Genomic DNA, 138,998 nt, shown 5'->3' with positions numbered 1-138,998 from the left:
TCATGCTTGCTGTTCTCCAACACCATTGCCGGCGGACGGTTGAAGTTGACGTTTTTCCGGTTATTTCTTTCTCCGACGTCCATGACTTGAATGCAAGCTAAAGCAACTACCTTTTCGAAGTTTCTAGTTGACCAATGCAGCTTTAAAGCAAACCACCACGACCCAGAAGTGGGTTTGGTCTGATCTTTGAAAGGAAGTACTTTTATGCAAGAGATGAAGAAGACCAAGATTTCTTTGTCCTAAAACAAAACAAGAAGTGGGTTTGGTCTGATCTTTGAATATGTATAAAACTACTAGTAGCTTATGATACTTTAAATAGTAAATCTTTGAGGCTATTAATAAAAGACTTTAGAGAGGGTCAGAGAATATGAGGAGGGTTCAGTGAATTAAGGGATTTTGTAAAATGCTGTAAAGAATAAAAAGAGGAGACTTTTTTTTATTTATAAAGGGAGCTGACAAATGAGAGAGGCAAGTTGCTGCTTTTGGAAGGTTTGAATTTTCTGGGTTTTATTTTGTGGATTTAGTAAACAAAAGAAAATCAATCCGTGTGCGCGTGTGGCGTAGTCTTCTTCCACAATCACTAGGTTCTTCTCCCCTTGACTTCTACTCTCTACTTTACTTTTAGCATGGGCATTGCGTAAGCAAGAATCTCTAATAAGCTGACATGGACGTTATATATTAAAATAATGAGTTTTACATTTTAATACGCGTTTGAATAATATAGGTTCATAAACTCAATAATACTTGCTAGTGTACCAGATCAGAACCATTTGAAACTTCTTTTTACCTCTCCTACAGGTTTTTCTTTACAGATTTTTAGTTACTTTGACACATTTGTTTATAAGTTTTAACTATAAATATCAATAGATGTTTTATTTGGCCGACCAAAAAAAAATCAATAGATGTTTTAATTTAGATAAATTATGCGTTGTGGAGATTTTTTTTTGACAAAAAATTTTGAGGAGATTTATTTTAAGTATCGTACCTATATCCATTGAGAATTAGTTGTATCTATGTTTATGGGTTCGAATGTTAACCCGCAGAACAACTATGAAACAACTGCACTGCGGTTTAAATAGTAACAAAACATATAGATACATAGATATATGCAAAAAAAGTTTGTTGTTATTCACATCGGTACAATACAAAACGGTTGGTAAACCTATGAATTGATCAGAACCCATAGTGTTGTTCTTCTACAGTCAAAAACATAAATTTACCGTCCATTCCAGTCACTCCCATAATTGCATAAATCTTTAGTAGATATAGACTATGTGCATTGGTTTAATTTTTTTAACACCCTATATTAAACTTATACTTTAACACATCATATTCTCTTTCTTCTACATATCCATCTAATATTTATAATTCATAATAATTTCTTAGATAAAAAATCAACACTTTCTCTATTTATTTTTATTTAATGTTTCATATTTTGATTTTATAACTAAATAATAACAATTAAGACATTTTTTATAAAAAAAATAATTATTAAATTAAATAAAAATAGTTAAAGTTGAAATTTTATGAAATATTTAGTAAAAATATAATGATTGAAAAATGTTTACAACTTATGATAAAATATTTTTTGTATATGTCCAAATCTTATAAACCTAACCGTCAAAAACTATAAATTTTGATACAATATATTAAAAAAATATATATATATATATATATATATATATATATATATATATATATAAATGTTTGTCTCCTTCCTGTTGCGCCACCTCAGCATCTAGGTCACAAAGTCGAGTCCTGGAGTGTCGACACGTGTCCCGCTTGCCAAAACGCAACACTTCATTTAACGCAAGTTGTCGCGCCTATCTTCGCTTTTCGATCAGCCGTATTTGTTTTTTAATTTGGGCCTTTTGTTTGTTCGATTCAACCAACCCATAGATCACCCACACTGCCTGAGATATGTCACAATAACAACATAAAGGGATCAAAACACACACAAGCCCGAAATCTCTCAAATCATAAAAGTTTTTTTCTAAACACCATAAAAGTTTCTCTTTGCATAAACATTCAAAACCCCAAATGCCGATTCATCAAAACAAAAACAAAAAAAAACCACAAAACTTTGGAAACATTAATACAGATCTCAGCATAAACAAATGAAAACTCACTGAAACAAAAGAAACAAACCCAAAAAGAAAAAAAACTACCTTGGATATGAACAGCGGACGAGGCTGAGGAAAGATTACCGCTGTCTGCTCGCCGCCGTCCTTCCTGCTGAAGCCTCCACCGCCGGCGGCTTCTTCTCCATCCTCCACCGTCAAAGTTTCAACCTTTGAAAATCTATAGTTTATCTTCTGAACAATCGCCACCAGATGCTTCAATCTGCAATAGATAACAAACAAACAACATCAAAAGTTAAAAACTTTGTGATACTGTAACGAAACTGTTTTAGTAGGCAACAATGAACATCTAATAACTATCCAACTTACTGAGGTTGCTGGGATGGAAAGAAACGTCGGAAAAGTCACGGCGAGGAGCCTCCTCCGTGAGGCTTCATGCCCAATCTCCTCCACCACCAACAAAAAACAAATCGGAATCAAAACTGACACACACATAGACACAGACATAGAGAGAGAGAGAGAGAGAGTTAACCGTGACGGAGGTCCGTCTAGAGAGAGAGAGAGAGAGAGAGAGAGAGAATCCGGCTAGAGAGGAGTCCTGAAGGCGAGCAAGAGAGAGGAGGGAGCGTGAGAGAGGAGGGAGCGTGAGAGAGGTCCGGCTAGAGATAGAGAACTCCGGTGTCAGAGAGAGGCACGGGAGATAGATCTGGTGTGGCGGCTAAAGATCTGAAATGAGTTTGTGTGACGGGTGAGAGAAAATAAGTTGAGAGAACCAGAGTTTTTTTTTTCTTTTTTTCAAAAGAACTAGGATTCATGTTTTATTTTTAGATTTTTAGATTTTCAGTTTTAGTTTTAGAAAATTATTATTATGTAAAATTTTAAATTTATTCTTTTATTTTATTTGAAACAAATAATATTTCAGTGGAAAAAAAAATTTTCTTAAAATTTTAGGCGGAAATATCAGGTCCAAAACACAAAAAGATTTACTAGAGGTCTCCTCGTACATATTCTCACATCATTCTCTAAGTTTCTTTGTACATTGTTCCATGTTTTGTTTATTTGCACATGAGACTTATTTTGAGTTATCTAGCCATCAAATTAAACTTTATCTTTAAATAAATAATTGGCGAAACTTAAATGTGTTAGTTTAAAAAAAAATGTGTTACAATCTCTTATAAGATACCAAAATCAAAAATAGAAAATAAAACTTAAAACATACTAAAAAACTGTATTCTAACGAGAATATTAAGCTAAAAGTATAATTATTTTAAAATTACAAATGATAGTTAAACTCTTTCTTGAAACCAATGAAAAAGACAAAAACATCAATTATGGATAAATTTTATAAGTTTAACAAATTTAGATATATAATCCGCGTGTTATGAAAATCGTTTCGTTATTAGGAAATAAAAAAATAGTTTACACCATTCATAAGAAATACTATAACAAGACCCATAACCCCATTATTCATAGACCATTGAATTATATATTAATCATATGAATTGTGATTTCATCCTTATAAAAACCATAAAAATATGGCAAAATGATCTAAATATAAAGAACTAAAAAAACACAAATATCTATTTAAACCACAAACCTATAATCTCAAGCAATTATAATTTATAAAATATATATATTGATATATTACACTTACAGCATATTCCGCGCGTAGCGCGGATGTACCCTAGTAAATAATACGTAGACCTACTCTAGTAAATAATAATTTGATGTGAAATAAATAACTTATAATAAAAAAAGCTGAATATGAAAAATCCAACTAATATCAACAACCAATAAAAAAACAATACATATTATTATGGATTCCATTTTCTTGGCTTTTAATATATTGAATAAATTCAATAACAAACAATCCCTGTAATGTTTTAATTTTTTTCAATAAATATTTAAATAAGTTTAAATAAGTATTCAACAATTTAAATAATGTATTCAGCATGTCCGAGTAGTTTTAATAAGATTTCTGAGATTAAAAAATATCAAATATAAATTTAACAAAAATAAAAATTCTAATTAGCTTTTTTTTAATTATTAATATCTCTTTTACTTTTTATCTTGTTCTCTTCCATAACTTCATCATCTTTGACGGTAGATAGATCTGGATCGAAGAATCAAATTATCATCATCTGTTGTTTGCGGAGGCATCTGTAGCGCAGATCAGAGTGATTCGCAGAGTCCTTGAGAGGTTCTGCAATGCCTCAGGCCAGAAGGTGAGCTTAGAGAAGTCCAAGATCTTTTTCTCCAAGAATGTGGCTCTGGATTTGAGTAATCGTATCACATCTGAAAGCGGTATTCAATCCACACATGATCTTGGGAAGTACTTGGGAATGTCGATCCTTCATAAACGGATCAATAAAGATACGTTTAGTGAAGTTATTGGGAGAGTCTCCTCGCGGTTAGCAGGGTGGAAAGGGAAGATGTTGAGCCGGGCTGGTAGGATTACTTTAACTAAAGCTGTGTTGTCCTCTACCCCAGTTCACAGTATGAGCAATATTCAGCTACCTGTATCTACACTTAATGCTTTGGATAAGTTATCAAGGGATTTTATATGGGGAAGCACGAGTGAACAACGAAAGCAGCATTTGGTCGCCTGGGATCGAATATGCAAACCAAAACAGGATGGTGGTTTGGGGATCAGGTATGCTAAGGAGATGAATATGGCGTTACTAGCAAAGGTAAGCTGGAGACTGTTTAATGATAGAACTAGCCTTTGGGCCCAAGTTCTGCGTTGTAAGTATAACGTCGGTGATCTACAAGATTTATCTTGGCTTGCTTCTACTGGCTCATGGTCTTCGACTATGCGGAGTGTGGGGCTCGGAATCTTAGAGGTGATTGTAAAGGGTTATGCTTGGGTTGTTGGTGATGGTGCAAGCATTCGTTTTTGGACGGATAAGTGGTTGGGTAATGAAGCTCTGGTAGATTCTGTGCATGGACATCTTTCAGACGCGCTCATGAATATCAAGGCTAATGAGTTGTGGCAGGAGGATAGGGGATGGAATTTTGATGTTATTGGGCAGTATGTTGATGAGGATAAGAGGCTGGAACTTAGATCAGTGGTTCTCGACACAGTAACAGGAGCTAAGGATAAGTTGGTCTGGGGAGAGACTCGGGATGGTAGTTTCTTAGTTGCATCAGCTTATGCACTGTTAACAAGAGAAAATGTCCTCACACAGGATATGGAACAATTTTATAACTGTATATGGAGGCTGAAAGTACCGGAGAGGATACGCGTTTTCTTGTGGCTGGTTTCTCAGCAAGCTATCATGACAAATGAGGAGAGATTTCGAAGGCATATTGGGGTTTCTAATGTCTGCCAAGTGTGTAGAGGGGGTGTGGAGTCGATAATACATGTTCTTAGGGATTGTCCAGCGATGCAAGGTATATGGGACCGTATTATACCGAGGGTTAAGAGGCAAAGTTTCTTTCGGCAGTCTCTGTTTGAATGGACTTATGATAACCTTTCGAGCTCGGAGGTTAAAACTGAGACGGGTCCTTGGGTAGTTCTTTTTGCAGTAGCAATTTGGTGGGCTTGGAAGTGGCGGTGCGGGAACGTCTTTGGGGTGAAGCGGCTGTGTAGGGACCGAGTGCAGTTTGTTAAAGAACATGCCAAGGAAATCAACATGTGCAGTACGAAGAAAGAAGCGGTGAGGATAACGAGAGTAGAGAGGTGGATTAAGTGGGAAAAGCCGCCAACAGGATGGTTTAAGGTGAATACGGATGGGGCTTCGCGTGGGAATCCGGGGCTTGCTATGGCTGGCGGTGTGTTGAGAGATGAGAATGGTAGTTGGCTCTGTTGTTTTGGTCTGAATACCGGGCGTTGCTCTGCACCTTTGGCTGAGCTTTGGGGTGTCTACTATGGTCTGTTGATTGCTTGGCATAAAGGAGTGAGGTGTGTGGAGGTAGAAGTGGACTCTGCTGTGGTGGTTGGTTTCTTTCAGACAGGGATTGCGGAGACGCATCATTTGTCCTTCCTAGTACGATTGTGCTATGGCTTTATCTCTAGGGACTGGATAGTCCGCTTTAAACACGTCTACAGAGAAGCTAATGGTCTTGCAGATGGCTTGGCTACATATGCTTTTTCTCTAGCGTTAGGATTCCATATTTTTGATGTTGTTCCAGTAGAAGTTAGTCTCTTGTTGATTGAGGATGGTTCAGGCCCGCCTAAGTTGAGGCATGTGGTCGAGTAGTAGGTTTTTTTTGTTTTGAAATAAATTAAACTTGGGAGGTTTTCCTCCCTTGTATTCACCAAAAAAAAAAATTATCATCATCTGTTTAACGTCCTCTGCCGGTTCAAAACGAAAGGTTGAAGCTGTAAAAAACCCTCTTTTAGTTTAGTTTTCTTTCCACTGTGGAATACCATTGATGTGAATTGTACATCTTCTTTGTTGTATCCATATTGGTTTACTCTGTCCTTACAAGCGCTCAAAGTGTGATTCTTTTGAGCTTCCAATCTCTTATAGATAGCTTGAGTTTCGATGAAACTGTTGTAGTTTGCCACTTGTGTTGCCCGAGCTTGAATCTATCATGCTTTTAATTCAGAACCTTTAGCTTCTCTGGTCTTTGTTCTTTCCTCTTATTTTGAGCTCACTTCACTTCATTTTTCAAGCAAAAGAAACTGGGTTCTGTCTGTATGGAAGTCAACGCTGGCTTGCGAGATGCAATAAGCTGGCTTCCTGACGAGGTCCTGGGAAAGATCTTGTCCCTACTTCCGACCAAACATGCTGCTTCAACATCTGTTCTTGCTAAAAAGTGGAGACATGTGTTTAGATTAGTGCATAATCTTGATTTTGATGACTCTGTGTTGCTTCAACCAGAAGAGTGGCCTGTGATCCGAGAGAGCTTCAGACACTTTGTGGACAGAACACTGGCTTTGCAACGTGGTTCTCCCATCAATAAGTTCTCTCTAAAGCTTCACATTCACGAGAGCGGAGAGATGGCCTATTTGTCTGCCTGGATATGTAATGCACTAGAGCGTGGTGTTTTGGAGATGAGCCTAAGTCTAAAGAGGAAGCATGAACTCTTTCTGCCCTCTGAGCTCTCAACGAGCAAGACTCTGGTTAAGCTGACACTGGGAACACAAATATATCTCGACAAGTTCGAACCAGATGCGTATCTTCCAGCGCTTAAGAGCCTCGTCATAGACTCTATTGTTTTTGATGGTGACGATATGTGTGATGTGCTTCTAAGTGGTTGTCCTGTGCTGGAGGAGTTATATGTACATCACGAAAATTGTGAAGGAACCTCATTCTGTATATGTAGTTCGAACATCAAGAAGCTATCAATTTACTATGACTTTGAGCTTTTAAGGGGTGGTATGTCGTTTGACACCCCAAGTCTTGTGTCCCTCAACTACCGCGACTATGCGTTAGAGGAGTACACATATGTGAACTTGGCTTCCCTAGTGGAAGCTAGGTGTTACATGATATTTGAGATATCCGGTTATGTTTTCAATTTCAAATAAATTCCCGGTATGTATAAACCGGTTTCTAGTCGCCTGTTTGACTATTTGACCGTTGTGAGGTCACGTCTTTAAGTACTGATTTGGTTGTTACGTAGCAAGGCAATCAAAAGCATCTTTTATCCTTATCTCTATCTCTCTCTTGTGTCAGCCATTGTAGCTGTTGGATCTTGTGCTTCGAGGTGGTCCTTCTTCCTTTGTACCATCTTCTAGTCTTTGATTCTTCTTCATTTAAGATCCACGGAGGATCTCTAGTGAAGATTATCCATCTAACCCTTTTACTGCTTCATTTGGTATCAGAGCCAAACGATCCTCACGGACGATGGTAGAAACGAGACTACAAGAACGATCGGTAGCAGAACAGCTCGAGGGAATGCGTCTGGCTCAGGCTCGACAGTCCGATGAGCTCAAAATCTGCTCAGACTCATGGGATACTCATTTTTCCAAGATGGAAACAACGATCTTTACCTTCTTCTCTCAGACGACTGCTCTGGGTAAACAACCCGCTGACGGTTCCTACACCTCCCCCACCGCTGACCCAAACTCCGGTGACTCTAACCGCCCTCCAGACCCACCAGATCTGGCGCCGTTGCACCGCCCTCATACAGATCTGAACGACTATGGTCACCACCGTCATCAACAACAGGGCCTTACCTCACGCCTCTCCAAAATCACCTCCCCCCTGTTCGATGGTTCAGATCTACGCCACTGGATCTACCAGTGCGATCTATTCTTCGGAATGGACAACACACCTCCTGAGCTACGCGTTCGCCTCGCTGCGATGCACCTCCGTGGCAAAGCTCTCCAGTGGCACTTCAACTTCATGACCGAAAGGTTTGGCCTTTTTCCTTCTTGGACGGAATATATTGTTGCCATCTCGAGTCGCTTCAGCGACCTGTTTGATGACCCCCTTTCCGAGTTGGTGGCTCTAAAGCAAGGCACTGATTCTGTGGAGACGTATCTGGATAAGTTTGAGAACGCCAAAACCAGAATCGCGCTCCCTGAAGCTCACGCACTCAGCATCTTCCTTACGAACATGAACCAGCACCTTGCTCTCCATGTACGTCAGTTCGAACCCACAACAATAGCTGCTGCTGCGAAGATCGCGAAGCTTCATGAATCTGCTCTGTCGCAAACACCACCAAAACAACAAAGAGCTCCCTTCAATCCTCACCACAAACCAAATAGCTTCACCCCCTACAAACCCAAAGTAACCACACCCTTACTACCCGCCCCTGATCCTAAAACACAAACCCCTAAACCCAACTTCATCCCTCGCTCTGTTAATGACAGACCTCCTCGAAAGTTTACATACCAGGAAATGCAGGACTGCCGTGCTCAAGGCCTCTGTATGTTCTGTGATGAAGCTTTCACACCAGGGCACCAACTGAAACACAAAAGGTCCCACATCTATGTAATGGAAGGAGATGACAACGGTGATGATGCGTCTGATGATGAGCAACCGCACATCACTGAAGTTACTGTGGAGGATATTGACAACACCACTCCGACTATCTCTGTCAAAGCTCTTAGCGGTTCATCTAGCTTCAACTGTATGCGCGTGGTTGGTCAGTACGGGAAGAGGAAGCTCCACATACTCATCGACCCGGGAAGTACTCACAACTTTCTTGACGTTAAAGTAGCCAACGACCTTGGCTGTAAACTTGAGCCCCTAAAGCCAATGACAGTCGCAGCTGCTAACGGTTGTGACCTTACAACAAAATTCAAGTGCAACAAGTTCTCTTGGATGGTGCAAGGTTACTCATTTACAACTGAGATTCGCACCATTCCACTACACTGCGGCGAGCTTGTTCTCGGAGTGCAATGGTTGTGCACACTAGGCCCCATCCTCTGGGATTTCCTAAACCTCCGTATGGAATTCAACTTCCAGGGGGTCAAACACGTCCTCCGCGGCGTTTCCAAGTCTGGTTATAAAGTGATCAACGGGTGCAGCTTCAACAAACTCCTCCTCCAACAACCTCAGATTTCTCTTCTTCGGATTCGGGAACTAGAGGACCCTGTTACCTCATCACACTTTCAAGAAGCCGCCTCCCTCTCATTCATCGCCGCTGAGCATTTCAAACTCTCCCAGGACCCGGCCCTACAACAACTCCTTGAGTCTTTTGCAGACATCTTTGAGGAACCAGTGGGCTTACTGCCCTTTCGGGAAGGCTTTGATCACCGCATCGCTTTGGAAGCAGGAGCTAACCCGGTGAACATACGCCCTTACCGCTACTCCTCCCTTCAGAAAGATGCTATTGACAGTATGATCAAAGACATGTTAGCTCTGGGTACAATTCAGTGCAGCTCCAGTCCATACGCTTCACCCATTGTTCTGGTGAAAAAGAAAGACGGAACATGGCGCCTCTGCGTAGACTATCGTGGGCTGAACAAGCAAACCATGAAGGACAAGTATCCGATTCCCCTCCTCGAAGATCTTCTCGATGAATTGGGCGGTGCTTGCTACTTCTCTAAGCTTGATCTGCGCGCTGGTTTCCACCAATTGCGCATGACTCCTGAAGACGTCTACAAAACTGCCTTCAAGACACACTCAGGTCACTATGAGTACCTTGTGATGCCCTTTGGGCTCTCTAACGCGCCCTATACGTTCCAAGGCTTGATGAACCATGTATTTCAGGAGATCTCTCGTAAGTTCTTACTGGTATTCTTCGACGATATACTCGTGTACAGCTCCAGTTGGGAAGAACACTTGCAACACCTTCACGAGGTCTTTGCTATACTTCGCCACCAGCAACTCTACCTCAAGGCATCTAAGTGTACCTTCGGTGCTACTTCTATTGAGTACCTTGGCCATTTCATTTCAGCTGCTGGCGTGAGCACTGATCCCAAAAAAATCGAAGCAATCAGAAACTGGCCAACTCCCTCGTCGCAGAAACAACTTCTAAGCTTCTTGGGCCTGGCCAATTACTACAGACGATTCATAAGGGGTTATAGCATCATCTCCCGCCCTCTGACTATCCTACTTAAAAAGGAAGGGTTCGATTGGAGTAATATTGCTACTGAGGCTTTTACAGACCTCAAAAATGCTCTGTCCTCAGCACTTGTCCTTGCTCTCCCGGATTTCTCCAAAACTTTCATCGTTGAGACTGATGCCTCCAACATGGGCATCGGAGCGGTTCTAATGCAAGACAACCACCCTATCTGCTACATAAGCCGTGCCTTGGGTCCCCGCCATCAATCTCTTTCTGTCTACGAAAAAGAACTCCTGGCTGTGGTACATGCTGTTCAGTCTTGGAATGCCTATCTAGTACACAAGAAGTTCATCATCCGTACCGACCAGAAGAGCCTCAAATATATGGTTGAGCAGAAAACTACCACTCCTTTCCAGCACATGTGGCTCTCAAAGGTTATGGGTTATGACTTTGAGATTCATTACAAACAAGGCAAAGACAACGTGCCTGCTGATGCTCTCTCAACTCCTCAGCATCACACTGTCTCAGGCTCATCAGGGCTTCTACGACTCATTACAGTTGTTGTGGCAACGCGATCCTCACCTCAGAAAGCTCATTGGGGATTTATCAACAAACCCACATTCACACCCATCATACTCCTTTGTGAATGGCGATTACGACGCAAAGGTAAACTTGTGGTGGGAAATGATGTGGAACTCAAGACACATATACTCAAATGGCTCCATGACTCAGCAGTGGGAGATCATTCTGGGCGAGACGCGACTCTCCATCGCGTTAAGTCTCTCTTTTTCTGGCCTAAAATGAGTCTTGAGGTCATGAACTATGTCAGGAACTGCGCTATTTGTCAAGCCAACAAGTATGAGACAGTAGCGAAACCTGGCCTCCTTCAGCCTCTCCCTATTCCTAATGGTGTTTGGGAGTCTATCAGTTTGGACTTCATTGAAGGCTTGCCCCCTTCCTCAGGCAAACATTGCATTCTGGTGGTTATTGATCGACTGAGCAAGAACGCCCACTTCCTTCCCCTCTCGCACCCTTACACTGCCATCGAGGTTGCTCAAGCTTACTTGGATAATGTGTTCAAGCTGCACGGTTTACCACTAAATGTGGTCAGTGACAGAGACCCAACCTTTCTCAGTGATGTCTGGAAAGAACTGTTCTGTGTTCATGGTGTGGATTTGCGCTACTCAACAGCCTATCACCCCCCAAACCGACGGTCAGACAGAGGTAACCAACAGAACTCTCGAAACCTATCTGCGTTGTATGACAGCCGATGCTCCTCAGTCTTGGAGTAAGTGGCTTCCACTAGCATAATGGTGGTAAAACACCACACACCACTCTGCCATCAACACCACTCCCTTCGAGATTGTCTATGGCCAACCTCCACCACTACACCTTCCCTACCTCCCCGGTGAAAGTTCCTCCGTTGTGGTTGACAGGACTCTACAAAAGAGAGAACAAGTAATAGCTCTGCTCAAGTTTCACCTTCTCCGAGCTCAGAACAGGATGAAACAAACCGCCGATTCTCACCGCTCTCCCCGAGCTTTCTCTGTTGGAGACTTTGTCTACCTAAAGCTTCAACCTTACCGCCAACAATCTCTCAAGAAACGCGGTCTCTCTCACAAGCTCTCTCCAAAGTTCTATGGTACTTTTAAGGTACTGGAATCAGTAGGAGCGGTGGCCTATCGCTTGAAACTTCCTCCTACAGCAGCTATCCATAACGTGTTTCACGTCAGCCAACTGAAATTATGCCCCAACCCCTCTGGAACTTCTGCAATCGTCCCTCAGTACTGGTTTGATACCGGCATTACAAAGGAACCCGACAGGATTCTGGAGAAGAAAATGGTTAAGCACAGAAATGCCGCTGTCACCAAAGTCCTGGTCCAGTGGAAGGGCAAATCAGCTGACACAGCTACATGGGAGTTCTACAGAGACTTCATCGCCCAGTACCCTCACTTCCATTCTTGGGGACAAGAATGATTTCAAACGGGGAGTATTGTTACAGGATATTTGAGATATCCGGTTATGTTTTCAATTTCAAATAAATTCCCGGTATGTATAAACCGGTTTCTAGTCGCCTGTTTGACTATTTGACCGTTGTGAGGTCACGTCTTTAAGTACTGATTTGGTTGTTACGTAGCAAGGCAATCAAAAACATCTTTTATCCTTATCTCTATCTCTCTCTTGTGTCAGCCATTGTAGCTGTTGGATCTTGTGCTTCGAGGTGGTCCTTCATCCTTTATACCATCTTCTAGTCCTTGATTCTTCTTCATTTAAGATCCACGGAGGATCTCTAGTGAAGATTATCTATCTAACCCTTTTACTGCTTCACTAGGCTAGATATTCTTTATTCTATAAGGATCAAAGATCCGGATCCATCGGGTCTCATTGTAGGGATAAGCAACGTGGAGATCCTGCATCTTTCTCCCGGTTCTGCTGATGTAAGTCTTCTTTATGTATTTCACTTGAGAAAGAGCTTCTCGAAAGCATATGTGTGTGTGTGTTGCAAGTGATTTCTCGATGTGTTGAAGATGGACTAGTTTTACCGGTGTTCAAGAATCTGGTTAAGTTATATTTTGGGAGTAACAACAAACGAGGTTGGAAACTGCTGCCGTATCTGATTAAGCAGACTCCAAAGCTTGAAACTCTAATCATCCAGGTAAGCAAAAACACTCTGAACGAATATCTCTACACAGTCACGGACTTATTATGCGTTGATCCTATACACGCATCTTTCTTGATTGATGCTTCTCCAGGGTCTGGAGGGTTACGCAGGCAATGCTACCATTCGTCCCTTCCAAGTGAAGGTGGATGAACTGCTAAAGCGTTGGATCACTTGAAGAGTTTTCTTGGATGATGCCACAAGTTCATAAACCAATAAGGAAGTTTCGTCCAAGTGCAAGATCGATGTACTCTAAGCTTGTATAAATATTGTGCAACATTAAACTCATATATTTATTTATGCACATTGCCCTTGCCGCTTTTCTTTTTGTAAACCCATAACTTTATTTGCTTCTTTTTAAAGTGGAATTTATAATCTTTTACAACATTTGTTCTTCTGCCTATTCATTATCACTCGGATAATCCGTTTATTACTTGGTTGTTCTTGGTTACTGGGAATCTTATGTGATTACTAGATTAGGATAACTGCTTTAGAAAACAGATATATATCAAACCAAATCTGATTAGGGTCATTAGTTTCAAAAACACATATATGGTGGCACAGAAAATTGCTCTACTAAAGACCGTCGTTATCAATCATATGAAGCTTGCTTCAGGGTTGAGGGTTATCAGTCTCTGCATCTGTTAGAAACAAATGCGATGATGAACTTTCCCTTGGGGGGCCACGTTGTGGGAGTATGAACAACAGAAGACATACCTGTAAGTGTGTACAACAAGTCTCACAACGTGAGAACCAACGTCAGAAAATTTTAAAGAAAAATAATAATATGAAGAGAATGATAACAAATGGCAAAACAAACATCATTGTATTTTCTAAACATGGCAAAATAATTATCTGTTTTTGCAATGAAGTTGTGGTCTAAAGAGGGATTCACGACCAGCGTTAATATTGCTTTCATTTTCAAGCTGTGTACAAACGAAAATCTTATAGCAAGCTTAAAGACATGTCAATATGATAATGGAGCTTGAGAAAACAGAAAGAAAGGAACTTACATGTCTGATTTGTGGGCCAACTGCCTCTGGGAAATGATGACATGCACTGAACAAGGGTCTTTGGTGTTTGGAATAGGGTGGCTCATAATTGCAATAGTGTTGTCAACCATTCCGCTGTGTGTTTTGGAGTCCTTCTCGTTGTAATCCTGAACATAACCAGAAAACTTGTGCATGAGTCATTAACATAATATCGTTAACATACATTATAATGAATGCCATCATCATGTTAACATTGTAATCAGTCTACCAAAGACAATGCCTTCTCAAAAATAAGATCGTGGGGAAATCAAACGAAAGCAATCACTTTCCATCACATCTCATCTACATAAAGATCGAAATGCAAAAGCTCAAATCATACAATCAGAATCGTGCAGAAATTTCGCATAGAGCTAGCAAATTGCACTTACTTAATTCCACACACAAAGTTGATGTGACATAAAGAAACACGAGACTTGTCTCCATCTCAATTCGCATCTAACATACATCCGTAGTGAAGAATGTCAGAACATTTACCTCTCCGGTGATTAGGGTATACATGTTCAACACATGAGCAACAGTTGTGCTGTAGCATCATAGCTCTGTTAATGACCAACAAGGAAAGGGTTAGTTACTTAGAATCCACCCAATCTAAAATAGATAATAAGCTGGCTCACCGTTGATATAAAGCAGTTGCCCCAAGATGGCACGTTGAGAGACTTGTATCTATCATACAGGTAGAAGAATATCTCATCAACAGGACACAAAAGATCAATTCCAGCCTCTAGTTCGGTTTGAGGGTTCTCAGTCTCTGCATCTGTCGACACAAATGCGATGAATTTTCCCTTAGCAGCGACGTTGTGGGAGTACAAACAGAAGACATACCTGTCAGTGTGCAGAGAACAACCGAAAATTTGAATAAACCGTATGATGAGAATGATGACAAATGGCAAAACAAACATCATTCTATTTTCCAAACATGGCAAATAGTTGTTTGTGCGAGAGTGTGTGCAACAAAGTTGTGGTCTAAAGAGTGTTCCAGGACCCTACTTAATATATTGTTTTCGTTTTCAAGCGAAAATCTTGTAGCGAGCTTACCACAGATCATTGAAAGTAGAAAAACAAAGGAACTCACATGTCTGATTTGTGAGCCAAGACATGTAGTGAATGAGAGACATTGGTGTTTGGATTTTCCATGGCCCCATGCATCAACTCTGCCAATCTTCGTAACCTGTTTGAAGGTGAAGGCATTCCATAATCATAATTCAAATGACAAGGTTAAGAAGAAGTACAATGTTACCTTGTTGGGCAGTTGGGAAGGGTCACACTCGATTTGTTTGCGTTTGGAGGTCTCTCCCTCACTCAGATGTTACAACAGTAACCTTACCATCCTCCTCAGACTCTACCTGTCATAAGAATAAGATTGATATATATATGAGTAACTGAGTACACACTGTCCCTACAATAAAATCTCAGGACCTTAGGCTCAGCCGCCACAAACGTCATCCAGATAGCAGAAAACGACCACCAGGAGATACGTAATCCGGTTTCAAGATGTACTTTTGACAGTAGATTCCAGCAGAAATCTCTTTGGAACCCCGCTTAGTTTCCAGATTGTTCCAAAATCCTCAGGGTTATTTTCACAGAAAAAAACCCCATGATCTGCGTGTTTCATCCAACTCGAGCTCCCTGTTGAAGACAAAGCCCGCAAGCTCCCAAGGATTACTGCACAGATCGTTAGGATACACGCAGTGGCTGAGGCAAAAAATATTTTTATTGGGGGCATAAATATTAAGTAGACTTAATTATAATAGTTTTTTTCTAAATTTTCAAATGGGCTTAATGGTTAAACAAAGATATGGGGTCAAAAAAAATTTCTGAACGGGGGCATACAGATTAAAATTCAATAACATACACTAATTTTCAAAGTTTTGTTGGGTTCAGTGGCCCCCATCTTGATGCATGTGGCTCCGCCACTGGATACACGTGAGGAATACCGCATCGTTTCCCTTGCACTGTGGACCGTACAATCTTGCCAGAAATCTCATTGATTTCTTGATCTTTCATCCCATCAGCAATAACAATTGCGTTCCTGCCTTGTTCGCCAAGTAAAGCTAGCTCCGAATGCGAGCTTGAGCAGTATGGCTTTGAGGAGCAAAAACAAGAATACTACCCTGAGAATCGAAGACAATAGTATTCTCAAGGAGTAAATATCAATCAATCGAGGAACAGATCGAGTGGGTAAATAGCAAACAATCTAGATCCTACATAAATTATTTTTAAAAAAAAAAAAAAAGCAAGAAAAGGTTAATAACCATTGAAGTAGACGCGAGTGACGAAACGACGAGAGTGACTGAAGCGGAAGCGACGCGAGAGATGCGCGACTCGTGAGATGCGCGACTCGAGACTCGAGAGTGATCCTAGGACTGCTCACGACCTAATTGAGGTCTGTTGACAACAAGACTGGGGACTGCGCGCGCTCTAATTTCATTTTGTTTATTCTTTTGTTACCAAAGAATTTAATAATATATAGACCATTAATATTTGTTTAAGCCGTGATTGCTCTATTAATTTTCCTTTTTAGTGAAAATAAACAACATCTATATATAATAGAAAAAGTAGGGACGATAAAAGACTAAACCGAACAAAAAGTGAGAATTCAAACCAAATTTAATATGACATATATATCTGAAATTGTAAGGCATTTCGAATTTTAGATTTTATCCAAACCAAATATGAATTCGAAAAAAAAAAATTTAAAAACAAAAAAAAAGTAGAAGCTCAAAAATAATAATACCAAATTCAAAATTAATCTCGGATAATCATCCAAAATATTCAACTATCCCAATAAATATATAAAATAAGAATTATAGCATAATAACTAACTTAAATATTATACTTATCTATACTATTATTTATGAAGTGATTTTACTTATATGTCATTATTTCCATGATTTTAGAAAATTTTGCTTACTTATTATGTTTTAATTAGGTTTAAACTGAGTCATTAATTTATTAATAGTTTTTTTCTCAGCCAATAATTGATTAATTTAAATAATATAACTATGAAATTTGTAATGAGGTATATAATTATTTTGATATTGCTTATGTGTCATGTTTTAACCATGATTTTAGTTGTTTTTGCTTATTTGTCATATTTTTATTAGGTTATAGCATAGTCATTAAATTATTTTTAGTTTTTAGCTGAGTAATTAATTTATTAATTTAAATTATATAACTATAAAATTTGTAACGAGATGTATAATTATTTTGATTTTGTTTATTTGTCACATTCTCCATGATTTTACTTAATTTTGCTATTTTCCATGATTTTATTAGGATTAAGCTAAGTCATTAATTTATTATTAGTTTTCTCTGAGTCATTAATTTAAATAATATAGCTATTTCAAGATTTTAATTATTTATATACTTTTTGAATAAATTTTGTAACTTTGACGAGTTAGAACCAATTCTTATTATTCTGTTTTAAAATCATATTTGTTACTGGTAATTTTAAATTATATTTGTTACCGGATGTGGAATATAATCTATCTTTTATTATACTTTATAAATTAATGATAATATAGATAATGTATAAGTGATATTTATCTTAGTATATGTTGTTGTTTTTTTAATCTTAGTGCCACACCGTTCTCAGGATTTTAAAGGAATATGAGATAGCATCAGATCAACTAATAAACTTTGATAAGTCTCCAATTCAATTTGAGCACAAGATCGAAGAATCTGCCAGACAAAAGCTAAGAGATATTTTGGACATACAGAATTTGGGAGGGATGAAAACTTATCTAGGCCTGCCGGAAAGTCTTAGGGGTTCTAAGATACAAGTTTTTGTCTTCGTACAAGATCAGCTAAATAATATGGTCAATGGCTGGACATTTAAGTTCTTTACGAAAGGAGGAAAGGAAGTGATCATCAAATCAGTGATCAAGGCTTTGCCAAATCATGTGATGTCTTGCTATCGTTTACCCAAAGCTACTGCAAAAAAACTGACGAGTGCGGTAGCACAATTTTGGTGGAGCCATGGCGGTAATACAAGAGGAATGCATTGGAAATCATGTGATAAAATATGTATTAGTAAGGACGATGGAGGTTTACAGTTTAAAGATATCACTGATTTCAACACAACGATGCTTGGTAAACAATTATGACGGCTGATAGGTTTAAAAGTACATTGTAAAACTAAAGGTTCGGTCCGGTTTGGACGACTTACTAGTAAGTCGTCTATTGAATAATGTACACCAGTAAGTCGTAGTTATACTTAAATAGCGTTTACTATACACATAAATAAACACACTTACGTAAATTTTAAATTTTTCAAAAAACATTTATGCATTCCAAAATCTAACCCTAAGAACACATACAAAACTACAACATATGTTGGCAAAGCCTAAACCAAAGAATATCATGACTCACTACTTTCAATCATCTATGTTGAAAACAATTAACTTTTGTTATATCTTAATTTATATCTCTTAAAACATTTGTTAATTACATGATTTCAATTTTTCACTTATCAAAATATTTTTTACAAAATTTTTAAATTATTTCAAAGTATAATTAGTCCAGACGACTTTCCAGTAAATCGTCTACTACAAAGTCGTCTGTCTAGACGACTTACGAGGGTCAGAAACGTAAAAAAAAATTTGATTTTTTTGTTTCTTCACAAATGGCTGGTTGTAATTTCAATATCCTTTTAGGTTACTTTTGCATTTGATTCAAGTTTGAGTTTACTTTTGTAATATAAATCAAGTTGTGAGTCATGGCAATTTTCCCAATAAATAATGTGGTTTAATGGTACACAAAGGTCTACTCGAAATAAGCGACATCGGTTGAAACAACTCCGACAAGGATAAATAAATCCCTACGGGTTTGGATCATTTTGGCATCATCGACCACAACATCTTCAGGGAACTCCACTTGCATTTTCGGGATGCATTCGGTTCCTGCAAGCAAACTCTTCAGGTGTTGAAGCTCCTTAGCAGTTCCTTTATAACCAACAACATGCAGCTCCTTGACTTGGAACAGACCAATGGTAACATCGCCTGTGTAACTATCCAGACCCTGGGGGAAAAAGAAGAAGAAGAAGTGAGCAAGTAAGTTCCGGGGGGTCTCTAGGGGGGTTTCGATTATTAGTGAAAAACAACAACATTACCTGGATGATTAATGTTTCAAGCTTTGGAGAGTGCTTAAGCAGATATGGCAGCAGTTTCCAACCACGTTTGTTTTTACTCCCAAAAGATAAGGTAACCAGATTGTTAAACACCGGTAAAACTAGTCCATGTTTAACACATCGAGAAATCAACTGAAACACACACACACACATATGCTTCAAGAATGTCCTGAGTTTTATCAAGTAAGTTAAAAAAAAAAACACAAAGAAGACTTACATCAGTAGAATCGGGAGAAAGATGGAGAGTCTCCACGTCGCTTATCCCTACAAGGAGACCCGATAAATCCGGCCTCTTGATATTTGTTTTAGAATAAGAAATGTCCAGCTTAGCTTTGACTAAGGATCCCAAGTTAACAAGTGGATACTCATACAAGGCATAGTCAGTGTAGTTGAGAGAGACAACACTTGGGGCGTCAAATGATATACGAGACCCATCATCAATTCCAAAATCATAACAATAGAAAACTGTTAGCTTCTTGATTGTCTGACTCGATATCCTGTAATTAGGATAAAAATCAGTCTTGTGAACAACAGTTAACTCCTCAAGCATTGGGCAACCAGGAAGAAGCACATCAGAGAGATCTTGGTCGTCAAACATGATGGTATCGAGGAAGAGACTCTTAAGCGCTGGAAGAAACACATCAGGAGGAAGCTTTCCAACATTAGTATCTGTTCCCAGACGCAGCTTAACCAGTGTCTTGCTCCTGAAGAGGTGATAAGGAAGAAAGCAGTTCCCGTGAACCTCATCAGTATGTACAGGGCCTAGCCAACGAGGCCTCAAAGTAACGTCCACTTCCAAAACACCACGCTCAACGACACTGCTTATCCAGCGACGCTCATCAACCACATCGCTGCTGTTGGTAACGAGATATGTTAGAGAGAATTTCTTGATACGAGAACCACAACCGCATTGCAAAGCGAGTCTTCTGTCCACAAAGTTTCTGAAGCTCTCCTTGAGTTCTTCCCTCCCTTCTTCTGGCGGCGGTTGCAGCAAGACAGTATCATCGAAATCAAGACTGTGAACCAGTGCAAACAGATACCTCCACTTTTTCGAGAGAAGAGAGGTTGAAGCAGCAAGTTTGGTCGGAAGTAAGGACAAGATCTCTCCTAGAACCTCTCGAGGGAGACAGCTGATTAAATCTCTCGAGCCCATCTCTAGCTTCTTTGATTCCATGCAGACAGATCCAGTCTCTTCCTTAAAGGTGCCTGAAAGATGAAGTGAGCACAGAGTGATTCAACTGCTGGAGGATTAACCACAAACCATAAGATCTAGTTTTCACATCTGATTATTAAAGTTTTAGAAAAAACTTAACGAGAAAACAGAAGCTAAAGGTTCACCTTACAGACTAGTAGTGGTATAACTACAAACAGTTTCATCAAAAATCAATGCATCTATAATCTAATGGAATCTCAAAAGAATGACACCATGAGCGCTTGTAGTAGAACAGAGTAAACCATATGGATAAAACAGAGTAAACTATATGGAGGGAACAGAGTAAAACATACGGAGAGAAGAGAGTATGCCTTATTGAGAGAACAGAGTAAACCATAAACCAAGTTGAGTTGATAGAACAGAATAAACGATATTGAGAGAACAGAGTAAGTCATCAAGGAGAGAACAGAGTAAACCATACGGAGAGAACATAGTAAACCGTAACAAAAACTAAAGCAGCTTCAACGTTTTACCTTTCTTGCATGCGTTACTAGTCATATGAAACTACGAAACTGCGGAGGACGTCGAACAAACAAATGGTAGGAGGAGTCTCCAGTTCAGATTTTAGGGGTTTATCTATGCTGGGCTTTGCTGCATTTATATTATAGAATATTGCCATATTTAGACAAATTATTACGAATCAAATTCATTTATTACACCATATTTTATATGAAATATTTACATTTTTTTCCAATTATAATCATCATACTTTTGACATAAAAACAAAATCACCATACCTTTTTTTTCTAGAGTTGTGAATTGCCTTCTTCTTGTCTTATATGTTGTGCAGATTGATGAATGTTCTATGAGAAGTTTCACATCATGTTAGTGAGAACAACTCTTGTTCTATTGGAGAGATTGAGTGGCTTGGTGTCAGACTCAGAAGTTCTTATTTCCTTTGACCAAAAAAGTATTATTATTTCCATTTTTTTCTTTTTCCTTTCACTAACCCAAAATTGGAAATCTAATTAATTACACCATTTAAGGAGGTTTAAAATCAGTTAGCTTCTCCATTTACATTTTGTACTCGCTTGGTAGAAGAAAAACAAATTTTTTACATGTAATTAATTAATTAATATTAAGGGTTTAATTTATACTAATCACCGAAAGAGGATGCGTTAGTGTGACGTAACTGTATTGTCAAACAGAAAACCTTGGTACCAGAGAGCAATGGCGGTGAGTCAGAACTAATAGAGAAAGAGATCATTGACAGAAGATTTCTTAAAACACAAGCTTCACATACAAAAACTTCTTCTAGATATATGAAGTTTATCATCATCCTCTGTTTTCTTGATCTTGTTTAAGATTAATCAAGAATTGCCTTTTCTTGTTCTGCAAGCCAAAGACGAGTCTTGTTTAGTGAACACAACTCTCTTGTTCTCATGGTTATCGATGTAACGATTCTACTATAGTCCGAGACTTTGAAACCCAATTCAGAAAGCATAAACTCATACGATCAACAACAACTTACTTTATAAGACTTTCTGTTCATCTAATATCGATCAAGAACACTGTTGATATTATCAAAATCAAAAACAAGAAAGCCATGTTCAACTATTATCGATCTAAAGATCCGTAAACACAAAGATTCGAAAAGAAAGAGTAGCTAGGGGTTTAGATTAACCCGCTCATTCATTCATCAATCAAAAGCCCACTCGTTCTCCTTGAGAACCTCTGCTTCCTCCTCTGCTGTGAAGTCGTTCACGAGGCCGAACATTGCACGAATCTCCTTATGGTCTTTGCATGCAGCGATCACGTCAGCGACTCTCTGGCAAGCGAGATCAAAAAGACCTTTGATGCTTAGGTAGTTCGCAGCCATGAGGAGATCGTAGACCGTGGACAGATCCATTTGCGTGATGAACTTATCGTCCCACTTCTTGAGAGCATCACCGGAGGAGGAAGAAGAATCGCCACCGTCGACGACGACGTGATTCTTGCAGTATTCAATCACTAACTTGAGGATTTTGCCTGTGACGTTGGTGATCGGGTATTCACGACCGGCGCAATCTTGAACCATAGGCGACAGTATCACTGATTGAAGTACGACCGCTTCGTCAACCACAAATAAGAAACCGTCGGAGCTCTCCAACGTGAACATCGTCTTACCTTCTTTGCTGCGTGGCTGTTTTCTCGTAAGAAGATTCTGAGGGAAGATGAAAGAGTTGAGAGAGAGCGAATGAATCGTAAAGCTATGAGCCTATATATATGCATATTGGTGTATTATAACTTTATAAGCCTCGAGTAATGCGCATAAAAAAATGTAAATACCTATTAAAAGAGTCAATTATTTATGAAATCTTATCTATTTTGTAGTTTCAAATTGTAAATAGTTTTAAGCTAAAATAATCAATATTAAGAAAGTGGTTACTTATTAAAAAATAACATTTAATATATAATTTCAACCAATTATAAAAAAATACATAATTTAATTGGTCATACAATATATAATAAATATAAAAGTTTCATTGAAAAGTTAAAACTACTTATATTGTGAAACAATTTTTTTTTGATAAAACTACTTATATTATAAAACAGAGAATATCATTTTATATCAATGCTTACGTTAAAGGTATATATATATCAATGGTTTACATAACTAAACCCAAAAAAAAAAATTGAGTGAAAAAGTGACAAAAATTCAATAAAACATACACATTAGCACCATATGAGTTAATTTTGAACTTAATGAATTGGTACCGTTATACCATTATCATCATCGTCGCTATAACTTCACCACCATAATCATGTCAACATCATCATTATTATTACTATAACATCATCATTAGATTTCGATCCGCGCAACCGCGCAGATTTTTGTTTTCATTTATTTTTATATAAATATTTTATTTTCAATTCTAAATTGGTATATATTATAATATATGTGTCTATCAATTTTTAAAACATAATAAGTTTACGATATATTTTTTTCATTGAATAGATTGTTATAAACTTTCACATGTATTTGTATCTTCTTCTATATATATATTTTCATATTATTATTTCATTATTAAAATCATAACTATATTGTAAAGATTAGTAAAATATTACTTTATTATCATATTCAAAGATATTGTAATATTTCACAAATTTATAAAGTTTTTTAAAAATTAAACTTTTCGCTTCATAGATTTATATTATCGAGTAAATAATTAAGCATTTAGTTTTTGTTTAATTTTTTAAAAAACTATATAGTTTAAAATTTGTTTTCATTGGTTTAGGGAAATAAAAATTAATCATCGTTAGATAGTATGATTTTTGTTATTTAAAAAAAAATCTTTATAATTTTAAAAGTTAACATCGACAAATATTTAAATATTTAACATATGGAGGTATAGTATTACAACATTAAATTATACATATTTAAATTATATCTATTTAATTTATACTATCTATAAATTCAATGGATCATCTATTCTTTAAATCCAATTATTGATAGTCCAATAAAAATTTCTGGTAGGTCCAAAATTTAAATGATAAGATTAGAGATTAAATGTAACATGACTATATATGAATAGGTCTATTATGTTCATTTTTTAAAAAAAATCACACATGAATCAAGGTTGTTACTTTTGTTTTAATATATAAGATTGTACAATTAACTCCACTCGCATTTTTTCGATGCACTCTGTTAGTGCAGATGAGGCGACGAAAAACAAGTGCAGAAAGTAAAACACACAAAATTTGTTAACGGGGTTCGTTTCCTACATCCCCGGGACCTCGTCCAGATTTCATCGACTTAGAACAAGGAGCAACCTACAATTGCTATATGATACAACACACACACTAGTGTTTACCACTCTTTTCTAAGTAGCAATCTACAAAGATTATGAATCAAGCACGCATGCATAGATCACCATCCGGCTCACCGGAGCACACTGTCTTCTACAGCTGCAATCTTCACAGATCTCTTCAATGAAACCGCCATTTCTAAACTCCCCCAGAGTCTAGGCTTCAATCTTCCACTTCTCAGAAGTACTTCACCAAGTACGTCAGCACCCAACGCAACCCAGTGACACCAAAACGCTTGATCAACCAAGCACACACAAAGCTCACACGAGCTACACATGATGGCTAACTCCACCACCCAAAGCGCCAACTCAAACGCCACCAAACTAAGTCCACATCGGACTCCATCAGAAAATGCTTCAGAATATCCTTCGACACCAAGCAGTACCACACACCAAGGAAACCTCTCTCTCTCTCTCTTCTATGAGGTCTTGCTGTCTCATAAGGCACGTCCGTCCTTACATAGCTACCAGAACTTGCTCTCCACGTCTTCAACTTGCTCTCCAAGTCTTCCAAATACACTTAAGACAACTTTCCATTTTCTTTAATGGAAAACTTCATCTTCAAGCAACTCTCTTTTGCTTTATGGAAAACGTCTATATGTCTTCAAACATATATCATCTTTCCTTTTCCAAGCTCAGCAAGTTCACGCAATCACAAAACTCAAATTCCCATTCAGCTCCATCTTCATGACGCACGCCTGTACTACCTTCTGTAGTACTTCACGAACTGAAACAAAACATCTCAGCAGACTGCATCTTCAATCTCCCCCTTTTTGACTATGCATGTGCACTCATCATAACTGGCTTGAAAACCACGTCTTCACACTCCATACCCCCCAAGCAAACTCTTCAAGTGTTCAAACTCTTTAGCACTTCCTTCATAACCAAGAACATCCAACACCTTCACTTGGAACACACGTCCAATGGTAACATCACAACATCTTCCAGGAAAGCTTTCATTGTATGTTTTTTTAACTTGTATATGTTCTTTGTTGACAACTTTTAATGGTATTATGTCTTCTGTTCCCAATTTTATAACCTTAAAGATCAAAAATTTATCAAGGAGTTATTTTAAAAAATGAAGCCAGCATTCTTATGATGTACTATAATGTAAACGTTATGTTCATCATCCATAAGAACAGTTTGACATATAGTCTCGTCTTACATTTGAAAAGGCCATTGTAATATTTTAAAGAACATTTTCAGACTTTGATTAATCAAATCATCGAGAAGAGAGTTCTGATTCTTTTTTACTTCTTGAGTTTTCATTTCATCATGGTTGCCATTAAGAATCCTCTCGAATTAGAGAAAAGGTTTATTCCAAAGCATATGCTTAAGAATATCCAAAGAATATTCTGTACTTTCACATTCCCAAACTTGTTTTTATACATCTCTAACTTCCATGAAATTCATCGGTTGGTTACTCTCTTTTGCAACCCTTGAATGTGTTTGTTGATTGACATCTATGCATATTGATCATCCTCGTGTTGATGATCGATTCGTTTAGATGACCATCAACAAATACTTTCATGGTTTTGCATCTCCTCTTGGAATATATCTGACGTTTTTATCATCTCTTGTAACCATTTTCTGTAGGATGTTGGCCGTTCAAAACTACTTGCAACACGTGGATAATCTCAAGCAGCTGGAGAATAATCAAAAAGCTTCCTAAGGATGATGATGATCTTCGTTTGTAACCTCTCTGACATGTTTTTTTTCTTTTGCAGTGGTCACAGGTGGGCTCATGAAAAAGAATCTTGTTATTGTGTTTGTTGAGTCGGAAGAGAGTTAAAAACATGTTTAGAGAGAAAACCTACAATCTCTAGAGCTTGCTGAACAGAAAATCTCTAAACCATTTGATAATTAGTATTGGTATATATATTAAATTAAGTTAAATTTTTGTGTTCTTCGTGAGCTTATGTTCATCATCTATAAGAACATTTCTTCTAGTAGATGTTTGTTTCCATATGAGTGGTAAGTAAATGATAATCACATGAAGAAGTAGAAATAGAAATAGGACCGGAAGGTCCGGAAAGACAAGTCAACGAAACTGTTATGGCTTTAGTTACTTTTTGGATGCACATAGTTGACTTCCATATGATTTAATTTGTTTTTTCTGTCTCTATTGTTTCACTGTATATAAACTTTGAAATGATCCTCCAGTCCTTTACCAACTCAAGCACTATGATCATCTACTCATCAAGCACTATGATCACCCACTCATTTACTAAATCAAGCATCATTTTTGATATTTTATGTATTATTGCTCACTATAAATACCATCACTCATCTCACTCTTTTGTACACCATTACACCTTTTTATTCTTACTTATAATAAATTCTCTCACTTATATTAGTGTTATTTGCTTCCTACGGGTATTAATTTCTATTCTTATTTAAATTTCTCAATACTATAAATTATAAGTTATTTCATAACACTTTGTAATTATGAACCAGTTTCCGACCAATTAATTCTTCAAACTTATGTTGGGTAGGTTTGGATTGAATCATCGAATCAATTATCTCAACAACAACTAAAGGTTGGACCCGACATATACTCGGGACCATTCGGACTATGACCTTTCTGATGCAACTTTGACAAAAGAGGAGCCTCTATTTTGGATGTTTCTACTGTCTTACATGGATACATGGATACGTGTATGTAAAGCAACATTTTTCAATCAAATTTTTTTAAAAAAATTGGATTAAAAAACTGTATACAAGAGGATTACAACTTATTCCTTATAAAATACATTACGTAAAGAACTCTATTTAGAAAAGCAGGACCCCAATTGCTCTCTCTCTAAATCCTTTCAAACAAAACCCTAAATCGCCTCTTGCTTAGGGTGGCCGGCGGCCTCCTCCTCCATCGTCGGTCGCCCCCTTCCATGATTGATTCTTCCTTCTCCTCGCCTCTCCTCTCCTTCCTTCTCCTCGATTCCTTTCTTGGGGCTTCTGGGTCTTGCGCTTCCGCGGACAGATCTGGCGCGTTGACTTCGTAACGCCGGAGAATCGTGGTGGTGGAGTGGATGTGAGGTTGTCTCTTGGAAATCGTGGTGGTAGTGGTCTAGATCTGGCGTCAGATCTGGATATCGCAGATGGGCCTCCCTTTCTTCTGCCTCCTCTGTTTCTCTTCTCGGTGCGGGTGAGTGGTCTAGCTAGGCTGAAGGCGGCGTTGGTCTCCCTGGGTGGTGGAGTTGCGGTGTTCCTCCTGCTTCCTCGGTGGTCCCTGGCGTCGTCTTGTCAAGCTGGTCAGACCGTGACTCTCTGGGGCTTGTCGGAGTTGCCATCGGTTCCTAGCCAGATGGATTTGTTGCGGGTTTTCTGTAGCGGGGGCGCGTGCGAAGAGGCGACTCGTTGGATTTGTCAACCACAGTTGCTCTGCTCGGTGGCGGCGTGTGCTGGGCCTGCAAGTTTCTGGGGATTGATCTTGGGATGTCTCCTGACCGCTTTGGCTAAAAGCGGTGCTTTTTGTCTCGGTCTTTTTGGTGCAGGTGCGGTGGTCTGTGGCGGCTTTGACGGCTTCTTTCCGAATAAAGCTCGACCTGGTCTCAGCAGGTGTTCTTGGTCTTGTGTGAAGGTGTCGGTCCGTGAAGCTACAAGACTTGATGTCGTCGCAAGCTGTTCTTGAAGAACCCGATCTTAAAGAGATGATCATCGGGCATTGCCGAATTCTACCGGGTTCATCTCTCGCTATCACTGCGTGTTCCATTTTGTGGCAAGCGATTGTTCAGATTTCTTGTATCATTTGCCTATGATGCTCAGCTTGAGTCTGTCCCTGTTTAGTTAGGTTTGAGTATTGTGTTTAAATTATTTATTTTCTTCTGTTTCTTGTTTATCTCTGTAATTTTCTGTAAAAAACTTGAAAACCTGGTAATAAATCTTAACATTTTTACCAAAAAAAATACATTATGTAAACGAAAGTTAAACTAAAAATATTTGATACCTTCACAGTTCCATTTAGCATACCATGAAAAATTTTAACATAATTTTTTTAAATTGAAGTTGTGAGAATTATTATATGATACATTTTATGATCTTTATAAGAACTCACGGGTTTAGTTACATTATAATCAAAGTTTATATATATTTTTTTTTGACAACAATCAAAGTTTATATAAATTGTAATTTATTTATAATAATTGATGATAAATCACATTTCAATTAAAAAAAAAACTCAAACATATCCCTCATATAAGTATGAATAATCTATTAATCAAATGATTCAACTAAGATATTTCCAATAAATTAATAAATTAATTTTAGCAGGATGATTGTTTAGGATAACTTTGCTCTTAGATGAATTTTCTTAGTTCAATTTAAATTTAAATTTTTATTAATAGACTTTTTGACGTGTAGTTTGGGTACAATCAGAGGAATACAGCAAGTAGCAAGGTTGTTTTATGAAGCATTTCTTTATTCAATTTTATATGCATGTTATATAGTACACGTTCATACGCAGTTTTCAAACAAACACCGAGTACGAGACAACGTAACGTCGACTGTATTTGGTCAACTAGCCTTTTGAGAATTAATTAAATATTACGTTAGTGGACCACTAACTCTTTTCGAAATTTATTTTTAGCCCTCTAAAATCATATCTTTCCAAACCAAACCCCAAAACTTTACACAATCAATATCGGAAATTATCACATGAAGAACAATATCAGCCGACAAGTACAGATCTTTTAGAGGAAAAAATATCAAAAGACAAAACAAGATCTGACATAAAAAGGAAATAAAGCAGCTGGTTTATTGAGTTGAAGTGTTACAATATGTGTTTCGATAAATCATTTACCTGAGACACAAGAAAACAACCTATGACTTCTGTTCCTCACAAGCTGTCCTCGCCGCGACGGAGAAACACCTATATCTCCGCCTTCGCCACGTGACCTTCTCCCTTCATGATAAGACATGGAAGAAAAATCTCCGACTGACAATCCACGGCGGTGACGGTCTTGAGCGGCTACGTTGTTCATTTCTACATGATCTAAAGACGACGACGGTCGAGATGCGACGGAGTGATTGGATTTTTCGTCGTAGGGGAAGAAGTCTTCGTCAACGTAGGACTCTTTTGTAGTGCCACCAGAGGTAGAGAGGCATTCGTAACGCCGCCGAGTTCGTTTTTTCATCATAGCCTTAAACGCCATTGGAATCAGACCATCCATTGAATACTATTATTAGGGTTGACTGGTTGTGTGTGTATGATTGTTGAAGGAAGAAGAATGAAACAAAGAACAAGAGGAGGAGAAGAAAGTGGTTTTGTTGTTTTTTATGTGGGGGAAGTTGGGAGGTTTATGGTTTGGGTAGTGGTTTTGTTGATCACACACACTCACACACAGCTGCCATCAATTTCTGGCGTCTATCTTTATATATATTTTTGCAAATGTTTTCTTCTTCTGTTAATTTTCAGTTAGATTGACTTTTTGTGTTATTTTTCTAGTTTCATTGAATTTAATCATATGGGATTTTACTTTTCTTAGATATTTCGAACCACTCAACTAACGATAAAGTAATTGTTCTTTTGCAGTATTTTAAGATCCCATTTATAGTTCTTTCTTTTTATAAATTAAAAAATATTTTTAGAAATTGAAAAATTGACAACCTAAACTGATATTTTAGGCCCATCTATATGGCGTGTTCCAGCCCAACACTCTCGTCCACGCGTAGTATAGACTATAGAGATAACTTGCCAACCGGCCTTACATTGTTCGTTTATTAAACGCGGCGACCAACTCTGGCGACTGAAATTTGTTCGTAATTTTCTTATGCGCTGGTCGCTGGTGAAGGAAAATAGAGAACGCGCGTTACAATAATCGACGGATTCCGGTGATGTTTGTGCCGCTGAAATAAATAGCGTCACCGTTCATCTTTTTTCTCTCTTTCATGCGGCTGAAAAACATGGATGCTTTTCCATTTTTTTTTCTCGCGTCTGTAAATTTTCTCGTTTTCCCTTAAAATTTCAGTCGCAAGTGTTAGACGTGGCGTTTAATAAACGAACAGGCCTTAGACACTGACCGACTTTGTAAATTGTTCGGAAAATCCAATAAAATCACTGCTCAATAATTTGTTTACTTTTGTTTCGACACTTCTAAGCTGGAAGCCACCTTTAAAGGACTTTAGGGCATGATATTAACCATGGCCTCTGAGTTTTTAACCCATGATTTGACATTTTTTTTTATTTTTACGCTTTTCGGATAAGAGACGGCTCTCATATCTCTTATTTAAGAGACAATTCTTAGCATTTCTTAGATTTTAGCTTTTATTAGTTAAAATCTAAGAAAAGCTAAAAATCGTCTCTTAGCCGAAACTAAAAACCTCAGTTAAGACTGGAGTTAATCATGGTCTTAGACGACAACGAGAAGAAGATAATAGATTTTATTTTCTATATTTGGTGGCGTAAGTAATTGTCTTTTACAATAGCTGATTAAGCGTTTAAGCACACACCAATTAACCTAATGTACCAACAATACCACAATCGAATGGTATGTCATTGTACCATTTTAGGATCGAATCCACAAGGAACTAGAGATCTACAGCACCAAGAATACACAAACTTTTCTAATCCAAACAAACAAGAAGATGGATGATTTTGTAACAAGCTAATGTCTTAGAAATATAAACAAGGTGATCTCAAATCCAATCAAGAAATAAGTGCAAGAACTTTCAATCAAATGCTAAAGATGGATCCATGGGCAAAGATAATTGATATAAGGTGATCAAAGTTCAATATAGGATGTTCAAACAAAACAATCAACAAGTCTATAGGTCTAGATCTCATTCAAAATAGATTAACCCACTCCCGTGATAATAATTCCTATGCTAATCATGCATTAAACATCAACTCCCGTTGGCTAACACATTCAAGCATGCATAAACCACAAGTCTACTAACCACTTAAACATCTCGGACATCAACTGCCGTTGGCCAAATATGTAAAAGACAATGCTAAGTTCATTCAAGCATTTTAACAAACACCTTCCTACCGTAAAATAACTTAAGGTCTAGATGAGAGTGATCAAGTCTAATATAGCATTAAGAACACTTAGCAAGCATAAAACAATGTTAATCAAGCAATAAACATCCCAAATATCCAATTAATCACCCTAATCTATCTAACCCATGAATCACAAGTTCACTACTCACTAATCTCCATGAGAAACCTTAAATTGGATCAAGGCTAATCATGTTAATGAGCAAGAGAAACACAAATATAAGATGAAGTACTTCCTTATATTATCAAAAGATTCAAGTTTTTACAAGTTTAGACAAAGTCTTGAGAGAAAATAAGATAAATTAGGGTTTTTGGAGGCTAAAACTATTTATAAGAGGTCTAAACTCGTCCTGGTTCGATTGGATAAAACCGGGTCAAACCGGATTAAACCGGTCAACGTTTTTAATTTCGCAAATGGATCATCGAAGCGCGCGGGCAGTTCTCCCCGCTCCACTAATCCGCTCCCGAGCTCGCTACGTTGCGCGCGGTTGGGCCATGTCGCTATGGTAACCCGCTCCAAGGCTTGGAATTGATCGCTACAACGTCATCGTCTTCTTCTTTATGGCCGTCGATCTGAACCGTCGCTCTTCAAGCCGTGCTCTTCTCGCCGTCGGGATCGTCGGGATCTACAGCCACTGCGACCATCCTCTTCGATCCGCCTCTACAATTCGTCGAGCTCCGACGGCGTCAGCATCGGCGCCTCCGGTGCCAGTCTCCGCAGTCGTGCTCGTCCTCGCCGTGGTGAGCTCTCCATCGTGCTCTCAGCCTCCGCCGTCACGTCGCCGGAACCAGCCATCGCCGTTGGCGCTCGTGGAGGTCTTCGCTTCAAGCTTCGTCACGACCAACCTCTGCTATACCACTATTGTCGTCAAGTCTTCGTCACGGCTCCAAATCGGAGATCTCCTCCACGCAATCCACCGTGGAAGCTCGTCGTCGCCGTCGCCGTCGTCAAAGAGATCTGTCGGAAGAAAGTCGTAACCTCCAATGGTGGGTTTTAGAATAATTGCATATCTGGCCCTTCAACTTTCATTATATATAATACTGGATGTGTGTATTGTATATAATGTGCATGTATAGTGTGTGTCTACGTACGTAGGAGCTTCTTTTGCGCCACTGTACTAAAAACTTAGCCAAATCTACCTATGTTAAAAAAATTAGGGTCAGAGTTTAGATTAAAAATTAGGGTCAGAGTTTAGAATATCGGATTAAGTAAAAAAACTAAGCCGCAATAGGATAAGTAACTAAGCCAAAGTTCATACCAATGAGTGTGAGAGATTTGTTTTCACACCATAATGCAATATATCATTCAAATTTTTGTTTATAACTAAGAGGAATATCACTGAAAATACTTGAAAACATGAATTGCTGATCATGATAGGCTTACCGCTTACAAAGTTTAGCATGATTGATACAATATAATTTTCGTAAGCCTTGGGGAAACATATCACTATAGTAATCACGAAAGTTGATCATTACCTAAGATTTACATTAATAGTTATTTGCGGAACGCCAAATAAGATGGAGAGATATTTGGGATCTTCCGATCTTGAATCAAACATGAACTCAACGTTATAGAACATGCGACATGCTTGTTTCTTCTTATGGTTTAATCCGATATAATATTCTTAACTTTCTTGATCCTAATAATACGGCATGAGGCAATAAATGTGTTGTGTTTAACAAACATCACATTATTTCTGACATGTTGACGTGCATGTGATTAGCATCCCCTCGAAAATCCTTACGATATCATTGGCCAGTTTCTTCTCCGGTTTCTCCTCCACTTGTCACGTTTCCCACTCATATGTTTGGCTCCGTATGACCCGTACATTATTTTTTTCCTTAATTCACTAATATACATAATACAGTATACTAATATGCATGGATCCATACATTCCTTTCATTGATTTTGAATAATGAGGATCGTGTAACGTTTTATTGATTATTTTAAAGATAATTAAAGCAAAATCGGTTACTTGCCCGTCTGAGTCGTCACATGCATTGATATTATGTCCCCTACCATCAACATGCACTGACACTTCCCTGACCATTCCACTTGCTTTTACAGTTATCCAATCTGAATACAACAGAATTATTAAGTTTATGTATGAACATTCTCGTAACCAACATTTTTAGGTTCTAATAAGCATTTTATGAAATGAAAATGAACACAAACGTATAGTATAGACAATATCGTCTTTGCCCGTACATGAAATTCATTTTATGAAATCAACCATCATTTTTCTTTTGATAAAAAAGTATACCATCTTATAAATTAAATGACCATATGATCATGATTTTTTTTAGCAACATTCATCTAGAAGTTACAACATCTAATTTCCAGTACATTACTTATATCATGATAAACGATTTAAACAGACAAAAACTTGAAATAACTAAAACTTACCACTTGTAATATTCTGATATTTGACAAAAAATGTTCTCAGTTGCGTTGACGAAAGAAATAAATTCCAATCTCTCGTGTGATGATATACCAAATACAACAAGAAATATATATATATATATATGTATATATCCAGGCCACTAATTAATACATATATATTCGAATTAAAAATAAATATCTCATAACACGCCAAGACTATATAAACCCTCCACTAAACCGTTTCAAATCCACACACCCCCACCTCTATTATTCAACTTCTCTCTCAAAACAATGTCTTCTCCAGTTCTCATAATTCTCCTCTTACTTCTCTCAATCTCATTGTCCTCAGCTCAGACCTACAACATTCTATCTTACGGAGCCAAACCGGACGGTAAAACCGACTCTACCAAGGCCTTAACCGCTGTGTGGGCCAAAGCCTGCGCCTCAGTCAAGCCGGTCACCATATCTATCCCTAAGGGACGGTTTTTATTAAGAAGCATTGTATTTGATGGAGCCAAGTGTAAACGCAAGTCAGTCACGTTCCGTATCCAAGGTACACTTGTGGCTCCGTCGGATTATAGAGTCATTGGTAACGGAAACTACTGGATTTTCTTCCAGCATCTCGACGGCCTCTCCGTCTACGGTGGAGTTCTTGACGCTCAGGGAGCTTCTCTATGGTCTTGCAAGAAGTCCGGCCAGAATTGCCCTAGTGGTGCTACGGTACGTTACTATTATACACATATATTGTCATTGGCAAATATAGACATCTAATACAGTTTAGAATTAAAATGTCTGACAAATGATCAGATGTAATAATCTCAAAACTGAACTGTTTGTTTTTGTTATCATTTAAGTACTGATCAGCAAAGTGAATAAAAATTATTTCAAAACAATAAAAAAGAGGTAAACTTATGAAATCCAATCATGTGTATGTCCCACTAGTTAATGCATTAACATTAGTAACATTTTAAATAGTATTTTTTACATTGAATATTGCAATTTGCAAGTCCGCAAATTCCTCATACACGATCGAAATGATGCATTTTCCCTAATTTTCTCTCTATTTCCCGGCTAACATAAATTACAAGCTTAAGTTACATGTTTTTTGGACTATGAAATAATGTGTGGGTTACTATAAATCTATAGATGGTATCCGTTACGTTAGCAATCCCATTTCACATGTACCAATCATAGAGTCATTGATGTGTATATATAAACAAATATATAAATGATGATAAACTTTTTAGCAAAAAATAAATGTAATAAAATGTTTTAAAATAATGTAATTGACACTTACATATGGGCAACAATTACAAACAGAGCATAGGGTTTCAGAGCTCAAGCAACGTGGTGATCTCAGGGCTAACGTCACTCAACAGTCAGATGTTTCACGTCGTGATTAACGGCTGCCGTAACGTAAATATACAAGGAGTCAAAGTTTCTGCTGATGGAAACAGTCCAAATACTGACGGCATCCACGTCCAGTCATCCTCCACCGTCTCCATCCTCAACTCAAAAATATCCACCGGCGATGATTGTGTATCCATCGGTCCTGGAACTAATGGCCTCTGGATCGAAAACGTTGCTTGTGGCCCTGGCCATGGTATCAGGTATTTTATTTTTACTAATCAAATTACTTGTAACTTCATCATGCATGAAAACTGTCAAAGTTTACATTTTCGAATATAAGTTTTTGGCTGGTTGATAAATTATACACGAAATAATCTTTATAGGTTTGATATAGTTTACGAAAGTATAGAGATCAACACAAACATAAATTCATCTGATTAGTTTTCATTCTCATGGGTTTCTCAATAGTTCATTGAGTTTATCTTATGTTGGATTAGTTCATTTTATAATCTTTTCAATTTATCAAAAAATTATTTGAATTATTTTTTACTACATTTGAACTATTTTATTCATTTCTGTTGAATTAATTTTCTTTTTGACAATTGTCTTTATTATAAACCAGCATTGGGAGCTTGGGAAAAGAAAGTGTAGAGGCAGGTGTACAGAACGTAACAGTAAAAACGGCTACGTTTACAGGAACAGAGAATGGGGTGAGAATAAAGTCATGGGCCAGGCCCAGTAATGGATTCGCTAAGAACATCCGTTTCCAGCGTTGCGTTATGAACAACGTACAGAACCCAATAGTCATTGACCAAAACTACTGTCCTGGCAACGAAAACTGCCCTAACCAGGTTCAACATTTTTTTCACTTTCTAATTAAATCAAACATCATATATAGAAATATTTTTTTAGTTCGAATATGAATATATGATTATGATGATAATAGGTTTCTGGAATAAAAATCAGCGATGTAATGTTCTTCGACATCCACGGGACATCGGCAACACAAGTTGGAGTGAAATTTGATTGTAGCTCTAAGAAGCCGTGTACCGGAATCAGACTTCAAGACGTGAAGCTAACATACCAGAATAAACCGGCAATGGCAGATTGTAGCCATGCAGGAGGGACTGAGGCTGGGTTTCAACAGCCCAACAGTTGTCTATGACCAGACAAAATAATATTTATATTTGTCTTGTGTCGTGACATGTAAGTAACGTCGTCGCTTCTATATATAGTTTTACGACCCTATTCGTGGTGGTTTGGAACGTGGCTAATGGCTAATTTATCGGCCAAATAGATCTTGGGTCTAGCCTTGTTGTATTGCTTGGCACGAAGAACAACCTTTGTTGCGTTGTCTTTTAATTGTTTCGTTTTGTATCAACTCATTCTTATTAATAGAAAACGGTACGAAAAAAATTGGACCTTATTTTTGTGTGAGAACTCTTTGATTCAGTTGTTTAGCTAAGAGTTCATTTGTATTTCTATACCAGAAAATATGAATTTTGAATCTTAAGAAATTAATATCATAATTAACCAAAAGTGTAGAAAAAAATTTGGACTAGCGAAAACTTTTTTGAAGTATTGAATCTCTTTATAGATAAAAAAAAGTTTCCAGGATTAGTGTATTTTTTTATGAAAGCATGTCTTAACACTAGAAAACAGCAATATACTCCATTAATGCATTCCAAGTTATTTTCTTGCAAGTACACAACAAAAGTTGAAGAGTTTAAATCGTTAATTAATTAAGAGCTCACTTATCTCTTATCATCCGTTGAGTTCTCCCTGAAGGAGGATGCTCTACTATTGTCACAGGTAACTTCCCTTTGGGAACGATATACCTGTCTGTCTCTGCTTCTTAAGATACTCTCCCTAGTCTCTACCACTGCTATTGGCGTTAGACAGGTACTCTTCAGCTTATAGGGCGGCATGCAAGCCTCATTATAAAGAAGATTACATATTTAATTGATCAAAATTAAATAATCAAAAAACGTTTTTAGCAACAAAAAAAAAAACAATCAAAAACGTTTTCTAAACGGTCATTCCGAGGATAAAACTGGCACGATTATGCAAAGTCAAGAGATCACGCACTAATGATAAATGATTCAAAAGTTTTAATTATCAAAACAATGCAAGTCTATCTTATAATTTTCCCTATATTGCTAAACGGAGATAAATGAATGTAATGCTTTTGCAATATTTTATATTATCTGATATTTGTATGTATATATCACAGCTCACAAGGTGTGACACGAATCTTAATGCCACCTGAATTCCATTTCCAGGTGTAACCAAAACTGGCGAGGTTCTTTAACTCCACAGTCAGAGTATCCAGTGGCCTATATTGAAATATGTGTCAAGTCCCGCTTGCCATCATCATAGAAGGGATTCTCTTTTACCATAAAATGGAGTGAAACTGAAGAAAATGGAGACTACCGTAAGGAACAAGCAAGTCATACTTAAGCATTACGTAAATGGCTTCCCTGAAGAATCTGATCTAATGATAGTTACAGCTCCAGACACTATGGAACTGAAGGTTAAGCCCGGATCATCGACAATTCTTCTGAAGAATCTTTTCTTGTCTTGTGATCCTTACATGGGGACTTTCATGAGAGAATCAGACTCCGGATCATCAGAGGTTGCGGTGGAAACTTTATCACTTTTGGATGCTTTCATCCCTGGGAAGGTAACAACATTACACACACAAAAAAACACATGGCTTGAGTTAGCAATTTTTGTCAATATATGCTTTTGTGCAGCCCATAGCTGGAGTTGGAGTATCTGAGGTGATAGATTCTGATGATCCATGTTTTGCAAAAGGAGATTTTGTTTGGGGAATCGTTGATTGGGAAGAGTATAGTTAGATTCAAAATCGATATCAGTATCAATGTTCCTCTCTCTTACTACACTGGAATACTAAGTGAGTATATCCTCTTTTCACTGGAATGCAAAAACTATAAAAGAGCATAATGTCATGATATTTCTGAAAAGAAAAATACGTTCAAAAATAGCAGTAATTTATGTTTTTATAACAAAATTATCATACACAAAACTAGAGATTATGGTTTAGGAGCGGGATGAGACTAGAGTTTATAGGTTAACGTAATTTAGTTGCTATTTAAAAACTTTTATTATTGGATATATTTTTAGAATAAAAAGTTAAAAAAAAATGCTATTTTGGAGAGTTTCTATTTTGAAAACTATGTTTTTACATATCAGGTGTGACAGGCTTGACTGCTTATGCCGGCTTTTTTGAGATATGTTCGCCTAAAAAAGGAGAGGCAGTCTTTGTCTCTGCGGCTGCTGGTGCGGTTGGTCAGCTCGTGGGTCAGTTTGCTAAGTTGATGGGATGTTATGTTGTTGGAAGTGCCGGAAGTAAGCAAAAGGTTAATGAGCCCTTTTTATTATAAAACTTATCTATCAAGAGACTTTTAAATTTTTACTTTTTCTTACATTGTTTGGTTCCGTTAAAGGTCGATCTCTTGCTAAACAAATTTGGATTCGACGATGCATTTAATTACAAGGAAGAACCTGACCTTGATGCCGCTTTAAAGAGGTTTGGTCACTGGTCAAATTATAATGCTGTTTCTTGAGGCATAGAATTACATTTCCTCTGTTTTTTTCAGGTGTTTACCACAAGGTATTGACATATACTTTGAGAACGTGGGAGGAAAAATGCTTGACTCGGTGCTAATGAACATGAAAGCACATGAACGCATCGCTGTATGCGGTATGATATCTCAGTACCATACTGAAACCGAAGAAGGTATACAAAATCTACCGGTTGTTGTCTACAAGAGGATCAAGATGCAAGGGTTTCTTGCTTTTGACTTCATTGACAGATTCCCTAAGTACTTGGAGTTTGTGCTTCCGTATATAAATGAAAGGAAGTTGGTATATGTTGAAGATATTGTTGAAGGACTAGAGAATGGTCCTGCTGCTCTTGTTGGACTCTTCCGTGGACAAAACGTTGGGAAACAAGTTCTTAAGATCGCTTGAGAGGGAGATACAAAGGTTGGTTAACAAGAACGTTGTGTTGAATCGTACCGATACATGCTGAGAGATTCATGTTAACAGCCCAACAGTCCAACAGTTGTCTATGACCAGACAAGAAAATGGATTTTTCTTGTGTGCTGTGTTGTGTCATGTTATGTAAGTAACGTCGTCGCTTCAGTAGATAGTATTACGACCCTATTCGTGGTGTCTAGGCGTCTAGCCTTGATTGTATTACTTGGCACGCAAACAACCTTTGTTGCGAATTTTCTTTTCCGAGTATTAACGTTAATCTTTTACAAAAAAAAAAGAGTATTAACGTTAATAGAGATCCTTTATGATTTTCAAACACTCATCTTCATTTTTCCATTTACCCAAATGGCAAAACACCACAAAATAAGAGAGAGTCACTACACACATACCACCAAATCATATAATTACAATATAAGGACAATGGCACACCTTGTCTAAACCACTCACTATTTATCATATAATAATAAGAAATAGAAAGTCTAAGAGACGATATTTTCGCTTCAAAACCTGCAAAAAAATTCTTTGAAAAATATCAACAATCTCAATCATGTTATACTAAAAGTTCAAAAGATCGAATCATGTTTCTTCACACGTTTAGATCATGCAAGCAAGGTTAGTGTTTTCGATTTCTTTATTGTTTTAATAGATTATATCATTTGTGCCAAAAGAAGTTTGATCTTAGATATATATAGAAGTCTTGTAACCCTTTACACGAGAGAACCAGGTCCTTGGACTTTATCATTTTGTACTGAATTTCTATAAATGTATCTTATTCCATGTTTATTAGCTTCGAAACTTATCCCTTACATATTATTTGAGAAGCATTGCAACATTTTTTTGTAGCCACGTGTCATCACTTTAGAATCATTAGAGAAATAGGTTGGTCCATCTAAATATATAATAAGCTTTTTATTAAACCACAATAAATACAATATTAATGTGCTTCATTATTTCCTTAAATAAGATTACGGAATTGCCTAATGTGGCTAAAGTATATATGACAATTAATGATTTTGAATAATAAAGATTTGATAAAAATAAGTGTGTATTATAATTATATTTGTTTAATTTTAAGCTATTAAAATAATTATACAATCATAGTAACCATATAATAAAAATTTTAAAAATTATTTATATATTATATTTTGAATTTTTAAAAACGAGTATAAATTACTAAAACTGTTAAAAATTTCACATTCAAATTTTGTGATCTACGATTTAAAACTTTTGTTATGACATGATACAAATAATTAAAAAATTTATAAGTTGAAAGTCTCATTTAATAAGTATCAAAAATAAAAGATATATAAATCTATGTATCATTTTTAATTAAACTATATGCCATATAAAAATACATAAATATCTTAATTTTTAAATTTACTTTGAACATTTTTTGATAAAGATTTTGAAAAAATATTGACGACTTAATTTTTTAAAATGTTATAAATTACGTAAACAATTAATCCCACAGTGAAAATTTTGTTATCACTAATTTAGACTTTTTGCTATAACAGATACAAATGATAAAAAAAAAATATGAGCAAAAAACATCATCCAATAAATATTAATATTAAAATATACCATATGTATGTTACTATCATTTAAATTTAATTATACATCATATCAAATAGAAAAAATATTTTTTCGATTTATAAAATTTATTTATATGTCCGCACTAATTTAATTATATAAGTAGTAGATAATGACTTTTTAATTATTCAATATATATTTATTATTTCATAATATGTTATAAACATATAATATATAAAATAATTTATATATATAATGTTCATTCCGCGCAAGGCGCGGGTCTTAACCTAGTTGTTATACTATATGTGGTATATCTGTTTAAGAAAAATCCTTTATGTTGTTTATCTTTTACTTATTCCGTTTCAGTTAAGATGTTATATACAGAAAAGTTCATTAAGATAGATGTTTTGTACTTTCCAATACAAGATTTTTGTATTTTCTCCCTATTAGTTAGAGTTAAATTAAGGGCTGAAACAATTAGTATTGAAACAATTTGAACAAAAAAAATTAAGGAAACAATTAGTATATTTGATTATAAAATAAATGTATTTCTAAGTTCTACAGAAACTTATTAATATCTTAAAACCAGTGTTTTGAAAATCGGAATGGACCGTTCGGTCGAACCGGTAAGACTGTGATTCGTTGAAAAGGCCGAATCTGGTTCAATTTAAAACCTGGATTTAAGAAAAACCGGTGAAACCGGCGATCCGGGTCAATTTCAAAATCCTATTCCAAAAAATTAACACATAATTAATGTATTTTCAATTGTTAAAAATTAATGTTTCAGATATTAGACTATCTCTATTGAATTGATTTTCCTATTTAATTCTATTTTTCAAGAAAAATGTAAAAAATAATTTATGTTCGCCTTCATTTACTATTCTCATTTTGTCATATTCATAAAATTTGAAACTTTAATTGTAAGAATAAATAAATATGATAATTTGAACGGTTATTTTATCAATTTCAGTTTACTTAGTACTTGTTTATTGTATATAGCTAAATTTATGCTTCTTTCTTTTATTTTGCTAGTTTATAAAAGAAAATAAGGAACATATCACATGTAGAACTATTTTTAAAGTCCATATAGTTTAAATATTTTATTATACATATATATATATATATAATTTTATAGACATAGAAAATTCGGTTTGACTTGTTGAATTGGTCCGGTTTTAAAAACATTGCTTACAACATTATGAGCCATAACTTTTTATCTACTTCTTACTTCTTAGTCAATGCAATCTATATAAAATAAATTATTGTTGATTCAAATAATTACATGAACTCGTAACATAATTACTTTACTTGCATTTATTTTTTAATATTCGCATACGCCCCTTAGTTTATGCAACATATCTCCAAAAAAAAGTTGATCAACAGTCTAAACATATGATAACTCATTTCTAATATTTATTTTTTGAAACTTCTCTTCAAATTGAAAGTCATGAGAAACAAAGAAAACAGGCCTAGCCAAGGTCTTACATTTCTAATATTACTACTACAAAGTCTTACTTTTTTTTTTCTGAAAAAATGTTAAATTTATTCAAACAAAACACCTTTTTTACAATGAATTAATGTGACATTGGCACTGAAGTTTTAGACTTTATAAAAAAGACACTACAAAAACCTAATCGACCTTTATCTGGTAGCTAACCAGGTACCCATAGCTCCATCATAAGAATGGTGCCCAAACTGTATCATTTTTGCGGTTGAGATCGAAGTTTCACCATGATTCTAATTAATGATAATTCTTGAAGTTTCACAGCTTTTAGATAAGTGTATGTAGTGTTCTGGCAAGATTTTATATTAACCTAGTATTATAAAGAGAAAAAGACAAAAATAGCACTAAATCAAGTTTTTGTTCCCAAACTAGCACTCAATGTCAAAAGTCACAAAAATAGCACTTAATGTTTTATCAAAAGTCACAAACTTAGGGTTTAGAGTTAAAGGGTGGAGTATAGGATTTAGGATTTAGGGTTTAGGGTTTAGGGTTTAGAGTTTAGGGTTTAGGGTTTAGAGTTTAGGGTTTAGGGTTTATGGTTTAGAGTTGAAGGTTTAGGGTTTAGAGTTTAAGGTTTAGGGTTTAGAGTTGAAAATGAGGTTTTGGGGATAAGATTTCAAATTTTGAAAAATAAAAAAATTAAAAATTTTGGGGATAAAGTGCTATTTTGGTCATTTTAGTTTTGGAATGCTATTTTTGTGATATAAACTTATAAATGTGCTATTTAGGAGATTTGCCCTATTATAAATCCGTATGAATCAGTGAACCACTTAGTTTGACACGAATATTAAGGTCACGTGATCCATTTACCAGGTGTAACTAAAACTAGTGAGCTTAAACCACTCTAGCCAATTATCACAGGACAATGAATACAGGTTTTTTCTGATAAAACTATGAATGAATATAGGTTGATTAAGTTTTGAAGACTACATAGATCTGACGAAGGCAAGAAGGGCTTCTCGTTTACCATAAAAAAGGAGTGAAACTGAAGAAAATGGAGACTACCGTGAGGAACAAGCAAGTCATACTTAAGCATTACATAAATGGCTTCCCTGAAGAATCTGATCTAATGATAGTCACAGCTCCAGACACTATGGAACTTAAGGTTAAGCCCGGATCATCGACAATTCTTGTGAAGAATCTTTTCTTGTCTTGTGATCCTTACATGGGTACTTTCATGAGAGAACCAGACTCCGGATCATCAGAGGTTGCGGTGGAAACTTTATCACTTTTGGATGCTTTCATCCCTGGGAAGGTAACAACATTACACACACAAACAAACACATGGCCTCAGTTAGCAATTGTTGTCAATGCTTTTGTGCAGCCCATAGCTGGAGTTGGAGTATCTGAGGTGATAGATTCTGATGATCCATGTTTTGCAAAAGGAGATTTTGTTTGGGGATTCGTTGATTGGGAAGAGTATAGTACTATTAACTCTTTTGGTAGATTCAAAATCGATATCAGTATCAATGTTCCTCTCTCTTACTACACTGGAATACTAAGTGAGTATATCCTCTTTTCACTGGAATGCAAAAACTATAAAAGAGCATAATGTTTTTATACATTCAAAAATAGCACTAATTTATGTTTTTATAACAAAATTATCATACACAAAAAACTTTAAATAGTATTTATTAAAGATAAACAAATATATTTTATATTTGAGTTTAGTGATAATGGTTTAGGAGATGGGATGAGACTAGAGTTTGTAGGCTAAAGTAATTTAGTTGCTTTTTAAAATTTTTTTATTATTGGATATATTTTAGAATAAACTTAAAGAATGCTATTTTGGAGAGTTTCTATTTTGAAAACTATGTTTTTACATAACAGGTGTGACAGGCTTGACTGCTTATGCCGGTTTTTTTGAGATATGTTCGCCTGAAAAAGGAGAGACGGTCTTTGTCTCTGCGGCTGCTGGTGCGGTTGGTCAGCTCGTGGGTCAGTTTGCTAAGTTGATGGGATGTTATGTTGTTGGAAGTGCCGGAAGTAAGCAAAAGGTTAATTAGCCCTTTTTATTATCACACTTATCTATCAAGAGACTTTTAAATTTTTACTTTTTCTTACATTGTTTGGTTCCCTTAAAGGTCGATCTCTTGCTAAACAAATTTGGATTCGACGATGCATTTAATTACAAGGAAGAACCTGACCTTGATGCCGCTTTAAAGAGGTTTAGTCACTGGTCAAAGTATAATGCTGTTTCTTGAGTCATAGAATTACATTTCTTCTGTTTTTTCAGGTGTTTACCACAAGGTATTGACATATACTTTGAGAACGTGGGAGGCAAAATGCTTGACTCAGTGCTAATGAACATGAAAGTACATGGACGCATCGCTGTATGCGGTATGATATCTCAATACCATACTGAAACCGAAGAAGGTATACAAAATCTACCGGTTGTTGTCTACAAGAGGATCAAGATGCAAGGGTTTCTAGCTTTTGACTTCATTGACAGATTCCCTAAGTACTTGGAGTTTGTGCTTCCGTATATAAATGAAAGGAAGTTGGTATATGTTGAAGATATTGTTGAAGGACTAGAGAATGGTCCTGCTGCTCTTGTTGGACTCTTCCATGGACAAAACGTTGGGAAACAAGTTCTTAAGATTGCTTGATAGGGAGATACATAGTTTGGTTATTAAAAACGTTGTGTATAGCCATAAAAACACAAGCTAAGAGATTCATGTGGTTTGCTTTGGATATTGGTGCAAAGATAACAATAGGACTGCGAAATCTATAATGTGTTTCAGATTGAATTGGGTTCAATTTAACATTGTAAACTTTAGAGTTCAGTTCGAATGTTATCGAAAGTTTTAAGGGGTTAATTGTAAACTATTTTTATACATCCATGGGCTATTTGAAATTCAAATGAAGCCTAGCCCACTATAAAAGGCCCAATCTAGTAAACTAGGCCTAAGGCTTTAGCAAATCAAAAAGGGGGAAAAGATAAACCCTAAATTCGATTCCTCCGACGCACACTTCAGAGCACCATCGATCGATTCGAGTAGCAATGGGGATTCTATCGTGGTTCACCGGAAGCCCTAAACCCTCGCAGCCCGAGACGACGAAGACGGAGATTATCCAAACGCCGGCTCCTGGGATGAACGGAGCCATCGAAGTTCCTCGTCCCGATCGCGCGACGGTTTTCGAGTTCGGCTCCGTAGCGGCTACAGGAGACAGAGTCACACTCGCTGGATACTGCCCTGTCTCCGAAGATCTCGAACCTTGCCGCTGGGAGATTCTCCCCGCCGACGGGAAAGACGCGCCGCAGTTTCGCGTCGTCTTCTGAAGGAAGAATCCAAGCTCCGTCTCTTCAACAGAGTGAGGGTTTCTAGAAGATGTAATTTGTTAATCTCGAAATTGTATTGGTTTGGTTATGTCAATGTACCAATTTAAACCGAACAAGCTGTGACCTGATAAGATATTATTAAATTGGTTATATCATTTTCGGATTCCACCTCCAGGTTGTATTTCCCATATTAAAATAAGCTTCTCTCCCGCTTAGTTAATTTGCTTATTTTAAAAAATTTAATCATCTAAATTTGTAGTTGTGAACAAGAACGATTGATTTAAAAATGAGATAATTAGTGACTATCCGTGTTTTACTGCTCCTAATGACAAACGAAACCTTTTAATCCCATTGACGATCCTCGATTAAAAAAGGATATTAAGAAAACCTGAAAAAGACAGAGAAGAAGTAGACATCACGTTCGTTTTGTCTGAAACCTTTATCGTCTTCTTCAACGCAAGTTTGACGAAATTTCCTGAAAATGCAACGATGGTTTGTCTGATCCTTAACTGATCCGGGAGATAAGAAAGAAGATTCAACATCGCCAATCATGGAGAACGTAGCCGAGCAATTGAAGCGCGGGATATCGAGGCAATCCTCGACGGGATCAGTGCGACGAGGAACGCTAAGCCGACAATTCACGCGCCAATCCTCTCTCGATCCGCGGCGCAACAACATGAGGTTCAGCTTCGGCCGCCAGTCTTCGCTCGATCCGATCAGACGCAGCCCCGAATCCTTGAGCTCCTGCCAGCCGCAGATGATGTCTGTACCTGAGAATCTCGATTCCACGATGCAGCTTCTCTTTATGGCGAGCAAAGGCGACGTTGACGGCGTCGAGGAGCTGCTCGATGAAGGAGTCGATGTGAATAGCATCGATCTCGATGGACGTACGGCTCTTCACATTGCTTCTTGCGAAGGTCATTACGACGTCGTCAGGGTTCTTCTTAGCCGGAGAGCTAACATCGATGCTCGTGACCGTTGGGGTAGTACGGTCTGTTCTTCTCCTTCTTCACAGTCTGGTCTTTTGGTTCCGTTTTGTCTGCTTTGAGAGTCATATTAAACCGAAATTGTATTTCATTCGACTCGGTTCTGTTTTGGATTTTGTTGTTTAGCGAATTTAAGTTTTGAATTGATTTCCGGTTCGGTTCAGTTCTAGTTACGGTTTGTACGGATGTATATAAACGAACCGAGTTGGTTTATAAATCCTTCTTTGGTTTGGTATTGGCTAAACCGGAATGATCATATGGTGCAGGCGGCTGTTGATGCCAAGTATTATGGGAACGTTGAAGTGTTTAATCTCTTGAAAACACGAGGAGCTAAACCTCCGGTATGCTATTTAACTAAAAGCTTTATGTGGTATCTCTCTTTCTCTTGGTGTTCTTTTACTTCATCTTCAACATTTGTTTATTCTAAATTAAACTTTTAGAAAACTAGAAAGACTCCAATGACAGTGGGCAATCCAAAAGAAGTACCTGAGTATGAACTTAATCCACTCGAGCTTCAAGTCCGAAAAGCCGATGGCATCTCAAAGGTTTTGTTCATTCTCTTAATCTCTCAAGAACTGAGATCTTTTATCTCTTAATTAAAACATCTCTTATTCTGATGTATTTATTGTTTACTTAATCTGTAGGGAACCTATCAAGTTGCTAAGTGGAATGGCACGCGAGTCTCGGTAAAAATATCCGATAAAGATAGTTATTCAGATCCGGAACGAGTGTAATGCATTCTTTTCCTTCTTGCTATGTGTCTTTAAGTTGTTTGATAACAAGAAATCATTTCTAATATATATTTTCTCTTTCTGGTTATTTTTTTTATACAAGCAGAAATGCCTTCAATCATGAATTAACTGTGCTAGCTAAAGCTAGGCATCCAAATATTGTTCAATTTGTTGGAGCTGTCACTCAAAATCTACCAATGATGATTGTAGTTGAGCATAATCCAAAGGTAAGCATAGTTGTTTCTTTCCTTCATTTCATGTATGCACATGGAATCACAATTGTAGTAATGTTGTTAATTTTCAGGGTGATCTAAGTGAATATCTTCAAAAGAAAGGTCGCCTTTCTCCTTCAAAAGCTCTGAGATTTGCTCTAGATATTGCCAGAGGCATGAACTATCTTCATGAATGTAAACCAGACCCGGTCATCCACTGCGATTTAAGGCCAAAGTAAGACAAAAGCCGAGAGAACGTTAGATAACAACAACAACAAAAAAAAAAACAGTTTGGATAATATTTTAAAAGTTTTCTGTAAGGTGTCAGAAATATTTTGCTGGATAGAGGTGGACAATTGAAGATCTCTGGATTTGGTTTGATAAAGTTGTCCAAGGTTTCAGAAGATAATGTCAAAGTAGTGAACCACGAAGCTCATATCGATAAATCAAGTAAGAAACAATGCTTCATTTTTTTCATTTCTCTGTTAGAGACATTGTTCTTGAAAGTTCTCGTGCTTATTATTACCTTTTGAACTGCAGATTGCTACATAGCTCCAGAACTTTACAAAAACATAATCTTCGACAAAAGTGTTGATGTTCATTCGTTTGGTGTCATTTTATATGAGGTAGTAACACACAAAACTTTCATCTTATTGATAGTTATAAAAGATATCTGAACCTTTGGTGCTTTATATGTGAAGATGACTGAGGGAGTATCGATTTTTCATCCTAAATCCCCTGAAGAGGTTGCAGAGTCGATATGTATGGAAGGAAGGAGACCAACAATCAAGACAAAGTCCAAGGGTTACCCTTCAGAATTGAAAGAGTAACCATCTCAAAATCTTGTTGATGTTTAAAAGCATTTTTTAGATGTTATGAGACATTAAAAACTCAAGAATCTTGCTGATTATCTCTCAGGTTGATTGAGGAATGTTGGCATCCAGATACAAGTGTGAGGCCAATATTTTCTGAGATTATTATTCGACTCGACAACATAGTTGCAAACTGCTCTAAGCAGGGTTGGTGGAAAGACACATTTAAGTTTCCCTGGTAATTAAAACAACTTTGATCTGAATGAATAATTTTATTGTTAAACCAAAGGTTAATGTACATCAATGTTTCTTCTTTTGCAGGAAATAAAAGGAAACGGCTGAATCAACCAACCTGGAGAATGGAGATGAAAGAAAAAAACAAGATGAGAGTGAACTTTTACAGAAACTTAATTCACAGTTTTCACTCTCTTTGTATAATTAAACTTAACATCGCTAGTCTGTTTTAAATATTTTCATGTTTTGTTTGTTTCATATCATAAATATTTTTTTGGTTTATTTTTTGTATATACTAGAGGGGTGTACGCGCTTCGCGCGAAATATTATTTTACTGTTGTTAATCATGACTTTATTGATGATATAATTACGTCTGTTAAGAATATTTGGTTTTTTATTTGTGTTATATAGTAGTAGGTGGTAGGTTAATATATTTTATGTTTGTTTTCTCACTAATGTATTGTTGTGTGTACTTGTTAGTGGTGCAATGAGTCTATGATATAAAGCATATTGTATTTTTTTCATATTTTTGAACATTATTCTTTTAAGATGTTTTTTCCTCTCTCTATATTTTGACATTTAGTTGTCACCATCTATGTATTTCGTTTATCTTTCCAGCGTACAGTGCTTCTCACCATCACCGAAAAAGACTCATCTCCGTGCTTGTTCTTCCTCGCATTCTTTCCCTGTGTGATTATCTAATATTTGTTGTAGATCTTGTTTATGAGTTCCCACTTGTGCGGTTGTTTCTCACGGTTTTGTAGGCTGTTCCGGTTAATATTGAGTTTTCTTTTTTTTCTTCTTAGATTTAAGCTGATGTTAGAGACTGCATATCCATGGATTGAGTCAGAGTTTATTCATCTTTGATATTGTCTTCTTTGTCGTTGGCTTTCCGTCGGTAGTCTATGCTCGTCTTAGGTTTCAAGATTTGGTTTTTGGTGATCAGACTTTTATGCTCTCTTTCATAACTCAAAGACGGCTTCACAGTTTGCCGATTTCGTTTTGTCTTTCTTTTCCTATATGCTCTCTCATCTCGTTGCAGCTTTCATCGCTGCTCGCATCTCTGGTGTCTCTCAGTTTCGCCATGTTTGCCACTCTAAGTTTGGATAATGCTTTATTTTTCGTGTATGCTTTGTGAGTTTGGAAGGTTATTTCTGGTCTCAAGCTTGGACTCTATTTTCTCGGTGATTGGCTTCCGTTCTCCCTCCTTCAGGTTGTTTTTCTTCTTCTTCTGTTTCCCTTGGTATAGGCGTGCAGAATTAGTTTTGGAGCTTTGGTCCCTTTTATCAAGAACGTTGTGGCTCTTCGCTGGCATGGATGCCTTGTATGTGCTTTTTTAGTTTGTGAGGTGTTTCTCACCTCTTAGTTGGTAGTTGTGCTTTCGGTACTTTAGGCATATGTATTCATACTTCGTGGTGGTTTTGGCCTTCTGGTGATTATTCTTTCTCCAACCCTCTTTTTTGATTCTTTGCGTTGGTGCTTGATCGTGCTCTTTTGTGTTCGGGGATTAATTTATCTCAGATTTTTATCTTCCTATCATTTTCTAACCTCTATCTGTTCTGGCCAAAACACTATATAGTAAGGTAAAGTAAGTTAGTCTTTGTTTTTGATCTCTTTTCAACTCCGGACCTTTATTGTGTTAGTGTTATTATGACATTTTATTTTTCTCTGTGATTCAAGAGATTTTATGTTTAAATAATGTGTTTTGCTTTAGTTTTTTCTTATTAGTTTGGTTAATTTATGATTTTTAATTGTAAAATAAATATATAATTTGTAACTAAAATAATAGAAAATAGTAAAATTTTATGTTATTTTAGTTGTCAATAAATTAAATATTAAAATATATTTGTATTACTTTATTTATCTTTAATTTTAGTGATAAAAATAGATTATCAAACTTCATATGATGATGGTTAGTGCGAGAATGATTAAATAACAAAAATTCTCAGTTCAACACTACCTATCAAATTAAATCATATTCAAACTAATAGAAATGTCTGTCTTTTTGTCTTTTTTATTTATTAATTTATCATAAATATATGATTTTTTATTTAAGTTACATGAATAATTTTTTGATTAACAAAGTAGTGAATTTTCAAAGGAAAGGGAAGAGGACACGTGGCAGCAAACCCCCCTACCACTTGTCGGAAGAAGGGAAGAAGTCTACTTTATATATAAAGATTATGAGCAACAGCAACACACACATACACATCATTTGTTCATATCAAAATTAAAAGCAACTTGTAAAATTCTAGATGAGATTCATAATTTTCTGCCAAAACAAATAGAAGTGTTCAACTTAAAATTCATTATCAAATCCAACAAGTTTGTATAATCAAAATGACTATAACATTTGTAAAGAACTTTTTTTTTTGTTTGGTGAAGAAGTGAGAGTTTTAAAATTATTTACTATTTTAACCATCTAATTATCAACAACAATCTCATGCGTCATTGCCCTTGGGGATCAAGTATTACCTCTGGATGTGGATTCGTCCACGTGGTCACGATAAAAAAAAATCGTGGAACCCACACATATAATCCAACGGTGTGGATTCAAGCCGACATGTCTAAAAAGAGGTCTATTTATTTCTTGTCCAAAATAAAACCCTTCGCTCTCACGCCGCATTTCTAAAACCTCTCCAATTTCTCCGGCGGTTCTCTCTCACCGGAAAATCAGATTACTTCATCTTCAGATTCATCTGTAATCTGTAAGTGATATTCTTCGTCTTCTCTGTTCATATCTTCTTAGAACTCCTCATAGTACTCGAATCACTGATAAAGGTCTGTTCTTTTTTTTTTGGTTTGCTAAGATAAAAGGTCTGTTCTTTTCTGGGAGATGTACACCTGATTCCTCTGTTGACGAAAAGGGTATCTATAAAAAATGGCTTCAAGAGCGATTATTAGGAGAAAGAGTCAAATTTATGATTACTTGAGTGTCTATGCTCGTTCAGCTCAGAGCTTTCAATCTCAGACGGTTAATTCGCATCCTTATCACTCTCTTACCAACCATCCTCCCATGGAAGCTAACCGTGTTACCAAAGACAAGTCCTTTACAGGAGGATATGGTCTCCTGTTACGTTCTAGATTCCATGGTTCTCCTCACTTGTCGACCATTGGTTTTGGAAGTTTAGAAACTGTTCCGTCTCTGGGGATGAGGTACATGAGCGTATCTATTCGTAATGCTGCTACTACAGCTGCGGCTAAGAAGCCTGAAGAAGAGGATAAGAAAGATGGTGGGGTGGCTATGAACAGGAAAGAAGCATCTCCTGAGGAATGTGACCAAGCTGTTGAGAGTCTAAGCAGTGTTAAAGCCAAGGCGAAGGCTAAACGTCTACAAGAATCCAAAAAGGTTGCTAGATCGATTGTGCAGAGGACATGGGCGTTTGTTCTCGCGATTGGTCCTGCGTTAAGAGCTGTTGCCTCCATGAGCAGGTTTTGAGCTTTTTCTTTTGTTGACATTGTGTGTGTTGTTCTTATTGTGTACTGTTCTGAAGTTTTTGTTTTTTTCTTCTACAGGGCGGATTGGGCTAAAAAGCTTACTCACTGGAAACATGAGTTTGTATCAACGCTGAAACATTATTGGCTGGGGACTAAGCTTCTCTGGGCTGACACTAGAATCAGTTCAAGGTTGCTGCTCAAGCTGGCTGGTGGGAAGAGTCTCTCTAGAAGAGAAAGGCAGCAGCTTACTCGAACAACAGCTGATATCTTTAGATTAGTGCCGTTTGCTGTGTTTATTCTCGTGCCGTTTATGGAGTTTCTGCTGCCGGTTTTCTTGAAGCTCTTCCCTAATATGTTGCCCTCAACTTTCCAGGACAAGATGAAAGAAGAGGTATGTTTGTAGGCTTTGCACGTTTGTTTTATTACCCTTTTTTTCATGTTGCTCTTTTTGTTAATGTGCAGGAAGCATTGAAAAGGAAGTTACTTGCTAGGATAGAGTACGCAAAGTTTCTTCAGGAGACGGCTAAAGAGATGGCTAAGGAAGTTAAGCATTCAAGAACTGGTGAAGCTAAGCAAACCGCTGAAGACCTTGTTGAGTTTCTAGACAAGGCAAGTCATTGATTGTGTGTTGAGAACTCAGATACTTCTCTTTCTTTCGGTTTCTGAATTTGAGTTTCTTAAAAACTTGCCTTGCAGGTTCGAAAAGGTCGACTAGTCCAAAACGATGAGATTTTAGGCTTTGCAAAGCTTTTCAACGATGAGCTTACTTTGGATAACATCAGCAGGTTTGTTGCTCCTCTTTCTTTTGAATCTCAGAGATGTGTTGTGTGTAACATGTTATGACCTCTTTGTATTCAATTTACAGGCCTCGCTTGGTTAGCATGTGCAGAATCATGGGTATTAGCCCATATGGAACAGATTCTTATCTGCGATACATGCTCAGGAAAAGACTGAGGAGGTAAAGATGCTTCCCACGTCTCATTGTTATTGGACTTTTTAACTTTGCTTTGATGTTTAATCTTTACTCCTTTTCAAAATGCAGCATTAAGGAAGATGATAAACTGATTAGAGCTGAGGGTGTGGATTCCCTTTCAGAAGCTGAGCTACGCGAAGATTGCAGGGAACGTGGAATGCTGGGGACGCTTACAGTTGAAGAGATGAGGCAACAGGTTTATTAGTCACTTGTTTATCAAACTCCATAGGGAAAAATATAATGTTGCAGAGTTAATTTTTTTAGTATCGAAACGTTCTTGCAGCTTCGTGACTGGATGGACTTGTCACTTAATCACTCTGTCCCTTCGTCTTTACTGATCCTTTCTAGGTAGGTTCCAGAACTCCTTTTCTCATTATATTGTGTTTTATTGCGAATATGTTTCTGATAGGAGTTTTGTGTTCAGGGCATTCACGGTTGCCGGGAGAGTTGAGGCAGATGCTGTTCGTGCAACTCTTTCTTCTCTTCCTGACGAGGTTGTGGATACTGTTGGTGTTACTTCTCTGCCGTCTGAAGACCCTCTATCTGAGCGGCTAAGGAAACTAGAGTACCTTGAGATGCAAGACGAACTGATCAAGGTCTGATAATAAACCATTGATTGTATTGTATTATACTCAAGTCAGAGAACTCAGTCTTATATGTTTTACATTGATGTATATGTAGAAAGAGGAAGAGAAAGAAGAAGAGGAGCTTACAAGGATTAAGGACGTTAAAGGTGGTGAAGAGGATAAGGCGCTGCAAGAGATGACCATACCAACTGCCAGAGAAGCACAAGAACAGGCCAGAGCTAGAGTTCTCGAACAGCAAGATGATCTTTGCAAACTTAGCCGTGCACTGGGCATTTTGGCATCTGCTTCTGTAAGTAAAAATGATTAGTTTTCAGCAATGAACATATGCATAGGCAACTTTATCCTGATACCTATTTGAGACTGTTTGGTTTTTGATATGAACAGTCAGTATGTAGAGAGCGCGAAGAGTTCCTGCGGCTGGTCAAGAAAGAGGTAACAATGTCCACAAATAAACATTAGCTTGTAGTTTGCTTGATTAGCATTTTGTGTCGTAGATGGAAAGTCATTGCTCTTTTGTTTCTCCAGGTGGAGTTCTATAACACAATGGTGGAGAGAGAAGATGTTGATGGTGAAAAAGCTGCAATGAAAGCATACAAAGCAGCTAGAGAAGATGGTGACCAAGGTGATGAAGTTGCTGAATCAGACGAGGTTTCCTCTGCTCTAATGGAAAAGGTAAATTGACTTTAAAAAAACGTTTTTGCTTGTGTGTCAGAGGCTCAGAGCTAACTCTTCAAGTATAATTTTTAAGGTTGATGGTCTGATTCAAAACCTGGAGAAGGAGATTGATGATGTGGATATCAAAATTGGCAAAGGATGGCAGCTTCTTGACAGGTATACAGACATTATATGTCATCCACGTTTCTTTCTTTTATGACACTAAGATTCTAAAATTATAACGTTTTGGATGTGCACACACCACACAGGGATAGAGATGGAAAGGTCACACCTGATGAAGTTGCAGCTGCTGCGATGTACCTGAAGGACACACTTGCTAATGAAGGCCTTCAGCAACTAATCAGTAGCCTCTCCAAAGATAAAGGTAAAGACTCCTACCCTTGTTGAGCTCTTAATATCTCTGAAGTTAGATATGTTAACTGATCTTTGTAATGAATGTGGTTTTTAACAGAGGGAAGAATTATGGTGGAAGACATTGTAAGGTTGGGGAGGTTGGGAAGTAAGCCGGAAGAAAATGCAACAGAAGAAGAATCAAATTGAAAGAAAGAGTACTCTGATTTTTGAAAACCAGACGAGACACTACTACTCTTAGCTGTTGTAATAAAGTTAGCTTTTTAATACCGAGAGAAACTCTACTTCATATTTTGTTGCTTAGACATAAGCAAGTTACATAATAGAAGGCGTGTGAGACATTTTGCTAGGTTAAAACAAAAACAAACTAAGTTTATTTTAAGAGCTTTTACTTCTTCTCTTTGCATTCTTCCTCAAACTGGTTTAATCACAAATCAGCCTTCTTCTACTTGGCAAATAAATGAGGTCTGCTGTTAACATGCTTATCACAAAAATTCATTAATGGAAGACAAAAATCTTTGATACATGGCAATTGTCAAGTGCAGCATGAGTTGTTTACAAAAAAAAAAAAGGTCGAAGAAGGTGGCATCTTGATGAATCAGGAAGGGTCTAAGCTCCGTCCGCCAAAGGTCTGTTCACTGTGCTGATGCAAAGAACTGCACCAAAAGAAAACACCGAAAATTTGTATTCATACACAGCCGAACGTAGAAGAAGAATGCAAGAAGGGAGATTTTGGTTACCATTGTTACCACGGATAAAGGCATCACCGTATTTGTTCTTGAGCTGGCCGTTAACATACTCCTCTGTCTGCCCCATTGCTATGTTCATATACCCATCAAGACAAGCAAGAATGCCTGTGTAATAGAACAAGAACCAATTCGTGATGAAGAACTCAATATAATAAGCTTGTAAGGACCTAGACAAAAACTGACCAGGTGCAACAAGAGAAACAAGTCAAGAAATGAGTAAGTCTCTAATATGTAGCAATCTAGACAAATATCTCTCTTACATGGCCGCAAGCCTCGATCAAAAAACCATAGCACAAAGATCTGAATAGCACAAAATTCTCCTAGTCAAGTGTGGCTTCATAGCAGAGGCACATGAATAAAAGGGGATCATAGAATGAGAAATGAAAAGAGAGAGGATACAATCAGCCAAATTGGTAACTGTGATCCAACTATAGGGTTTGCCTTTGACAAGTTTATAAACCAAAAAAGGTCTCACTGCTATATCAATCAATGTATCCCTCCCTCTCTAAAAAATCCACAGATAGGCTTTTGCAACAACAGCTTGTTCGGAATAGAAAAGAGAATGTTATCTCATGAAAAAAACTATTGGCAATCTTCGTAAGAAAATGTAATGAAAAATTATTGGCAATCTTAGTAACATTGGTTCCAATTAACATGGCAAAAAAAAGAACAAGACCACTTTTTAACGGAAAGTGCAGCAGAGACAGACAGACAGACAACTAGAGAATCAAAGGCAGAGAGAGAGAGAAAGAGCATGACCTCGATAAAATCAACACCGGAGTTTGAGCTTGACAACAACGGGTCTGCCACGGATGGATTTGAGGAAATCAGCAGGTGTCTTTGTGTATTACTATAGAAATTGCTTTTCTTTCTTCCCTAGTCTTACATCTGACGTTTTTGAAGTCACTCTAGCATCTTTTTAACAGTTCCATCATTATCTGTATTGTGATTATGAAACGTATGAAAAAAAATGAATAACATTGTATCTTTTTTTTCTTTACATGACATCTTTAGGAAGAAGAAATGAAAAAAAAAGGGAGAACTTGAAGCAGACACCGATAAACTGATGCGTGAGTATAGAGCTCAGCTGGATGCTGAAAGGGCCTTGAAACTCTCCAAGGGAAGGAACTATTCTAGTGACAAGTCCCGGAAAGGTTATATCTTCAACTTTACTTCACGCAGAATATCTAAACTTTCTTCATTGAGCAAGTTATTAACTGTTGTTCTCCAATGGCTCAATGATCTCACAGATAAGAAAGACAGAGATTCGTCAAAGAAGAAGAAAAGCAAAAAGAGAAAGGTGCTTATAAATCTATAGACAACACATAATGACATTTTTAAATATTAGATGGTGTCATGTTTTATTAGCTTCTGTTAACATTTGATCATGTCGTCTTGTGTTATGAGTTTGCAGCATTATTCTTCCTCAGAGTCGTCATCTAGTAGCGATGAAGACGAATCAAGAAGATCAAGATCAAGTTCTAAAAGATCAAAGAAGGAGAATAAGCACAAGTCCAGCAGAGACAAACGTCTCTAGCAGAAGTAAAGACGAAACCGATGGCCCTGTGCCACTCTCTAGATTCTTTGGCAATTTGAAGAGTTGATTGTTTTCTTCCTTGTTGCAATGTTATATTTTTTTACAACATCTCATGTATTATTAATTATTTGTTGAATTGAGAGTTGCAGTAATGCCCACATAATCAATCAGTTTTTCTATTTTAGTTTTAGTTTATTTGCCTAAAATGTAATTTGACAATATCAAAAAGAACTTTTAATGCAGAAATCTAGCGGAAAATCTTAGTACATGAAGAAAAAAAAAACTTCTGAGGGAATCTCTGTCTTGGCTCTAATTAAGCCTCAAAGAGAAAACTGAAAAAGACAAATGATAAGAGTTGAGAAGACAATGATGACTGTTTTATGAGTTGCTTGCAAGCCAAGTCACTGTTCCTTCTCAACTGTTGCTGGTTCAGGGTTGAAAGCTAGGAAATCATGATTAAAAGCTAGGGCTTCATCGTAGATCAGCTCCTTAATCTGCTCCACTGTGAGTGGATGTTCCTCAGAATCGAAGTCAATGAGATTCGTGCACACTGGTTCACAGCTAATGTAGTTGTGCATCGTTTGGATATATGGATCAGCAAGTGCATCCTCAACTGCCAAAAGGACAAAACAAATGGCAATGAGACTTCAAATAAAACTGCAAAGAGAGACATAAATATATACTAACCTGAGATTCTCTTTCTAGGATCAAACTTGAGCATCTTCTCCAACAACGAAACAGCTGAGAAAGACACCTCTCGGAACTTTACAAAGAAAGATTGGCGATCAAAACGAGGAAGCGTCCTTAAGTATTGCTTAGCACTTTCATTCAAAGATCCAATGTCATCTTCTGTTGGAGAGCCTATCAACTGCAAAAAAAAAGTGCAACGGTTATTATGTTCGAACAAAAGGGTTTTAACTTACAAAAAATATTTACCTCCAGAATCAAACGAATCTGATTTTCACGATCACTTCCAGGGAAGAGGGGTGTGCGAGTCATCATCTGCAAGAATATACAGCCAACAGACCAAACATCTACAGCTGAGGTATAAGCAGAAGAGTTCAAGAGAAGCTCCGGTGCACGGTACCATCTTGTGCCAACATACTCAGTCATTGCGTCTGAAGCCACACGAGCATGCCCAAAATCACATATCTTTAATTCACCGTTCGCATTCAAAAGGATATTGCTCGGTTTTAAATCTCTATGTAACACATTGGCTGAATGAATGTACTTTAATCCACGCAGTAACTGATACATGAAATACTACAAAAAAAAAAATATATATACTTTCAGGGATTCTTTACACATATGATTTATATGTTTTAGGAAAAAAAAACAAAACCTGGTGATGATAGTCGGTTAGTTCTGGTTTGGAATTTATGACTTTATGAAGTTCAGTGTCCATCAATTCATAAGCAATGTAAACATTTTCAAAAGCATCTCTCTGAGGAGGTAATACTACGTCTTTGATTCCGACAATCTGTGGAAAATGGTAATACTTAAACATTAGCTTTTAATAATTTTTATTTAAAATATATTGACAAAGTAGTGATGAAATGATCAAACGAACGTTTTCATGCTGTAACTGACGAAGAAGCGTGATTTCACGGAGAGTTCTCATTGCAGTGCTTTGGTTTCTACATGCATGCGTGATTTTCTTTATTGCTACCTTCTCATTGGTCTCTGAGTTTATAGCCGACCTGTTCAAAACAGTACAATAATAATAACTAGATTAGTGTGAGCAAAACATAAGATCACTAATAGTGTTTCTCTTTTCGATTGTTTTTACTATTCACAATATGAAGCATTATTTTAGATTTTTATAAATTTCATGAATAATTTCGCTACATACATATGGGCTGTGATTTTCGGTATTGAGGAGGTTCGGGTAAAACAAATATAAAGAAATTGTATCCGTACGAGATTCAGTAGATTTCCGGTTAGGATCCTAGTCGGTTCCAACTTGTTCTAGTATAAAATTTCAAAACCGTATTAAAATTATATATTTATTATTAAATTTAATAATAATTATATATATTTATAATGTAAAATTAATTAATTAAGAACAAGTTGAACTGGTCTAGTACATTTTTAAATTTGCAATCTGTTATCAAATCTCTTGATGTTTAATTATATGTTTTTCAACACAGATTTTGATTTTAAACGGGTACTTGATCGGTTCTAGATAAGACTTGGAACCAAACCGATATCTACGGATATTCATGGCAGTACTAATAATCGTTGGATAAATAGGCTCTATCCAAAACCGATTTTAATCGATCGATATCGGTCAGATCTAGTTCAAGTATTTGGATCACGTCTTACATCCCATGCCTAACTTATATGATGCACTACGTGTTGAAAAGTTCGATAATTTTTCATAAAGGAAGAAAATTCTACAACCACTTACACAAAGACTAGGGGTTAAGTTAAGGGATGACATATTCAGAATTTAAACTTCATTAAAAGAAATCTTATAGACAAAAGCAGATAAAACAAATCTTAAAAATGTAATTACCAAACGATGCCCGAAGCACCGCTGCCAAGAAGCATGAACAGTGGCTTATACTTTGCCGTGACTTCGAAGATAGTGCCGGAAAGGTTGTATTGTATATACCTTCCGTCATGGCTGAGATTCATATAACTATTCTGAGGTGGGGGATGCGGCTGAAGGTCGGTAGTAGCTCCAGCGTCAGTTTTCCCCGGCTCAGCATCGTTAGGTGGTTCCATGACTGCTCAAATTTTTTACTGGTATTTGTTTTGTTTTGGTTGGTTAATAGTCCAAGAGAATGAAGCATATATTGTGATTGTGTGACTATGGATTGTTAACTTTTTAACTCATGAGGACCCAATTGTTTTTGATAAATTTTTATATTTTGAAAAGTAATTTCTTAATTTGTGGAGATAATGCTGTCCATACAATTTTATTTACAAATTATGAACCTTGTTTTAGACTGATAAGATACACATGTATTTTACGGTCATTTAACTATTGATATAACCACGTGTACGGTGTAAAATGAATTTTAAATTTAGAAATTTATAATTTAAAGAATCTTCATTTATAGGAACAAATCTTTCAATATGTTTCATACAAATGTTTCGAACTCCGGATTATTTCGGTTCAGTATCGGTATTTTTAGATCATATTAAAATAGACATGAAACTGAATATTGATATACTTATTGAAGTTGTAAATATTTATTTCTAGACATTTTTATCAAGATATGTAATTGAATACTAATTCAGATCATATTGGGTTTTCAATTTTCGTCTGAGTAATTTAAAATTTTGGGTTATCCATCTGAACTCGGTTAAAAATAATTCGGGTTCGGATATAGTTTATATCATCCTAAAAATATATTCAAAATATTTTTTATATCTTGGATCTGATATAAATTTGAACTTTTGGGTTTGGGTTCGATTTGGATCTGGTGTTCTAGATTTTTCTACCAAACCTACTCAAAGGAATAAATGAATTGTTCACTAATATTTTGAAAAACACTATTACTTTAAATCCCAAGTTTTCTTTAATCTTGTTTGAAGCTTCCTCCAACAAGGCAGTGGAAAAGCTCGAAAGCTTGTCTCCAGCTATAACTCCTGTTTAGTGTATTGTAGACAAGCAGTGTCAATGAAGTGCGCTATTGATAGCTTTAGAAGCATAGTAAGATGACCAGGTTCTTGGGTTGAAAGATAGGGTCCATTGTAACATTTCAAAACTAATGTGGCGAATATCGATGTTTTCAACAATTTCTACTCTTTTCGTAAATAAATTACACATTATACACGTGTCACGATACACTTGTTTTATTTCCGTGGGGTGCGTTACACCCGATCTTCTTCTTGTTTTGCCTATGTATGACTTGGGTGAAAACCTTTGCATCTGATGATCGTCTCTGCAACTCCATATTGTTTTCTCAGTGATCTTAAGAAAACTCTGAACGGTTCCATAGTGATCCTTTGAGTTCAGATGGATATGCATCCACCAGGTAGATTCCTATTCTCATTCTGTTTCTTATCGAAAAATGGAATTTTTAGGTGTTTGAGCATCGTTTGATTGGCTAATAATAACTTGTCTTGTTGTAATGAATGGTCAGAAGACATCTATAGTCGTTGTAACACTAGACTCTGGCGAAGTCTAACATCATATCAAGCCTCTTCTTCTCCAGACTGACACTCAAGTTATCTATATCGAACCCACCACTGGTATCCTGCGTTACAATGGGAATGGCATTGCTGCTCGTTTGGCTAGTCTCAAGCACAAGGTATTCAGCTTTCTTCTTTCTAACACTTTCTTGAGGTTTATATCTTCTGATAATCCTTTTTATATGTTAAATTGACCATTTGATGATGCTAAGTGTGTTCATAAGCTTTAAAATCCTCATTTCCCTCCCTAATTGTTCGCTTTCACCCACAGATTCACACACTCTTTGTTACACAAGTAGCGTTTCTTTCTTCCCTCTTACATTTATATCTATGCTGCTGACCTTTTGAAGTAACTCTAGCATCTTACTTTGCATAACCGTGGTCAAGCTCATTCTTTTTTCAACATTTTTCATTATCTTCAATATCATCATTATGTGACCTTTTGCAGCTTCTCTGTATTGTGATTATGAAACAAATGAAATCAAGCATGCAAAAGAAGGAGTTAGTCAAATCTCCCTCAATCAGATATACTCAAATTGTCCTAATTAGAAGATATTAGCTGTGTTCGTTTCATCATTGCTGAACGCAGCGGCAGCGGCAAAGAAATGCACTTTGACGGAGACAAAAAAACAACAAAAACGAAAGTTATAATAGTCGCTGATGGTTATCGGAGATACCAAAAAAAAAACGCCAGCCATTAATTTCAGCGTTCTTTTTACTCATTATTAATGGCCGCTGCGACTGAAAACGAGTTAGAGATGTTTCACCGGTGTCGTGCATTATCCTGATAAAAGACTTAATTTTTTATCGCAGCCGCTAGATGTAGCGATCATGAAACAAGCATCTCATGTATTAGTACTTGTTGGATTGAGAGTTGCAGTAATGCCCACATAATCATTCAGTTTTCTATTTTATTTTTAGTTTATTTGCTTAAAATGTATTTTGACAATATTAAAAAGAGCTCTTATTGGAGGAATATAGCAGAAAATCTTAGTACATGAAAAAATCTTCTGAGAGATTCCCTGTCTTGGCTATAAGCCTCAGAAAGAAAACTGAAAAAAGGACAAATGATAGAGTTGAGAAGACACAATGATGACTGTTTTATGAGTTGCTTTCAAGCCAAGTCATTGGTCTTTTTCAACTGTTGCTGGTTCAGGGTTGAAAGCTAGGGGTTCAGGGTTGAAAGCTAGGGCTTCATGGTAGATCAACTCCTTAATCTGCTCCGCTGTGACTGGATGTTCCTCTAAATCAAAGTCAAAGAGCTTCGTGCACACTGGTTCATTGTTAATGTTGTGCATCGTTTTGAAATATGGATCAGCAAGTGCATCCTCAACTGCAAATAGGGTCCCAAAAATAATGGCAATGATCAGATTCACAAATAAAACTGCAAAGAGGCTAAGGAGAGAGACAGAAACGTATACTAACCTGAGATTCTCTTTCTAGGGTCAAACTTGAGCATCTTCTCCAACAACAGAACAGCTAAGAAAGGAACGTCTGGGAACTTTACAAAGAAAGACTGGCGATCAAACCAAGGAAGCATCTTTAAGCATTGCTTACCACTTTCATTCAACGATCCAATGTCATCCTCTGTTGGAGAGCCTAAGAACTGCAAAACAAAGTGCAAAAAGGTATGTTCCATGGACAAAAAAGCAGGTTTCGGCAATATATCCGTAAATATTGATTTGATTCGTTATCCGATTTGATCTACAACCAATCCGGATATCCGTAACTATACGAAACAAAGCAAATACTTATATGCAATATCTATTAGAAAAAATCAAATCACAAATACTACTATTTTTAAAAACGGATAATCTGATCCGATCTGTTTAAAACTCGGATATTCGAATTTGTGTCCAGCCCTAACAAAAAAGTGTTTTAACTTAAAACTTTATTTACCTCTAGAATCGAACGAAGCTGATCAGAACGATCTCTTCCAGGGAAGAGCGGTGTGCGAGTCATCATCTCCAAGAAAATACAGCCAACAGACCAAACATCTATAGCTGAGGTATAAGCAGAAGAGCTCAAGAGACGCTCTGGTGCACGGTACCATTTTGTGCCAACATACTGAGTCATTGCGTCTGAAGCAACACGAGAAAGCCCGAAATCACAGATCTTTAATTCACTGTTCGCATTCAAGAGGATATTGCCCGGTTTTAAATCTCTATGTAACACATTGGCTGAATGAATGTATTTTAATCCACGCAGGAGTTGATACATGTAAAACTCCAAAAAAAAAAAAGAACACTTAAAAGGCTTCTTTACACATGATTTATATGCTTTGGAAAAAACAAACCTGGTGATGATATTTGGTTAGTTCTTGATTGGACTTTATGAGTTTATCAAGGTCAGTGTCCATCAATTCATAAGCAATGTAAACATCTTCAAAAGCATCTCTCTGAGGAGGCAACACTATGTCTTTGATTCCTACAATCTGTGTAAAATGGTACTAATTAAATATTAGCTTTTAATGATTTTTCAAAGAAAAATATATAAAAATTAATGATGAAATAACCAAACAAACGTTTTCATGCTCTAAGTGACGAAGACGCTTGATTTCACGGAGAGTTCTCTTTGCAATGATTTGGTCTCTACATGCATGCATGATTTTCTTTATTGCTACCCTCTCATTGGTCTCCGAGTTTATACCGGAACTGGTAAAACACATTAAAAAATAAAGTTAGTGCGAGAAAAACATAAGATCACTAATAGTGTTTTTCTTTTCGATAGTTTTTAATTACTATTCCCAATTTGAATAAAGTTTTAGATTTTTACAAATTTCATGAATGATTTCGCTACATATATGGACTGTGATTTTCGGTATTTGAGGAGGTTCGGGATAAACGAATATAGAGAAATTGTATCCATACAAGATTCAATAGATTTTTGGTTCAGATCCGAGTCGGTTGGAACTAGTTCTATTATAAAATTTCAAAGCCGTATTAAAATTATATATATTTATTATTATTTAATAATAATGTTTAGATTTATAATTAGTGATAAAATACATGTGTAAATTTGCTTTCTCAATATGGTATCAAATCTCATGATGTGTTTTTTCAATATATTAATATATTTTTATTTTACACGGACACTCGATCGGTTCTAACTAAGAACTAGGACCAAATCGATATCTACGGATATTCATGACAATACTAATAATCGTTGAAAAAATACACTATTTGAAATCGATTTGAATCGGTCGATATGGGTCGGATCTAGTTCAAGTATTCGGATCAGGTCTTAAACTTCATGCTTAATATATTCTCTCTCCGTTCTCGAAAGTAAGATTTTTTAAGTTTATTCTTATTTCACAAAAAATAATATTTCTATATTTTTAATGTACTTTTGTATACTTTAAAAAAATACTAATTGAGAATATTTAAATTGATTAAATTTTATTGGTAGATAGTTCTTGGAAAGTGTATTGAAAAATAAATTGTAAATTAAATTGCAAACATTTATTATATTCTTAATAAATGTGAAAACTCTAGAAAATTTTACTTTCGGGAACGGAGAGAAGATGATGCAGTACATGTTGAAAAGTTCGATAATTTCTCATAAAGGACTAGCGGTTAAGGGATGGCTTATTCAGAATTTAAACTTCATTAAAATAATTCTTATAGACAAAAACAGATAAAACAAATGTTAAAAAGGTAATTACCAAACGATGCCACCACCACCTCTGCCAAGAAGCATGATCAGTGGTTTATACTTTGCCGTGACTTCGAAGATATTGCCGGAAAAGTTGTATTGTATATACCTTCCGTCATGGCTGATATTCATACAAATATTCTCAGGTGGCGGATGCGGCTGAAGGTCGGTAGTAGCTCCACCGTCAGTTTCCACCGGCTCAGCATCGTTAGGTGGTTTCATTACTGCTCAAAATTTGTTTTGTTTTGGTTGGTTAATAGTCTAAGAGAAGGAAGCATATATAGTGATTCTGTGAGTATGGATGGTTAACTTTTTCACTCATGAGGACCCAAAGATATCTATATCAATACTATTAAAAGATCCAAAAAATCTACCTATAAAAGTTGTTTGAACCCTTTCATTTTTTTAGTACAACCTATAATATAAAACCAAATATCATAACATGCCTTTATTATAGCAACAACTTAAAACTTATTACATTTTAATAAATAAGCATGATTTTCAACAATTATTATAACGACAATCGTTATCCTTTTACATTTTAGCAACCCACATTAATTCAATCACACGAATATACAAGATATCTTAACTTTTAAAATATTTAATTAAACTCTTAACTTTTGAAAATTTGATTTAAAATATTTAAGATGTTTCATATGTTAGTTTAGTTATACCAAAATCCTTTAATATTTCTATATTATATCAAAGGAGAAAATGTTTCGAAACATAGGGTTCATGTTTGGATATGCAGGTCTAGGTTCTTCGGATCCTAAACGTTTGACATAACTAAATATTTTAAAATATATAGATTAAGTTAGGGTCGGTTACTTTTCCCATAACTCAGACCCGAACTGCACCTGTTTTTTTGGGTTGGTTTCGGATTTAGTTTTTCAGGTCCGACAAACTGTAGAATCGTATGAAAAAGTTATATAAAAATGTACAGATAAATTCTGAAATAATAATGTATAACAATCTCAAAACATTAATTCATATAAAAAAATTTATAATTAAAAAACCGCGTTTAAAAGCGCGGGTCAAAATCTAGTTATTATTTAAAAAGTGATTTTGAAGATTTTTCATTTCTCCATCGTTATAAGATAAATCATTAATTCAGTTAATTATTATTAAAAAAGTTTCTTTTATATATATATATATATATATATATATATATATATATATCATGACATTTAAGATAATTAATTAATAAACAGATATCAAACATTTCTACTGATCTATATATACTACTATTTGTTGACAAAAAAATACTATTATTTAAATATGTACATTTCTCATGATAATTGAGTTTTTAATTAATAAATCTATATTGATAATAGATTTTTAATGTTTATACTGATAAGGTCATATTTATTTTATCTTATATTTAGTTTATGATTTTACTGGCTAATATTATAGCCATATTTTATTATATTATCATGATATTTGGAGTTATTAATCAATAAATATATATTAAAATATATATTAACAAATTCTACTTATAATAACATAATTAAGTTTGTCTTATTTTTATATAATGATTTAATGGATGATTTTATTAAAAATTTGATCCAAATACAGATATTACAATAATAAATTATAATTAGGTTTATCTTACATTTAGTTTATGATTTTAATGACTAATATTATAGTCGGGTTCTCTGACTCTTATTGAAAATATTAATCTAAATATAGATTATTACAATATTAAATTTAATATTAAACTTAAAGCATCATTGAAATATATATTTTTTTGGGCAAGAAACTGAATTATAAATTATATCATAAAATATAAATTCTATACTTATGCTAAATATTTTATAGATTTTGAATATTAAATAATTATATTCCTAACTAAAATAGATTATTTTATATTTATACATGACAAACATCAAATTATTTTTAATCCATAAAATCATAAATATTATCAAAATAATAATTTTAAACCAAAATAGTTTACAAGAGAATAAAAGTATTGTTATGATTATGATTATCATAATAAATTATATAATGATTTAAATATAATATAAGTACAATCTAGAAAAATTACCAAAAATACCATATTCATAATATCACTTTTCATGTTTACCTAAACCAATTTTATCCTCACTTTTAAAGAGGAAAAATGACATTTATAATTCTAGGATTAACTAATCTACATTTCGGGTTTAGAGTTGAGAGATAGGGTAGAGTTTTGGAATGCGGAGTCTAGGGTTCTAATAAATATATAAATAAATACTTATAGTTTTTTTTTAAACAGTTTCAGAAATAATTTTCGAATTTCAAAAAGAAAATTGAAAAAAAAAATTTGAGAAAAAAAAATAAAAAAAAATTGAATGAAAAAGTATAGTTGGAAAACAAATTTTTTTTTTTAATTTTATTATTATTGAATAGTTATTTATTTTATATATATATATATAGTAAAAATATAAGAGTCTTTTGTCTCTTAATGGAAAATGTACTTTTGAAAATGTCTTTTTATGATGGTAACCATGAATAATGGTACCAACAAAGTAGAAAACTAAATTAGTGATAATTTATTATGTTTATTCGGTTTTGTTATTTTGTTTATGTTTTATTAATTGTGACTGTTTATAATGAATACAATATCATTCATTGGAGTTCTTTTCACTCCACAAGTATAATAAGTGTATAATTACAAATCCAAACTTTCTAATTTGATTATTACAACAAAAAAATTTTTTTATCCAAAATCTACATCCTATAAATAAAAATATGAAACAAAAAATTTAATCAATACATTGATGAACCATAGGAATACTGAAGTAATATAATTTATAATATTAATTTAAAATGTCTAAGTTAATCATTTGAAATTTGTATAAAAATAAAAATAAATATTAAAACTAATTTTGTTTAGGTATATAAATATTTAGTCCGCACAAGGTGCGGACCATCATCTAGTATATATGGTTTTGATAAAATTTTAATATTTTGAAAATTAATTTCTTAATTTGTGGAAATAATGCTGTCCATACAAATTTATTTACAAATTATGAACCTTGCTGTAGACTGCTCGGATACACATATTTTACGGTTATTTAATTATAGATATAACCACGTGTACGGCATAAAATGAATAATTTAGAAATTTATATATTTAAAGAATATTCATTTATAGAAATAACTATTTCAATACTTTTTTATTTAAATGTTATTTTTTTCTTTTATGTGAATCTTAAATCAAATATTAATAATATTATTTGTATATGTTAGCGTGTTCAAAATAATATATTAAAAATATTCATATCAAATTAGTAAATTTTAATATCTTGAAAAGTTATAATTTTATGAGAATTTGATGTCAATTAATTTTCTTATAAGCTGTTAGCTTTAATTTATACCTTATATAGGTTTTTAATACATTGCTAAAACATAAATAAACCTAGGAAAATACCCAAGAAACTATCATTTAAATTCTTACTGGTACGTTTTGTTTCTCTTACAAAAGAGTAGTTAAAATGATTTTTTGGGTGAACTAATAGTCTGAGAGAAGGAATCATATATAGTGGATAACTGGATATGTAAGTCATAGATCCTTATGTTTTATTGGTTATTCTATTCCGGTCTGGCTCCTCAGGCCACCTCAAGTTTGAGTAATAGAATAGCCGTTTGCCGTCAAAAAAAAAAAAAAAAACTCATATGGACCTCACAAATTTTTTACAATTTAGTCTTAAAACATACCAACGTTTAGTCTTATATTTATCTCTTATAACATTTTGTGAATTCTAATTAATATGATTAGAAATTGAATTTACTAAAACATAAATATATTTTCAGTACTCTAAATTTAAGTATAATATTTTCAATTTAACATAACTATTAAAAAGTAATTAGTAAAAAAAATTGAATAATTATTATAATTTCATATAATAAAATAAAAATTTAGTAATATCATAGTATTACTACATAACTAAAATTGACAAATATCTGTCAATTTTTTTTAATTTGGTGAAAAAATAAAACAAATTTTAAGTTAAAAATAAGAAATTATTAAAATCAACATATTAAATATCATATCAATAAAAATAATATATATATATGATCAATTGTATTATATAATTTACGTATAACCATATTAATGTATTTTAATTAATCATTTTTATTTGGTTTGATCGGTTTATATATCCAACCATATATATATATATTACGAGTTTTTTAAAAATAAACTCATTCGATTTATTAGGTACTTGGTGATTCTTCTGTGCTCATGGATGGATGTACATATTTATAAAGTAGATATATTATAGTAGTTGATTGATATTTCACTTTTAATTTACATTATTTTATAATCTATAATGCATATTAATAATATTATGTTTTAATTAAAAATGTGATTGGATGTGTAATATCTAGTCGGTTTGGTTATCACTTGATTATGTTGAATTGTATCTACTTCTCCAAATTCAGCTATAATATTTTGGTTCTAAATAGACTAAAATTTGATTAATTTTGTTTAGGTTGGGTGTTGTTTTAGATATGTATATATTTTTTAGTAAAATTAAGTATAACTTAATATATTGTTTTGAGAATGAAATAACTTAATATACTGGTTTGATTCAATATTACATAAATGAATAAACGATAAAATTTTGAAGTCTCGCGCAAATATATAAATTTTACAAAATAATACGGGGTTGAGCACCCATATTTAAGACCAACACTAAGCCCTATTGTGGCAGCTTGTGTGCATAAGCAGTAGAGAGAATTACACCACCAGCAATGCTGTAACGGATCATATCAAGCTAGGAGCAATACAATAATTGTTTGCAGTTACAATAAAAATAAAAATTGGAGCCTTTACGCTTCGGAGATCCATCAACATTGTTCAATGCTTCTTCTGGTGATGGTGATCCATCTTGGAAGTTTCAACAGACGGCTGAGATTCATGCTTAGCAGCAGCCTGCAAAACCCGGCTTCGAACATCTGAGGAAGAAGGTGAAGTTGGGAGGCCAACACCATTTGTCTCAAGCTGTCCTGCAGCCCATGAGAAATCTTGAGCTCCACGTTTCACCGGTGGAAACAACATCCTTGAAGAATAAGAAGCAATCTTTGTTAAGGACTATACAGAAGTTTTGTTATGGAAACAAGCCCCAATGTTAGAGTCATCATAGGAAGAAAGGCGTTGGTATATAGTCTGCATAATGTCCAAGACTTGAGAAACAAGCAAAGAAACGATGCTAGCAAAGAGAGAATAAAAAAAGAATAGACCAAACCGAGGCCAATATACCTGTTCATGATGATACAGTTAAAAACATGTGGTCTATCAAAGGTTTAAGTATAAAAGACAAAGCACCTGCTCCAAGACAGCTTCCAGAGGCCTCAACACATTTAGGGCAGCATCTTCTGATGAGTTAAGAACACTTTTAACTGCAGGAGGAAACAGCTCCTCTGCAAAAGGAACTGATTGCCTCAAAAGATCAATGGCTATAAAAGCTTCTGTTTGAAGCTTCTTTCAAGCCAGTCTAAGAGCTTGAGAACTTGTCTCCAGCTATATCTTCTGTTTGGTCTAGAGTAGAAAACAAACAGTCTACAGCATCAGAAGCGTTTTTAAAAAAAAAATGGATTTCACGGAGGAGAAGAAAGAATCCAAAGTGTTCTTTACAGCATTTTCAACTTGGTTTGGTGAAGAGCTAAATGAATCCTTCACCCCAGAAGAAAAAGTCATTAAACCCAACATCTTCTCTACTTTCTACATAAGGAGATATAAAAGGCTGAACTTTAACTGTGGAATTTTAATGAGAGGAAGAGTGGACTGAGATTGATGAAAGCAGCTGTGATGGCGCGTAGATTCGAAAGAGATTGTATCGCAATTTTAAATAAGATATTTAAGAACTATTTCTTAGTTTTTTTAGTTAAAAGTTAAAAGACAGTTTCTCATATTCCGAACCTCCATTGATGATGTTCTAAGTAAAGATGATCACGTGGCTTCTTAAATTGGTCAATTATGGACAATTTACAACTATTAGGGCTAATGCGAACTTTTTAAATAGTTTCTGTCCTTTTTCAGAAATAGATAAAACAACACGTGTCATACTATATAATTGTTATATTCTGTGGGGTGCGTTGTAGACGATTTGCTTCTTCTCTTCTTCGATTGTTCGTCCCCTATGACTTTCGTGAAACGTTGCATCTGATGATGATCATGCTTCCTTGCAAGGTGAGTGAGTACATTCCCTAATCATTCAATTCGAATCTCTCTATTCTCTTAAATCTCAGATCTCTTTTTGTGAGAAAAGTCTGAACCTTTTGTTTGTTTGTTTTTTTCTCATCAGTGATCTTGAGAAAAGTCTGAACCTTTCCATATCGTGATATCTTCTTGGGTTCAGATGGATACGCACCCACCAGGTAGATTCCCATTTTCATTCCGTTTCTTATCGAAAGATCTAATTTTTATAACTGATTCGCTAAATAACTTTGTCTTGTTGTAGGGAATGGTCAGAAGACATCTATAGTCGTTGTAACACTAGACTCTGGCGAAGTCTACATCATATCAAGCCTCTTCTCCAGACTCGACACACAGGTCATCTACATAGACCCCACCACTGGTACCCTCCGTTACAACGGGAAGCCTGGTCTTGACAACTTCAAGTCAGAGCGCGAAGCTGTAGACTACATCACGAACGGATCGAGAGGAGTTTCCAGAAGCTCGGTTTACGCCAGGGCGATACTCGGTTACGCTGTTTTGGGCAGCTTTGGGATGCTTCTCGTCGCCACAAAGCTGAATCCGAGCGTTCCTGAGTTGCCTGGTGGTGGATGCGTGTACACTGTGGCTGAGAGTCAGTGGGTTAAAGTGCCGTTGCACAATCCTCTGCCTCAGGGGAAAGGTGAAGTTAAGAATATTCAGGAGTTGACGGAGCTTGACATTGATGGGAAGCATTACTTTTGTGATACTAGGGATATCACTAGGCCTTTCCCGAGCCGTGTGCCAGTGCAGAGCCCTGATGATGAATTCGTTTGGAATAAATGGTTATCTCTGCCGTTTAAGAATATTGGGCTGCCTGAACACTGTGTCATTCTTCTGCAGGTTCGTCCTTTGTTAATGACCTATCAGATTTGGGTTTCATTTGAATTCATATTCTAAGATAACCTGACATCAGATCATGTCTTCTTATTTGTTTGTTGATTATAGGGGTTTGCAGAGTATAGACCTTTTGGAAGCTCAGGTCAGTTAGAAGGAATTGTTGCTCTAATGGCCCGCCGTAGCAGGCTGCATCCAGGGACTCGTTACTTAGCTAGGGGCATAAATTCATGTTCTGGCACAGGTGAGATGCTCTCGGATTTTATTTTTTTGTTAAGGAACGGAGGTAGTATTAGTTTTCAATGTTTTTGGTTGGGCGCTGTACTTACCAAACGGTATTTGTATGGCTTATTTTCGATGGCATTCTTAAAAGCAATGGCTGTCTGAACGACAGGAATACATTTGAAGTAAATGTGGCTCCGGATTTGAGTAGGGCCTAATTTTAGAAGCGTATGTGTAGTGCAGGTAACGAAGTTGAGTGTGAGCAGCTTGTATGGACACCTAAAAAGCATGGTCAGAGCATTGCTTTTAGCTCGTACATTTGGCGACGTGGCACAATACCAATATGGTGGGGTGCGGAACTGAAGATGACCGCGGCAGAAGCAGAAATCTATGTGGCAGCTAAGGATCCGTATAAAGGAAGCACAGAGTATTACCAAAGGTTAAGCAAGCGATACGACACTAGGAATCTAGATGCACCGGTTGGGGAAAACCAGAAGAAAAAGGCTTTTGTTCCTATTGTGTGCATTAACTTGTTAAGAAGTGGAGAAGGGAAATCAGAATCTATCTTGGTCCAACATTTTGAAGAATCGATGAACTTCATCAAATCCGGTGGAAAGCTTCCTTATACTCGTGTTCATTTGATAAATTATGATTGGCACGCCAGTGTGAAATTAAAAGGGGAGCAGCAGACGATTGAAGGGTTATGGATGTATCTAAAATCTCCAACTATGGCGATAGGAATCACTGAAGGTGACTATTTGCCTTCACGACAAAGACTGAAAGATTGCAGAGGTGAGGTTATCTGTGTTGATGACGTAGAAGGTGCCTTCTGTTTGAGATCTCATCAGAATGGTGTGATACGCTTCAACTGCGCTGACTCTTTGGATCGAACAAATGCTGCTAGTTTCTTTGGTGGTCTTCAAGTGTTCGTAGAGCAATGTAGAAGGCTGGGGATATCACTTGATACTGATATTGGATATGGCTATAATTCTGGGAGTAGCTATAATGCTCCTCTTCCACCGGGATGGGAGAAAAGAGCTGATGCAGTCACTGGAAAATCTTATTTTATAGATCACAATACTAAGACAACAACATGGAGTCATCCATGTCCTGATAAGCCATGGAAGAGACTTGACATGAGGTTTGAGGAGTTTAAGAGATCAACTATCTTGTCCCCTGTGTCTGAGCTCGCGGATCTTTTTCTGCAACAAGGTGATATCCATGCAACACTCTATACTGGCTCAAAAGCTATGCACAGCCAGGTTCTCAATATCTTCAGTGAAGAATCAGGAGCGTTTAAACAGTTCTCTGCAGCACAGAAAAACATGAAAATTACCTTACAGAGAAGATATAAAAATGCAATGGTTGATAGTTCAAGGCAAAAGCAGTTGGAGATGTTTCTGGGAATGAGGCTTTTCAAGCATCTTCCATCGATTCCTGTACAGCCTTTACATGTAAGCAAACTGATACAATTTTTCACTGCCGCTATATTAATGTTACTGCTCACTGGAACTTTTTTCATGTCAGGTACTTTCTCGACCAGGTGGATTCTTTCTGAAACCTGTACCTAGCATGTCTGAAAGTTCCAATGATGGGTCCAGTCTGCTGAGTATCAAGACGAAGGACATAACTTGGGTACCTCCTTTTGGATAAAACATTACCTCTTAGTTCTCATCCCTCAAAAATTTGAGCTAAAAGTTTCCCCTGCTTTTTACATACTTTGCAGTTATGTCCACAAGCTGCAGAAGCTGTTGAATTAGTTATCTACCTCAGTGAGCCTTGCCATGTATGTCAACTTGTACTGACAATATCACACGGTGCTGATGATTTGACATGTCCATCCACTGTGAACGTGAAAACTGGACGCCACTTAGAGGACCTTAAATTAGTTGTTCAGGTTGACTCTCCTGTCCCTTCTCTTTTATTGTATCATGTAGACGTGCATACAAGCTAGTTCGACTGGATGACGATTGTCTGTATTTTCTGGTTTTTGGACAGGATGCTTCGATACCGCGGTGTGCGACTGGTACAAATCTTCTGATACCCTTACCAGGGCCAATTCGTGATGAGGATATTGCTATTACTGGAGCTGGTGCACGTCTTCATGAAAAAGATACGTCAAGTCTTTCACTGCTGTATGATTTTGAAGAACTAGAAGGACAGCTGGATTTCTTGACCCGTGTAGTTTCTGTTACATTTTATCCAGCTGGTTCTCTCAAAATCCCCATGACTCTTGGTCAGGTAATTACTAATTTACTACTTTCTATGCTAAAATTGATGATTTATGTAATAGCTTCATCATGCTCTGAACTAGTTTGGGACATGAAGAAGAAAAAAACAGTTTAAAACAAAACTTTTTCTGCATTGTGTTTGTTCTTCAGATAGAAGTCCTTGGAGTTTCTCTTCCATGGAAAGGAATGTTTACTAGCGAACGTACCGGAGGAAGATTGGCTGAGATTGCAGGGAAAACAAAAGAAGATGAAGTTCCTTTTTCATCTTGTTCTGACTCGAATCCTTTTGCCGCAAAAACTTTACAGACTGAAACTGTGTCCACACCAGTACAACAGAATGATCCGTTTCCTAGTAATCTGCTTGACCTTTTGACAGGAGAGGTTTCTGCTTCTGACCCCTTCCCACAACCAGCGGTGGAATGTGTTGCAAGTGGAGGCAATGACATGCTTGATTTCTTAGACCAAGCAGTTGTTCAATATAGTGGTCCTGAAACTGTTCCCAGCATGTCTTCTTCACAAGATAAAAGTCCTAGAGAGAGTGGTTCTCATCTGTACTTAAATTGTCTGAAGTCCGTTATGGGTCCAAACATGGTATGTTACTTCATCTTGTCACATACCATTTGTGATCTTATGATTCCTTTCTTGGTTTCATCTCAGATGTTATATGTCCTCTTAAACTGCCATTTTAATGGTAAACTTAATTTCTGCATGTCTATTATAATACAGGGAAGGAAGCTTGAGTTTATAGAAGCTATGAAGCTTGAAATTGAACGGCTACGTCTAAATATTTCTGCAGCAGAAAGAGATAGGGCACTGTTATCAATTGGAATTGATCCTGCTACCATTAATCCAAACTCTTCACACGACGAGTTATATATTGGAAGATTGTGCAGAATAGCAAATGCACTTGCAGTTCTTGGCCAGGCTTCTCTTGAAGATAAACTTATAGCTTCTATTGGTTTAGAGAAGCTGGAAAATAGTGTGATAGATTTCTGGAATATTAACGGAATTGGTGAGGGTTGTAACGGTGGAGTGTGTCAAGTCAGAGCCGAGGTCAACAAAAATTCAGTTGGATCTACTACCAAGAGTTTGGGGGGAGAGCCAGGCTCAGTGTTCTTATGTTTACAGTGTAGGAAGAAAGCTTGCAAGTCTTGTTGTGCCGGAAGAGGAGCGGTTCTGCTTTCAAAATCCTACTCCAGGGACAACGCGAATGGAGGTGGAAGTCTTGCTGATGGCTCTGCTACTTCTATTATAGGTTCAGATCAGTACATGTGTAAAAATTGCTGCAACACGATAGTACTTGAAGCCTTGATTGTAGATTACGTTAGGGTCTTGGTCAGCTTGCGAAGAAGTGGCCGTGTTGATGATGCTTGTCGGGAAGCTCTGAATGAGGTGTTTGGATCTAACCTTGCGAATCATCTTGCTGTTAGAGGTCAACCTTCTCCTAAGCCAGAAGACTTTAATGTACTTCATCAAATTCTTGGTCAAGAGGAATCACTAGCTGAGTTCCCATATGCAAGCTTCTTACATAAGGTAATTAGTTGCCTTCTTACATAAGACCTATTGCTGAACTTCTAGCCTTTGTTCCTATAGATGTTTCAGTGTATATCATTGGTTCCTCTGTTTTGGTTTGTTCATACTTTCTCCCTTTTGGATGTTTTCATAATGCAATGTAGGTCGAAACTGGGACTTATTCAGCACCATTTTTGTCATTGCTCACCCCTCTGAACCTTGCTTCAAGTAGTTCCTACTGGAAAGCTCCTCCGTCTTCAAGCTCTGTTGAAGCTGTCATCATTCTCAATACCCTTTCAGATGTGAACAGTGTGATTCTTCTCGTTAGTCCATGTGGTTACTCTGATGCCGATGCTCCTACCGTAAGTTGACTTTTCTATCTTCAATTGGTATCACATGCCGTTGATGCGGCCGCAATAATGGCATGGTTTCATACATTGCAGGTCCAAATTTGGGCGAGCAACGACATAAATAAGGAAACACGGACATTGATGGGGAAGTGGGATGTGCAGTCCTTTGTTAGATCTTCGCCTGAGCTTTACGGTCCAGAAAAGTCTGGTAGAGCACCTAGGCATATAAAATTTGCTTTCAAGAATCCTATCCGTTGCCGCATTATATGGGTGACACTGCGTCTTCCTCGGCTTGGATCTAGCTCAGTTAGTTTGGACAGAAACATTAATCTCTTGTCTTTGGATGAGAACCCTTTTGCCCCACCAATCCCTCGGCGTGCTTCTTTTGGAGCTACGACTGAGAATGAACCATGTCTTCATGCAAAACGCATCCTTGTCAGCGGAAACAGCAGGAGGGACAAAGCACTTGCGTCATTACAAAGTGTTGACAGCATGAGCGTAAGAAACTGGCTTGACAGACCCCCACGTTTGAATAGATTCCTGGTTAGTACCTTGAAGACATGCTCTGATTCTTTATAGCCTTTCTCAATGGCATTTTCATTGTTATCACTTTTTTTTTCTCTTTCAGATACCACTCGAGGCTGAGAGACCGATGGCTAATGATCTAGTCCTGGAACTTTATCTGCAACCTGGTTCACCTTTAGCTTCTGGATTCCGTTTGGATGCCTTTAACGCCATTAAGCCTCGTGTTACCCACTCGCCTTCTTCAGGTGTAGTTGACATTTGGGACCCCACGAGTATCATAATGGAAGATAGGCACGTCTCTCCTGCCGTCTTGTATATACAAGTATCTGCTCTTCAGGTTATCTATCTCTGCAACCGTCTTTAGTCCTCAGAAACCAATATCTTCTTGTAACTTTTTAGTTGTGGATCTGGAAACTTTTTCTTGCAGGATCAGTACAAAATGGTGACCATCGCGGAATACAGATTGCCTGAAGCGAGAGTTGGAACACAGATGTATTTCGACTTCCCTAAGCAAGTTCAAGGACGCAGAGTATCGTTTAAGCTGCTTGGAGATGTTGCAGCTTTAGCTGATGATCCTGCAGAGACTGATGATTTGAGTGGTAGGGCTTCTCCTTTGGCTGCAGGGCTGTCTTTAGCAAACAGGATCAAGCTGTATTACTATGCTGATCCTTATGAAGTAGGCAAATGGGCTAGTCTTTCTGCTGTCTGATTTTTACTCTTTTTATTGGCTGGTAACTTGGCTCGATCCACACACCCACTTTTTGTGGTCTGACATTCTGTTTTGTTTTTATTCCTTTTTCCTCTTAAGAATCAGCTTGTTGTATGTTTTGTTTTATGTTGCGAGTACTAATTACCTTGTGATTGTATTTGCATCAAAGGGATATAAAGAAGAAGAAGAAAAAACTAGTTTATTATATGTGGAGTGGTTTTGATGTTCCCGACATTGTGTTAAGCTGTCAATGACCACCATTTGTGTTAGCTATTTATCAAAATTTCTAGTGACACCATCTGCTATATAATCTATATGACATGAAGACTGCAAAAACTTTGCAAGAAAATAGAATAATCACAATATTAAAGAGACTTTTCAGATAATAGAAACAGAACATGAGTAAGAGCTTTGTCTCTGAATCCATCATCCCCATACAAAAGGATCAGGTGGTGGCACGTTAGCACAAGACACTTGATCCTCCATGTGAGGAAAATAGTCAACACAACCCACAATACCATCCAAATTACTCTCAACCATCTCCACTCCCTCTTGCTTTTCCAGTTGAGTTCGAACATGGCCGGATCTGTGAACAGCCGAATGAAACTGTGACACCTGTCACCTCCTATCTGGAGAACAGCGTACCACCAACAATATCTCATAACACAATAGCCCATATACACAATTGACACTCACCCTAAGCCCAAACAAAAAGCCGAATAAAAAGTCCAGTAGCACCAATCCGTCCAAATATCATATACTCGTCAGTCTCGCCTGAAATGAGAAAGATAGAGGGGTGAGTAACGGGGAAGTCACTCAGTGAGGTATGAGATACTAAACCCGAAGTCCATGGACCCAGACAGAGCACTCCGAATAAATATAATTTAATCCTAACACGTTGCAAACATGATACCTAAAGTACCCAAAAACCAAACAATAGTCCTAGCGAGGTGCACACTCGCTGCCCACTAACAGGCCAAAAACACCACCGAATATGTGCTCGGTAACACACGCCCGTAGACGATTTATCGACCTCAAAACCTTGGCACAACAGGCCGACTACACTGTGCCGCAGTATCCACCACACCCAATGTACTGGCCGACACACCCATGGTCGGCTAACATCCAAATCACCTCAATATACTATATATATATATATATATATATATATATATTATCAATTATAAATGAACAAGCACCGTTGAACCATCTAACACCCTAGTTCCGGTTTAAGCAAAGAACCTAGAAACTAAACAAACAATGACAGACTCGATTTCACACAGACAAAACACATTAGAAATAAATTATATTTATTCGAGGTCCTAAACCGTGTAAGAGAAGTTCGGGAAAAGACCCTCACCTTAGCCACGTTGAGAAAACACTCGGGATTTGTCCAAGAAACCTCTTCGGTCAGGATTTAACAAGAATTAATTATCAAATAATTCACACCTTAAGTCCACGATGGTTTCCCTAGGCATGAACCAATTAAGGGTTAAATTATATAAGTGAATTTCTTGTAGCACAAGAAATTGAGAAGAGGACACTCAACCATCACGGCTTGGGTTTACGTTATTGGCTCTCGTACTCCGACAACCCGGCTCCATCTACGATGACTAACAACTCATGGTGGTGCAGAACGGTGGTCGGCGGTGTTAAGACGGTGACTCCGGCTTGGCTCGTTTCCTCCTCACGTTCATTTATCAGATCAATATTAAACCAACCACAAAGCACTTCCGACTGATCTTGGTCTAGCAAGGGTAGTGACATCACGGCGGTTGCTCTTTGGTGATGGATGGTTCGCGGGGAACGGATCGGTGGTGGTTGGTGTTAAACGCCGCAGCTCCATTTTAGATCGTGTCTCCTCCGCATCTCTCGGTTATGATTACATTTATGACGAGGGTGATAAAGGCTCCGGCGCGGCAAGGATCTCAGACCCTCCTCCGGTGAGATGATCATGACGGTCGCGAAGAACCGGCGACGATCAAGGCATGGATCTCCGGTGGACTGAGATGACTCAAGGATTTGAGCCGTGGTGGAGAGGTAGAAGACGATGGTGAATAACGGCTGATGTCACACTATCTTAGGTTTAGAAGAGGAAGTTACGTATTAATAATATGTAAGCTACACGGTTTACATTAAACCAGTAAAGAAATTGCTTTGAGTTGGTTTGGTCCAATAATTAAACAAACAAATTCTCAAATCTGGTTTACGGTAATCGGATCGTTACAGAAACATTGGCCTCGGCCCCCAAAATTTTTAGAGGTTTTTTGCATAGGTTTAAGCCCTCAAACATTGATTCCGGCCCCCAAAATTTTAGAGTTCTTAAAAAATGTTTCAAGTCCCCCTCCCACCAAATTCTCAGATCCGGCCCTGAGTTCGAAGCCGGTCGAAAAAGCCTTTAAGAAGGGTCCCCGTACAAGCACCTTTCCTCTTACTCCGCATTATTATTCTTGAATACACAACAACAAGCTGAGTGAAATAACCGAACTTGCTATCAGTGTCCTTGATAAACTCAAAATGAGGATTCGTAGCCACTCTCTTGATCAAACCGGCCAAAAATATACACGCCATACCGTGCCACAAACGTTGCTGTTAGCTTCATGTTACCAAGTTCCTTGAGCGTGATCCCTTGAGGAGGTTCTAATGCAAAATGCTTGGTACCAAACGAGCCGTTTTCTCAAGCATACGTCTACAATCTGGAGGTGGCTCGATGATTGCTACTTTAGAAGGAGTTTGATTTGAATTGTTTTGCGCTAAACGTTTCTGACTAACGCCAAGTGTTTATAAAGGCCCATTTTTAATCTGTACTGGGCTTCTTAGGCCTATTCTTTTCTTTTTTTGTTGTTGGGGTTAATTTATGGGATGTCTAATGTCTTTTTGTTGTTGTTGTTGGGGTTAGTTTATGGGATGTCTAATGTCTTTAATCCAGAAAGATTCCCTTTTCTTTTCATTTTTGGTCAACAAAGATTCCCTTTTCTATACATGATAATATTCAATTATTCATAATCTTCCTCACCAACTCTATACCTAAACCACTGACCACAGATGTTCTTGAGTTATTTATCTAAACATATACCACAACGTGCAAATCATGAACCTTGATGTATGTTATTGTAACTTTTGTTAAATCTCCAGTACTTTTATTGATCAAACAACTTTAGTTAGACTGACTTGGACGATCCCCTGACAAACTCACTTCCTTGGCTCACCAAACCCTTAAAGCTTTGACCACTTCTGTTTAATAGCGATATGGTTAATGGTTATAAGATCATCCTTAAAGCCATCTTTCTTTTCCATTTTTATCTGAGAAAACCAGGATGAGTTAAATGCAGCTTGAGACTTGAGACAGTAAACGGAACTAGGTCTTAGTTCTGCGAATTTATTATTCTACTATTAGTTGTGTAGAGTAATCGCTAAGCAATTCATGTTTATCAATAAGGAAAATAAGTCTATATGTTTTGAAATTAAGGAAAATAATGAAAAGTGTCTGACTATCCATCGATAGTCTATATGTTAAAAGTTTTCAGGGTTCACTATGTTTACACGCTTAAGATATTTGAAGAGAAAACACACATAAAATAATAATTTGAAAAATTGTATACACTTTAACAAACTGCTCGTTAAAGTATTTTGTTTTAAGAAAATTATGGACTATATTTATAAATATAAAAAATGGAGACTCTAAAACAACTAGATTTAGCAGCTAAATTTGTAGTTAAAAAAAAATAGATGCAAATCCTAATTATAATTAACGTTGGTTTTTAATAATATACACTACCGTTTATTGAGTGTACAATTACATAGTATTAAGTACAATGCTCCAGTAATTAGAGGCCATCAAAAGTGGCGACAACATATTATCTATCTATATATATAAAATTGGTTTTTTCCCTTCTTATGACATGTGGAAGGGGGGTTTGTTGACATGTGTCCTCATGTTTTTTTTTTGTATTTAAATTCTTCTTCTTTTAAATTATTGCAATTTTCTCCATCAATTTCTAATTGTGTATTATCTAATCCTTCTCACACTTATTGGTCTCTAAAATTCAAGAAATAAATAAAATAATATAAATATATTTTAAATATTTAATTTATTCACACCTAAAAATAGCAAGACTTTTCATCATTTTATTATTTTTACTAATTTTTTTTATTTCATTTAAAAATCATATTTATTTCACTATTAGCATCATAAGATAATCAAATTAAGAATAAGAAACTAGACAACCGACACATAAACTAAGAAAGCGGGCCAAAGGGAGAATAATAATCGAAAGGCCAAAGCCACCAAAAAGCAGGAAAATATATGCCTAAAACACCGGAATCACAACCAGTAGCTAAAAAGTAAGAAACACCTCACAGACTAAACAAGAACATACAAGACGGCATGCAACTGAAAAACCACAAAGCTCTGGATATAAGGGACCAAAGCTCCAAGATACTAACTCCACACACATATACCAAGGAAAACATGGAAAGAAAAGAAACAACTTGAGAGAGGGAGAATGAAAGACAACCACCAAAAAATCAGAGACTAAACTTGAGACCAGAAATAACCTTCCAAGCCCACATAGCATACACGAACGAAAACATTATCCAAATCTCGAGTGGCAAACATGGTGAAAGGGAGAGCCACCAGAGATGCGATGAAAGCTGCAAAGAGATGCAAAATAGAGAGGGAAAGGGAGACAGAGCGAAATCAGAAAACTATGGAGCCGTCCTCGAGCTATGAAAGAGAGCATAGAAGTCAGAACACCAAAAACTAGATCTTGAAAACCAAAACGAGCAGAGACTATTGACGGTAAGCCAACGACGAAGAATACAAAATCAAAGACGAATAAACTCTGACCCAACCAAGGAGATGCAGTTCCTAACATCAGCTGAAATCTAAGGAAGAAGAGGAGCAATCAATATTGACTAGAACAGCCTTCAATGCCGTGGGAAGCAACCGAACAACTGAAAACTCATAAACCCGATCTGCAACAAATATCATATAATCTCATAGGTGAAGAAGGCAAGAAGAACAAGAGAAAAATGTGAGTCTTTTTCCGGTGATGGTGAGAAGCACCGCACACCAGAAATGTAACGAAATACATAGACGGTGAGGGCTCAAGTTTAAAATATGGGGAGAGGGCAAAAAACATCTTAAAAATTATAATTTTCAAAAATATGAAAAAAATATAATACAATTTTGACGATGAAACCGTTAATCTTAGAATCAACAAATGCGTAGATGCAAAGTTATTAAAATTCAATATTAGTTTACATTAGAGACTCATTTAACTACTAACAAGTACTATACACACAACAACACATTATTCAAAAAAACAAATGCAAAATATATTAACTTATCACCTACTACATAACAAACTAAAAACATCAAATAATGATCTTAACAAATAAAAAAGATAACATAATTACATTATCCAAAAAAAAAATCATGCTCTTAGCAATAATAAAACAATATTCCGCGCGAAGCGCGGACACCTCCCTAGTATTTGATAAAGTGAAGCTTTATGATATAGTAAAGACAATAATGAAGCAAGCACATGGCTATATCTCACTAACTCGGCCTAAATGTATTATTTTAAAAATTAGCCAATCAAGTTGGAATGATTTTTCAAACTAGATAATTGTTTACAAAATTTTATAGTTTCACTTCCATATACGTCTAAACTGAAAAGTGGGTTTCTTAATTGAAGCATGCACGAAAAGCATTAAAAATTAATTAAAGATTCCTAGTCAATATTAATCAACTCCTTTAATAGTTTTTTGTTCCATGAACACTGTAATTACATTTACATACACATATCAACTACTCTTAAGAGCTAGCTTATATAACATTGAAGGAATCCAAATAGGTACTAAACTTATAGAAAATTATTAATTAACACCAGGACAGGTTGAAGAAATAAGCTTTTATACGTCGAAGTCGTTCACTAAATATAAATTTAAAGAATATATAATACGGATTGTTTAAGAAAGTGAATTGAGTTTTTATGATGTAAAAGGGTACAATCTTGCTCAAGATTCCGATAACATATGGTACAATACAAATGAATATATATTTTTTTTTTGATCAACCTACAAATAATTTTTTGCTAAAGCTATAAAAAATTACAAAAGATTATTAGTATTTTGGTAGCATAATAACATTAGGGGTAAAAGAGTCCAAAACATTTATCAAACAGTGTAATACAGTATTTTAGGGTATATAACTAAATACACTAAAAAACTTTGGTAAGGAGTCCAAATACTCTATTATTATTATCAAATTAGGGGTCACAAATACATAAATACATTTTTTCAAATTTTGCCATCATTTATACATCAAGTTATTGACCAATACACAAGTATTTAATATACAAATGTTAATTAGCACCCAAGATGCAATACTATAAATTCGAAACCTACAATAACATAGAGGTGTATAATCTTAAAATTTAGCTATATCATCACACGGAAGTTGTCACTTACCTAAATAACTTTTCTAGTTTTATTAATTTTCATCCATTATTTTTGTAACCAAAAAAAACACAAATCGTAGTGAAATAATGGATGTTACATCTTTACTACGATTTGCATACAGATAGTTAGCCAAACACTACAAGAAAACGTGCCCATAACAACGAACATTTACGGCGAAAATATTTCGTCGTAAATTTACATGATGTTTAGAACGCAGTTACGAGGAATCCAACTTTCGTCGTAAACGCCATATAAATTTACGACGAATAGTTTTCGTCGTAAAATCCATGTAAGTTTACGACGAATATACGTGGAATGAGAAATACGTCGTAATCATTACATCGACATTACAACGAAACATATTACCGTTATATTTACCATTATATTTAGGTGAAAATGTGTATTCAATGTGCTTTAGCTTACCTAATTTCGTCGTAAAGTCGTTGTAAATATTATGTTAAAACCATGTAAAATCCAAGTAAAATATTCCTTGTAAAATCGTTATTATATTTCAACTACCCAACCCGAAAATTTCTCTATATATATATGTCATTTCCCATAACACTCTTCCTCACAACACACAAACGGGAGAAAAAAAAATCAGAAAAAAAATCAGAAAAAAAAAGATTTCAAAAAAAAATCTAAGAAAAAATGGCCGGTGGCGGTAGTATTTACGAGTTACGGAGTTGGATGTATTTGCACAAAGATTCCGACGGGAGGGTGACGAACGCATTTCTGAGCGGGCTAGAGACATTCATGCACCATGCGGGCTGTACACCGATCACACAGGAAAGCGGTAAGATGTTCTGCCCCTGTCGAAAATGCAAGAATTCAAAATTTGCACGTAGTGAAACTGTATGGAAGCATTTAGTAAACAGAGGATTTACACCACAGTACTACATTTGGTATCAACATGGAGAGGGTTATGGGGGAAATGAAGCTAGTAGTAGTAATAATAATTTTGAGGATGGTCATCATAGTGAAGAACCGAATCATTTGCATAATGAATATAATTATCATCAAGATCATGAGCAGATGGTAGATCATGATAGGGTTCAAGATATGATTAGTGATGCATTTTTAGAAACAACTACAACAATAGCTGATGGAACAGGAAATGTAGAAGAACATAATTTGGATGCAAAAAGGTTTTATGAAATGCTAGATGCTGCAAATCAACCAATCTACACTGGTTGTAGAGAAGGTCTCTCTAAATTGTCTCTAGCAGCTAGGATGATGAATATTAAAACGGATCATAATTTACCTGAGAATTGCATGGATGCATGGGCGGAGTTGTGTAAAGAGTATTTGCCAGAAGACAACGTGTCTGCTGAATCTTATTATGAGATTCAAAAATTGGTTTATAGTCTTGGGTTGCCTTCGGAGATGATTGATGTTTGCATCGACAACTGCATGATCTACTGGAAAGAAGATGACAAGTTAGAAGAGTGTCGATTCTGCAAAAAACCACGATTCAAACCGCAAGGCCGTGGGAGGAATAGGGTACCGTACCAAAGGATGTGGTACCTACCAATTACAGACAGATTGAAAAGATTATATCAATCTGAGAGGACTGCTGCATCGATGAGGTGGCATGCGGAACATGTCCAGAGAGATGGTGAGGTTGCACATCCATCAGACGCAAGAGCGTGGAAACATTTCAACAAGGTACACGCAGATTTTGCTACAAATATTCGGAATGTCTATCTTGGGTTATGCACCGATGGATTTAGTCCATTTGGAATGTCTGGTAGACAATATTCTTTGTGGCCAGTCATTCTTACGCCGTACAATTTACCGCCGGATATGTGCATGGAACAAGAATTTCTATTTTTGACCATATTAATCCCTGGGCCGAAGCATCCAAAACGGTCTCTTGATGTTTTTCTTCAACCGTTGATAGAAGAGCTAAAGCAATTATGGTCAGAAGGGGTAAGGACGTACGATTGTTCCTTGAAAAACAATTTTACGATGCGAGCAGATCTGCTGTGGACGATAAGTGATTTCTCTGCTTATGGGATGTTGACTGGCTGGACAACACATGGAAGATTATCTTGTCCATATTGTCTTGGATCGACGGATGCTTTTCAACTGAAGAATGGTAGGAAGAGTTGTTGGTTTGATTGTCATCGTCGCTTTCTTCCACTTGCCCATCCGTACAGAAGAAATAAGACATTGTTTCGGCACAAAAAAATTGTCAGAGACGGTCCTCCTCCATATCTCACCGGCCAGCAGATCGAAGCAGACATTCATTATTACGGAGCTCAGGAAACAGTTAAAGTTGAAGGAAATTGGCATGTTCCTGGAAATATGCCTGATGGGTATGGTTTGTCTCACAATTGCCATAAGAAGAGTATATTTTGGGAGCTGCCCTATTGGAGAGATCTTCTCTTACGCCACAATCTGGATGTCATACATATTGAGAAGAACTTTTTTGAGAACATCATGAATACATTGCTTAACGTCCCTGGGAAGACAAAAGATAACAAAAAGTCAAGGATGGACTTACCTGATATTCGCTCAAGAAGTGAGTTACATATCAAGAGCAATGGAAATGTTCCTGTTCACATCTTCCGGTTGTCATCAGAAGCCAAAACAACCTTGTTTGACTGGGTTGCATCAGAAGTTAAGTTTCCTGATGGTTATGTTTCAAATCTGTCAAGATGTGTTGAACGAGGTCAAAAGTTTTCCGGAATGAAGAGTCATGGTTGTCATGTGTTTATGCAATGACTACTTCCATCTGCTTTTGCTGAGCTCCTTCCAGCAAATGTCCATGAAGCACTTGCAGGTAATTATAATTTTATAATATATATACATATGTTATAAAATGTTATTAATTTGATTACTTTTGCAATATACAGCTATCGACGCTTTTTTCAGAGATCTTAGCACACGTACGTTCAAGGAAGAAGTCATCGAACAACTTCATCATAACAGTCCGATCATATTGTGCAACCTGGAGAAGATATTTCCTCCTTCATTTTTTGACGTCATGGAGCATCTAGTTGTCCACCTACCGTATGAAGCATTGCTTCGTGGACCTGTTCACAACGGATGGATGTATCCGTATGAGCGACAGATAAAACATTTGAAGGGGAAAGAAAGAAATCTTGCAAAGGTGGAAGGTTCAATAGTTGCGGGGAGTGTGACAGCCAAAACATCTAACTTCACATCATACTACTTTGCTCCAACTGTTCGTACGAGGAAAAGAGTTCCTAGAAGATATGATGATGGTGGAGTACCGATATCATATCCAATTGATGGTGTTCCTGACATTTTCTGCGAAATTGCACGGTTTGGTGGTAAAACGAAAGAAGTATGGTGGTCATGTGAAGAGGATAAACATAGTGCCCACACTTATATTCTGCTCAACTGCTAGGATGCAGTGACCCGTTACTTTGAAAGGTAAATATTTTTGTGAATGTTAATTATATGAATTGAAGTTAATTATGTATGACTTGATTATTTGTTTAATTTGCAGCATGTTTGTATCTCAAGTTGATGAAGCAATACCAGGAATATCTGCAACTGATGTGGACACACGTAAAGATAAGCACTTTGTCAAGTGGTTAAAATCACAGGTACGTAATATATCTCATACATTGATTAATTAAGTAAGTGTTTTGATACTTCAATATTAATTAAGAATAACTGCTTTTTGCAGGTTGATTATGACGATCCTTATTATCCCGTATGGTTTCACGAATTGGTTCAAGGTCCAGTTGCAAAGGTCACCACATCACCTATGTATTTCACACGAGGATTTACCTTTCACACATACGAGTATAGGAGACATCGGGCAACGAGTAACTACAGAATATGTGTGAAAGGTGAAACAGACTTTTACGGGATCTTGCAGGAGATTATTGAAGTGAAAATTTCCGGGGTTATTGAAGCTAAAATGCGTCCTCTTCAAATGTGAATGGTTCGATCCTGTTGTGAACCGAGGGATTCGGTATAACAAATTTGGTGTTGTGGATGTCAATTTTGGGAGAAGATACAACAAATTTGAGCCTTTCATTTTAGCTTCACAAGCCGAGCAAGTTAGCTTCCTTCCTTATCCTCGGCTTCGAACTTCCGGGATAAACTGGTTAGCTGCTATCAAAATTACACCTCGTGGACGCATTGTCGCTGGAGAAGAACCGCCCTTGCAAGAAGAAGACGCTATCAATGAAGTTGAGGTACCAGAACAACCAACTGATGAAATCCTTTTGATCGACCCGCAAAACTTTCAATATGAAGATATTCCCGAAGATGCGACAGATGAAGCACGTGAAGACGAGTTCGAGAGAAGCGACGATGATGATTGTAATGATAGTGATGAGAACGAAAACGATTTAGAGTGATGTAATATTGATGAGAACGAAAACGATTTAGAGTGATGTAATATATGTAACAAATGTTGTATTTCTCTATTGTAACGTACGTTTAAAGAAATATTGTTTTTTTACCATCCTAATGTATGTGTAACAAATGTTGTTTTATATAATATGTATTTCTTTAGTTTTTAAAAAATTATTTGGAGTTTTAGGGTTTTAGAGTTTAAGTTGGAGAAAGAGCACAAAGTAGTAGAGAAGAGATATGATGTTAGATGATATGTGACTTTGGGGTTTAGAGATTTCATTCTCGGTGTTTAGGATTAAGCGTTGTAAAATCGTCGTAAATAGTTATTTATTCCACGTAATTTCGTAGTAAATGGAAAAACGCGGGCCTGGTAACTTCGTCGTAAACGTGGGCCAGGTAAATTCGTCGTAAACTGACGTTTCGACGTAATTTCGTCGTAAATCGAAAAACGCGGGCCTGGTAACTTCGTCGTAAATGAAAAAACGCGGGCCTGGTAACTTCGTCGTAATATTACGTCGCGTTTACGACGAATCATTTTCTATATATTGAGACGCCGAGACGAGGCTGCCTCGTTCATTCCTCCCAAACTCCTCTCCTCTCCCTCTAAGGTACATTCTCTTTCCTCCTTTTTTTTTTTTTTTAAGTTAGTTTAGGTTATTAATTAGTTAGGTAATTAGTTTAGGTGATTAGTTAGATAATTAGTTTAGGTGATTAGTTAGATGACGGAATACTATAGTTTAGGTGATTAGTTAGGTAACGGAATAATTTTTTAATTATATCGTCATAATTGATTAAATTTATTTAAATTTTTTTTAGATGGCTCCTAGAAGGAAACCAGCAGCACCTACTTATGCCCAGTTGTTTGGCGATGGTTCCGGTACATCTTCTTCCGGTCCATCGTCTTCCGATGCAGTTCCAGACTCTCAGACTTCTCAGAGAGTTTTTTCGAGTCCTCCTCTTCCACCGCAGATGCCTCCACCTCCTCCTCCAGCGGCTGCACCTGAGCCTGTCCCAGAAGGTGCAGTTCATCCGGATTTGCGTGTGCCTTCATATGCTCCCTTCGCGAGATATACGGTGGAGGATTTGCTTGCCCAGCCTGGACGGGAGGGTTTGGATGTTCTAGACCCCGATAGACCCCGAGGAACTTATTGGTAAGTTATTAATTTTTATTACATTAAAATTAAATTAATTTTTATTTTCTAACGATTAAATTGTATTTTTTTCAGGTTTGGGGCTAACAGCCGTGTTAGCCGGAGCGTTTCGGCGACGATTAAGGGTTACTACGACGGGGCATACCCGAACTGGAGCAAGACACCAAATCACGTTAAGATCACGTGGTTTAAATGTTTTGCGGTAAGATTTTTAAATTTAATTAAATTTTCACTTTTAAATATATATATATATTTTTAATATTTATTATTAATTGTAATTTTTTTAAAATTTTTATGTTTCAGCAAAAGTGGCGTTGGTCTTTGGGAATCACCGAGAGGGTGAAGGCGGAATTCGTTGCAAAGGCAAAGATACGCCTCTGCAACACAGTCTCTGATTGGAAGGACAAGTGGGAGATCTACGGGTATGAGGGAAAGCCCACTGAGCTCACGACGGATGTGTGGGATGGCCTCATCGCCTATTGGGAGCACCCCTCTTCGATCAAAAAGGCCAATTCGTGCTCGGCTTCTCGAAGGACGAAGGATAAAGATGGTCATTTGCCCATGCTTCACAGAACCGGACAAAAACCTCATGCAGGAGTCCGTCTAGAAGCTGTAAGTTTTGTTTTAAATATATATTTTAAAATATTCAATTAATATAATTTATAATATTTAATTTAAATTTTTTTTTTGTAGTTCGAGAAGACGGGAGTCTTACCTTCTCTGTCTGACCTATTCAAGATGACTCACGCCACATCCGACGGAGTTTTTGTGGATCCTGCATCTGAGAAACTCTTCCAAACAGTGGCTGGTCGGATTGAAGAACGGGAGACGCAACTAACCCAGGAGTCTCCCGATGGATTACCAGTCACATTGTCCACCGAAGAGGTCGACAGAATCTTCGAAGAGGTACAACTTAAAATTTTTGTTTACATTATTTTAAATATTTTAACATAATTAACTATATTAATATATGTTTTGATTTTATAGGTGGCTCCTAAAAAGAAGGGACGGATAGTCGGTATAGGCTCTGTTAACGAAGTTGCAAGGGCAACTTTGTCATACACTTCGAGACGGGATTAAGAGACTGCTCAGATGAAGGATCGAATGGATAGCCAGCAGGTTCGTTTAGACTCTCTTGAGGATTTGCTAGACGTGATGGCCGTGGGAAACCCGGTTATGCAGAGAATGTTGAGTGAGAGACGAGCCGCTCTTGGAATGCCACCACGAGATCCCCAAGAGTCCGATCCAACCCGTCAACAGCCGAGCAACCCCACCAACTACTTCGAGAATATGTAGTTTTTTTTTCTGTTTGTATTATGAATTTAAATATTATTGTATGACTTTTTAAAATATGTTTTTCAATTTCATATTTCGTTTTAAAATTTAAATTATTTTAAATTTTGAATATTAAATATAAATTAAATTTTATTATATACTAATTAATAATAATATAATAAGAAACGATGTAAACTCCTCGTAAACATTACATGGAGTTTACATCGAATGTTTACGAGTGATTAACATCGAAATATTTATGAGGGTTTTACATCAAAATGTTTATGAGTGATTTACAACGAAAGTATTTACGTGTTCTTTACATCGAAATAATTACGTGGGCTTTACGACGAATGCTTACGTGTCGTTTACGACGAATCCTTTCCATGTGCTTTACGAGGAATATATTTCGTCGTAAACGTAACGAGTTGTTTACGACGAAACCTCCGTTACGACAGACGTTTAACAACGAAACGTCTTTCGACGTTAATTCGTCGTAACACCCTGTTTACGACGAATTTACAACGAATACTGCCTTAGTAAAAAATATGTTTTCGTGAAAGCTTCTCACATCACACATGATTAATGATCTCAGAGACACATGAAAAATCAATTGATTTTTAATAGTTTTATTTTAGCATTGTATATAGTTCGCCAAAGCAATTCTCACATCACACATGATTAATGATCTCAGAGACACAGAAGAAAAAGCCATTGTTTGCCATCCAAAAAGTTTAACGTGGAAAAGGAAAACTAAAAAGTCAAATATTCGAAGATTTATAAGGTGTGGACACTTAGACTCAATATGGACTTTACAGTTACAATATTCTTAGAATTTACATGATTTGCAGCATTATGTTCACGAGTTCTTGCATTCTTGATATATATTTTATTATATAAAAAGACTTATTTTATTCTTGATATACCATGACACCGTTACACACAAGCAAATCCATATGTTATGTATGTATATTATAAATATTATGCATGTGTTAAGATCCAAGTCTTTTTATAATTTATTTAAACCCTGGTCTTGTGATTTTCATTTATATATAAGCTCGTAGTACGTATATAACCCCTCATCAACTCGTTGTTAGCAACAAGATCATATATAAAACATTTTTCCTTTACAAAAATAATAAGAATGGATCATCTAATTTATCCTCTTCCTCCAACATCAAGGTTCTTAAACCCCTTTTGTTTTATTATTGTATATATTTTTAGTTTCTTCCTGTATAAACAAGTTTTAACTTGGCTCTGATAATGATTGTGATTATCGAAGGTGGTGGTCGAAAGGAACAACGGCGATTGTAACCGGAGCAAACAAAGGTATAGGTTTTGAGGTGGTGAAGAAGTTACTGGAGCTTGGACTAACGGTAGTCTTAACCGCCAGAAACGCCAAAAATGGAAGCCTCGCCGCCGATTCCCTCCGCCGTGCCGGCTTTCAAAACGTTCATTTCTACTGCCTCGACGTCTCCGATCCTTCTTCCATCGCTGCCTTTGTCTCCTGGTTCCGTCACAACTTTGGAGTACTCGACATTCTGGTAATCATACAATGTCTTTGCATTGAATATAATAAACATTACAATTTTCTCTTCAGGAACATTTAATCGATCATATTTTATTATATAGTCCATGATATTGTTTTTCATTTTTTATTCATATTATGGCAATTGTTAGTGACACTCACACCACATCCTTTGTTTTGCTCAGGTGAACAACGCCGCTGTTTCATTTAACGCCGTCGGTGATAATTCAATCAAAGAGCCAGAGACCATAATCAAGACCAATTTTTACGGTGCCAAGCTTTTAACGGAGGCGCTGCTGCCGTTGTTCCGTCGATTGGTCTCCGTTAGCCGCATCCTTAACATTAGTTCAAGGCTTGGCTCATTAAACGTAATATTTTCTTTCTCCTAGCTACTCTTTTTAACAAAAATATATTTACAATTCATACATATATATTATAACTTTACGGAAAATCAAATAAAAATACACACTAAATCATATAATTTCTTATAGAATAACACTACTTGTACTTTAAGCAGAGATACTGGTTTTTGTATATTCATGCAATATCAAAAGTTTATTTTATTAAAATTTATTCATAATAGTTTTGATGAAATTTTAAAACCACTGTTTCTAGTATCAATTATGCATCCTATTTGACATTTCGTATGTTCCTTTGCATACAGAAACTGAGAAACCCTAGTGTAAGACAAACCCTAGAAAGTGAAGAGCTTAACAACGAACAAATCGATGCGACAGTGACTCAATTTCTAGAAGACGTGAGCAGCGGGACGTGGGAGAAGCAAGGATGGCCGGAAAACTGGTCGGACTACGCAGTCTCCAAGATGGCTTTGAACGCTTACTCTAGAGTTTTGGCTCGACGTTACAACGGCAAAAAACTAAGTGTTAACTGCTTCTGTCCTGGCTTCACACGCACGTCTATGACCGGTGGTCAGGGAACTCACACGGCGGAGGATGTTGCCGCAACCATCGCCACGTTGGTTTTGCTTCCACCGGAGAAGCTGACCTCCGGCAAGTTTTTTATGTTCTTAGAGCACAAGAAAATTATTTCCAGGTTGTGATTCTCATAGTTAAGATCGTTATGATTAGTTATTAACTGATTACTATAGCAAAGTAAATAATATTCGTATAATTCTATGCGAATTAATATACTAAATTGTTTTATATTTGTGCATGTATTGATAAATAAATAAATGTATAAGAGTAAAATAGCTTCTTAAACCAGCTTGTAAACAACAATTCTGTTTTTGAAAATCAATAAAAGTATTTAGTCGAATAAATGAAGAAACATCATTTATGTATATGAGGTGGTGGTTTATTAGAGTTTGATTTGATTTGGTTGATGGCAACTATATCACTAGCTAATATCACAGCAATTACCTAAAGGGGCTAAGCCCATATTGAATTAATATTAGGCCTCAGGCCCATTAATGAACTATACATTAGGGTTTTTCAGTCTCCTCAGCCGCTTCTATTTCTTCTATATATAGTTGACGAAGATGGTGCCTTACAGATTCATCATCTTCAAGTTCGAGTTTTAAGTCCTTATTAGTTTACTTTTTCATCGTATAGGTTTGCTAGAGATTCTATATGGTTTCGAAGTTTCTTTCATGGTTAGTTAGTGTTTCTAGTTTTGTCTGAAAGGTTTTGTATAAAGGCTTGTTTTTTTTTATTTAAAGGAAAGCCAATTTGCAGAGCAATGACGTCAAAAATAAAATGGCGTGAGTTGCCTTGAAGGTTGGCAACAACAATAAGCGATTCTCCGTGCCTATCAATTTTTCTTGATATTGATCGTGGCCTCGAACAAGTCGCTACATCTAATTAATTCAACGACCCCAATCATATTCTTGATATGTTTTCCTTTTTTTTAAAGGAAAGCCAATTTGCAGAGCAATGACGTCAAAAATATAAAATGGCGTGAGTTGCCTTGAAGGTTGGCAATAACAAATAAGCGATTCTCCGTGCCTATCATGTTTTCTTTATACTGATCGTGGCCTCGAACAAGTCGCTACATTTTTTAAAAAATTCCAGTCCCTAAACATACTCTTGATAGTTTTAAAAACAGAGTCCTATTGAAAGATTGGAAATTTAAAGATTTTAATAGACATTCAAATAATGGATAAGACTGGGACAAAGTCATATTTAGACAAACAAATGCCAAATAATGTGAATCCGTATGGTTATGCTCAGAGATTTGTGGAGGATGTGGTGATTGAAACTCAACTCGTTCGCTGTCTAAAGCTTGACCGTAATGTATGTTACGTTGTGTTGGTTAAAGTGAAAAACAAAAACCGTTGAAGCCGATTCCTGTTGGGACAAAGTAACCATCTGAATTGTAAAACAGAGCAAGGAACAGAACAAGATTTTTTTTGTTTTTTTTTTTAACACAAAACAAGAATTTCTTTAAAGAAGATCACACTGTACAAAACCAAATCCTCTGTTTTTGTTGTTTACTTTTTTTTTTTTTATTCATGTTACATCTGTAAATTCGTACAAACATCACTCAAAATCATCAAACACTCATAAACAAATCAAAACAAGAATCAACTGAGAGAAAAAAAAAAAGAAGAAAAAAAAAGGAAGAAAAAAAAGAAGAAAAAAGTTTCAAATCTTTTTATTTCAGGCAAATCTGTTAAAAGACCTCTTCCCAATCGTTGCAGGCATCGAAACAGTTGAATCAGTACTCATGTTCCCTACGGACTTGAGTGTCTTATGCTTCTCAAGCACTACAGCACCAGAAGAAGAAGAGCCTGGACCTTCTTTGCTGTTACTCATGAACAATGACCCTTTGTTCCATTTAAACGAACCAAGAGGGAACGAACTCCTTCTCTTCTCCTTGTTGTTGCTCACCGGTGTAGTACCGTCCATCCTCTCCTTTGGGTTGCTGTTTGCTCTCAGCTTAGCTTTAGCTGAGACTGTTGGAGCCATGTAGCTTGGGGCTGAGAATGGAGGGCAGCTCGTGAGGCTATCATCATCTTTGAAAGGTGAATCTTGTGTAGCTCTTCCTCCTCCTCCTCGAGAGTATCTTGATGGTTGTGGAGTGAGGAATGCCGATTTTGATGAGTTTGGTGTGGAAACATCGAAACTGTTGTTGAGCCTGGAATGGTTTTTGTTGCTAGAATGAGCCTGAGGGCTTGGACTCGGTCGTGTTGGTGTTAGCCTGAAAGGCTGTGTTTGGTTGTTCTGTCTGTCCACCCAGTTCCACCAAAGTGGGACGCCGTTTGTTCGAATGTCCTGAGCAGACCTTGGACTGTTCTTCCACAACTGAAGTAGAACACAAAACAGAGTGATGTTAGCATTGCTATGATGAGTAAGAAGAATGATAGATGATTGTGAAAGAATATACTCAGATATTCTTCTGATTCTATAATTCTGTTGTAACAAGTAGATTACGTCTCCTGTAATATAGGAATATCTAAGCTACGAGGTCCATATATACTACTGATGTACATTGCTTCGTTAAACTCAAGTAAATACAGAGACTTTCAGATTGTTGGCCCGGGTTTTTCAAACCGAACCCGCTGAACAAAACCAATTTTTCGGTTAGTTTGGTTAAAAGTTTGGTTTGATTCGATAGGTTTTAAGAAAAAATGGTTTGGTTGGGCAATTGGTTACTTCGGTTTTCTTCGAAAAGAATTTATACCGAAAGCTCTGACCAAACCAACCAAAATTTGAATCGAACAAACCGAATTTATGAAATTTTTTTAAAAAATTAAACCAAAATTCAATATAATTTTCAAAAATCAAACTAGGTATATCGAATCGAAACGAACTTTATTTTGGATTAATTAAGATTTATTGAACCGAACTAACCAAAAACCGAACTACCTGAACTAACCGAACCCGCATGGCTAGATGATTATATGTATTACCTGTTGAGAATATGCATAGGCCATGGACCGTTCTCTTTTGATCATTGCATCAATCTTCCTATGTAGTCTCGCTTCTTTTTCCTCTTTTGTCAGCACACTATCATCCCAATCATCAGACTGCTAGGACAACAACAATAATAATGTCTAAGTGATTGCTCTTGTCTTTGAAACCAAAGATTCACGAGAGCACTTACCGAGCTACTGGCTAACTTGGGGTCATCTTTCTCGTTCCTAGCGCGGTGTTCTAGCATTTGGATGCGACGTGACTGGACTTGTGTTTGAACACGTACCAAAAGCTGCATATACTTCATTGCATTCATTGTCTGACGCTTCACGCTATGTCCTCTCACCACTCGTTGTAGTCTAACAAGACCTTTCAAAGCTCTGAAACTCCTTCTTGCCTACATACAAACAATGAATCAATCAATCTCCTAAAGTTATGGATGCTTACTGACACAACAGAATCAATAACGTTTTACTTTATTACCATGTAACCTCTGAAAGCTGCTTGAATCTTTGTTGCAGATGCCTTTTTGACCAGTAGTGTTGGCTCTTGTCTACGCACATACTCACGTCGCTGCACAATCCTAGGCGAAGCCGCTCTTGGAGAAGGAGGTTTTGGAGAAAGGGCTCTTGGGGAAGCAACTCTTGGCGAGATTGGTCTTGGAGAAGAGACATATCTCTGAGAAGACACTTTAGGAGAAGGAGGCCTAATATGAGGAGATGGAGCAGAGGTTGCTCGGTCTGTTGGAGTTGGTGGTCTGAAGACAAGGTTATGTTCTCTTTCGGCTTCACACAAAATCTTTTCGATACTGCTAGGTTGTCTGAAGATTGGAAGGAAAGAATTGGTTTCTCCATCTCTTAGCTTCTTCCCTAAACTTTTCTTCTTCTTTTCTTTCTTGTTGTTGCTCTTTCTCTCTGGTTCTTGCTTTTCAAAACACAAAACAAGAAAGACCAAAAGGTACAATCATTAACTCATCACTTCGTTTCATGAAATTAATGGAAAGTATTTTTAAAATGTTCTTACGTTGTTGCTTAGCTGCTTCTCCTTGGAATGTGGAGTGAAAACTCTCTTGATTGCAGAAAACCAACTTCCTTTCTTCCCCATTTCTTGAACATTACTTTACTTTCTAAATGCTAATAACAAGAAACAGTACATACATATTTTTAAAGCTTTTCTTGATTTGGCTTACTGATGATGACCAAGATTGGGGAAACTTAGCATTATTCCTCTGTTTCACCAAGCTTCAACTACAAAAGTTCCTGCAACATGATCCAAGTTAAAACAGCAGTTCCAGACAAAAGAAAAGAAAAGAAAAATCTATTTACAAATAACTCAAACAATCAAGACAAGAGGAAGCTGCCAGAAAGCAAAGATGAAGTTGTTGAGCTTTCATGAAAATGGAAAGTAATCTTTTTAACTTTTGAGAAAACTTATATCGAACTCTATCTAAGTAGTTTATATTAGGTGAACCGAGTAAATCACATAAACTGATTGCAATTTTTCATATGCGAATATTAATATCATTCATATTGCTTTAAAATGTTCCAGGAAAACAATTCCTCTAAAATATAGCTTAGGCAAGAAATAGATCAAAGAGACCAATAAACCCATAATAATGATAAAAAATAGTTGGGATCATTACAAGCAACATGGATCACTTACCTTGGTTCAGAGTTCTCTGAAAGAAGTAACGTAGCAGAGAAAAGCTGGTCCAGATAAAGAAATAAAAAGAAGCAACCAGAGAGAAGAAAGACTCTTGTCTATCGATTACTTTTCTTTCTTCTTCTTCTTGTTGCCTTTCTATTCGAACATGTTTTTTTTTTTCTTTTGAAATATTTGGTTTGTGTGGGTTAAGTTTACTTTGAATTTGTAGAAAAAGTCTGCAACTTTGATTGTGGGTCTAGCTGGTATGGAAGGAACTTAAAACTTTTTTTTCTTTTTTCTTTCTCTGACCACCTTTTAGATTAATCAATTAACTTTAATATATTTTTTTAATATGAGATTGATGGTACAGAGGGAATTAGTTGGCAACATTCTCACTCAATGTTTGTTTAACTTTCCTTCATTATGAAGACTAAACATTTTAAGGAAACCAACCTCGATTCATCTTCAACCAAAAAAATCACGTTGATTTAATCATGGATTAAACTAGATGCAGTTGATAGATAACGAAAGGTAAGTAGTCTCCAAAAAACCTAGAATCATAATTGTTAATTACTACTTTAGTTCAGATGTTAATTTCTGTATAATAAACATGGACCAAAGCGGTTACGTTTGGTGGAAGGACTTTGTCGTATACACTTTATATCATGAGTACGTCAGTCCAAAATGTTATTAAAGAAGCAGAGATACAAATATTTTTTGTTTGTTGTTTTGTGACTATAGTGTCAATAGTTTTTACCGGAGACGAGGTTGATTATTTGGTCGTCTCTGACGCAGAGCCGGTCCTAGTTATTATATGGCTAGAAGCCAATTTAAAAAATGTGGCTGAAGTCCCTCGAACCCGCAACCTGTAACAGGTTACAACAACCACCCAACCGCTGGACTACTAAGAACTTTCTGTTCAAATGTGGCCGTTTAGGATGATAATATTTGGTGGCTGGAAACACAAGCTTCATTGGCTTCCCTCCAAGACCGGCTCTGCTCTGACGGCCCTACGCACCACCTTTGTGCGCGTTATTTCATCTTGTAGGTTACTTATGTCAGTCAAGTCAAGAATTTGTCTCCGGCCCCTCTTTTTTTTTTTGTCTTTCTTCTCTAATAATAATCAGTTAATACTTAATAATCATCATCTTCATTCATCAACGGTTATATTCACCGAATATTAGTCATTTAGTTGCGGAAAACGTTTAAAATAATTTCAAACAAATTAGGGTTAGTATTAAGTATTAAGTATTAACGCATAAATGTAACTTTAATCTATAGCACTTACTAAAATGGATGAATGGTGGTTTGCACCTCAGTGGTTATTATAATGTCGAGATCATATTGTAAAATCCTGGTCTTAATTTGAAAATGTGATTGTATGATTTGCAGATGATTGATATCTCTATATATGTGTTCTCCCGTACTAATATTGATACAAATTTTATCTGTCTATTACCTTTTAAATTTTACTTGGATATCTAATATCTTAATCTATTCAAAACTAAAATCTCCCAAAGAAGATAAGATAGGATTTACTCTTTGTATTGCACAAAATGACTCATTTTATAATGAAATTCACATACTTATCAATATTGCAAGAAACAATTTTTAGATTTACTCTTTGTATTGCACAAAATGACTCATTTTATAATGAAATTCACATGCTTATCAAAAACGAAGAAAATAAGATAGGATACTTAACTTAGTTGATCAGAACTTAATGTAGATAAAAGAATATATAATAGGTAGACTACATAAAGTTGTCAAACGAAAAGTTGACGATCTAAACTTTTGTGTTAGGAAACAAAAAAAAATGCTCTTAGTACGTACTCTAATAGTGGGATAGTATTTGTTTTTTTCAAAAATGTTCATCAAAGATTTTATGATGAAATCAACCAGCTTGATATATAAAAAGTGTAATGGTTTCCAGATTTTCAGAATAAAAAGAAAATGGTAATAGTAATAGGGAAACCCGAGGGTTTGATGTTAGAAAGTAATCTATACTATACTAAAAGGGGGATATAAGCCATGGAGAGGGTGTCCACATAGGATAGAAAAATCAACCAATCAGAGAACCCGAAATTGCCATGTCATCTCATTTTTTTTCGTAAAAAATAAAAAAACAATGCGAAGGTGAGGATCGAACCCGGGTTAGTATGATATATATATAGGACAGTTACCACTAAGCCATTGAAACTTTCTTGGACACATATACAAGAACCACTAAGTATATAATCACAAACTCTTATGTACATTTACAATAATATGAATTCAACTTTCAAGACTCCGATACTTTATTTTATAAAAAAAAATAAGTAAGTGACTAAGCTAATATATTCTTAGAAAGTGTGAGAACGTTGACAAGTATGAAAAAGCATAGATTTTTGTTTTCGTGACAAAGTTAAGAATTTTGTAAAAGTAAGTTTAACATATAAATTTTCGTGACAAATATGAAAAACCATAGATTTTTGTAAAATTTTGACAAAACAACTCATAACATACTTCTCTAATGTCTTAATAAAATATTATTTAAGGGTGCAATAATTAAATATATTAATTCAATAAATTTTGTAATTTATAGACAAAACAATAACAGAACAAATTTTGAAACATTTGTTTAACCTATCGATTTTTTTTCATGAGAATCCAACTAAACAAGATAAAAAAATAATCAGATTTACAAATATTTAATTACCATTTTATTCAATTTTGATTAATTTCAAATTATCATAATGTATCTTTTTGAAGTTACAAATATGAAAAAGCATAGATTTTTGTACAATTTGACAAAACAACTCAAAACATATTTTTCTAATGTCTTAATAAAATATTATTTAAGGATGCAATAATTAAATATATTAATTCAATAAATTTTATAATTTATAGACAAAACAATACCACAACAAATTTTGAAACATTTGTTTAACCAATCGATTTTTTTTTCATGAGAATCCAACTAAACAATTAGATTTACAAATATTTAATTACCATTTTCTTCAATTTTGATTCATTTTAAATTGTAATAATGTATATTTTTGAAGTTACAAAAAAATAATGTTCTTTTTTATTACACTAGAATTATATATAGATTATATATACACAAAATAATATATTATAACAACATAAATTTACTTTCCCCGATTCATATGAAAACTTTTTAAGTTATCCACCAAAGCAAATTAATTAAATCAATGAAATTGTTAAAATACAGCAAATTAATATATTATTTTATTTTAAATTAAATTATTTAAAAAGTGTATTTTTGTTAAAACAAAATAATAAATAAGTAAAACTGATTTGATGGTAATTTTTATGATATATATATATCAATTCTGTGAAAGAAACAGAAGCTTAATATGGAAAAAAATCTTAAATACAAAAACCTCTAAAAATTAACAAAAAAACTAATAAATTAAACTATGATATCACTTAAAAGCTTCTTAGACCATATTAATAAAATATTTAAGCGATAATTAGACAAATTTGATTTTTTTTCCAGCAAAAAGTTTATTATTAATTAGCATCAGTTATTTCAAGATGTTTAAGAAATGGTGGACAAAAAAATAGGATGGACATTAATGATATATGAACTATGAATAGTACTTTGTGAAGCAGACTTAGATAACATATATGCACATACATTTTCAGTCCTTTTTGATGCCTAAATTCAATTTCTTCAGAGTAATTATTCCACAAATAGATCGTATGAGATATTGTTTTGATATGTAGATTTGTTTTTTCAATGTTAAGAAGATTGATAACTGTAAAAATGTCTCATTCGTATATGATATGTCTATAACCGAGTCCCCAACATGAGACAAGTTTGTTTAAAAAGTAAATAATTTTATTTTTCTTATATTATATAATAAATATATATTATTTACTGATAATAAAAATATAGTTATTCATCTATCACAAATATCTATGCAAATATGTGAATCAAGTACAACAATCAAACAACATAATGATTTCCACAAAGAAAATTTAAAAAATATATTTATGTTATGTAGTCATATTTTATATTTTTAAAATAATATAATACAATATTATACATTATTTTTTAGAATTGAGAAATACATATAATATCTTATCCGCGCGTAGCGCGGTTAAAAAATCTAGTAATAGTAATGAAATGATGTGAGCTTGGAATACAATTCAAGCAAGAAGAATAATGAAAACAAAAACTTGACATTAATCTAAAGTGACAAGACAATTCTCCTTCCCAACATTCTTTCTTCTTCATAGGCTGACACAATTTGCCCGCGTGCGCATGTCTTTTTCCCATCAACGGCTAAAAATTTCTTCAATATTGTTAACCAATTTTCTTTTGTCTAGATTTGAGTAAGAGTTAACGTGATAATAGAACAATTAGGCACTGATCCGACGAGTTCGAATACAACGTTCTGTTTCTGTAAAGAAAAATGTTCATGTAGGTTTTGCCAGTTGGGAAAATATTGTATCTAATGTTGAAGTGTGCTTAAGGCACTCCGTACTAGCCCTGGGACGGATCCGGATATCAGGGAAATTTAGGGTATCCGGATCCGGATCCGGATCCGTCGGATTCGTGGATTTAATATCCGGATCCGGATTCGTGGTTGCGGATATCCGGATTTCGGATATCCGTCTTGATATTCCATTATCCGCGGATATCCGGATCCGGATCCGGATCCGTCAAAATAATTAAAAATATTTTTTTTAACAAAAAATACTAATTTTTTTAATATAATACTTTAAAAAAAAATGCTAATTTTTTTAATATAATACATAAATTAAATATTTATAAATATATTTATATATGTTTATAATATTGTAAAAACTAAAATATAATATTATAAGATTAATTCATGTATAAATATTAATATATCAAATATAAATATTAATAAAATTTAATATATTTAAAAAATACGGATCCGGATCCGGATATCTGCACCTAAAAATTAAGATATCCGGATCCGGATTCGGTTTGCACGGATCCAAAATTTTACTATCCAGATTTGGATCCGGGCACTCCGGATATCCTATTTTCGGAGCGGATCTGGAGCGGATCTCGGATCGAATCCGGATCTCGGATAATAAGTCTCAGGCCTACTCCGTACTTGAAACACACACGTGAAAATTATGTTGAGTGCATTAATTTATTTGATTATATGCTTTTTTTTTTTTGAACAACTTTTGATTATATGCTACATTTTAGATTTTTAGCCATTTTGCCAACCGAATGAATTTTATGTCAAAAAATGAATCAGGGTGATTTATTCTTGTTTTGTAAAGTAATATTTTGTTGAAACTAGTTGGACAGGTCGAGGATTTACAACATGTGAATTTTTTTTTTATAACCGAGTATCCTGGTCCCACCGTGGTGGTCCAGACTAGAGACCGAACCTTTAGCGACGCGGACGCTCACCCGAGGGTGGGTCATGGCCAGGCAACGGTCTTTGATCTCGAACGCCAGAGCAAGTCCGCATGTAAATTTCTTGGTGGCCAGTACGAGTCGAACCCGAAGCCGTACTTGCAGCCGCAAGCCGTTTACCACCAGACTAACTTGAACTAACTCGTCCTGGTTTTTACAACATGTGAATTATAAATGAAAAATATGAATTCCTCTATGGACTATTTTTCACATGTGAATTATAAATGAAAAATAGTCCATAGAGGAAACTCGATCGGGGATTACTAAATGTTTATAAAAAGGAAACATAATAAAAATGCTGAGTTTTTACAAAAAAAAAAAAAAAATGCTGAGTCTAAATCACACGATGTCAGATTATTCCAGAGACCCATGCTTTTGAGTGCCTTTCAAGCTAAGCTAGAAAACATGTACCATAATATGTTTATGAGTTCTTATATAATTACGAGGAAAACATATTACTACACTTCATGCTTGTATATTTTATGTAGATGCATGCATGCAATAATACAAATGAAAACTAGATTACATTCACATTTTTTTAACTCGTAATCAACTTGCATTAGCCAACTGACTTAATATTCACATTTTAAACTATATATATCGACCACACTGACTTAATATTCATATCTAAACCTTTAATCCTATTATATTTATTGACAAGAGAACGATTGCAGAACCAATCAGTCTTCAATCTTAAGCATCCATTGTAAACGTATACTAATTAAAACGTCATTAGTTGAATTGCTTAAAAAACAATCAGTCATTAAGAAACTAATCAAATTAATTAAACCGGACCAAACAGGTAATTAATTATCTCTTAGTTCACAAAAAAAAACACAATTACAAAAAAAAAGAACATTTTGTGTTCCTCTGTTTTTGATTAAAAGTTTAATCATTGATGAAAAGCTTGTTGATCTTCTTCAGCAATAACCATGCGACTAAGAGGACTAGGTCCAAGCTTCTTCTTCTTCCTCATCTGATACCTCTTCCTCACAATCTCCATCTCATCTCTCCTTCTACTCTCCATCATCGCCTCTTCCTCCGCCGCCACAAACCTCCTCATCAACGCGTTCTCCTTCAACGACTTCCCTCTAAATATCCTCCTCCCTGAGTCCACACTCATCCTCGCCGCAGGCGTCACCATCGCCGTCTCCGTCACCGTAGGAAGAGGCTTCGACGGAGGGTAGCTCGAGCTTCGTCTCGGCGGGACGTAGTTTCGGAACACGTCGTCGTAAGGACCGATAGGAGCGCAGAGACAAACCCTAGTGAAGGAGTTCGCGGCTACCTTGAGAGAAGTGCATTTCCTCAGCTGTTGATGGTTGCTCGATGATTTGTTGACGCTAGGGTTCCGCGACGGACGTGTTATCTCCGGTGGCGACTTTGGGATGGTTTTCCAGTTTGCGGCGAACCTCGCCACCGCCATTGCTCGCTGGTACCAGGGTTTTCTGTTTGACAATACGGTTACGTCACACTCACGCATCCTTTTTTGGTGATTAGTATAAATTAAACCCTTAATATTAACTCATTAGTTACATGTAAAAAACTTGTTTTTCCTTCTACCGAGCGAGTACAAAATGTAAATGGAGAAACTAACTGATTTTAAACTACCTAAAATGGTGTAATTAGATTTGTGAAAGAGAAAAAGAAAAAAAGGAAATAATAATACTTTTTTGGTCAAAGGAAATAAGCATACTTTTATTTATATTTTTTTACTTTGAAAAGGAAACAAATTAAAGAGTTAGGTATTATTTTTATTTATTTACCAATTATGGATCTGCAGACAGTAACTACTGTTCATTTTCCTTTTTAAGAGTTGTGTGATGACATCACAAAAATATTCTGAATTTTTTGAATAAAACAAAGGGCAAATCTCCAAAATAGCACATTTCTAAGTTTATATCACAAAAATAGCACTCAAAAACTAAAATGACCAAAATAGCACCTTTCTAAGTTTATCTTTTGAAAATTTTAATTTTTTTATTTTTCAAAATTTGAAATCTTATCCCCAAAACCTCATTTCTCAACTCTAAACCCTAAACCCTAAACTCTAAACCCTAAACCCTAAACTCTAAACTCTAAACCCTAAACCCTAAACCCTAAACCCTAAACCCTAAACTCTAAACTCTAAACTCTAAACCCTAAACCCTAAACCCTAAATCCTAAACCCCATCCTTTAACTCTAAACCCTAAGTTTGTGACTTTTGATAAAACATTAAGTGCTATTTTTGTGACTTTTGACCTTGAGTGCTAGTTTGGGAACATAAAGATTTAGTGCTATTTTGTCTTTTTCTCTAAAACAAAGCATCGTTATTAATTATTATGGTAAAAAATATATTACATGTCGTTTCTGTCTTTGATACGTATCCTTGTAGCACACTTATGGTCGTCGGTCGTATCAAAGAACAAACAAATAGATAGGCGACGTATAAAGAGAAAGCGGAAGAACAAATAATAGACACTGGCCCAATATAGGCCCACACCTATGTAGCAAGGTTTTATCAGTATTGAATACTGTTATTAACAAAGAATCAAAGATGCCCTTGGATTCATCAATAATAAATAAGAAAATAGTTATTGTTGCAGTCCCAATTATCAAATGAACAATACTGAGGGGTGAACAATGAAAATTGGGACTTCTTGAATATATGGTTTTGGAACAAGAACTTAAGTAGAAAACATGGAATTGTCAAAATATTTATGTATGAATTGATACAATATGATCCTGCAAATACGCTCTCTCCTAGTTTATCTTTTTCAAGAATGAGAATGTGATCTGGTATTTACATTTTCTCCCAAGAGAAACACCACACAGTTGCTTAATTGTGTGAGTCTTTATATTAAAACTCTGAATATTGATCTTGAGTCTTATACAACTAGCAAAAACAAAATATATCCAAAATTGAGTAAGCAGTGATCAAGGAGGAGTGAGCTAATATGCATACCTTGCAGGTGAGCTCTTTGGATCTTGCATGAAACAGAAGAAGATGAAGAGTGAGTGAGTGAGTGAATGATTGAGAAAGAGATGGCCAACAGATATAGAATAAGATGAAGATTTTTTTCATCTGCCCAATGCCAATTTTAGAGCATTTGAGAGAGGAGAGAGATGAAGAGAGTGTGAGTTAAACAATTGACTAGCTTTTTTCCTCTTTATTTCATTCTTTAAGTGTATCTGTTTTTTTTTCTTTCTCTTCTCTCTCTCTTGCTTTTACAGTCATATGAGTCTGGTAGTTGTGGAGAGAGAGAAAGATAAGAGATTCAAAATTGTAAAGAGAAAGTGAAGGGAATTGCTGCTTTTAATGCAATTACCATAGTCCTCATGATCCACTTTCAGTTGAAGCCTTTAAGGAGTTGTCTTCTCGCATCACATCTCATATGAGCTTTGCTTCATATTTTGCATGTTATATTCATTTAATCTAAACCGAATGCTTGTTGTCTAACGATTTATTTTACTTATTTTGATTATAGTTGTGAAACTCATAACGATTATAGGTTATAGGATTAATCCGACTAATTATTTTACATAAATCAAATTACTATTCTGAGTTTGTCATTTGACAATTTAGGGATCTTCTCCTCGTAATCTTAGTACCAAATACCAAATACCAATCCTTTCTGAAATATTTGAGGTCTTACTTATCTTCTTAACTTGAGCTCACCCTCATACAATAAAGACTAGTATTAAATGACTACAGAATATATGAGAATAATTAAGAAAGGGATTAAGTGCTGGATTAATCATGTTAACCTCATGGGACCAACTTCTTTTGAATGATGATTAATTTGGGCATGCACCATAGTTAGAGCATTTATTAGCTTTCACATAGTATTTACTAATATTTATACATAATGAAACCATTTTTATTTAGTTTTATGGTGTTTAGTAATCAGTATTTGCATGTCTATCAAATCATAAATTTGCAAAGTCCCTTTTGCAATTTTGGGCATAATGATGTGAAAATTCAAGCAAGTTGGTGCATATCACAATTGCTTCAGTCTATTAGAAGTTTCTTAATTCAGCGAAGAGCATGCTAGTATAAAATAGTCTTTATACTCCTTACTAGTGTTCAAGAAATTACAGTTATTTCTCTTATAATAAATTAATGATGTTTTTTTTTGAGAAAAGGGCTATAAATTAATGATGTTGCCAAGTCAAATCGGAAGAGGTCATATGATTTTGGTGTTGTTTATGTGGCCACATGAAACATATTTTTCAAATTTGTTTATTAACACATAAGAAAGAGGTTTATTAACTCTTTAGTTTGATGTTGCTAATTAAGTTATATGATAAGTTTTTACATTATGTACTCTAGCTCTGCTTCGTTCTACTATAATTTAAGTTTGATCAGTGTGCATATCGAATTACTAGTGATTGTCTACCATCTCACCAGTTATCAATAGATAAAAATTGGAATGAATGTTACAGGACGATTGTATTTTTGCGGTTTCTTCATCTATAATTCCAAGATGACAATTCGAATTATGCTTTAGTTATATAAAATTGACTTAACATTTTAATAATAATTTATGATCTTACTAATAAGAAAAACCCATCATAAACGCATTGGATCACTATCTTTGATAAGGAATTGAAAACAGAGAAAGAGAGGACAATTATAGAGAGATCGAAGAAGTCAGGAATAATTGACATGTACATAGTATAGTCAATCATGGTTTTCAATTTGATATGGTGGGTGGTGTTATATCAAGAACCTCCAAAAAGCTGCTACAACATTCTGATTGGTCATGTTGGTTTTGTAAATTTATTTAATTATTCCTAACAATTATTTAAACAAAGAACTACAGTAAAGCTGAATTTCAAAGCTTTTTTTTTTAGTTTCTTATCTCTTTAATTTTTTTGGGATGATCAGAATTCAGATTAAATTCCTTTTGAAGTAGATACTTTTTGATTATCACCCACCAAGGGCACATGATAGGCCACCAAGGCTACACAAAGAATCCACCTTTCTACTTTATCATCTCTTAATAAGTAATAGATAAGCTCCAAACATCTAATTTGAATATTTGATCACAAAACTCGTGAATGCGTATATAAATATTAAATAAAAACCTGTGAAAACAGTAAATATGTGCTCTATATTCATCGAACTAGAATTAATGTCTAGATATGATCTCATTGTATATTGACAGAAGTTTTCTCACAAATAGATTTTTTTTTTTTTTTTTTGGACAAAACATAGATCTATAATTTTGTGACAAATTTCGTAATTAGGATTTATAAATTCCTTTATACAAAAGAGCATCCGAAATAAATTTCTTTCAAAAATGATATACATTTAATTTCTTTCCAAACTTTATACATTTCTTTTTCAAATTATACAAAAAGTGCATCCGGATACAATTTTCCCTACTTTATAGAATCCCCTATATATTAATTGAGGAACATTTGAAAAGATGTAACCTCAATTTTGTATTAATTAAAATAGGCCTCAATGCATAGGTGTCACTCAATTAGGCAGTCAATTACATTCAATTGAAAAATAAGTAGGTCCACATTCGATTTTTATATGTTGTTAGATACATAAGTTGGTCAAACTATATGATATAATGATATGATATGTTATTTTCTTTCCTTAAATCAAACCTACGGAATTACCATAAATGACTAATATATATATGACAATTAATGATTTTAATAATAAAGATTTGATAACAATTTATATCTCCTCCATCATTTTTTGTTTAATTTTATATTATTAAAATAAATTAAACAATCAAATTAGCTATAAAAGTAAAATTTAGATTTTTTCGTATATGTTATATTTTGATTTTTTTTAAACGACAATAAATGACTAAAACTATTAAAATTATTATGTTAAAAATTAATGATCAATGGTTTAACATTTTTATTATAAGAAGATACACATGATTTTAAAACCATATGAGTAAAAAATATCATTTAATAATAAAACATATATATATATATATATATATATATTAAACTATATACCATAAGATTACATAAATATTTTAATATTAAAACTTTCAATGAATTTTCAAAAACATTTATAAATTATAAACTTATTAAAGATTTCACATTGAAAATTTTGTTATCGATGATTTAAATATTCAGTTATAAAACGATATGAATGATCATAGAAGTGTATGATTATAAATTCTCATTTAATAAATGACTATATAAAATATACTATTCTTAAAAAAATAGGTTGGTCCATCTTAACTTACATTATATTTTTTATTAAACTAACTATCGAATATTCGAATTGATAAATAATCTACCAAATATTGTTTTTGCACTTTCCTTAATTAAAAGCTACGAAATTACCTAATATGATTAACGTATATATGAAAATTAATTATTATGAATAATAAATATTTGATAACAATTTTGGTATCTTAGTTCTTTTTTTAATTTTATATTATTAAAAGATATTAAAAAATCACATTAAATATAATAAAAACATTTATATTTTTCTTATATGTTATATTTTGAATTTTTCAAAACGTCTATATATTATTAGAAATTTGAAGATTCTCACTCTGAAAATTTTGTGATCAATAGATTATTTTTTTTGTTATAATAAGTTACAAATGATCATAAAATATAACGCATATGAATTTTTATTTAATAAATATTCAAACTAAATAATATATATATATACTAATGATTTAAAGCAACAAGATTGGATGATCAATTTAGTTGTCCAGTTGAAATCTTTCAAAAGTATGTGAAAGACTAAAGTCAAAGTAAATATAGATTTAGAATAGTAGTTATATTTTACTAACCAAAATACCGAAAAAACCGAACCGAATCGAAACCAACTCGATATCTGGATTGAACACCCCTAATCCAAATGAAGCCAAACTATTGTTTCATTCTCTAAAATATAATAAAAATAATAACTTAATTCCGCGCAAGGCGCGGGTCTTATCCTAGTAGTTAGTAACTTACCATCAAGGAAATGGATCTTAGATTTGTTATTATTTTCCTTTTTTTATTGGTTGGTTGGTTGTATCTTCTTCATTGCTTGTTCATGTTCTTCCATAACACAAATAGAAACTCAAGGAGAGTGAAACCAAGAAGATGATGCTCATCAAATATATTTCATTCTACCTAAAAGAATTACAGGAAGCATAAACCTTCATATGCTTTTCAAACAAGACTGAATGATAGTAACTTGTAATCAAAGGCTTTATTACACAAGGTTTGTGTCTTCTCTCTAACTTTTTTCATCAACATCATAAAAATAGAAAATAAGCTAAAGAAGAAAATGATATGAAAAAAAAACAAGTTGCATGTTCTGCAAACACACACAATGTGAAAAGAAAGTGAAAAAAAAAAGACTAAAGAGAAGTTTACTGAGTTTTTGACAATGAAGAAAGACTGATCATAAGATGCTTACTTCCAGCCATCACTGGCTTTCAGGATCACTGAGATGCTTCTTGCACCAAGAACTCGCTTTACGTTCTCCACCTCTGGTCCTTTTGTTCCTAGGAACAACAAGCATCTCAGAAGCTAAACATGATCTTAGAACCGAATCTTGTAGCAACAACGATTTGTCTTCTTGTTCTGTTTCTTGAATTTGCTGCAACGGTGGCACATTAGTTCCTTCTCCCTCCTCTCCTTTCTCACCTTCTTCATGGCTACTAGTTTCCATCAAATCACCATTCATCTCTTCAGCCACTCCATTTCGAATCAAGATATTATCCAAAATCTGCAAAAAAATAAATAAATCAGACACAGATGTTTTGTAAAATATAAGCAAACCAAAAACTGAAAAACTTACATCTTCACAGGAATCTCCAATCTGAGGATGATGTAATGTAACATCTGCATCTGCAAACAGACCAACAGTACTTTCGATTATATCAGGAATATGAAACGCATCTCCGTAGCTAGAAACCACTCCTTCTGATGAGAACACTAACTCTCCAAAAACATAGTCTGCCATATGCTGTGAAGAGTTGTAGATAGCATTAGCTCCAATGGAGATCACATCTCCACCAGCGGAAACCGTTGGGCTAGGTGCAGAGCTTGCAGCAAGATGGCTCAGATTCTCTGAGGAAGAGAATCTCGCTGCGTTCTTGGACATGACAACATCAACTTGGCTTTTCATTCTAAGAACCTGCGAATGTACCAGCTCTATCTTCCAGAGAACCTCTTCTAAGACACTATCTCCTTCTCGGTGGTCGAAAAGTGAGTCATCATCAACTAAATCTACCTGGTCCTTTGAATCAACTCGTGAATCCTTGGCAGCTGCCAATGCAAGAAGTGTCAATACACAAAACATTATGAACAGTCTGAAAAAAAAAAACAGTTTTAGTGAACATACCACCAAAGTCATCAGCAGTCACTGACATTCCATCTGAGCTCAATCTCCTTGTCTCTGCAACAACAAAGTATATGAATGATATGCTCAAAGCAAGACAGAGTCACAGAGACAAGGAGTTGTTAATAGTTGCTTACCGATATAAGAAAAGAGGTTATGATGAGACATATATGAAGTTAGATCATCAGTGCTCTCAACCTTCTTACGCTTCCTTCTCCTCTTTGCTGCTCTTCTCTTGTAAGAAGGATTAGTAAAAGGCAACGACTTCATCCCATTCTCCAGCACAGATGGATCAGTATTAGCTGCTCCAAGCTTTTCTTGATACAATGATTCAAGCTTTTTCGGATATTCTAATGCCTGAGTCTCTAACTCTCTAATTTTTAGTTCAAGCCACTTGGATCTCCACATTAGTGGCCTTATAAAGCTCTTCCAGTGATTTGTCAGCCTTTTCTTCCTACAAAGACACACACACAGAAAGATCATTAGAAAATAATCAAGAAACAATGGAAAAGGAAAGAGGCAGAGAAACACACACCTAAAATGGAAAACACTGCTAAAGGAATCATAAGCAGGTCCTAAGTCAGTCTCATCCCAATAATGAGATTCAACATCAGCTTCTTCGGTTAGTCCAGTACACAACATGTCAGCATCCTCGGATGAAGTGTCGGAAAACGAGCTTGAGTATTCAGTAGCGTTTGGATCATCATCATCATCCGTGGTGGATGTGTTGTTTTCATCAAGTTCAACAACTATATCAACATCCAAATCCTCACCACCAGAAACTGAAGTCAAAGTTCCCTCACTTGTATTAGCATTGGTAAGAACACATTCTTCATGTCCTCCTCCTACTCCAGGACTCTGCTCTTTCTTTGGCAATAATATCTCTACATTAAACTGTTTCATCTCCATGTGTGGTTCAGCTACAACCGGTTACACATTCTCTTATCTCACATTGGAACCTGGTGAAATTAAAAAAAACTCTTCAACAAAGTTACCCCCGGGATGAAAGACCGTTAATATACATATGCTACAGCTTATAGCTAATGCATAAACACATTCAGATTCAAAAACATAATCAATCAATCAAGCAAGATAACATATAGCAATTTTTCCACCAAAAAAAAAAAAAAAAATCTTCAGAATCTTATTAGTTATCTTCCAAGCTGCCCCAAACGCAATTCCATTAGCTATAAACCAAGTTCTTGCGTTTATTATTTTCATCTTCAGTCAAAAAAAAAAAAAGAAAAAAAAAGCTGTAGGATTCTTCTATTCATAGTTCAAAAGAAGAATCTTTTAATGTAATAACATGAAGCAAATCAACACAACAGCCTTTAAGTCAGGTCTACTGATCCTTACTGGTTCGATTCATTACATCAGCTGTAGGCTTCTTGTATTCATAATTCAAAGCAGAATCTTTTAATGTAATAACATGAGAACCAAATCAACACCAGAGTATAAGTCCGGTCTACTGATCCTTTCTGGTTCGATCCATTACATCACTAGGAATAATCTAAAAGCTCGAACCTTTTTGGGACAAAGCCGACTTCAGTTCAGCACAATTATGCTCAAATAAGCTCTAAACCAATACAATAAGGATTAACAGAGCTGGTACATAGCCAATAACAGAGCTCAAGCTCACATGGCAGCAACAAGGAGAAGAAGAAAAAAAAAGTCAAAACCTTTGCAACCAAACTAAGCCAAGAACATGAGTAAAACGTCATCAAGAATCAAAAGTACAGTTTAGATACAACAGAGAAGATTAAGAGATGGTGAGAGCTCTTACCTATTAGTGGAGGTTTGTGTGTGTTTTTTTTTCTTTGCGGCTACAAGAGAGTGCGAGAGAGAAGAAGAAACGAATGTGTAAAGGCAACTTAAAAAAAAAAAAACGACTCAGTGATCAAAAACGTATTTATACCCCTATTACAAAAAAACCTAAACGGGGTCCTTCCCTCTCTATCTGTCTCTATGTTTTCCACGTGTCCTGCTTTCACTCGCTTCTTGTTCGATTAGTACCAACCGAACCGAATAAATTAACTGGATTTGTGTAATTTATGGATCGTTATCCGGTTTACTAGGTTATAGCAATCAAATCTATTGTATCCTTCCTTCCTTCATTCATTTTTTAGTTGTTGATGTGATTTTACAGAATTATGTTTCTATAAATAGTTTTTTCAGTTAAATTATCTAAGTAGATTGTAGCCTTTTTTTACTTGTTTTCTTTTGTTAATACTTTATATCCAATTTTATTACTTTGTTTCAATTATAACACACAAGAAAGTTGACAAAAAAAAAACACACACACACACAAGAAAAAATGAATCAATTCAAACACACAAAAACTAATTTAAAATGTATAGTCTACTCGAAGAGATATGATAAATTATGAATTATATTATATTTGTAAATTAAATTAATTCGATTGGTTTATTGAAAAGTTTTAAGGACTAATACACTAATTTCATAAAGAACTAATAAACTATTTAGGATATATTTTATTTAGAAGAATTTGACTATTTAAGATGTCACAAAGTTTCTATAAATTTGATGTTAAAACAACTGATAAATATTTAATAATGATAAATACTTGTCCAACACATATTATGCATCTTCTTCGGCTTTTTCACCATCTCTTTCATCTGATTGCTTTGGTCCATGCGTATGACCTCACTTCACCATCTCTCCCATCTGATTTCAATGCCTTTTGATGCGAAGAGCCGTCAGAAGAGGTTGTGAAAGATGTTCGAAAATGTTCAGAAAGTTCCTTTTTATTAAAATTTGACAGATATTATCGTAAAGTTTCTATAAATTTGACGTAAAAACAACAAATAAATATTTAATAGTAACAAATACTTGTCCAACACATATTATGCATTTTTCTTTGGGCTCTTTTTATTTTTCTTGAATCATTTCATTTTTTTTATTAAAATTTTGTTAATATTTTCTTCGGTTTTTTACATATTTTTTGCTAAATATTTACTTTTTCCTTTAAATAGTAAAACAAATCATACTATCAATGAACCAAAAATCCATTTTAGGTTTTCCTACGTCACTCTGCACATATAATGAAGAGACGACTAGTAGCGAGACACAACCAACTCTTTTCATTGGCAGGATTGTAATGTGTTATGTTCCCTGTTCGGGAACGCGCTAGGCGCTAGTCGGGCGGTCGGGTTGGGCCTAGCGCCTAAAGAGAAAATCGGGGATTAATCGGAAATTATGCGGGGCGAAATTTTTAGATGGTTTACTATGTTATAAAACATGTTAATCTTTAATTGTGTATAACATTAATACATTTTCATGTTTAAGATTGTATAAAACACACAAATAGAATATATAAACTTAATATAGTGTAATTTTCATCAAAATTATGAATATAAATGATATTTATAAAATTTTAGATCAAATAAATAAATAAAAATATTATTAAAAATAAAAAAAATAAAAAAAAATAAAAAAATAAAATAAAAAATAAATAAAAAAATAGATTAGGCGGCCGCCTAGGCGGCTAGGCGGTCATTTAGGCGGCTAGGCGGTCATTTAGGCGGTCTAGGCGGAAAAAAATCAGATATCCGATTTTTTAAACCGATTTGGCATAAATCAGGGCGGAAAAGTGACGCGTAACGCCTAGGCGGCCGCCTAGGCGACCGAGTTTTAGAACAGGGGTTATGTTCTCTAATTTTTTTTCCTTTTTTAAAAACTGAATCTGATCTGGGTTGTATTTGTTGTTTTGAAGAAGATAAAATGTGGTATCAACAGCAACCACCAATATCACGGACCGCATCCAAGATTCTATTATTAAAAAAAAACTATCTTAATGTTCTTTCTGTTATTAAATTTTACATAACTTAATTATAATATTTTTTAATATCTTTATTTTTATTTGAAATACTAATAAATATCTTAAAGAAATATCTGACAAAAATTTTCAAATATCTTTTAGAATCTTTTAAAGATATATTTTTTAAATTAGTTAATTAAAATTATAATTATCACAAAGTATAATTAGAAACTAAATTTTAGTTTAGTTTTGATTGTAAACAAAAATTAATTATATAAAACACTTTTAATAATATTTTAATGATAATAACAATTTTAAATTGATTTAATTTTCAAAACTAAATTTAAGAAATATTTTAAAAGATGTTTTTAAAAAGAAATATTCTTTTCTATTTCTAATTCAAAAATAAAAATATCTTATCTATTTAGCACATAAATTATGACTTATTTCATAAGTGGTTTTCTTTTTAATCTAAACCACTTAGAAGTTATAACTTTAAATGTTTTTAACAAGTAATACAATTAGTTTACATCTCCCTTCACATATGAAACATTTGATTTTTATTCATATCGTATATATAAGATTTTAATCTATTGTTATTAACGTTTGTGTATTCCTCTAAGTTAAAAATCAATTCGGTTTATTAGTTAAACAACTATACTAAATTGGTTTAATTAATCACTAAATAAAAAAGTTATGTAAATCAGTATTTTTACATAATAATGTTTTCAAATTACATTTTCTTACAAAAATACAAAATTTATAAATTTTATAGTAGTAAAATTATACTCCATACAAACATTATTCTAAAATTAAATAATATATAACACCAAATTATATTAATTTATTGATATATTTTATTGTATAACCTAAAATATTTTTGTATTAAAAAAAATTTGCACGGTCGTGCGGATCAAGATCTAGTTATAGTTAAAAGACATCCAACATTATGATTATGGTTGAATCTTAATGTTCATCTCAACACATCCAAAGAATATAAATATATATAATACTTTTTCTGTTTCAAAATATTAATTTTAAGAAACAAATTTTACATCAAAGTGTAAATAATTTTCATAATTTAAATTTGTTTTATACTTTTTGGATATAATGTTACGAATCAAATTATATAAACTTATTTATGACTAATTTAAATATATATATATAGGTCTATATTTTTTTTGTCAACCATATCTAGGTCTATATATTAAATGATATTTATGAAAAGAACATATAATTATTTTTCATATAAGTTAGAATCAATAAGTAGTGATTTTTTTAAAAAATTGTTCAAATTTAACTTTCCGAAAATATTATCAAATTGTTTTTAAAAATTTAAAATATTAAAAAATATGTAAAATTTTGAAAGAATAAAATTTTAAGCTTTTCACATATATCATAAGAATAAGTATATTATTGTTGCTTTATTAAATATATCTATTGTTTTCATAAATTTGACTATTTGTTTTTAAATAAAGTGAAGTACATTGATTAAAATCTAAAAATCCAGTTTTCAAAACAAGAAAAAAAAAAAACAATATTTCTAAAAACAAAAGGAGTAACTGTTTCTTCTACAGTTAAAAAGGATATTTCCGTAAACTCAAAATCCCACATTCCTTAGTTTACTATGTTCTCTCTCTTTCATCTTCAAAAATCATCCATTTTTTTCTCCCATCTCTCTCCCTTTTATAGACTCACTTCTGTCTTCTCTTCTGCTCTGTCTGAAATGGTGATCCTCTGGCGGTGAATTTGATATACATATATTCTCATTTTCACTCTGTTTGATCGGAGATGGTCCAATCGGCGGTGGAGTTTCTGGTACCTTCGACGTGGGAGATCGAGGTTGCGGTGGCAGCTTCGGCCTTCTTGATCGCTTCTTATTGGCTATTCGCTTACAGAGTCGGCGGAGACGACGATGTTGGGTTTGATCCGTCTCGCAATCCCGATGATTCCGGTGACGCCATGTTTGACAAAGACAAGGTTCTGATTTTGAAATTGAGCGGTAGTGTGATAATCTGAGAGGTGTTTAACAAGTTTCGTGATTTTTTGTGTGTGTCTAGATAGGACAGTTGAGAGGAGGAGACACTCAGACAAATGCTCCGTACATTATCAAGGTAATGTCCTGTCTGAAACTGGTTCATCTGCTTGTCTGAAGGATTTTGAAGATAAATGTCGGATCCTTCTTTTTGTTTTGTTTTGTTTTGTTCCAGGTGGAACTGCTGGCTGCTAAGAATCTCATTGGTGCTAACTTAAATGGAACATCAGATCCTTATGCTATTCTCAATTGTGGATCAGAAAAGCGTTTCAGGTTTTTTTTTTTTTTTTTTTAAATCTTCTCTTTTTCATTTTGTTAGGTTACTACAACTTTGTAAATAAAAGCAACTTTTTTTCTCTTGCTCTTTTAAGCTGTCATGTAGCTTCTTCTCAACAACCACTATCCTCCACCGAAAAAGAAAGAAAAAAAATGTATATTGGTGGTATGGTTGTTGAAGTGGTTACGCTTTGGGACTGTCTAATGTATCTCTTTACTTGTTGTTATAGTTCTATGGTCCCTGGCTCCAGGAATCCAATGTGGGGTGAAGAGTTCAATTTTCCCACAGATGAGCTTCCTGTCAAGGTTGGACGATACATGAAACACTTAGTTAACTTAAACTTGTTTAGAATTAAGCCTAGGCATAAGGTTGATTGTCACCCTTGGTATCTTATAGGATGAAAATATCCACTTGAATATGAATTGGTAGTACACAATACTGAAAAAACACTTATTTAAAATTGATAAGTTCGAAAGCAAAAACCTCTGAACCACTTTTCTTATGTTTACCAGATACGTTTTTAAACAATTAACCATATGTTTTTTTAAATGTCAGATCAAGGTAACAATTCATGACTGGGATATCATTTGGAAAAGTACGGTCCTTGGCTCAGTAACTGTTAGCGTCGAACGTGAAGGCCAGACAGGTCCGGTGTGGCACTCATTAGATAGCCCATCCGGACAGGTATGCTTTTTTTCCCTAGTTTGTGTTTGCATGTTTTTCGAGCGAAGAAGCCTTCTTGTTTCCTTAGAGGCTAATCCAGTTTTGTTTGTCAGGTTTGTCTTAACATTAATGCAGTCAAACTACCTGTGAATGCTTCTAGGTAGTCCATTCTACATGAAATTTTTGAGCAAAGGGTTTATCTTGTTTAGAGAGTAGAGTTGCTTTTTGGTTTAAGACTTTACACAAAATGGATTTTCATTGGTAGGGCTATAACTGGATATGCTGGAGCACGAAGAAGGGTCACGTTGGATCAGCAAGGACCAACAATTGTGCATCTAAAGCCAGGGCCTCTGCAGACGATATTTGATCTCCTACCTGATGAGGTAAGATAATAATCAGTACTAAATTCTATTCCTGTAGTGATCTCATACCTGAGTAAAAATATCATGTCCCTGAGATGGGACTTAGGTTGTTGAGCACAGCTATTCATGTGCCCTCGAGAGGTCGTTCTTGTATCATGGCCGAATATATGTTTCTGCGTGGCACATATGTTTCCACTCCAATGTTTTCTCTAAGCAAATGAAGGTTAGTGCTTCTATAGAGTGTTAGTTCTATGAATCAATGGTTATAACTTTCTCCCTGTCTCATTCTGCCAGGTTGTTGTACCTCTGGGGGATATAGATGAGGTAGTATTCTTTTCCTGACCGTTAAAAAGTTCCTGTTGATTTAAACTGATAACCGTTTATTGTAGATTCGCAGAAGTCAACATGCAGTGATAAACCCAGCGATAACAATCATACTACGGATGGGCGCTGGTGGACATGGTGTTCCTCCTCTTGGGACTCCTGACGGTTAGAGATTTATTTTCTATTATTAGACTTTTTTCAGTTTTTTTTTAATTAGATCAAACTTCATCTCTTTCTTCATCGTCAGCAAATACTTTTTTTTTGTTAGTTCTTGTTTTATCAGCACAAGCCAGCGAGAACATTTTTTGGTTTCTTGCCTAGACTTTTGCCTGTAGGAACCAAAGCTTTTGGAATTTTTCATCTGTAATGGTTCTTCGTTATGTTTATGTTGAATTCGTTTTTTATTTCAGGTAGAGTGAGGTATAAATTTGCATCGTTTTGGAACAGGAACCATACGCTAAAAGCATTGCAGCGTAGAGTTAATAATTACCATGCCATGTTAGAAGCTGAGAAGAAGGTATCTCTCTTTTTTCTAAAATAAATTTGATGTTATATACATTACTCCTGAAGATACTGCTGTGGTTGCCTGAAACTTTTAACATGTTTCACCGTTTGGGTGGCTTAATTATTACCCCTTATAGGAGAGAGCAGAATCTGCTTTACGTGCACATAGTAGCTCTAAGAGAGGAGGTGCAGGTAAAGTACAAGTTAAAGCTCCTGTAGATATTGCAGCTGTACCTATAAAGTTTCAGGCTTTCATCAAGGAGGAAGTCCTTGTCGCCATTTACAATGTAAGCATCTGTTTCTTCTTGTTATGTTTAAAGATATTTTCTGAAAATTTATGCATCATACTTTTTTGTATGCAGGATGTTTTCCCAAGTACACCTGAGCAATTCCGGAACGTTTTGTTGGCTGATGATTCCACTTATACTAATGAGTACAGATCTGCAAGGAAGGATAAGAATCTTAATGTAAGATTTTGGTATTACCATCTAGATCATTAACCTTCAAATACATAGGCTTTAAAAGCTGTGCTCTTCAGATTAAACTTCTCTGGAACTCTGTTGTGTGATCTTTCAGATTGAGCCTTGGCACACTGCTGAAGAATATGATGGTCAAGTTAGAGAGATTAAGTTCAGATCGATTTGTAATAGTCCTATGTGTCCACCAGACACTGCTGTGACAGAATGGCAGCACGTTGTTCTATCACCAGATAAGAAAATGCTGGTAAGAATGGGTTTTCCCGTGTAAGATAGATGCTACAAACAAAATGAAAAAGGAAATGATATCCCATCTATTGATACTTATATCTTCTCTTTTATCAGGTTTTTGAAACTGTGCAACAGCCGCATGATGTTCCTTTCGGTTCTTACTTTGAGGTACGTTTATTTATGAGTGAATTTATCATTCTCTTTGCAAACCATGCTTCTTGAATCTTGGTTGTATCAGGTCCATTGTCGATGGCGATTGGAAGTGAAAGAGGAGACTTCCTCTGTACTAGATGTAAGAGTTGGTAAGTGACTCTTGTATTTCTTTAAAACTATTCAGAGTTACCACTTATCCCAAAGTGTGTGTAGTCGAGTAAAACTTGCAGTGGCACAATGTATGATGAAATGATCACACTTGTATTCATCTCACAGGTGTACATTTCAAGAAATGGTGCTTGATGCAATCGAAGATTAAATCAGGAGCAATCGATGAGGTTAGTCTGGTGTCCTTATCCCGATCTGACTAGCTTAAGAAACAGCCAGAACACTGTTTAATTCTGATACATTTGGTTTTGATAACAGTACAAGAAAGAAGTGGAAGTGATGCTAGAAGTGGCATTGTCACATCTTAAGTCACATTCTTCCTCAAGCAGCGGTGGCGATACAGATAAAAACTCTGCTTTGTCGTTGCCTCCAATACCAGAAAACACAAGCTAAGTCCTAATTCACCAAAATCAAAACAGCTTCTCAATCCATCCTCCAGTGCAAGTTCTTCTACCATCAACTTTTCAGTTTGTTTACATGTCAGAATGTATATGACTGCCGTAACTATATGTTAGGATGGATGATTACAGGGGCTTGTCTGATTTATCATACTTGTGACAAATTTGCAAAGAAATGAAAAGTTTTAAGTTCTCTCTGTAGTAACACCAACTAAGACTTTCTATCACAATCAGTATGAAAACAATGAGCAATAATGTAAACAAATTGATCAGAATAAAATGAAATTTTACCAATAAACTTTTCCGAAATCTTATTCACAAGAAGACAAGATTCAAGTAACAGTAGAAACAACTTGGGACGGCAAACACAGATAATAATAAAACTTGCAACATTCGAGCCACTTCTCGATTCAACAACTAGAAGAAGAAGAAGAAACCATACGCAAAGTATATGTTTAGGAGGCAAGGTTGTCAGAATTTGACAGCGGTAGTCCAAGTGCCTTGAACACTGGGGTGTTTGGTCACATGCCTAGAGCCTTGAAGCACTTGGACTACCACTGTCAAATTTTAAAATTTCAATTTTTTTCCTTTAAAATTTTGTTTATCGTGAATTTTCCTTTTTTATGAAATCAAATTATCTATGATATAATTTTTTCGTTTATAAAATTTATAGTTAATTAAATAATGTTTACTTTTATTATATATATTATTTGAAAAGATAATAAAGAAAAGGAAAATCAAACTAAAAATAAATAAAATTTTAATAATGATGATTGGATATAATATTTTTAATTTATTAAAAGTATTTTTGTAATCAACTGTTGTAAAAATTAACATGATCGCAATACATAAGAAACTGACTTCTCAAATAATATTATAGAGATTAACTAAAATTTATTTAATTATATATTTTAAAAGAAAATTATGCGGCAAAAAAGGATATTGGGTTCAATTTTGGTTCAGTCTTGGGTTATTCAATTCGATTTTGGATGTATTATTTATTCCAATAAAATATGCAGCAGCTAGACAACGAGTCTTCTTCTTGCAGCAGCAGCGAGTCTTCTTCTCGCTGCAGCAGCATTGCGAGTGGCTTCCACCAACTTCTTCTTTTCAGGGCCATCTGACATCTTCGACATCATGCTTTTTAAGGCTTCGCACGTACTTTGATTTTTGTTAGAAGATGATGACATGTTTGAGTGTTCTCATAATTTCTAAAATTTACACCGCAATTTTGTTTATATAATGAAGCTTTTGATAGAAACATATATAGCAAATATTTTTGGCTTTTTATAGTATTTATTATTTAAGGTAAAATATTTTTTTTTAAACATTTCTTTACAAAAGATATTCATTGTTAGTTATTAAAAAAATATCTAAATTAAATTTATTTATATATAATGTTCATATTTTAGTAGTTTAAGAAAACATTATGATAAAAAAAGGAAACTAAAAGCAAAAAATTATGAAACAATAAGGAAAATTAAAAAAAAAATCATAATAACGGTATTATTTATAATATTTTTAGTTCATTAACGATATCATTGTAATTAACTATTCTAAGAATTAACGTTACATAGGAAACTGACTTATCAAAAAATAATATTGTAGAGATATATAACAAAGTGTGTTATTTTGTCTTCATTAACAAACACATAGGCCTAAAGGGGTGGGCACTTGTTATTTTATTAGATCGGTTTGAGTTCGGTTCGGTTCGGTTCGGTTAACTCAGTTCTAAAATTTTTCCAACTGAAATAAATCATAGTTAGTTTGGTTCGGTTTGGGTTTGGTTTATATTCGGTTTGGTTTATGTTTTGGTTCAGTTTAATAGGGTTCCTCTTAGTTTATATTTAAGAGAAATTATCTTTAAAACATAAATTATGTGAACTAAATCTCTTATATATTATTCGTGGAACATTTTTAAGTTGTAACTTAAGTGATAGTGTTGACATGCACCACATGCACCCTTTTTTAATTGGACCAATATTACTAAAGAAATATAAGGGATGCCATTAAGAACCATTAGTGTATTAGTGTATATATCTAAGTCGACATCCCCTATAAAATATGGTCCATTTAAGTCGACATCCCCTGAGATTAATATGGAGTAATATTAGATTTATAACTGAAATAAAAAATAACGCGAAGCAACCTGTATAATATATTACATAAATGATATTAAATGTCTTATTTATTATTAATTCCGCAATTATGTTAATGGTAGTATATATGGTAACTGGTAAGTAATCTTAACTGTGTAAACCTAGAAATAAATGCCATTATTTCACCACCTATGTTAATGGTAGCCCTTTACTCAACAACCTTATATTAAAGCTCCACTACTATATACAATTTGGGATTCATGACATTATGATTTAATTGTTGAAGAACACTAGAGTTACTAATAAACAAACATTTCTATTAAAATTTCACACTCCGCGCATGCGCACGGACTAGTTCAATATAAAACTGAAACAAAAATCTTTGAAAAAACCACAAAAAGATTTTACAAGAATTTAGTCAAACCAAATTTAACTAATTTGAACTATTTCATTCTACCTCTAAAGTGATAACTTTCCCATTTTTAAATCGAACCTTTTGATGATTACATATTTGATTAGAAGAATATATGCTAATAAATAAAAAATGGCAGTTTACGTGGGTTTAGTCTTAGGATTTTAATATCTTGGTATTACTAATAATTTTCATTTAAATAATTACAAAACACATTGGTTTTTCGATTCAGTTCGGTTTAAAATCGAACCTAACCAAACCGTTTGGGTTGGGAATATCTTCAACCGAATAGTTTGATAACATGATTTGGTTTGGTTTGCATCGGTTTGAGTTCGGTTGGTTCAGTTTGACTCGGTTTGGATAGTTTTTTTTGTCGCATAACAGTGTCTCCATATGATCAATATCATGTTTACTATTTAAGACAACAGCACCAGTTATTAGCTACACAGCTCTCTCTCTCTCTCTCTTCTATGTTTCCCTCCAATGGAGTTTGTTACCTTGCGTGTAAACCAAACAATCTGGCTCTATGTCTAAAGCCGAACGAATCAAACTTAGGATAGCAAGATAGTCCATGATTCAATGCTTAATAGGCACTATATGATCTAAAACAGATTTAAACTGGCTCATTCGCCACACCAAAAAAAACTGACTCATTCACACATAAAATGATAAAAAAGAAAGCTCAAACTGTTGTGTTGGAGAGTAGAGTGTAGGACACGGTTCGAGAGCCTTTGAATTATATTTTAATAACCGAGTTTTGTATGGTTGGCTCGGAGAGATTCAAAAACAGAAATGAGAAAACAAATAGCAGAAGTCAAAATTTTGTCTTTCCTTTTGGAAATGTGATTCAGACATGTTTGCTTCAGTGTTTGGGTTGGATGTGATTATTCATTATTTTGATGTTTGCTAGGAAGATTTTGCAGGAACATAAGTTTTCTTTTGACAGTTGTCTTTACATGATCCTCAGTGCAAGTCAGCAAACACGAAATCTTATAAATATAGCTTACACTTGGGGACTACCAAAATGCTTTGATCCTAGGTGCTAACAGAAGATGGGTACAGACGTGCACATTTTCCTATAGATTTTCTATATTCCTCGAGATCAACTGTCCCCAAAAATTGAACAATATCGAGATAACTACTCTAGTATATTATGCACTATATATAATGATGCAAACAAGTAGTTCTTGTGGACTGAGTTGGTGTACAAGCTAGTGCTGTAGCATGTATCATGGTTATACAAAAGACCTAATCAGACTGTTCATGAGGATTGTGGATATCATCTATATGCACATCCAGTAGAGGTTTCAAACCTGTTGAACCTGTAAGGCCAAGTGTTAGCCTACTTGAGAAACAAACATACATAGAGCTAAGCTTAGCACTTTTTCCATGTTACTATCAGCAACCTTACAAATACAAACATCAGCTAACATAGGTTAACGAAAGAACAGGCAATAAAGTGAACTGTCATGACTCTAAGAAAGCTTTTTCGAAATTGCACAGAACAGTATTGACTCCCAGAGAAGAACATAACACTGAAACGGACAAAACACAAGAGGATCATGTTTCCCAGACATTAACCGGATCCAAAACAAGACAGAACATTGTTGTAAGAAAAAAAGGAACGAACCAGAGAGAACAAGTAGTGGAAACAACTTGGTATTGCAAATATTGGTAACAAAGGAAGAATCCTGATATTGCAACATTACAGCAACGAATAAGCAGAAGAACAAAAGGCCCGCAAAGGTTGTCAGAATTTGACAGCGGTTGTCCAAGTGCCTTGAACACTGGGATGTTTGGTCACATGCCTAGTCCGCAGCTTCACCACTTTCCTTCCAAGAGAGTTCCTAAGCCTCGTTGCATTCAAAAGCACTTGATCAGGATCCATGTTCTTAACACACACCACTCTTTCATTTCTATTCCCTATTACACAAAAATCACAAGTAAAGTTCGCTACTTTCAAGATCCCTTGTAAGAACTATAACAAGTAAAAAAGGAGAAATATTGATTTCATTCATTACTGTAAATGCCCTTGAGGTAAGGATGTTGTCCCCTTGAGAGCTCCGTCACCACTTCGAGCTGCGGATTCTTCTCGATCACAGCAGGTAACTCTGATTCCATAAAGGCTCTGTTTTTAAAAACGATCCACACCAGTTTCAAAGTGAATAAGAGAATGTTGATTTGATCGATCAAATGGGATTAAACGCGAAATAACAAATTAGGTCAAATGGTTACCTTATGCCTCTGCTGCTGCCACCCCAATTACAGTAGCTCACTACCAGCTTCTGGAGCTGCCATACTCCTCTTAGTGCCATCTCAAATCTCGTCGGAGAGAAACTAAAACCCTATCCTAGCGCGTCCCGATGTGTAAATAAAAGAGAAGAAGAAGAAGATCACGTGATAGGTGCACGTGACTGACTACATATAAATTGGAATGGGCTTATTTTGGGCTTAAACAAAAGCCTGCAACTATTTGGAGATGTACTCAATTCTCAATATAACTTGTTTCTTCCTTTTTTTTCCGATTTACTCAATATAACATTTGAGAAAGATTTGAAATAATTTAACTTTGACACGAGTGTCAGTAAATTATGAAAACTATTGTGATTTGATTAAAACACTCTAAAATCTGTTTAAGGGTATCTCCAACTCCGGTCTATTTTTCGCTCTAAAATCATCTTTAGAGTAAAAATATTTCAATGTTATTATATCTCTTACTCTATAATATAACGAAAAATAGGTTTACTCCAAATATAAAATAACTTATTTTTTTTGTCACTCTATTTTCTACTCAAAAATAGAGTACTATTGGACTAAATTCAAACTCTATTATAGAGTAAAATATAGAGTAAGTCATCGAAGATGGTCTAACACCATTAAATTTGAATTTTGACAATTTAACTTATAAACTCCATCAAAAGACAATCAAATCATATAAATCTCTCAAAATTGTACTATTAAATTTTTTCTAATAGCAATAAATTTTAAAATATATTTTTAAATTGCAAATTCAATAACATTAAACTTAAATGATTTTAAAAATCCTACTTGAATTAAATTTTTACTGAGGTTTTGTAATTTTACTACCAATCTGATTGTTAGATAACAATGACGAAACTAAAACAAACCGGTTCATGGTCTAATAAGTGAAACTACTTAACTCGGCAAAAGAAAAAAAAGAAGCTATTCATCATCTTCATTTGCATCAGCGTAAGACTTCACGACACGTGTGTATTTCTCAGGGCTCTCATACCAGCTAGGCGTCTTGATGATCGGTTTCTCCAGTAAGTACTCGTCATACACTTTATGCCTCGGCGACATACGCTCCAATAATCTACCCCAACTGTCCATAACTCTGGTCAGCCTACCACTCTTGGGTCGTCCAGTAAGATACCTAAAGTAATCTCTCGCAAGACGGAACAACTCCTCCCCGTTGATGAGGTAGATGTACTAAAAAGAACAAGAAGAAACAATTGATAAAAGGTTAAGAAGATAATATAAGACAAAGATTAACTGGAGATGTTTGTCATTTACCAGAAAGATGAAGCCTATGGTTGCTAAAACCACTTGCAGTGTTTCATGTGCTAAACCAGGAAGACCACCGCCTTCTCCTGATGAGCCTTGAGATCCTCCGTTTCCACCGCCTGACCCTCCTCCTCCTCCTCGTGGTGGAGTGTTGCCACTGTCGTAATACTCTTTCTTTCGAATCTGCTCACGCAACATATCTTCAACTGATTTCTTCCCCATAGCTTTCTCAATTTCTTTCCATTGTGAAGATATCTGATGATAAAAACATCATCACTGAGCACGTTAATATCAGAAGCACGAAACATAGCTTAGTTCTGTGCTTTAACAAACACATCATCCATAGAATAAAGAAAAGCCTCTGATCTCGTCACTACAATCAGATTTATCCTTCCCACCAAGTAAGCAAACAGCAAAAAAAACATCATCTTACACGCACACACTCATAAAAGATCAATTTTGTGCACTGTTTGTCATATGGTCTAACAAGCAACAATAATCCATAGCATGAAAAGAAAGCATCTGATCTCGTCACTAGTATCAGATTAATCCCTTCAACCAAGAAATCACACAGCACAACAGCATCATACAAACACTACTTATCATCAGAAACACACAGCCCAATTCAAGGACCAATTTTTTCACACGCGCACACACACACCAAAACATCAAATATGAATGTAAAGACTACTAATCACAGCATCTCAATGATCTAATAAGCAAGAACATCCATAGAACGAAGAAAAAAGCATCTGTTCTCATCAATACTATCAGACTTGTCCATTCAACCAAGAAACCACACAAGTACAAAAGCACCATATAAATACTACTTATCATCAGAAAATACAGCCCAATTAATTCTATGAGATAAACTTGAAACATGTAAAGACTAATAATCTCAATGATTAATAAGAAAAAAAAACACTAACCCCATTACTATCATCAGGTTTATCCTTCCCACCAAGCACGCAAACAGCAGGACCTTTCCTCTGATCCCAACGACAACGATGGCTCAGCAGAGGAGAAAACTGAGTAGACGTCGATGATGCAGAAGCCCGAAGAGTTAAGTTGCGGCGTGGCTGATAATCAAAGCGTAAACTCGTCCTCAAAGACGGTATCTTAAAGACACGTTTCGTTTGTGACGTCCTTGCACAGAACAAGGACGGTTTGAATAGGTTTGCCTGCGTGGATATCATCTTCTTCTTTATCTCCGTTGGCTTCTCTCTCAAGACACCAACTTTAGGATCTTCAAAAGACAAAATCCAATAAGAACCCAAAGGTAAAGCCAATCCAAGAAGAACGCGAATAGAACTTAGAAGGTTGCTAGAGATCTAAAGGTTGGAACTTTAAGGAAGATGCAGTTCGGAGGATGAAATACCTTTGACGAAACCCTAATTGGATCCTTGGAGATGAAGCTTTCTTGTCTGTGTTACCAAAGAAAGAAAAAAAAGGGACAACCGGAGAAATCGCGGAGCTCAAGAGAGGTGTAGAAATTGCGTGAAGGCGGCTGACAAAACGATGTCGTTTTCTTCTGAACCGATCAATGTACTTATACCCGGTTTAATAGATGTCAAACCCAGTTGTTGCCGGTAGAGGTGTTTAATTGAGATTTTGTTCGTTTTTTTTTTATATTATAAAATTAGTATCATTTTAAAATTATATCTAGTTTGATATTTTATTTAATTTCAAACCAAAAATTATAATTATAACTGATTTCATGTATAATAACGTAAATTTGATATTTATATCTATAAAAAATCAGAAATTAAAATATAATTTTCTGGGTAAATATAATATTTGTAGCTAGAGTATAGTTGAGACTTGACTTTTTATATGAAAATTTAATATAACCACATTTTTGAAGTTTCAATCCTTTCTCTATCCTTCAATTTAAAAATTTTAGTAAAAGAACAAAAAAAAATAAATGAATAAACCAAAAATTGAAAACAAATCCAACCAGACCAAGCCTTGCATGTACGCTTCATAATTCTTAAATCCAACCAGACTAAACCGGTAATTTACCTGTAAAGAGTTCTGTACATATCAAACGCCTATAAATGGCTTAACCTAAACCGGCGCCGTTTCAACAATTATCATTAGTCGTCTTCAGCCGCCGCTCGCCTGAGCTTTTGTTCATCTCCCCCCGATTTTAAGCTACTCAACTTTCTGAGATTAATCAAATGGAGATGGAGTTTGAATCAAGGTACGAAATTAACCGGACGGTAGAGTTCATAATCAGCAAAAGTTTCACCAGAATAGCTTTACAGGTAACCAAAAACTCTTCTGAATTTGAATTCGCTTTTATCCACTTTAGTGTATTGGGTATTGATAAAGCTCAACTCTTTCGCTTCTGTGATAGTTCCCAGATGAATTGTTGAAGGAATCAACTAAGGTCGTGCGTGCTCTTAAGAGCAAACTTAAGGAGATGAATTCTGAAAATGACAGAGAAGTTAGGTTCTTTGTTATGGCGGACACGACTTACGGTAGCTGCTGCGTTGATGAAGTTGGAGCTTTGCATATTGATTCTCAATGTGTTGTCCACTACGGACAAACATGTCTTAGCCCGTGAGTCACATAATATAACAAAACTCTTCTTGATTTGTCTCATTGCTGTAATAAAACAAACACTGTTCTTGCAGGACATCGGTTCTTCCAGCATTCTTTGTTTTTGGTAAAGCATCCATAAATGTCTCGAGCTGCGTTAAGCATTTGCTTGATTACATGTCTAAGAGCGATAAGCCTGTTATGGTATGGGAACTTAGTTTATGTTTATGATGATACAGTGATGAAAGGGTTCTGTGTTCTTACTCTCTCATTGGTTTTTCAGATTCTTTATGGACTAGAATACGCTCATGTGATTCCTTCTATTCAAGAAGAGTTAAGATTATCGAAGCCCAAGTCTCAGTTGAAATTCTATGTAGCCGATGTCTTGTGTTCATTCATTAGTCCATCCAAGGATCCTAGAGAATCCATGGAGCATCCAGTACCATCTGGCGAAGATAGCTTGTCCTCATCTAGAAGCTATAGATTAGGAGGGTTGACTTGGGACTTACCAGAAGGAAGCAAAATCGAGGACTATTTGCTTTTCTGGATCGGTTCTGACAATTCAGCTTTTGCTAATGTAGTACTCACCTTCAATGGCTGTGACGTAGGTATATATAAATGGCTTTATCCTCTTGGTCTACTTTCTGCTGCCTGCTCTGAGTTTGTTTTGTAAACTGGTATTAGTCAGATATGATGCTGAAGAAGATTCTTTGGTTACAGAGTTTACTCAACAGAGAAGGATACTTAAAAGACGGTATACTCACTTTTTTAGACATCTCTATTACATCCCTACTCATTGAAAGTGATGTGTTTGCAGATATTACTTGGTGGAGAAAGCTAAGGATGCGAATATTATAGGCATCTTGGTGGGGACTCTTGGTGTTGGTAAGTTCTTTAACAACTCAATTTCTACATGTGTGATTGATGAGTTAATCGATGTGTAATGCATTGAAATGCAGCTGGTTACCTTCACATGATTCACCATATGCAAGCACTCATATCTGCTGCTGGAAAAAAATCTTACATTCTTGCCATGGGACGGCCTAACCCTGCCAAACTTGCAAACTTCCCGGAGGTAAGTTAACTAGTGTCTTGTCACTCAACTTTTAACAACCAAAGTGAGATATATCAAATGCTGTGCTCTAAAAATCGGTCTAGATTAGGTAAATCGGACCTAAACGAAAAGGATTTTTTTTTTTTAAAAACATCGGCTTAGCGCTCGGCACACGCCTAATCAGTAATCCTATATAAAGCGCCTAACTAGCACCTAACTATTTCTTGAAACATCGGTCAGATGATTAATTGTCTTAACGTGTTCTGTTTTTTTTTTTTTTCCTAGTGCGATGTTTTCATTTACATCTCATGCGCCCAAACGGCTCTTCTAGATAGCAAAGAGTTCATGGCACCTGTCATCACTCCATTTGAAGCCAATCTTGCTTTTAGCAGGTACAGAGAGAAAACTATTGAAGCTCTTTTAGCTTTTGATGTTCCTTAATCAATGTCTTTTGGGTTTCTGTGTTCTTGCAGAGGGAGTGAATGGACAGGTGCATACCTAATGCATTTCCAAGATGTGATTATCAACTCTTCGAAACCAGAATCAGAAGCAGAGAACGGGTCAGAGGAGGAGCCACGCTTCTCTTTCTTTCAGGGTGGTTACGTAGAAGATCACAATACAAACGGTAGGTATCATACATTTTCCCAATCAGCTAAAACGTCATTTTTGATCTCCCACAAGTTTGACAAAATAGTTGGTTACTTTGCTGCAGATGAAGCTGAGAATGGTGAGGAAGAGACAATGGCGTTGGTACAAGCTGCAGAGAAAGCATTGCAATTGAGAGGCAAAGATCATAACCAACTGGCGAAACAAACCGCTGCAAAATCAGGACCTGAGTATTTCCTCAACCGTGCTTACCGTGGTCTTGAGATAAACAGCGACAATACTAAGCCGGAGCCATTCTTAGTAGGGAGAAGTGGCAAGGCATCCGGGTACAAGCACGAGTAACAACTCCAAGAAGAAACATTCCTCTGCTTGATCCTTTGATTTGATCAAGAGCCTGACCGGACAATTTTGAGTTTTGTTGGATTCATTTTGTTTGATGCTCTTACGTATGTCAGAAAAGGAGTAAAAGGTAACATTGCTTGTGTCTGTTTTCTCCAGAGAGCTGTTGGTCTCAAGCAAAGTAATATTTTGAAGCTTAGAGCATATTTCAATTGCAATAGTTAAATTGTGCAAGAGGATGTTAAAAACAGTACGGACAACATGATTTGGTGCAACAAGAGCTGCTCCGTAAAGCATATAACATCAAAAGCAAAGATAATAGCTTAATCAAACTCGGTTTATTCATAAAATACCTTTTGCAACAAACGTTTGTGTTTTCATTATACAAACTTGTTTTTGCTTTCGGAGAAAAACACTTGATTAAGCTACATGTGACGTGTGTCCATTTTAGTGAAAATTTTATAATAGAGTTTTTTTTTGGAGATGCTCTAATAAATACGTTCACACTAAAATAGACACATGTCACATGTAGAGAGCTTCTTAGCCAAAATCTACATAAATATATTCACACTATGTACTTTACCTTTTTTTAATATAAAACTCACATGCATGGTTCTTCTTTACGTTATTTTTTACTGTTTACGAATAGAGCTCGACAAATTATTCATAAATTTTGATTCGATTCGTTTTCCGTTTTGATTTGAACCGAAAATCAGGATATCCATTACTCTACAAAGCAAATCAAATACTAAAATGCAATATCCGTAAAAAAAACAAATCACAAATATCAATATTTATAGGAACAAATATCCAATTTGATCCGTTATATGTATATATATATATACATATATTTAAAGAATTATATATAAGTTAAATATTATAGTTTATATAAATTTTACAATATTTTTGTTTTTAAAAAATTTCATTTTAAGAATTTTATTTTTCATGTATTATTTTGAAAAAAATGTCAAAATATTAATTAACAGTATCTTTATATATTCATCAATCATCTTTATATACTTTTACATACATGTGCACATTGACGTGGACACCTTATAACTAAGTATTTACCACAACTGAAATATCTATTTTTTTGGAAGTTAAAATATTCATTTTTAATGCTTCTTTCACTATCGACCAAATTGTAGTAAAATGATTTGTCTTAATATTTTTTTTCTTTTTTTTAAACTATTATCCGTTTAGAAATTATAATATGAAACCATTGGTTCGACATCACGACTATCTAAGATTCATAACATGAAAACAAACAAATAATAGTAATTTTTGATTATCACAGGAAAAAAAACAAAAACATCAAACATTTTAACCAAACAAACCAAATAAATATTGATTTAAAATGATAGTTATATTTTAGGAGATTAAAAACCAAAAAACAACTTAAAACCGAACCGATATCCAGATTAAACAACTTAATGTCTCCTTATTAAAAAAATAACGAAACTAATAATCACATTCCGCGCAATGCGCGGGTTATTACCTAGTACTATAGTATTTCTGAATAATTAAATAATGGTAAAACTTAATCTTTAACTAGTTTTGTTAACCTGAAAATTTAACTATATGTTTGTTTTAATGTTTTGTTCGGATCGGTTCTTTTTGGTTCCGGCTTTTTCAGATAGAGGAATTTTTTAGATGCAACCCCTGTTCAGAAATTCGCTAGGCGCTACGCGTGCGCTCGGGTTGGGCCTAGCGATTTATGAAAAAATCGGAGATTAATCGAGGATTAATCGGGGATTAGTTTTAGGGCATTTATATAAACATGAGAGTTAAATATAAAACATGTCTATAAAACCCGAAGTTGATTCATGGTCTAGTGGTTAGACCAGTTTTGTAAGTCCCAATTAACCCGGGTTCGAACAGCTATTGGGCCTTTTTTTGTTTTTTTTTCAGTGCTAGGTTAAATGAATGGGAAAAGACTAAAATGACCCCATCTTCAACCTAAGAGCTCTGCGATTTTTTGCTGCCGTTTTCATTTTTTTCCTTTCGATTTATAGCTATTTCTTGTTAATATTGTGGATTGTAACACAAATTGACCAGATCTACAGCCTAACATGTGATTTCGAACAACAAATCTACAAAACAAAGGGATTTTCTATTTTTTTTCGATGGACAACCGAATTAGAGCAAAACGCCACGGTGTGTCACCGTTTCACGCGTTTCCGGCGAGTATACGGCCGCCTAGGACGCGTTTTCGAACAGGGGATGCAACTAGGTAATTGTAAATTTTCGGTTCGATTCCGGATCAGATATTTTTGGGCTGGTTCCGTTTCAGATTTTTGGGTTATGGTAAAATGCTGGGGCCTATGATAATGAGGAGAAGACCGATGAGAGACGGATCAAACCAACTCGCTATACCAACCCCTGCAAAATCAGGACCTGAGTACTTCATGAACCGTGCTTATGGAGATAAACAGCGACAATACTTCTCCCGAGCCTTTCTTACTTGGAGAAGTATCAAAGCGTCAGGATATAAGCACGAGTAGCAACCCCAAGAAGTTCACTAGATCACAAAGAAACATTCCTGTTTCCACTTGGTTTGATCAGGCATGACCGAACAATTTTGAGTTGTGTTGGATTCATGTTCTTTGATGTTCACAAGTATATGTCAGAAAAGGAGCAAAACACAACATTGCTTGTGTCTGTTTTCTCCAGAGAGTTATTGGAATCAAGCAAGAAACTTTTTTAAAGCTTAGTTACGAAAATATTTCAATTGCAATAGTTAACTTGTGCCAGGAGGATGTTAAAACAGTAGGGACAAGAGCTGCTTCGTGAGCATAACATCAAAAGCAAAGTTGAACATAAGATAAATCTTGGTCTAAGCCAAAAATGGGAATCTCAGAGCTTCCTCATGAGAAGGAAGAGCCTCTGGTCGAGTTCAAAGTGAGAAATGTGAGCTGGATCTCCACGAAGCAACATTAGGAGGCCACCGAAAGAAACATACATCTCTCTGGAAAAACAAAACATAATGGGAATAAGAAACCAGGAAAGATATAGCTATCAAGCTGAAACTTGAACTGGAATTGCCTACTATAAACCAAAAGAGTTTCAACCTGATTGGATCTCTTTGCGCAAACATTGATTTTGAAAGTTTATGAGTTTGTAGGATTCTTACGCTTTTGGAGTTTGGCCGTCACGCTCAGTGATCTTGTAAAGCTTCCCGTGCATAACGTATTCGTACTTATCAGCAAGTGTTTTCTTTGCTCCCTGTAATACATCGATATGAAGAAGATTATATCTTCAAGATTCAAACAAACAAGAGTCTGTTATTTACACACAACATATAAAGTGTATAAAAAGCAGAAGACTTTTATTACCGGGGTAAAATAACCGGTATCAGGGGTTCCATCGAGATTAAGAGTAGGAGCCATAGCAAGTGTGAACTTATCACCAACAGCCATCGGATAAACCTCTGTGTTAACATCCAAATGCATAAACATGTCCAAGTTGTGGCTAGTTGCTTCAATACGCGTAACTGAAACCACATAACACACACACAGACACAATCAATCATTGTAGGTTTCCTATGAGCAAGCCTCTCAATTCAAAGACGGAACAAAAACTTAGAGATGGGAGAGCAACCACAAACACAGAGAGACACACACAATCAACCACTGTACCGTTTCCTATGAGAAAGCCTCTCAATATTAAGACAGAACCAAACTTACAGATTGGAGACAAAAAAAGCTTCTAAAGTTCAGTTTTTTTTTTTTCACAGTAACTACAATTTTTAACTTATCCAAGACTCTAAAGCAAACAGAAGAAGCTATGAATTCAATAGCAGAAACTAAACAGACATGAAGTAACTAACATCGACTTAAGCTTCTAGTGACTGAAGTTAAAAAAAAAAGAGAAAGAAGTATGTACCTTTATCGAACTTTTTGCCATCAGGGTCTAGCTTATCGACCACGAAGATATCCTCGAACATGATTATACTGCTCGCCATCTGCAAAGACGGTAACTTCAAAACCCTAAACAACTCTTTAACTCCTCGATAAAGAAAACCCTATTTGACTAACGAAGAAGAGCTAATCATCTGGATAAATCGAATACTCGAAGTCCCTTTAGAGAAAAGAAGACTGAAAAATACGAAATTTTTTCACCTGTTCCGGAGGCTCGAGACGCGGAGAGGAATCGCAGTGAGAAAAGTTCTATGGAGGCGCAAAAGAAGCGAAACTAAAGAGTGTTTTTTTTTTTTTTACATATATTCACTGAAGTTTTGTTTATTTACATATGTGTCTTTTAGTTTTATTTATTACATAAACTCCCCAAATTTTTGTTTATACTTCTCCTGATTCCCTGTATTTTATGTTTGTTTCATATGTTTCCTGTAGTTTCGTTTATTTATAAAATCCTTTTTTTTTTCACATGCTAATTGGCCATGTGAATGTGGAAATAAGTTTTGTAATTAATAACAACCACGAATTTAAAATATCTGTTACATAAAAATGCAATGGGATGATTTTTATTTTTCTTTGCAACTTTTTTTTTTTTTTTGATAACCCGAGTATGCTGGCCCTACCGAGGTGGTCCAGACTAGAGATCGAAGTGAGCATGGACGCTGCCAGGGCGTCGCCATGTGGCTCACCATGTAACGATCTTCGGTCTCGGGTGCTGCAGCCCACATGTAAATTCCGCAGTGACCAAGGCTCGAACCCAGGGACAGACACTCCAGCTGGAACTCCTATACCACTAGACCAAGCAACTTGGTTTGCAACTTTTCTTATCAGTCGAGAAACTGCGCCAAGTACCATAATCATGTTCAAACCTCAACACGTAGGTTTTTTTCAATATCTTAAGTGCGTAGGTGATCACTTCTTAACGCGTTAATGGTACTAGTTCGTATTAACGTTTTCAACCAAGGAAAAAGAACCTGAGATGTCAATAATGTATAGATATAAAGGTGAAACAAATGCATCTTCATTCTTGTGTGATGTGTAATGTGAATATCTCTACCTCAGCTATGCAACCTCACATATCTGCTATAACTCTAGGGAAAAGAACTCCAACAAAGCTCCACCAATGCAGGATTGCTTACCACCATACTAAGAGGACTATGTCCTTAATTCGAAATATGTATATTTACACAAGACTTTTCACCAAGTTATTTATTTTTATTTCGAATTTGTGGCATGGAATTTGTCTGGTTGTAGAAAATTTTGAGAAATCATTTATTTGCACCTCCCCTAAATATATGGAAGATCACTGGTTCATGAAGGTGCTTGTTACTGTATGATCGACCAAATACATGTTTTCTAAAGTTAAAAAAATACATGTTTTCTTTATGTCAAATATATTATGTCAACAAAGGTGCAACTGAGATATTTTCCTTAGCAAAACAAGACGAGTCTAATGAATCTTAGTCAAGCTAGACTTACATCGCTTTTAGGGTTTCTGTATTCTTAATTATTCATGAAGTACCTTTTGCACAAACGTTTATGTTTGTGAAGATGATATAGTTTTGCTAGATTTGTACCAATATTAATGAAAATATATTAGGTTGCATGTTTCACTTGACAGCTTAAAGAAAATGGATTTTTAATAAGTTGTGTGCAGGCCGTTGTTTATCAACATCAACATTAATTAATTATGTATACACTTTGGCGGTCTAAATAAATATATACTCCTAAATACACAACACATATTAAGAAAACAAAGACACGCGAAAACAAAGTTGACAATCAAATGATATTTAAATAGGAACTGCTTAACAGCTAAAGGTTGTACACACCTTGAAGGCTTAAATGTGTGCACGTTTTAGTTAGTGGCCAGCATTTAATACTATTCATCGTTATCATTATCCCTCAAACCTAATAAAAATTCAAAGGATTTTCAGTATAAATAGAACCTAGTATTCACATGTAAATTTGTGCAGACAAGAATAAAACAAGTCAACTTCAAAGTAGCAGAAGTAAGAAAAGAGAAAGAGACAAAATGGCGAAGAGTTTGTGCATCGTTACTCTTTTGATGATTTTTCTATTGATTTCTACAGGTAATGTAAACTATAATATATGAACCAAACAAAATAATTTAATTTTCTAAACTTTGTAAAATATGTTTTTATCAAATTCTTTTATCAATACATGATGTAATTAAAAATGTATTTATATATACATATATGTGCATTATTAATCAGGGATACCGAAAGGAGAAGCTCAATGTATGGGAGAACGAAGCTTCACATCACCCCCAGGGATCTGCAGTCTACAGATTGGAAGCACTGTTTGCAACAATGCTTGCATTACTGAAGAATATTTCCGCGGCGAATGTGAAACTCAGGACGCAAGAACAATTTGTAATTGTTACCATTGCCCACCTAGTTAACCCTACGGTTTGTGCTGCTTGGAGAAAAAATCTGCTCGATCAGTTGTTGAACTTATATTGATCTGTGTTTGAATTTCTCTATGTGTGTGTGTGTGTGTTTTAATGTTTTGTTGTGAGGTTTGGAATAATCGGTTATATAGCCGTTCGTTTTGCTTATTTGGTTTGAAAAATTATATTACCTTTGTTTTAAAGGATATTATTACCTTTATTTTGTTGTGTGGTTTGGAAAATTATTTATTCACAAGATCAGTAAACAAACCATAAGACAAATTAATATTACATATGTCTATTCATCTTTTACAATTAAAATGTGGATTACAAGTTGATTTGCTTATAATCCTTGTCTTTCCATCATTTACAATCTTATAATTGTGTGTTGATATTATATGTGATTTAAATCTCGTTTCACTAGTAAACAGTAAATATCATTAGACGAATACACTCTTTATCAAAATTGACATCAGACAAATGCATTGGAATAAAGAAAAATTGCGATACTGTATTTTTTTAGGTTTAGAAGAATCGTTTATGATAAAAGGAAAATTTCTTTAAATAAAAGGTTTCTATGAGTATAAAATACAAATTTCAAAAATTGTAAATTATTTATTCACAAAAGCAGTAAACAAACCATAAAAAATATTGCTTTAATATCTAATTTTGCTCTTAATTAGATTATTTTTTTACAATGGATCTATTTTTACAACTTAACTGAAAAAAAAGGTTGCAGTCAGGTGCAATAGTCTTCCTCTCGCCTTGGTGGCCGGGCCAACAAAACACCACATGAGTGGTCTAAGACTTCTTTCGTAAATTTGCAATTGCAAAACTGACCACATCCATGTTTAATAAAATTTCATTTTCTCTACAATTAAAATAACATTTTAATATTTTCTTATTAATTCAGGTGTATTAGTCAATATTGGAGTTTCTGGATGAATATCATAACTTATTTGGCGATAATTATGAGATTTTAAATATTTATGTTTACTAATGTTTCTAGCTAATCTAAGAAAACTTTTTAAGAAGTCTTCTATGTTAGATTTTCAAAAGTGTTAAATATGTTCAAAGTATGTTTTTAATTTTTAAAAGTGTTAAATAACTTCAAGAATTTCAAGTTATGTGGTTTAATGTGTCTTTTTTAGACCGTAAGATATAATTTTTCAACTTAAAATTTTAATTTTCACTTAAAATTCAAGTTTGATCTCTTGTGAATTTGACCGAAAAAGAAATGCTCAATGCGTGGGAAAACAAAGCGAGACGAATTCTTTGCAAACATGCTTGCACCAAGGGTGAAAGATTTTTCCGTGGCGAATGTAACTCTACTAGCATAAGAAAAGTTTGTACCTGTTACGATTGCACAGCTTAAACCTACGGCTTGTGCTGCGTGGGAAAAACATATATGTCGATCAGTTGATGTGTTTGAATTTTTAGAGTGTGATTCAATGTTTTTTTTTGGCATCGTGTGTGTTTAAATGTTTTGTTGTGTGGTGAACAAAAAAAGAGAGGAATAATTGAATAAATAGCCGCCTATTTGGCTTATTTGTCAATGAAAAATGTAGACTATATTAAGTTGGTTTGAAGTATATTATTATTATTATTATAATTATTATTTTAATATCAGTTTAGGAAGAAAAAAAACA

General features: G+C 35.3%; 19 protein-coding genes, 2 long non-coding RNA genes, 2 other non-coding genes and 3 pseudogenes across 28 annotated transcripts; 14 read left to right on the top strand and 12 right to left on the bottom strand.

Annotated features, from left to right (window-relative positions):
* The first annotated feature begins 6,726 nt into the window (after positions 1-6,726).
* Positions 6,727-7,557, top strand: LOC106414171 (F-box/LRR-repeat protein At3g60040-like). Its single transcript, XM_013854877.3, has one exon. It carries the CDS (start codon positions 6,727-6,729, stop codon positions 7,555-7,557), a length of 831 nt encoding a protein of 276 aa, XP_013710331.3.
* An 11,359-nt stretch (positions 7,558-18,916) lies between these two features.
* LOC111209049 (F-box/LRR-repeat protein At3g60040) lies at positions 18,917-20,548 on the bottom strand (the record flags this gene model as incomplete). The annotated part of the gene is given in 5 exon segments (XM_048764835.1): positions 18,917-19,217; positions 19,309-19,458; positions 19,544-20,362; positions 20,364-20,476; positions 20,479-20,548. Coding segments are annotated over 5 exon segments (1,407 nt in total), but the record flags the coding sequence as incomplete, so codon positions are not given.
* Positions 20,549-21,479: 931 nt separating this feature from the next.
* On the bottom strand, positions 21,480-23,400 carry LOC106414616 (SKP1-like protein 13). The gene has a single exon (XM_048764834.1). The coding sequence runs from the start codon at positions 22,635-22,637 to the stop codon at positions 22,179-22,181; it is 459 nt and encodes a 152-aa protein (XP_048620791.1). The 5' UTR covers positions 22,638-23,400; the 3' UTR covers positions 21,480-22,178.
* Positions 23,401-28,951: 5,551 nt separating this feature from the next.
* BNAC08G30070D lies at positions 28,952-29,765 on the bottom strand. The gene has a single exon (XM_013854628.3). It carries the CDS (start codon positions 29,493-29,495, stop codon positions 29,118-29,120), a length of 378 nt encoding a protein of 125 aa, XP_013710082.1. The 5' UTR covers positions 29,496-29,765; the 3' UTR covers positions 28,952-29,117.
* A 3,597-nt stretch (positions 29,766-33,362) lies between these two features.
* On the top strand, positions 33,363-36,416 carry LOC106414586 (polygalacturonase). The gene is made up of 4 exons (XM_013855217.3): positions 33,363-34,424; positions 35,025-35,314; positions 35,677-35,905; positions 36,001-36,416. The coding sequence occupies exons 1-4, from the start codon at positions 33,996-33,998 to the stop codon at positions 36,217-36,219; spliced, it is 1,167 nt and encodes a 388-aa protein (XP_013710671.1). The 5' UTR covers positions 33,363-33,995; the 3' UTR covers positions 36,220-36,416.
* Positions 36,417-37,207: 791 nt separating this feature from the next.
* LOC106416195 lies at positions 37,208-39,400 on the top strand (annotated as a pseudogene).
* Positions 39,401-39,535: 135 nt separating this feature from the next.
* Positions 39,536-45,549, top strand: LOC106416196 (annotated as a pseudogene).
* Positions 45,550-45,715: 166 nt separating this feature from the next.
* LOC106416194 (integrin-linked protein kinase 1) lies at positions 45,716-48,651 on the top strand. 2 transcript variants are annotated; one of them, XM_013857035.3, is made up of 11 exons: positions 45,716-46,385; positions 46,647-46,721; positions 46,821-46,925; positions 47,025-47,110; positions 47,218-47,338; positions 47,416-47,558; positions 47,652-47,773; positions 47,864-47,949; positions 48,025-48,149; positions 48,242-48,373; positions 48,457-48,651. In XM_013857035.3, the coding sequence occupies exons 1-11, from the start codon at positions 45,945-45,947 to the stop codon at positions 48,461-48,463; spliced, it is 1,443 nt and encodes a 480-aa protein (XP_013712489.1). In that variant the 5' UTR covers positions 45,716-45,944; the 3' UTR covers positions 48,464-48,651. The 2 variants fall into 2 exon arrangements, with proteins under 2 accessions (XP_013712489.1, XP_013712490.1); XM_013857036.3 differs by lacking the exon at positions 48,457-48,651 and having other exon boundaries at positions 48,242-48,377.
* Positions 48,652-50,926: 2,275 nt separating this feature from the next.
* On the top strand, positions 50,927-54,787 carry LOC106368430 (mitochondrial proton/calcium exchanger protein-like). Of its 3 annotated transcripts, none has more exons than XM_013808389.3 (15): positions 50,927-51,077; positions 51,180-51,801; positions 51,886-52,198; positions 52,270-52,416; positions 52,504-52,592; positions 52,673-52,765; positions 52,850-52,976; positions 53,064-53,128; positions 53,205-53,376; positions 53,462-53,656; positions 53,752-53,799; positions 53,893-54,039; positions 54,116-54,198; positions 54,291-54,406; positions 54,494-54,787. In XM_013808389.3, the coding sequence occupies exons 2-15, from the start codon at positions 51,251-51,253 to the stop codon at positions 54,580-54,582; spliced, it is 2,235 nt and encodes a 744-aa protein (XP_013663843.2). In that variant the 5' UTR covers positions 50,927-51,077; positions 51,180-51,250; the 3' UTR covers positions 54,583-54,787. The 3 variants fall into 3 exon arrangements, with proteins under 3 accessions (XP_013663843.2, XP_048620789.1, XP_048620790.1); XM_048764832.1 differs by having other exon boundaries at positions 50,950-51,077; positions 51,206-51,801; XM_048764833.1 differs by lacking the exon at positions 50,927-51,077 and adding an exon at positions 51,133-51,150 and having other exon boundaries at positions 51,187-51,801.
* Positions 54,788-56,112: 1,325 nt separating this feature from the next.
* LOC125592020 lies at positions 56,113-56,759 on the top strand (annotated as a pseudogene).
* Positions 56,760-57,100: 341 nt separating this feature from the next.
* Positions 57,101-59,587, bottom strand: LOC106365084 (mitogen-activated protein kinase homolog NTF4-like). The gene is made up of 4 exons (XM_048764831.1): positions 59,198-59,587; positions 58,250-58,379; positions 58,022-58,159; positions 57,101-57,942 (listed from the first exon to the last, which is right to left on the bottom strand). The coding sequence occupies exons 1-4, from the start codon at positions 59,407-59,409 to the stop codon at positions 57,544-57,546; spliced, it is 879 nt and encodes a 292-aa protein (XP_048620788.1). The 5' UTR covers positions 59,410-59,587; the 3' UTR covers positions 57,101-57,543.
* A 2,306-nt stretch (positions 59,588-61,893) lies between these two features.
* LOC106368434 (mitogen-activated protein kinase homolog MMK1) lies at positions 61,894-64,701 on the bottom strand. The gene is made up of 6 exons (XM_048764830.1): positions 64,490-64,701; positions 63,350-63,479; positions 63,122-63,259; positions 62,725-63,051; positions 62,251-62,431; positions 61,894-62,158 (listed from the first exon to the last, which is right to left on the bottom strand). The coding sequence occupies exons 1-6, from the start codon at positions 64,699-64,701 to the stop codon at positions 61,950-61,952; spliced, it is 1,197 nt and encodes a 398-aa protein (XP_048620787.1). The 3' UTR covers positions 61,894-61,949.
* A 5,842-nt stretch (positions 64,702-70,543) lies between these two features.
* LOC111208872 (probable phosphoinositide phosphatase SAC9) lies at positions 70,544-77,271 on the top strand. 3 transcript variants are annotated; one of them, XM_022708470.2, is made up of 14 exons: positions 70,544-70,654; positions 70,770-70,842; positions 70,926-71,521; positions 71,627-71,759; positions 71,981-73,191; positions 73,265-73,372; positions 73,464-73,634; positions 73,736-73,978; positions 74,119-74,559; positions 74,695-75,501; positions 75,645-75,842; positions 75,924-76,373; positions 76,459-76,692; positions 76,783-77,271. In XM_022708470.2, exons 2-14 carry the CDS (start codon positions 70,824-70,826, stop codon positions 77,062-77,064), a joined length of 4,893 nt encoding a protein of 1,630 aa, XP_022564191.1. In that variant the 5' UTR covers positions 70,544-70,654; positions 70,770-70,823; the 3' UTR covers positions 77,065-77,271. The 3 variants fall into 3 exon arrangements, with proteins under 3 accessions (XP_022564191.1, XP_022564192.1, XP_022564193.1); XM_022708471.2 differs by having other exon boundaries at positions 70,593-70,658; XM_022708472.2 differs by lacking the exons at positions 70,544-70,654; positions 70,770-70,842 and having other exon boundaries at positions 71,186-71,521; positions 71,976-73,191.
* A 147-nt stretch (positions 77,272-77,418) lies between these two features.
* Positions 77,419-80,793, bottom strand: LOC125591183. The gene is made up of 3 exons (XR_007327157.1): positions 78,425-80,793; positions 77,761-77,838; positions 77,419-77,650 (listed from the first exon to the last, which is right to left on the bottom strand). It is a non-coding gene; the product is annotated as an uncharacterized LOC125591183 (long non-coding RNA).
* A 10,759-nt stretch (positions 80,794-91,552) lies between these two features.
* On the top strand, positions 91,553-93,208 carry LOC125592019 ((+)-neomenthol dehydrogenase-like; the record flags this gene model as incomplete). The annotated part of the gene is made up of 3 exons (XM_048766994.1): positions 91,553-91,846; positions 92,016-92,198; positions 92,495-93,208. Coding segments are annotated over 3 exons (873 nt in total), but the record flags the coding sequence as incomplete, so codon positions are not given.
* Positions 93,209-93,523: 315 nt separating this feature from the next.
* Positions 93,524-93,647, top strand: LOC125592193. Its single transcript, XR_007328040.1, has one exon. It is a non-coding gene; the product is annotated as a small nucleolar RNA snoR86 (small nucleolar RNA).
* Positions 93,648-93,717: 70 nt separating this feature from the next.
* On the top strand, positions 93,718-93,844 carry LOC125592194. Its single transcript, XR_007328041.1, has one exon. It is a non-coding gene; the product is annotated as a small nucleolar RNA snoR86 (small nucleolar RNA).
* Positions 93,845-94,430: 586 nt separating this feature from the next.
* Positions 94,431-97,630, bottom strand: LOC125591182 (protein IQ-DOMAIN 13-like). The gene is made up of 6 exons (XM_048764829.1): positions 97,368-97,630; positions 96,729-96,964; positions 96,189-96,629; positions 95,896-96,102; positions 95,702-95,818; positions 94,431-95,093 (listed from the first exon to the last, which is right to left on the bottom strand). The coding sequence occupies exons 2-6, from the start codon at positions 96,807-96,809 to the stop codon at positions 94,449-94,451; spliced, it is 1,491 nt and encodes a 496-aa protein (XP_048620786.1). The 5' UTR covers positions 96,810-96,964; positions 97,368-97,630; the 3' UTR covers positions 94,431-94,448.
* Positions 97,631-103,522: 5,892 nt separating this feature from the next.
* On the bottom strand, positions 103,523-106,028 carry LOC106365087. The gene is given in 3 exon segments (XM_013804544.3): positions 103,523-104,207; positions 105,705-105,779; positions 105,781-106,028. Coding segments are annotated over 3 exon segments (672 nt in total). The 5' UTR covers positions 105,825-106,028; the 3' UTR covers positions 103,523-103,654.
* A 3,872-nt stretch (positions 106,029-109,900) lies between these two features.
* On the bottom strand, positions 109,901-112,952 carry LOC111208879. Its single transcript, XM_022708486.2, has 6 exons — positions 112,855-112,952; positions 111,607-112,030; positions 111,209-111,525; positions 111,075-111,128; positions 110,529-110,998; positions 109,901-110,456 (listed from the first exon to the last, which is right to left on the bottom strand). The coding sequence occupies exons 2-6, from the start codon at positions 111,978-111,980 to the stop codon at positions 110,154-110,156; spliced, it is 1,518 nt and encodes a 505-aa protein (XP_022564207.1). The 5' UTR covers positions 111,981-112,030; positions 112,855-112,952; the 3' UTR covers positions 109,901-110,153.
* A 3,509-nt stretch (positions 112,953-116,461) lies between these two features.
* Positions 116,462-120,637, top strand: LOC111208880 (BAG-associated GRAM protein 1-like). Its single transcript, XM_022708487.2, has 18 exons — positions 116,462-116,829; positions 116,910-116,963; positions 117,060-117,157; positions 117,391-117,466; positions 117,717-117,845; positions 117,938-117,984; positions 118,090-118,207; positions 118,293-118,409; positions 118,481-118,510; positions 118,576-118,675; positions 118,921-119,027; positions 119,152-119,301; positions 119,377-119,481; positions 119,591-119,737; positions 119,836-119,889; positions 119,960-120,023; positions 120,151-120,212; positions 120,301-120,637. Exons 1-18 carry the CDS (start codon positions 116,641-116,643, stop codon positions 120,433-120,435), a joined length of 1,782 nt encoding a protein of 593 aa, XP_022564208.1. The 5' UTR covers positions 116,462-116,640; the 3' UTR covers positions 120,436-120,637.
* A 3,784-nt stretch (positions 120,638-124,421) lies between these two features.
* On the bottom strand, positions 124,422-125,427 carry LOC106429520 (54S ribosomal protein L51, mitochondrial). The gene is made up of 3 exons (XM_013870275.3): positions 125,187-125,427; positions 124,973-125,079; positions 124,422-124,874 (listed from the first exon to the last, which is right to left on the bottom strand). The coding sequence occupies exons 1-3, from the start codon at positions 125,264-125,266 to the stop codon at positions 124,702-124,704; spliced, it is 360 nt and encodes a 119-aa protein (XP_013725729.2). The 5' UTR covers positions 125,267-125,427; the 3' UTR covers positions 124,422-124,701.
* Positions 125,428-125,981: 554 nt separating this feature from the next.
* On the bottom strand, positions 125,982-127,984 carry LOC106429521. Its single transcript, XM_022707568.2, has 4 exons — positions 127,855-127,984; positions 127,406-127,722; positions 126,486-126,731; positions 125,982-126,401 (listed from the first exon to the last, which is right to left on the bottom strand). The coding sequence occupies exons 2-4, from the start codon at positions 127,670-127,672 to the stop codon at positions 126,135-126,137; spliced, it is 780 nt and encodes a 259-aa protein (XP_022563289.1). The 5' UTR covers positions 127,673-127,722; positions 127,855-127,984; the 3' UTR covers positions 125,982-126,134.
* Positions 127,985-128,562: 578 nt separating this feature from the next.
* On the top strand, positions 128,563-131,253 carry LOC111209164 (2-(3-amino-3-carboxypropyl)histidine synthase subunit 2). The gene is made up of 10 exons (XM_022709002.2): positions 128,563-128,743; positions 128,836-129,041; positions 129,116-129,224; positions 129,304-129,628; positions 129,705-129,774; positions 129,838-129,905; positions 129,980-130,095; positions 130,360-130,466; positions 130,548-130,699; positions 130,787-131,253. Exons 1-10 carry the CDS (start codon positions 128,657-128,659, stop codon positions 131,020-131,022), a joined length of 1,476 nt encoding a protein of 491 aa, XP_022564723.1. The 5' UTR covers positions 128,563-128,656; the 3' UTR covers positions 131,023-131,253.
* A 2,480-nt stretch (positions 131,254-133,733) lies between these two features.
* LOC111208524 (DNA-directed RNA polymerases II, IV and V subunit 8B) lies at positions 133,734-135,280 on the bottom strand. The gene is made up of 5 exons (XM_022707598.2): positions 135,141-135,280; positions 134,905-134,983; positions 134,355-134,512; positions 134,153-134,244; positions 133,734-133,987 (listed from the first exon to the last, which is right to left on the bottom strand). The coding sequence occupies exons 2-5, from the start codon at positions 134,981-134,983 to the stop codon at positions 133,876-133,878; spliced, it is 441 nt and encodes a 146-aa protein (XP_022563319.1). The 5' UTR covers positions 135,141-135,280; the 3' UTR covers positions 133,734-133,875.
* Positions 135,281-136,913: 1,633 nt separating this feature from the next.
* Positions 136,914-137,544, top strand: LOC111208695. The gene is made up of 2 exons (XR_002660613.1): positions 136,914-137,029; positions 137,174-137,544. It is a non-coding gene; the product is annotated as an uncharacterized LOC111208695 (long non-coding RNA).
* The last annotated feature ends 1,454 nt before the right edge of the window (positions 137,545-138,998 follow it).

The sequence above is a fragment of the Brassica napus genome, chromosome C8, assembly GCF_020379485.1.
Source record: "Brassica napus cultivar Da-Ae chromosome C8, Da-Ae, whole genome shotgun sequence".
Taxonomy (NCBI): domain Eukaryota; kingdom Viridiplantae; phylum Streptophyta; class Magnoliopsida; order Brassicales; family Brassicaceae; genus Brassica; species Brassica napus.
The sequence above is the reverse complement of the archived record's forward strand: the minus strand, read 5'-3'. Positions and strand labels throughout refer to the sequence as shown.

Bases quoted from the DNA above. Each gene is read 5' to 3' on its own strand.
- LOC106414171 (XM_013854877.3), top strand. From the start codon at position 6,727: ATGGAAGTCAACGCTGGCTTGCGAGATGCAATAAGCTGGCTTCCTGAC.
- LOC106414616 (XM_048764834.1), bottom strand. From the start codon at position 22,637: ATGTTCACGTTGGAGAGCTCCGACGGTTTCTTATTTGTGGTTGACGAA.
- BNAC08G30070D (XM_013854628.3), bottom strand. From the start codon at position 29,495: ATGGATGGTCTGATTCCAATGGCGTTTAAGGCTATGATGAAAAAACGA.
- LOC106414586 (XM_013855217.3), top strand. From the start codon at position 33,996: ATGTCTTCTCCAGTTCTCATAATTCTCCTCTTACTTCTCTCAATCTCA. The intron at 34,425-35,024 runs GTACGTTACTAT...AATTACAAACAG, and splicing joins ATTGCCCTAGTGGTGCTACG to AGCATAGGGTTTCAGAGCTC. The intron at 35,315-35,676 runs GTATTTTATTTT...ATTATAAACCAG, and splicing joins GGCCCTGGCCATGGTATCAG to CATTGGGAGCTTGGGAAAAG.
- LOC106416194 (XM_013857035.3), top strand. From the start codon at position 45,945: ATGGAGAACGTAGCCGAGCAATTGAAGCGCGGGATATCGAGGCAATCC. The intron at 47,339-47,415 runs GTAAGCATAGTT...GTTAATTTTCAG, and splicing joins TAGTTGAGCATAATCCAAAG to GGTGATCTAAGTGAATATCT. The intron at 48,150-48,241 runs GTAACCATCTCA...ATTATCTCTCAG, and splicing joins TACCCTTCAGAATTGAAAGA to GTTGATTGAGGAATGTTGGC.
- LOC106368430 (XM_013808389.3), top strand. From the start codon at position 51,251: ATGGCTTCAAGAGCGATTATTAGGAGAAAGAGTCAAATTTATGATTAC. The intron at 54,040-54,115 runs GTAAATTGACTT...ATAATTTTTAAG, and splicing joins CCTCTGCTCTAATGGAAAAG to GTTGATGGTCTGATTCAAAA. The intron at 54,407-54,493 runs GTAAAGACTCCT...GGTTTTTAACAG, and splicing joins TAGCCTCTCCAAAGATAAAG to AGGGAAGAATTATGGTGGAA.
- LOC106365084 (XM_048764831.1), bottom strand. From the start codon at position 59,409: ATGGAACCACCTAACGATGCTGAGCCGGGGAAAACTGACGCTGGAGCT. The intron at 58,380-59,197 runs GTAATTACATTT...TGTTTTGAACAG, and splicing joins GGTGCTTCGGGCATCGTTTG to GTCGGCTATAAACTCAGAGA. The intron at 58,160-58,249 runs GTTCGTTTGATC...CATTTTCCACAG, and splicing joins GTCAGTTACAGCATGAAAAC to ATTGTCGGAATCAAAGACGT.
- LOC106368434 (XM_048764830.1), bottom strand. From the start codon at position 64,701: ATGAAACCACCTAACGATGCTGAGCCGGTGGAAACTGACGGTGGAGCT. The intron at 63,480-64,489 runs GTAATTACCTTT...GTGTTTTACCAG, and splicing joins GGTGGTGGTGGCATCGTTTG to TTCCGGTATAAACTCGGAGA. The intron at 63,052-63,121 runs GTTTGTTTTTTC...TTTTTTTTGGAG, and splicing joins TAACCAAATATCATCACCAG to TTTTACATGTATCAACTCCT.
- LOC111208872 (XM_022708470.2), top strand. The intron at 75,502-75,644 runs GTAATTAGTTGC...AATGCAATGTAG, and splicing joins ATGCAAGCTTCTTACATAAG to GTCGAAACTGGGACTTATTC. The intron at 75,843-75,923 runs GTAAGTTGACTT...CATACATTGCAG, and splicing joins CTGATGCCGATGCTCCTACC to GTCCAAATTTGGGCGAGCAA.
- LOC125591182 (XM_048764829.1), bottom strand. From the start codon at position 96,809: ATGGGGAAGAAAGGAAGTTGGTTTTCTGCAATCAAGAGAGTTTTCACT. The intron at 96,103-96,188 runs GTAATAAAGTAA...GTTTGTATGTAG, and splicing joins CAGCTTTCAGAGGTTACATG to GCAAGAAGGAGTTTCAGAGC. The intron at 95,094-95,701 runs GTAATACATATA...GTTCTACTTCAG, and splicing joins CCTATGCATATTCTCAACAG to TTGTGGAAGAACAGTCCAAG.
- LOC111208879 (XM_022708486.2), bottom strand. From the start codon at position 111,980: ATGGAGATGAAACAGTTTAATGTAGAGATATTATTGCCAAAGAAAGAG. The intron at 110,999-111,074 runs GTATGTTCACTA...TTGCATTGGCAG, and splicing joins GACTGCTGATGACTTTGGTG to CTGCCAAGGATTCACGAGTT. The intron at 110,457-110,528 runs GTAAGTTTTTCA...ATTTTTTTGCAG, and splicing joins TTGGAGATTCCTGTGAAGAT to ATTTTGGATAATATCTTGAT.
- LOC111208880 (XM_022708487.2), top strand. From the start codon at position 116,641: ATGGTCCAATCGGCGGTGGAGTTTCTGGTACCTTCGACGTGGGAGATC. The intron at 118,511-118,575 runs GTAGTATTCTTT...CGTTTATTGTAG, and splicing joins CTCTGGGGGATATAGATGAG to ATTCGCAGAAGTCAACATGC. The intron at 119,738-119,835 runs GTAAGAATGGGT...CTCTTTTATCAG, and splicing joins CACCAGATAAGAAAATGCTG to GTTTTTGAAACTGTGCAACA.
- LOC106429520 (XM_013870275.3), bottom strand. From the start codon at position 125,266: ATGGCACTAAGAGGAGTATGGCAGCTCCAGAAGCTGGTAGTGAGCTAC. The intron at 125,080-125,186 runs GTAACCATTTGA...TTTTAAAAACAG, and splicing joins GGCAGCAGCAGAGGCATAAG to AGCCTTTATGGAATCAGAGT. The intron at 124,875-124,972 runs GTAATGAATGAA...TTTGTGTAATAG, and splicing joins TTACCTCAAGGGCATTTACA to GGAATAGAAATGAAAGAGTG.
- LOC106429521 (XM_022707568.2), bottom strand. From the start codon at position 127,672: ATGATATCCACGCAGGCAAACCTATTCAAACCGTCCTTGTTCTGTGCA. The intron at 126,732-127,405 runs GTTAGTGTTTTT...TTTTATCATCAG, and splicing joins AACCTGATGATAGTAATGGG to ATATCTTCACAATGGAAAGA. The intron at 126,402-126,485 runs GTAAATGACAAA...TGTTCTTTTTAG, and splicing joins CCATAGGCTTCATCTTTCTG to TACATCTACCTCATCAACGG.
- LOC111209164 (XM_022709002.2), top strand. From the start codon at position 128,657: ATGGAGATGGAGTTTGAATCAAGGTACGAAATTAACCGGACGGTAGAG. The intron at 129,042-129,115 runs GTGAGTCACATA...CTGTTCTTGCAG, and splicing joins GGACAAACATGTCTTAGCCC to GACATCGGTTCTTCCAGCAT. The intron at 129,225-129,303 runs GTATGGGAACTT...TTGGTTTTTCAG, and splicing joins AGAGCGATAAGCCTGTTATG to ATTCTTTATGGACTAGAATA.
- LOC111208524 (XM_022707598.2), bottom strand. From the start codon at position 134,983: ATGGCGAGCAGTATAATCATGTTCGAGGATATCTTCGTGGTCGATAAG. The intron at 134,513-134,904 runs GTACATACTTCT...ATGTGGTTTCAG, and splicing joins TGGCAAAAAGTTCGATAAAG to TTACGCGTATTGAAGCAACT. The intron at 134,245-134,354 runs GTAATAAAAGTC...GATGTATTACAG, and splicing joins ATACCGGTTATTTTACCCCG to GGAGCAAAGAAAACACTTGC.